Raw genomic sequence first — 132,564 nt, forward strand, 5'->3', positions numbered from 1 at the left:
GTTTTCGTGCTCCTTAAATGGGTTCTCTCAGATAAAGAGCCTCTTCCGAAGATAGGCCTCTGGGCAAGAAGAGTAGAAACTAGTTGATGAATTCAAAGCAATAAAGCATGTGCTGGTTCATCTTTGGATGGAAATATGAAATTTTCAAATATAACCATTTTAATGCTAACAATTCGCTTTTCTCTAAAACAAAACTAAATATAACCTTGTTCATGCAATTATCAAATTTTGCTAATGTACTAGTAACAGGAGCGGTAAGGGGGTGGTGGCACTGCCCCCTACCATCCACCAAAATACAGAGAGGGTGGCCCTCCCCTCCTTTTTTTTCATGGAAGGGGGAAGGAAGGTGACCACCACTCTCTTTTTCACCCACCTTACTTCGCCTGGCAAGGTCTTTCTCACACTCGAGTCAAGATATTACCCCTTCAGCATGTATTAAACCAGATGTCTGGCTAACCTATCTAAAAAGATGACCAAGTTCTCACCTTGGCCAAACTTGTTACAGTGTACTCATCTGCAACAAATTTGTAAAACCAATGCACGCCATCGCCTTGTATTTACTAAAATGTTGTCAAACATACAGGTCAAGCACGACACATCATATTCAGTAGCACTGCATTGCACTCAACTTTTCATGGATTAAACAAGGCGAACAGTGAACAATATTACTGTACACCAAGACTGCCTCATTTTCACCACAGAGGAGTGTACCATGTTCAATGTTTGAAACTATATGATGCCGAATCCCAGACAAGTATCTTTAGGTAAAAGTAAAAACCTAGCCAAACCACTACAAACAATTCAAATCTCTTACTCAGTTCAAAATTTCCAGCTCTAACACAAAGTAGACCGGAAGTGATACCAGAGCAACCATAACTGCAGAAGCCAAACACTTAAAAACTGCCACCAGCATCTCCATCACCATATCCTCCACCACCACCATAGCCACCCCGAAACCCACCGCTAGGTCTATCATTTGCATAGTTCACTCTGATGTTTCGACCGTGGAGTTCCTGATAACAAGAATATGAAAGAAAATCACTATCATCCATTCACTAAAATTTTGCCTTCTAACTTTACCCAAAAAGATAAATCAGAAAAAATCAGTAAATAATTAACCTGTCCATCCATGCCTAATGCAGCAGTAGCAGCCTCAGTTGTTGCAAAATTCACAAAACCGAAACCCCTAGACCTCCCGGTGTCTCTATCAGTGATTACCCTTGCTGTATCAAAAAGAACAGAAAATAATCTTACTTCCCTTGCAATTTTTTTCCTTATACATCAAAGGAAAAAGAAACGATCAGAGTGGAGGTTCTATTTTAACCTTATAAATCAAAACATAGAAAAAATCCACTTCTATTTTCACCACATAAACAGAAATGCAAAAAACCTACTTCTACTTGCACCACATAAACCAAAACAACATACAGCAAAAACCTACCTCTGCTTTCACCACAAAAACTAAAACAACATACAGAAAAAACTTACCCTCAACTACATCCCCAAAGCTGGTGAAAGCATCCCTGAGGGTCTGATCATCTGTCCCCCATGAGAGTCCTACAAGACAGAAAAAGGGAGAAATCAAATAAGAAATGTAACACACGACCTCAAGTCAACCAATTCAATTTGTTTGTATATACAATTTAACCAAACAGATGATCAACTGTAGTAACGAACAAGGTTTATACCACCAACAAAAAGCTTTGCTGATGACATGGCACGAATAGCATTAAGCATGGATGCAGGTCCAGCAGAGACACTGTTGGATGCAACAGACTGCCTGACAAGGCCACCAATCCGACTGCAGAATGCCATAGCTCAGTTAATGGATAACTGTGCTCCCCTTAGCACCTGTTGAAGAACAGGAGAAGATCAAGACAATTAGTACAACGAGCAATATATCGTATTCATTAAGAAAGGTAACTGCCCACTTGGAAAGAAAGGTAACTACCCACTTGGAAAGAAAGGTAACTACTTCTAGATATCTACTCATACAATAAATCCAACTATTGTATAATCCAAACTTGTTTTCTCTGATCTACTGCATCTTACATTGCATTTCCCACCTTAATTAGGTTGACTAAAGGACCAATAATAAATGTGTATAGTAGCAACATACAGTTTCAGTAAAAAAAAAAAGGTAATCAAATTCAAATAAGTTAAAAACGTCAGCAGAAGAAAAATTCTTAGTCAAATAGGTATCCATTATCTTGAAGCACTACTCCTAGTTCAGTCAAATAAGAAATATTACAAGATAACCATGAGATAAAAAGAAATATAATGTTATAACCATGAGACGAAAAGAAATGTAACGAGATAACAATGAGTGAGGGAGTAAGATGAACCAAAATACTTATGGATCACATAGCATAGGGGCAACAGCAAATAGCTACAAAGCAGCTATCCCCAAGCAGTTCAAAATGACAAACAAGTCAAATCATGGAGCCTGACTAAGAGACGGCACCACCACTATAATTTTTTGTGAAATGAGAAGCATCCATCAAGCATAAAGGCCTGATATCCAAAAAATAGGAGTTACAAAACAAAGGTTATAATTATTGTTGGTTACAAGACAAATATTGCCCACTATGTTGTATCAAAATCACAAGGAATTCATAATCGAATTCCTCCATAGTAAAAGCAGAGAATAGCCTACAAAATATCGTAAGCAACGGGACTTTTCTAGGATGAAGAAGCCTCACTGAGGCCTCCGATATCAATATGATAATCATAAACAACTAAAAAGATACACTCCCAGAATATTTCATCTTGAAAATAAAATTACTAACAGTTAGAACGACATAAACGCAGAAAAACAAAAATCTATTTACACCCAAACGCAAAACATCCACTATATCACATCATCATAGCCACACAACAGAAACTAAAATCAGAAGATCCACATAACAACTCAACATTACGACATCCAAAAAGAAAAGGAACACATGAGCTACCCGGTCATGGAAATAAAAACTGACTAAAAGAAAACGTAAAACAATAACGAGACAAAGAAGAGGCAGCCGTACAATTGAGATCGCAAAAAAGAAGCTGAAGGGTTTCCTCCCTAGGATGAAGAAGCCTCACTCAAAAGGTCGGCGAGGAAATGCAGGGGTTTAGGGTTTTGGGGGTCTCGTATTGAGACAAAGCATTGCTCTTATAGCCGGCGGTGAGGGAGAAAAAATCTTCTGCTCTGTGGTGAGCTGGACAAGTGGACCGCAGTGACCTAAAAGACAAGTCCACTTAGCATGTTTTATATTTTTATGTTAAATTTAAATGTGATTTTTAAATATAGGAGATATAAGAATAATTTTTAAACACAGTCATTTGAATAAAAATAAAAGTAAGAAAAATATTTTGTACCTAAACTATTAAAAAATTTATGAAACTAATTGTTAAAAATAATTTTTATCCTATAAATAATTTGAAAATAAAATAATAAAAAGAGGAAATTGACAATCGCCCCCCCTTTCTCCTTTGTTTGATAAGTCACTCTAGGGTAGGGATGGCAACAAGCAAAGGACATAACAAGTAAGGATATTCAATTACCTATTTTGATTATCCACAATCTATGTTCTAGTTGTTTTAAATCCGACTTCAAATTCTGTTTTTTGGTACGATTCTTTGGAATAATTTGACTGCCTTGTGTTCTCAATCAGTCGAGTAATTTGACTCTTTGTACTTTCGGCCATGCATGCCATGCACGTTAATGTTAAAGTGTTGATCTAAGCTCTCCAAATTCGTTGTTTTCATAGATGCATAATTTTCATCTTTTGCTCTCCCTTTTCTTGAATATTGTGATCACATAAAAATAACCACAACATGTGGTATAAAATATCTCTTTCTTGTACTTCCTCTTCTACTTCTTCTTCTACTTCTCTCCTTCAAACTGGGGATAAAAATGACATAAAGGCCCAGCTTAGAAAAAACATAATATGCAAGAAGAAAATCACTCCTACTTGTATGACAAAACTCCATACACCAATTAAAACAGCTATAGCCTAGAACACACTCCGTTCAATTTTAAAGGTAGAAAAACAACACAACTTTATAGCACAACAAAGAGACTGTTCACTTTTTAAGGGTAGCTCAAACACAAATCACCTCTTGGGTAAAAAATAAAAAGAGTTTATTCAAACTGGATGTTAGACACACTCTTATACTTTTAGGTAGTTGGTCTAGGTATTACTTTGAAGTGATAAAAATGCAAAATCATAAATTGAAGAAATGCTAGAGGAAAACAACATTAACAGGAAGGAGATGACTATGTAACACTCATACTTCCAAACACATCTAGAATGTGACCTTTATTTAAAAAAAAAAAAAAAACTAGGGGAGACTAATTTAATAAGTTTGACCAAGTATAACTTTTTTATGGTGACCACAAGTTTTTGGAGTTGATAATGCAGAAGATACTCAACCAAGTAATAAAAATGCAAAACATGAAAACAACATAGAAGCATGATATTGCACACCTTAAATGAGCACATCATGACTAAGTCTGACCAAAATTCTCTGATTAGAAGAGAAATTTGGCTAAAAAATTATGAATCTAGGAGAAAATGAAATGCAATTCTCGTCAATCCATGGAGAGATAATAGGAGAGAAAAAGGAAAAGGAAATTTTTTCAACAAAACTAATCTTTAGTACTTCTAATATCAATATCTACCAGAATATAGCTCAAAATCACAAAAAAACTTTATTACATAAGACACTAGACTCAAAGATCTTTACTTTTATATCTAATTTGACATAACAAAAAAGCTTTTTTTTATAACCACATGATTTGATTTTTTGTGTAGCATGACCCATTGCCAATTTCAATGAGAATACCTCCTTATATGTAGATTAGATTGACATGAAAATTACTCATTTTAAAACTAGACTTTGATATGTTTCATTCAAGTATAATTTTTTCATTAAATATACTTCTTTTGAGAAAAATAATTTGATAGATTTTAGACTCTATAATCTAGACAAACTGAGTATTCTTTATTCTTTTGGCCAGCATGACCATTGACTCTTCAAATATTAGTATCTCCCTCTAAAAAACTCAGATTGAGAATAAGTTTAATAGATTAGAAAATACACATACATATATTTATTTTGATATGTAATTCTTCATATAAAGTCTCGTTCTTTTTGTCTAACTATTGCTTCAAATATCGATCCTAAAATTCTTTTAGCATTGGAAAGTAAACTCAATATCTTTTTTTGAATATATAATTTCCAATATTAAAATTTCATTATGGAGGTTATAATGCCAAGGAAACAATGGATATTAGGACTAGAAAGAAAAAAAAAGGTAGAATAAAAACTTAAACTACTAGATATAATAAATCAAAAAAGGATCACATTATTTCTGTGGGTTGACCAAGTCCTTTGATACCATGTTGAATTTCTAAAAAAGATAATACTTCACAGACTTGTTTTAATTTGAGTACAATGAGCCTATATTTATAATAGAGGAAACAATTAGAATCAAATTATAATTAAACTATATTTATCCTAGTTACACCCAAAATTAAACATTAAAAAATAAGTCCTTGAACAATTGAGCAATTGAACATAAATATAAGACTAATATAACTAAAATATTTTTATCTTTGACTCTCCTGTAAAACCTACTTCCATGAAACACCTCTGAGACTTCTTGTTGTTAAAGCGTTGTAATATTTTTCCATACCTGCTCTTCAATGACATTTAACCTAGTCATCTATTCATGAAGATGATCCCTCTCATCACAAGTGGTTGATAAATAGTACAGAAGAATCTATTGCCCATAACATTGTTCACTTGGATACAACCAAGTATATATGGGAAACATGTTCAAAATTTTACTCTACTCCTGATAGTCTTCAAAATATTTATGAAATTTTTAGGAGATATATACAACGAAATAAGGTGATAACCTTCATGAGTATTTTGCCATATTCAAAGACCTTCTACAAGAATGTAAAGTTGCTCACCCATATTCCACCAACATAGCTACTCGAGAAAAACAAAGAGAAGCCCTTGTCTCTGCCATCTTTCTTGAAAATATAAAACCTTATCTAGATGATACTAAACCTCAGGTTCTTAGCTCTTCTGCTAGACCCTCCTTCCATGATGTGGATATTGTCATGCTTAGGATTCCAACCAAGGATCCACATCTCAATCAAATCAAGTTAAAAATTCTGCCATGTTCTCCCAAGGGGGAATGACAACAATCGTAGGGAATGACAAAGATGTGGTAGGTCAAGTGGGAGAGGTAGAGGAATAAGTGGTGGTGATTCCACTTATAATTCTTCAAGTTATGGTCAAAATAGAAAGCATACTTCATGTGGCCTAAGCAATCATGTGGAAAAGTGCTAGAACGTACATGAAAAAACAGATTCTCTAAAGCTAATCAAACCTCGATTACTACCACATAAACCAATCAAGAAGTGTCCTTGGATGTTTCAAAAGGAAAGATGGTTTTTACAAAAGAAGATTATAATCTATTGCAAAAACTAAAAACCTAATAGTTGCTACTAGTAGTACCTTTTTTTTTTCATGTTCCAGTTTTTCACCATGGATCATTGACTCTTGAGCCTCTGAACATCTTACTGGTAAAATTAAAAACTTGTCCTCTTTATCTCATTGCACTATTGATCGATTTGTATTTATTGCAGATGGCTCCCAAACCAAAGTTCAAGGTGCCAGTACTTCTATTATAACCTCCTCTCTCTCACTCACTAATGTTTTATTTGTTCCACAATTACCATTTATCTTATGTCCATTATCCAATTAACCAAGAAACTTAACTATTTTTCCTTCTCATTGTGTATTTTAGGAGAACGAGATGAAATAGGTGATTAGTGATACCTATGAGAGAGGAGGTCTCCACCTTCTAGACTCAATAATTTTGACAACCATAACAACAACAAATCAAGAAATTGTGCAGTGGCATAACTGACTTGGGCATCTTGTGTTCTCAAGTTTACAAACATTAGTTCCATCCTTTAAATCCTTTACTAAATTATCATGTGAGTTTTGTGAGTTTGGGAAGCATCACAAATTTTTTTTTTTACCCAGGGAAGACAAAGTGGCTTATAGTTTTTTTCTTTAGTTCATTTCGATGTATGGGGACTAGTCAAAGTACCAAATATTTCTCAATCTAAGTATTTTGTGATATTTTTGGATAGTCATACTAGAGTTACTTGGTCATATCCAATGAAAGATAGATTAGAAGTCTTTACTATCCACAAAAAAAAAATCAGATTTTCAACTCAAACAATGCCAAAGAATATTTTTCCTCTCAATTTCAAGTTTTGGTCACAAGAGGCACATAGTCCATCAATCATCTTGTGTTTGCACCCCCAACAAAATGGAGTCTCTGAGATAAAAATAGACATCTTATTGAAGTAGCTAGAATACTCAAGTTATCCACGAATATCACCCAATATTATTGGTCATATGCTATCCTTACACTTGTTTTCTTATTAATCGCATGCCTTCAAGTGTTTTACTTGATCATACACTATTCTCAAAATTGTTCGTTGGTTTATCTCTTTTCTATTCAAAGTTTTTCTTTCTTTCTAAAATCGTGCAAAAGATCATAACCTTTTCAAAAAAAATTCCTTCTCATGATAATAAAAAAAATAGCCTCCACCGAGCCCTTTTTTTGAGTAATTATGCAAACATCAACATAAAATAGTTTTGAACGAATTTAATCATATTTTGATCATGATAATCCTCATATACAGCAAGAGGACAAGAAAGCTTCATCCACCATATGTTTTTCTAAGAGAGGAAAATCAAAACATGTGCTTAAATCCAACATATACTCAAACTAAGCACTTCAACATTTTCTTCAAAGTAAACCGAGCATAAAAGATCTTGTATAAGATGGAATAGTTATCTTTTAGAAGGATCAACCAACAAGCCTCTTACCGAGATCAAAACACTATCAAAAACATCTCATGAAAGGTAGAAAAGAAAACTTATCTTGCTTGCTTGTCGAGCCTTGCTTCACCAACCAATAAGTACACATGAAGCTTGACCAAACTCATTTAATTACCGCCTTAATATTAGGATCCTAAACTCATTCCTCTAATACCATGTTGGATTTAGGATCCTATGGTAAGGTCATTGACCAAAGTGGTAGGAGAGGAGAGGAAGAAGAAGAAGAGGAGAAGAAAGGAAAGGAAGAAAGAAGATAAGAAGAAAAGGAGACAAGGCTAGAGAGATGGAGTTTGAGAGAGCTTGGGAGAAGGGAAAAAGGTTAGGGACGAATTTGAGTGAAGAGAGGAAGGCTTGAATCCTCTACCCTTTACTTTAAGCCTCTATTTATAGTTTATGAGAGAGTGTTACGTTGACTATATTGCCCTTAGAGCTACAAATTTTCAAAATGAAAAGACATAAGTAGACATACATCATCTTACATAATTACACCCTTGTGCCATCATTATGAGATGAGCGCTTATTTACCCTTTGTGCCACCTCCTTGATGTGGACATGCATATTACCTTAATGCCACTTGAGGTGTCTTTCGACACAAAGCAAGATGCTCCTTCCCAAAGGACAATCCGCCAATAGTTCTCTAATGTTCAATGGAACAAATTATGCTTATTGGAAGATAAGGATGGAGTTTTTTCTTTAATCCATAGATTGAGACATTTGACATGTCACAAATAATGGATCATTTGACCTACATAAAATAATTGGTCGGGAAAAGGTCTCCATAGAATTTTGAGAACTCACTATGGAAGACAAGGAGCAACTCATGACAAATTCCTTGGTCATTAACCTTCTCCTATGTGTCTTAGGACCAAATGAGTTTAAAATGGTCTCAACTTATAAAATAACAAAATAAATTTGGCCAAGCTAGAAGTAACATATGAAGAACTACAATGTTCAAGGACTCTTGGATCAATCTTTTGATAGCCCAATATGATGAATTGAAAATGAAATGGGTAAATTAATTGTTGATATGACAAATTTTTCAAGGCATTTCTAAAGTCATGGGATATAAGAAATACCGGCATTCGTAAAAGCTTGGATCGGCTGTTAGGTATCCTCCCAATATATGAAATAGAATTGAAAGATAATGAAGAAGAACAACTGAGGAGGAAAAATCTTTATCTTAAGGCAAAATCTAGTGTTAATAAGCATACTAATGAAGATAGTTCTTGGGTGAGGTGACTTCATTACTAGATACCGACAAAAGATGTGAAGGAAGAAAAAGAACTTTAGGAAGGGACAATACAAAAGAAACAAAGATAAATCTTTAAAAAAGGGCTAACGTTTATTTTGAGTGTGGTAAGGCAGGCATACAATGAATAAACACCCACATCTTGAAGAAAGATTTTCATCCACAAGCATGGACCTAAAAAACAAAAAGAAGAAAGTATTGATCTCAGAATTTTTATACCTTTTTTAAAAAAATTTAGACACCTTGGAATTTCCAAGAATTTTTATGACATTCTTCTGAAAATTTTTAAATTTTTTCAGGGATTTTAAAAGAAATTTCACGAGATACAAATTTCTGGAACTTGAAGATGATGTTTTAGAAAAGACTTCCGGAAAACCAAGCGATGGTGGAAAAGCAAGAAAGAAAGGGAAACTTGTGTTTTTCTTCTTGTTATTTTTAGGATCAACAATGCACCAGTACATGTTTGAAAGGAAAAACCAGTGGAGACAGGAACCTTACAGAAGAGAAAAAAGATGGTAGTCTATAAGAATGCCATATGATATTTAAGTCGGTCCTTGGTCTCAACCTGTGCTGTGCTTCAAATTGCTTGCATCTTCCATAGTTCTTTTGGAGTAATTTAGCCAATTGAATGTGCAACAGAAAAGAAAGTGTAAAAAATACAAAGACAGGAAAAATAACCCAAAACGTAGAAACTATTACTCACATCCATAAATCATTTAATACAAAACAGTAAACCACACCAAGCAAGCTGGTGCCATTTTAACAGTTCAAGGTCTATGGACTTCAAAATTTCAAATATTTCAATTCTGTTCTATGCAACTAATATCAATTTTACTATTTGGTCATGTATCCATTCCAGTCATTTTTTTCAAATGCCATAAACAACTTTCTTTAAACTATGAACATATTATAAGAATAACTAAAAACTGTAGTGGTTTACCAAAGAAATGTTCCACAATCCTCCTGGCTGAGAGAAACAAGGATAGATTGTTATTGTCACAGAAGAAATCACAAATGCCAAGATGGCCTGTCTTGAATAGCAGCAGTTCCAGCATTGAAAGAGCAGAGCATCAAAATGATGAGAGGATTAGAAAAAAGAAAGGTTGAAACCACCAGAAGGGATTAATGAAACCACTTAATATTCCAACATTCCAGTACAAGAGCCTGCACCAAGGGCAGCAATGAAGTTTCATCTGGCAATAAACAGTTTTACTGAATAACCTCAGAAAGGTATACAACTTTTTGGAAATCTGGATGATTTAAGATCCAACCACAAACTAATTAATTATTTCTGCTAGTTAAGAATACCAAATTACGCTGCCACAGTCCAAATATTACGCTTTCTTCTGCTTCCCAATTGCAGGAGGTGGACACAGGTACCTGAATACCCAAGCAGCCAGAATTGCTCCTACGAAAGGGCAAATCCAGTACACATAAAACTGCTCCCATGTATTATGTCGATTGTACACATACGCCCACCCAAAGGCCTGCGAAACATAATTCAGACAAAACTTGAGAAGGCAAATTTGAGTGGAACCAACTAGCTGGAGGAAGAACAATCTGGAGACAATTTATTAGCTTCGACAATAAACAACCACTACGGCCATAAATAGAAAATAAAAATATTCACAAATATTGCCAATAGTTTCTTGTTAACAGGTTTTAACTGCAATAAATGATAATAATATCTCCAAGTCCTTTCATAATAACTAGAGAGAATCTACTGATAGGCATATGGCCCCTTTTGCTGAATTTATAAGCACAATCAAGCAAATATTAAAGAGAAGTAAAAAAAAAAAAAAAGGGAAAACAGAACTTTGCCTCTCTCTCTCTCTCTCTCTCTCTTCTTTTCTTTTAAATGTGTGTCGGCATGTATTGTTAACCGTCTTTTACTTAATGAACAATTTTTTTAACTGCACAAAGACAAAATAATCTCATAACAAGAACACTGCCAAGTGTACTGAGTTTTCATTTAAAGGAAAAGACATCATATATCCAGCGAACAAGTAACATATTCTTTAAAACTTCCTACCATCTGATCAACCCCTAGCAATCCCATATAAACATGAAGTGATATATTCTCGATAGATACGTATTAAAATTTAGCTCTTATAGTTGTATACGAAACCAGATTAAGGATAATACATATCCGTGATTAATAACGGAGTATGGTCCAGTGAGAGCAATAATCTGCATTGTATAAGGATGGAAACCAACTACAGAAATTAAGAATGAGAAATAAGATTTTACACAAGAAAGAGAGAGAGAGAGAGAGAGAGAGAGAGAATGAGAAAAAAGATCAAGCAAACTGTTCACTTATAAAGTGACACCTACTGTGGTTAGGTAACACTTAACCAAGTAACTTCTTCCACTTAAAATGAACCAACTTTTTTCGCCAATGACATTTTTAAGATCGAGATGAGAAATACAGACAAGAGTATCTCCCTTCAACTTTCACCAGTTCAACATGATCTATAAACTTGCATACCAAGCAGTTAATATTGTTAAATATAACCAGTATACACCAAGACGAGTTATCAAACTGCAACTTTTAATGTCATGCACATTTTTACGCAGTAGGATGAATGATATTCTTCATTGTTTACTTTTTTCTGTTTGTTTATTTTTAGTGAAAGCAAAAAGTTGGAAAGAATGACAAAGAAAGAAAAGAGAGGTGAGTAATAAACATTAAGTTCAAAGCCTAGATGCTCTGGCTGCCTAAAATAAAATAAACTCAAAAGGCACCTAATTCAGCAATTGTTAGGTAAATTTCCCAGTAAAACAAATAGAATACATAGTAATCTTCAGGTAAGAAGTCTAGAAGTTGCAGGTACAACAAATGTACATAGAGATACAGTGAGGAAATAACAAGTCAAAAATGCTTGAAAATTTATTGCCAAAATTTCCATTTTCCCTAAAAAATTATGAGAATAATTTACTAAAGATGTTAAACACAGTTTCTAAAGAAGAGGGAGAGCCTACAAATAAGATATAAATAGAGTTAAAATAATGATCACCCCTAAAAACAAATTTACCCATTATGCAATGGAAAGAAGACACTGATTATGTCCCTCTTAAGAAAACACCTATTATCAATTGACCATTTCCTTTTAGGGTCTAGGGTTAAGAGTAAGGGTTAGAGTATAGGGTTAAGGGTTTAGGGTTTGAACCTATTTTAGGGTTTTGAGGAAAAAAATCTTGTTTAATGCCACAAGATATATTTAAACAATTCAAGGAGTGCCAAGTGCTTACTAAGTAGGAAGACTCCACAAAAACTGCAGTCTTTAAACAAAGAAAAATCAGGCAAAATTATAAAGAGAACTTAAATATATGAATTATCAAATATTTTAACGCAAGAAACGTCCTTACCACAGGCCAAACTATCAAGATGGTTTTATTCTTGCTAGAAAAAAAAACAAAAGCAGATTAATTACTGCTTAACAATTCAGACTAGCAAAGTTCTTGCAGCCACCACAAGAAAGATGACCAGGGTTTCATAGATATTCATTGTCAAACTTAATAATTTTGATTAGCCAATCACTTTAATTGATTAACTTCCTCAACAAACTAAAGGTATATGTCTGAAAGAAACTTTAGTGTCATGAGATGAAACTCTTTGAAAGAAGTCTACCACTGTTTGCATTTTTATTTTTTTTTAAATAGTGCTGACTTATATTAAAAGGCTCAAAAGACTGTTTGCAATTTTTAAATGACAACTTGACCAAGCTAGCCAAATCATGTTGATTTCATAGAGTATAACGAGACCATTTCATTCAGCCGTAGATTAAATTCAGTACCATTTCATTCATAAGTAGGTTGAAACTCAGTTGATCTCTCTGGAAATTCATCGTTACTTATGATACCAAAACTCAACAAGTTACAAAAGTAGATTAGAAGTTTACACGATTTTCAGCTTTCACAATGTAATGGACAAAGATAAAAAATATAAGAAGACATCGAGCTATCCAAAAGAACAGGAAAAAAAAAAAACTCACTGGCCACGAATCCATTGTCACATTGATGAAAGTGATACATCCTCTATATAGAGAACCATTACAGAACCAATTATTACCAATAATTGCATTTGCATTTTTAATGTCATATATATATGAAGCACTGTCAAAGAAAGTCTCAACTTCAAAGAACAACAACAATGTCTATAAGTCCCAATTGGTTTCTAGCAAGACCTCTTACAAAGGACTGGTAATTGGGATACGGAATTGAAGGAATCAGAGATATTTGCATCACTATAAATCAGAAAATCGGGGAGATCCTTCCCTCATTACCAGGTCACCACCAACTTAAATGGATCCATTTCTATCAACCATTTTTTTCTTCAACTGTTCTACTTACCATTATCATTACCAGAAAACCAGCTGAAGTCCAACAAAGTTATCCATCAATTACTTTTGATGAAAAAGAAGGAATAATCATTTAAAAAAAAAAAGAAGGAATAAAAATATAGCTCTTGTGATAGATGTACTCATCTCATTTTCACTTTGACACACTGACTACACTAACCAAATATAATTTCTCTAAAACAGATGAAACATCTACGTAATGAACAAATTTCTTTAGAAATTGATTGATGAGAAGCATACCCTTGAGCAGATTATCACTGCAAGACCGCCTTGTGGGCTTTCATGGCAATCCTTATTCTTGTCTCACTTGCCTCATCAACCATATATATTTTTTTGAAATGCTTGTTGATCATATGACGGGAAGTACCATAACAAAACACAATTACAGAGAAAGAAACAAAGGACAAATATCCACAAGAACAGGATGAAGAAGAGAATTCAGTGGTACAATCCTCCATTTCAACACAAACAATGGCTATAGTTAGACATCTAATACAAGATGGAAAGAACCCATGGCTGATTCTCCTTATTTTAAAACCTCATAGTCTGATGAGAATAAATAAAGTGAAACCAATTTCATCCTCAAAACTCAATATACAATAACAACAATTTTCAACAGGCGGATTCATAGATGTCTCAGGCTACTAAACATCCAAAATGCAGCTTTCAAGGAAGAGATAATGAAAGAAAACGAAGGAAGATACCAGGATATCAAAGACATGAAAAACAGGAAGAGGATGAGAATACTCACATTGGCAGGATTCATGGAGGGTCCAGTATAAGTAGACCCCGTAATTACCAATGTCATAGTGGAGATGGCAAGCAAGAATATCTGAAGAAGAGTGTTCTTTGGACCCCTTAGTATTATGTAAAGAACAAGGAAAGTCATTAAAAAGGTTAAAACGCCTTCAGCAATGGCACCAGTCTGTAGGTCCACTTTTAATGCTGGTCCCCCAAGCATGTGTTTATACTGCAGAGGCATGTATTCCATGATTGCAGCAGCTCCGGCAACAGCCCCTGCTGTCTGACCAACCAAAAAATCTCATGTTAGGGAATGAAGGAGTCAAAATCAAGCCTAGCCTCCGCAGCCACTTAAACGAGGACAAGCATTTGAACGCAACCTTCAATATGAGTATACACGATGTAACATTTCTATAAACAAATAGAGAATAGAGGAGGAACCACCTGGGCAGGAAGACGAAGAGCCAACGAAGAGAGAGTGTCCCCTCCTACTCCCGCAGCGTAGAAGGAAGCAGATCCCGTGGGATTAAAAGTTGCCCCACCCAGCATTTCTCCGAGCGCGGTGAAGATCAGGAGCAAAAATGTCAATATGAGGACAGTTATAGCAAGCGTTGGACCTTGCCCATGGATATCGAGCGCCGATGCTACAACTGATGTGAGAGCGCCGAGCGTGGAGGAGCAAAATACCCACAAAAAGGTGATCACAGCGTCACCGATTGCAGTTTTCACGGCACCCATCTGTGCTTCTTGTCGTCTCTCTTCTCAATTTTCCTCTTTTTAATTTAAATTCTACACTTCTGAGCAATCTCTTTTTCTTCTTCAAACTATCACTCCCTCACTCTCTGCACGGAGGGATGATTAACCTACCCAAACTCCAGGAAGAAGAATAGTCAACACCCAACAGGTTCCCACAATCCACTAGCCGTATCGCGAGAAACGTCGGGTTGACCAACCTCGCCCTCGCCCAAGCCCGCGTTTGGAGTGAAACGAGGGACGCACGGGATGAGATAAGTTTCTGAAATCCAGTCTGTAATCAAGCACCCGAGCTCTTCTACCTTATACGGACTCTTACCTCCGTGCCAGAAGACGGGCTCCTCCTCCTATCGAACAAAAAGCACCACACCTACCAGAACCGGGCACGTTTCTGCTGCTGATTATCTGATTCCTATCCTTTCCATTTAAAATATGGTGACCATTTCTTAATCTGTTTAAGTTTTAAAATTTGAATCGAATCCGCTTGGAGATTCTCACTTAACTGACTTTTCCCATTGGCAATCACGCGCATAAATGATAATTTCTGAATTCCACACAAAGGACAGTAAGTCACTTGTTATGCTTTTGGACTGAATATCCAATCTGAGTTCATTGAGAACAGGAACGACATTTATATTAGGTTCTATAATGGTCGACGCCAGCGACCTGCCTGAGCGTCGGAGTTTTACACCCGACGGCCCTCATGTTCCTGTCTCTTTGAAAACGGGTTTGTCATTTTCTGATTCAAGCTTTTCACTGGATAGAACTTTGCGGGTCGTGGTCATCACAAAGTTAACTTTCTCATAAACAAAGAGAAGAAAAAAGTGAAAGGGGACTCAAAAGTGCAAAAGTTGAAATCAACAGGTATACTCCATTGTTTTTCAGTGAAGGCCAAATGCTACAGTACAGGCTCGTGAAAAAGCCTGGCCAATTACCGTTTATTTATTTGAGAAAAGATGAATTTACTAGGCAGACAAAGGATCCAAGAAAGACAGAGATACCGGGATGAACACCAGAGTTCGAGGGGAAAACCCGCATGGGTTGGGGAGCAATGAAGGGTTTTACCAAACCTAATCTGAACTCAATTAACCCTGACATTAACATAACCTAATAAATTTATATATCTTTTTAAAAAGTAAAACTATATATATTTAAAAAGAAAAGAGAGAACTTCTTTAATTTTGGAAGATTTTTTACTATTTATATTTATATTATATAACAATTCTTATAGATTAATTTTTTAAAAATGCATTATATTAAATGAATAATAGATTGGACCATGGGCCGCAACAAGGATGAGCAAAAGATTCAGGGATGCAACAGGGACAGGGTTGCAAGGAAGGGATCGGGTAAGGGTAAGTATCGGAGAGATTGTTTTTTTTTTTTTTTTAGTTCGAGATTTGGAGTTAAGGTTTGGGGCCGGATTTAGGTTTTCAAACACCAACTTCAACTTAAGTTGTGCACACCCCTAGTCAATATAAATGAAGCACTCAATGGAATTTTTATAGCATAAGTTATCCCTATTAATGAAAGCATTAAGCAAAAGTTGTGTACATTTTGCTTTTAAAAACTATACTTTGTTGTAAGTATGGTAAGTTAATATAAACACAAACATCAGACTTCGCAGTTGCAAGCATTGGAGAGAATCTTTTGCTTTCTCGAGAAATCTACCGGTCAAGGGCTCCTATATAAGTGTCACAAACATGCTAACATTGAGGGATTTGCATATGCAACTTAGGCCAATTCACAATGACGGAAAAGCCCACTTGAGGGTATTGTACTCTTCTTAAGAGAAACCTTATATCTTTGAGAAATATCAAAATGTAGTTGTTTGATCGAATGGGTCATGAAATGTTGTGGTGCAACCTCCTTTACTAAGTTCGAGTTTCGCATCACCACCCCTATGAAAATTCTACTATGACAACCAAATAACCATATGTATTGCCTCAAATCTAGTTTTTCATAAAAGAATAAAATATATTGAGATTGATTATCACTTTGTTTGAGAAAATTTGCAAGATAGAATCATAAGTATGGAACGCATTCCCTCCTTGAGTCTAGCCTAATATTTTAACAAGGCAGTTGCAACTAGGGGTAGCTTCAAACTGAGCCAGTTCGCGAGCGGCTCGAGTTCGAGTCAGTGCCGGCTCGGTTCGATTCGTTATCTCTCGAGCTTGAGATCCGAAATCAACTCGTTTAAATTAACGAGCCGAGCTCGACCAGAGACAGGTTCAGCTCGCTAGCTCGTTAATTTAACGAGCGGCGATTCGGGAATCGGGGGGATTTGTCACGTTGCGGGACTCCCTCCCATTCTGTCTCTGCGAATCTCCCATACTTCTTTGCCATTTCCCATGCTTCTCTGCCATTTCCATGCCGTTTCAGCATGATTTTCTCGCGAAAATCGTTGTCCGTCAGCAGGGATTCATGGGAAACGGAGGATTTTGGTCTTCAAATCCCTCATTCTCCCTCTCCCTCTTCGATTCCTCACTCTCTGTCAAATACTTCGATTTTTTCGTCTACGATTTCTTCTTCTTCCTCTTCGATTTCTTCATCCGAAGTTCTTCCTCGCCGACGAGACGAAAGCGGCTTCGTTTCAACAATGCTCCTTCATTATTGGAAAGGTTTTGGAGATATCCCCGAACAGCGAACACTCCCTATTTTTGTAAGTGTTGATTTTTTTTTTCATTTTTATCTTCTGTACGTTTTCTTCCTTTGCAATTTCGGTGTTAATTTTTTTTTTCATTTTTATCTTCTGTACGTTTTCTTCCTCTGCAATTTTGGTGTTGATTTTTTTTTTATTTTTATCTTCTGTATGTTTTCTTCCTCTACAATTTCGGTGTTGATTTTTTTTTTTTCATTTTTATCTTTTGTACGTTTTCTTCCTATGTGATTTCGATGTTGATTTGAGCAAAACACAATAATGATCTTTCGATCAATATTTAAATGATATGATTCTGATGTAGTGATGTTGTTCGTATTTCGAAACTCAAAGGAATACGCATGATAGGAAAATTTTCCAGTCGAACTCTTCCTATTCCTAAATATAATATTCGATTTCGATGAACCTGCTCTTACCATAATTATGGATATTACAATGAGGAGCAACCGACCCCTATTTTTTTATTTGTTTTTCCCTCTTGACTATTCAAAGAGGAAGTACTACTATTTTCCCATTCACTGTGGCCCATAGAATAAAACTGGTGGACGTATATGGAACAACCATAATAATTAAATTGTTGTTCACCAAAACAAAACTTTTTTTTATGCATATGGAACTCAACCCAATTCTGTTATGTTAGATTAGTAACAAGTCTAGTAATTATGTACTCATCATACATATTAGAACATAACATTTTGGAATACAGTACAAAATTTAAATTTTTAGACCCAATATTTCGTTGAATTGATACGTTAGATACAAACGGATGTAAATTATCTCTTTTTTTTCAATCGATTTTTATCCTTCCTCTTTTATCTTCTTTCTCTTCGATTTCTTCATCCGAATTTCTTCCTCGTCGACGAGATGAAAGCGACATTCCGACGGGATGTAAGATTTTTTATTTAATGCTACCAGCTACATGATTTTTCATGTTTTTCTCATCATGGTAATTTTAATATTTGTAACGACATTAAGTAACTAGTAGTGGAAGAGTATTTTTTTATCTGACAATAACTAATTTTATTTTTTTGTTTTTGTCATAGGTGGAGATTTTGCTCATGCAGGGATGCATATTATTTTCTAGCATGAAGAGAAACAACTATAGTTTATAAATTTATAATGAATTTATAGTTTTTATTTAGGTGATTGTAAATTGATAGCATTAAAGTATAAACCAAGAATACTAATCAAATTATGAGATTTGATAAACATCATACTCAAACGATTAGATTGCTTATAACATTCATAAAATGCAATCTTAGTTTGGGTGTTAGTGTGCGTAGGTAAAATAGTAAAGGTCATCTAAATCATCTGAGTTACATTTTTAGTTATTTGTTCGATCCCAATTTTCTGAGTTTTCCAACAATATTGTTGGCTGCTTTGGAATTAGATTGCAATGGTACAATATGAAATCAAGCGAGCCACATTGGCAAATACAAGCGTTAAAAAAGTTTAAATCGGAAATTATCCTAAATTACAAAATTTAATCTTTCGGGACCACGTAGAAATTAGATTTCTGTGTGTCAATAAACTGAGAAAATTTAACACTGGAAACGAAAACGACCAGGGCTCGACTTTCTCGTCTTCAACGATCCATCAAATTCGAATTTTTGAATTACGGACTTGCCGGGAAATCTAAGAACAGTGGATCCCGAAGCATTTAGGTTGAGAGAGAGATCGAAAGGGAAAACGGGGAAGGGTGAACAAAGAGAGGTGTTTCGTTTTCTATCAAGACAGGTAAAATCCGTAGCTTCTTCTTCTTCTTAACCTTATTACGTTAGGGTTCTTAACATACTCAGTAATTTAATATACTCTGGCGCACATGAACATTCCCAATGCTGTCATTTCCCCCAACTTCTCTGTTTTGATTTTTTTTTGTATGTTTATGGTTTCTAAATCGATGCAGCTTCAGGCATGGAGGGCCACAGCGAGGCTATTTTTGATTCTTTGAGTCTGAATCCCCAAATGTTCATTAATGAAGTAATCAACACCATTGACGGCCTTGTCGATGAGGCATTTGAGTCTTATGAACGGTATTTTTTATTTTATAATTATCAACTTCTTTTCTAGATTTTTCTGGAAGCTTCATTTTCAACCTGAATTGTGGTTTTCAAAGGGAAGCTTCCAATCTTGTGGGAGGTACAGAATCAGAAAAGTCTGAAAAGCTTCAGCAGGTATTATTTTTAACACGAGTTTATTTCTTCATTACTTTCAGTACTACTGTCTTATAATATTTGCAAGTAAAAAAATGAAGTATTAACCAAGACCATATACCACATGGACGAGCGTTTAAGCTGTTTCGAACTCTTTTATCATGAGGTCTTGAGGAGTATCCAGATAGTACATGACAAGACCTTCTACAGCATAGCTCATAGAAGGTCGGCTGCAACTGTCACTGAAAAACTCAGTCGCTTGGAGCATTCCACAGTATTGTGTGTGACTTGACCTGGATTGCCACCACAGTTTTTGCTAATTGCAATAGGAAGTTACTGATGTAACTGCCAATGATCATTATTTTTGGAGTTGATCGCTAATAATGCATGATATTTATGAGTTGTAGGTGGCTTTTATTCAAATCAGCTGTCATTGATGATCTTGACTTTTAAAGGTCAAACTATTAAAGTACAGCTATATATTCATCCAAGGAGGATCATATACACTAAAAGGAGAAAGATGATTTTTGTATTATGGTATAAGAGATTCATATAAGTATTTTTTGGTTGTGAACAGAACCTTTTTTAGTAAATCCTTCAGAACTGAATGATAGTTTGCTACAGAGAAAGAAAGATGAAATATAAGGGCAAGGAATGCACAAAGAAAAATGCAAAAGAAAACCAAACAAAAACTAACAAGGAAGAAATCTACTAAGCATTGTGCTGGCAGAGGCCAACATTTATTGTTTTGAGTAGGCTACACTATTTGTTGATCTGGACAAATGTATGCAATGTGTAGTAAGAATTCTTTAGTGTCTCTGTTCTCATCAAAGATTTGGCAGAGGTGCCAAGAGGGTGGGCAACTAGATCTGATGCAGCCAATAACCACAGAAAAGTCACTTCACAGATTGACAGGATAAGGAACATTCCTGGACAAATTTGAAACATTAAAGGAGTGTTTGAGTTGGGCATCTCTTCAATTTAAAATCCCATACGGAGCTTCAAAATCTGAAAGTACTTTTAATTTTTGTGTTCTTTGCCTTATAATTTAAGCTGTTATGAACACAAGCTCTTTGTGAATTTGGGTCCAAGGCCAATCCCAAAATGATTAGCCAACTTAGGAAGCCTCTTTCCCAACTAATAAACTAAAGATCTTGGTACTCACTAATCCATGTGGGACTATTCCTTAACACTCCCTCTCACGTGTAGGCCCTCTTTTGTGGCTTTACAAGTGGATAATTTAGGTGTAGGCCCTCTTTTGTGGTTCTAAAAGTGAATAATTTAGGTGTAGACCCTCTTTTGTGGCTCTACAAGTGAATAATTTACGTGTAGGACCTCATTTGTGGCTCTACAAGTGGATACTTTAGGTATAGGTCCACATATGAAAATTCGACTTTGATACCATGTGAAATTGGGTCCAAGGCCCATCCCAAAATGATTAGCCTACTTAGGAAGCCTTTTTCCCAACTAATAAACTCAAAATCTTTGTTTTCACTAATCCATGTGGGAATATTCCATAACACTCTTAATATTGTGGAACTAATGAATCAATGTTGTTCTTTGTTCTTAATAGTTTGCTACTAGTGAAATAATGTTGTTCTTTGTGCTTTCTTTACTCTTTTATTTTCTTATCCTTGCAAAAATGTAATGTATCTAAAACATTTAATGAGAAAATGTGAGATTACGCAGCATATACAAGTATGTGGAAAAAAATAATTTTGCAGATAACAAGGGTACTAAATTATGAGCAGAAGTCTGCCACTTTGGGCCTGAAATTTATGTTTTAGACTCATCCAAATTCATCTTGCCCATTGCCAGCATGGCCTGTATCCGTGCTTGAAAACCCACTTCAATTTAATTTGGTGAATCCTGCAGAGGCTTAGACAAGGAACCTTGTAGAGAAAAATGTCAAATGTTTTTATTTAAGTCCTGAGCTATTGGCGAAGAACATGATCACTGAATGGCAATCTAACAGCTACTGGTTTCCTCCAGTGCATACCTCTTTCTTGTCTTGAAAGTGGCATTAGTAAACTATGTAATGATTGATAGTGGCTGACACCATTATACAAATTTATAATTTGTTACGTTTTTGTGCATCTGCATACTTGACAGATAAATGGCCACTTTTGTTTAGAAAAATAAGGTACTTTGATCCTGATAAAATTTAAAACTATATGTTTTTGGGCCTGTTATTATGTCTCCAACACCTTTATTTTTCCTGTGAAGTTTCCATTCATGGGTCCATTGTACAGATTTTTATGCTATAATATTAATCTGCTATCTTATTTGATGTTGGTGATCTTTCTTTTCTAATTTTATTACTTATTCGCTGACAATGTTTGGTTGATAGGGTGTCTCTTCTCTGCGTCACATGATGCAAGCAGTTCTGGACAAGCAACTGGATGGATGGGAGAAATATTGCCTGCAACATGTTTTTGTTGTTCCCGATGAATTCTCTTTGCATAAAGCTGTAGGCTCTTCCTCTTGACCTTTATGGCCTTGAAAGTTTCTGTTTCCACATGATATACGAGCATCCACACTTAGATAATGGTTCTCATCACCTCAGGGTGATAATGCATGGTATCTGAAATAAGTATGGTGTTTTGTTTTTCCTCTCATACTTTTCTGGCTTGGATATGAGTGTACTAGTTTCAGAAAATTTCATGTCTTTACCATTTGAAGGAAAAGAAGTGTTAGAATCCATGTGAGGGTATTTTGGTCTTTTTACCGGTCTGGTATGCACCTTGTGAGATAGCAGTAGGCTAGGTGTCATCAGAAGTATAAGATTCAATTTAGATAGAATTTCGAGTACTATTCAATGAGTTACGAGGGTTTAAGCTGTGAAGGACATTTTTGTAACTTTGTTAAGTTTTCACTTAAGTGATTTTTAATAGAGAGGGGTCAATTTTTTTCCCTAAGAGTGTGCAGCTTCAGGCACTCTTCCTTCTCCTTCTCTCCTTCTATGTTCTCTCTTTTGCTCTCATTTTCTCTTTAAAACTCACATTTTTACATGGTATCAGAGCGGTGAGATCTTGTTGCAAAGCCTTTCAGTTGTTTCTCCTTTCTCTGTCTGAAATTTTCTCCTACTTTAGGAAATGGGATTTCCAAGATTTTGTTTGATTCAAGTTAAAGGTCAGGTATTTTTCTTTTGCGCCTTAACCTTAGAGTTGATGTCTTGTACTATTAATTAAAGCTTCTTTGTGAATTTTGTGCCCCTAGAGGTTTGCATGATTGGGATCATCCCAATTATTGCCTGCGCAGGTTGCGAACCTTGAGTCACCTATCTAGAAGGTGACATCATCCTTCTTTGACAATTTTTTGAGTTTTTGATATCTATTACTTATCGAGTTGAAGTCTCTCATTGCCCTAATTAATCTAGTTTGAGGCCCACACAGCCTTCAGAGACTTTGTTTTGAGTAATTTGTTTTTTTTAAGCTAATTGTTAGTTTTTAATATGGCCGACTTCGGTGAAGTGTTTACACTAACTAAAGAGACAAGAAATTCAGATGCGAAGGATACAATTGTGAGCACTTGTAACAAATTGAATGACCAAAATTACTTAAGCTGGTCAAAATCAGTACATATCTATTTGAAAGCCAAGAGAAAAACTAAATACCTAATAGATGACCCTTATGTTTCGATAACTAATGATTGAGAAGCAAAAGATAGCCAAGAATTGACTACTGAACAACGTTGAATGCAAACTCAGAAGTTAGATTATGAATTGTGAAATAGCTAAGGAGATTTGGACTTCCTTTACAACAATGTATGCTTAAGAGAGTAACTTATCAAGAATTTTATGAGTTATATGCCAAGTGTTTTAGTTTGAAAAGGGGTGATAGGAAAAGTATTGACTACTACTGTGAATATCACAGTGTGCTACAGAGGACAAGGATGGAGGAAAGTTCAGCATGCAACAAATCGGTCAGAAGCTACCTGTAGACTGGATGGAGGCAACAAAGGATAAGGCCAAGATAGTTCATGTCTCGGTAGAGGGCAAGGTGTAATAGATAGTGCCTACATTGTGGACGTACCAACCACTTATCAGATAAATGTTGGGACAAGTTTGGTAAACCAGCATGGGCGAATTCTAGTGTTCTTGAGAACAGTGAGACCTCTACTACTCATGTAGAAATGGATGCTCTACTTGACCGTAGAGTGCATCTATCTCTATGTAGAGCCTCCTCATATTACTGTTGTGGGATGTCGTTGGGTATATATAGTGATGTATAAGGTTGACAGATCTATTTAAAGGTATAAAGCCTGCATTGTAGCTAGAGGATATACTTAGACCTATGGTGTTGATGTTTTTGAGATGTTCTCTACAACAGCTAGATTATCTTCCGTTCGAGTTCTTGTTTTAGTGACAATGACCAAGGGATGATCTTTTTTTCAATTGGATATAAAAAATGCATCTTATATGGATGAGGAGGTTTATATGGAGCAACCTTCTGGATATGTTACTCAATAAGAGATTAGAAAGGTATGTAAGTTGAACATGACATTTTATGGTCTCAAACAAAGTCCTATGGTATGGTTTGACAAGTTTTACAAAATAGTTATGTCATTGAGCTTTTCTAAAAAGTCATTGTGATCATTCTTTATTTATATTGAAAAGACGTACTGGTATTGTGGTGCTACTTGTTTATGTGGATGATATAGTATTATCTGGAAGTGATAAACAAGGGATTGAAGAGGTGAAAGCACATCTTACTAGACACTTCCAAATGAAAGACTCAATTGTAATTGAAGTACTTTGTGGGGATTGAGCTAGCCAAAAGTAAAGTAAGAATTGTGTTGACACAACGGAAGTACGTGACAAATATGTTGCAAGAGTACGGGAAGACTTCTATGGAAGTCAATAATAATCTCTATGAAGATGGTAGTGTGGAACTTAGGGCTAAGACCATGTACAGGATGTTGGTAGGTAAACTTATTTTACTACTGTTACGCATCCAAATATATCATTTGTTGTAAGCATGGTCAGCCAATTTATGGAGTGTCCATGTAAGGTTCATATGGAGGCAGCTCATAGAATATTACAATATTTAAAGGGACACCAGGAAAAGGTTTGTTGTATGAACTTCATGGTCACTTGAAAGGTAAGGCATATTCAGATGCAAATTATGCAGGATCAAAACTGGATTGAAAATATACTATTGGCTATTTTATTTTTGTTGGAGGAAACTTATTTAGCTAGAAGAGTAAGAAACTGAATGTGGTGGCTCCCTCTGGTACAGTAGCCGAATACAGAGCAATGGCTATGCTTTTAGTGAACTTATATGGGTCAGATTCATGCTGCAGGAATTGAGTTTTTTTGAATAAAGAAGCCATGATTGTGCATTATGATAATCTGACTGCAATTTTCCTTGCAAGCAACCTTATATTCCATGACTGTACAAAGCATGTAGAAGTTAATTGTCACTTCATTCATTATGCAGTTATAAATGGAGCAGTAGTTGCTCCATATGTTCGATATACTGATCAGATTCACCAAAGTCTTCGACAAGAAAGGGATTTTTTTAACAAACTAGTGTTTCTTGACATATATGCTCCTCTTTGAGGGGGAGTGTTAGAATCCATGTAAAGGTATTTTTTGTCTTTTTACCAGTCTGGTATGCCCTTGTAAGACAGCAATAGGCTAGGTGTCATGCCAGAAGTATAAGTTTCAAGTTTGATAGAATTCTGAGTAGCAATGAATTATGAGGGTTAAGCTATGAGGGGACATTTTTGTAGCTTTGTTAAGTTTTCACTTAAGTGATATTTAATAGAAAAGGGACTCGATTTTTGCCCTAAGAGAGCAGCCTCCTGCGCTCCTCCTTCTTCTTCTCTCTTTTTTTTTTCTCTCTTTTCTCTCCTTTTCTCCTTAAAGCTCTCATTTTTACAAGAAGATTTTGACAGTGAGTTAATTTTGTTTGATGGCCTCGTTAAAGAGCTATTTTTTTGTGCTTTTTGGATGTAATCAGGAGACATCGGGCAAGGAACATTTATCTCTGGGTGATACGTGCGTGGATGAGCTTGACACTTGCTTAGATTCCTTAAGAGAAAGACTAGATGCAGTAAGTTTCTTCTTCTTCTTCTTCTTTTATCTCTCTCCTGACACTTGATCGTTATCTCAGTATGGAAGGGAATCTACTGCTCTGAAGAAAGAGCTCCAAGCATTGGAGAGCCAATCTGCTATTAGCAGCAATATTTCCATGTCTGTCAAAGACGCACTTGAGCCATTTGGACAAAATGCCATTCACTATATGTTCCAAGGTGTGGTTTTGAATTTCCACTTTATTCTTTTAATTTCCTCTTTTCCTTTTTTTATTTTCAAGACTAGAGATTTGTTCTTTAGGTTTCATTAATGTTTTCTTACATCTGCTTCTATGAATTTGTGAGGCATAGGAAACAAACATGTATCCAGCACAATACCTTATCATCCTTCCCATAACTAACACAGAAGATGCATCCCTTTGGTTTAGCTTAGACTCTTGATTTAACCACCTACATTTGATGTGTTAATCTGATGTGTCAATCCGTATTGCCTCCCCCCCCTTCTCTCTCTCTCTCCCCTGAACAATTCATACATGTATAAACCTTTGCTCATAATTATGATTTATGATGGAGAGTGAGGTCATGTCATATGAAATAGATTGAGGGATTTATAACCTGTCTGTCCCATGGGGTTTGCCCAAATCAGTCAGTTTGTATTGTTAATGCAAGAAATTCTTCTAATTTCCATCAATGTTTTACTCTGGATAGAGATGGTTAAAAATGTGACTGTACTTCGTAAAAAGATGGTTGAGGTAGAAAGGAAAAGGCACAAAGAGAGGGAACGAATTACCACAGAGATGTTATATAATCCTAGCAGAAACCTCTCTTCAACGGATATAAATGGTATGATTTTGCTTAAAAAGCTTATTTTTGAATTGTGCAAACAGAAAAATCCAGATGGATGGCACTAACTTTGTCAGCCAAAATGTTCTGCAGGCCTCTCAGTAACACTGAAGGATCTTCAAGACTTCGTTGACAGCTCTAATGTCATGTTACCATAGATGATATGTCATATGATAATGTGCTCTGAGATGTTGTGTCTACTAGGTTGGGAGGTGAACTATAGTAACAGATTTATGAAAAGGTATCATTTCATCACATAACAAGTCATTTCCATTATATGCTTGTGTTTGCTATGATATTATGTGTTTAAATGTGGTTATTATGATTTGATTTATGATTTTTCAGGAAAAAAATGATTTGATTTATGATTGGCTGAAAAATAAAAGCTAGAAACCAAATGAAACTTAAATGGAAATTAGCCAAATCCCACTGACCTGATTCTTATGTGAAAATTATGTGGCTGTTTTATTTCAGAATCCACCTATGCTTTTGGATTGGTTGTTTCCCTTCTCACCTATGCTTGTGTTTCATTTAGTAACCCCAAGATGATTGGTGCATCGACTGCCCCAGCTCGAATAATCAGATCTTGAGATTGAAGATCCCTAATCTCTATCTCAATTGGCTATAAATAGGTGTTCGAAGCAATGCAAGGAGTGGTTAGAGTTGGTGAATCTCCATTGCTGAAAATTTTGAATTTAAAATTTAATCATTTCTAAATTGGTATAATTAAAAATGACAAATAATCACAATATTTTCAAATGAATTAATTCAGAAAAAAATAATATTTTTGTTTTATAAAATAATCATCAACTGAATGCATCATAATTATATTTATTTTGAATAAATACATATATTAATAAATTATTATTTCATGCATTATTGATTAAATATAATTTTTTATCTTACTTAAGTAATTACCTAAAAATAATCAACAACTATAAATTATTATTTTTAAAGATATTGTTAATTAAATAAATACTATATTTAATTTAAACTAATTTATTTTTATATTAAGGAGAAGCCTCCTACTACCACAGTGGGATGGCTTTATTATTTGAAAGACCGAAGAAGACGAGAACAAAGGATGGGGGAGGATCTCCTTTCACTACCACCAATAGGGGAGGGTGATGACGAGAAGGGATGTCCTCCCCTACCCCCTTCTCGTTCTTCACCGTTCTATGCAAGTTGCAAGGAATGTCTGAAAGGAGATAGGGGCCCGGGAGCCCTTTGCACTTGCATTGCTCAGTCTTTTCAAGCGGAAATATCAGCCTAGGGCAGAGGGAAGAGCCTCCCTTGTCCTCTTCGTCTACACTGGTGACCTTTGCAATTTGCAGAGGATGATGATGAGTAGGAAGGGGGAGGACCTTTCCTTCAACCCGATGAGAGCGAAGGGAATATCTTCTTTTGCCACCTTTACAATTGCTGTCATAAAAAAAGATCAAAGAGAAAAAAAAGGACCAACAACTTATAGAGACAATGAAGAAGAAAGAATGAAGAACAAAAAAGGTTGATGAAATTGTTTGATGGAAAGCAAATTCCACTTGTGAGAGTTAGAATTTTCAAAGAAAAACCTGAATCGCAAAACTCGACCCCAATCCTGTCCTCACCGTGTTCCTATAAACTAGACTTAAACCTGACCTGTTACCGCTCCCATTCCCATAAATTCGACCCGAAACCTGTCAGTTTTTTTTTTTTTTGGGCCCCATCCTTGACCCGAGGAGAGAAATAGGAAACCTGAACCGGGTTTTTAGGGTTGGGTCGGATTGGGTTCGCCGTAAAACTCGACCCAATGCCGACCCAATGCCGACCCTACTTACAAAATAATTTTATGTTTCTGTACTGACATAATCACCCTTACAAGCTCAGAAGAACCGAAGGGTTTGGCATCCGCGGAGACGGGTTTTGTGAGACCCAAGACCTTTCGGAGAACAGAGGAGCCAACTTGGCAATGAGCCTTTAGTTACTTTTACGTGGCAGGTTTCCTTTCCTGGGTGCTCGAAGTCTGTAAGTGCCGCGAGATTTTCTCAAACCAGTCCCGCCATTTTTGGTTGATGCTTCCTCCGACATTCTCTTTTTCCTAGTCAGCGTTCGGTAGTAGGGTTCTGCACCGTTCCCTCCTCTCCTGCTTGCTCAGTAGAGAAAAAAATGAGTACAGTTGATAAGATGCTGATCAAAGGCATCCGGAGCTTCGACCCTGAGAACAAACATGTTATTACCTTCTACAAGCCACTGACGCTGATCGTTGGTCCAAATGGAGCTGGCAAAACGGTAATACCTCGTTTCTTTCCCTTTTCGTCTTCCGCTCGTTACCATCTCCTGATTGTCGTTTCTTACTAGTTCATTTCTTTTCTTAAGACCATTATTGAAGGCTTAAAGTATGCCTGCACTGGCGAGTTGCCCCCTAATGCGAGGTCGGGTCATAGTTTCATCCACGATCCAAAGGTCTGTCTAATGCCCCTATTTACTATATGACGGTGAATTTTGTTCGAATTTTTGCTTACTGCCTATGATTGTAGGTTGCTGGGGAAACTGAGACGAAGGCACAAATAAAGTTGAGATTTAAGACTGCGGCTGGAAAGGATGTTGTGTGCATAAGATCATTTCAGTTAACTCAGAAGGCGTCAAAAATGGAGTACAAAGCTATCGAGAGTGTCCTGCAGACTATTAATCCCCACACAGGAGAGGTATTTCTTTTCTGTCTTGGAGTGTAGACATAAAAAAAAACTTTTATTAATTGCGCGACAAAGGATAGATGTTAAGGAGAGCTTAAAAATGAAAATAGTACATCAGCTGCGAGTAGCATGATTCCATGTATTGGGAGATTTTGCAATGATCGTATCTAACTTTTATGCTTGTTCTTCAGTTATGGCTGGTGATGATCTGATACTTATTTCGTGGTTCTCCATTTTGACATCGGGTACCAAAAAATCCCCAAGATTTGGTAGATACAAGATTTAGCATAAGCTGATTCACATTATATGTTCATTTTAAAGTTGAAGCATATCAACTAGATGGCAATCCATGGCAAATGTGCCTCAAAATGTTGGAGTAGAGATTGAGCCTCAGCCAAACTGGATGGAAAAATGGCTAAATGGGTCAATGCTACCAAAGCTAGTTCAATCTACTCTCATCTATACTGAGTGATATAAATATGCCATTAGTTCTTGTCTTAGAAATGAAACACCCCTAACAATGTTCGTACATGATGGCATGCAGTCGCTGTTCATCTGATTCGATAAACATTTCTTTTTGTATGGGTGCTAAATTAACCACTTCACAGTCCTTTGCATGTACATGGGAGAGGTTAGGACTTTGAAGCTGTACTTAGCTGGCTGAAGATTAAAGCAATGGATCAATGCCATATGTTCTCATTTTCACCTTCCAGTGGGGAAACCTATACCTTCTATTTCTTATTCATTTTCTAAAAAATTCAAAACCTGTACTTTAGATTGAAAACAATCACTCTTAGCATGGTAATTAGATGTTGACAAGCATGATTAAAGGCAATTAAAAGTTTGAACTATGAAGAATTTCATGTCTTGCCTCCGGAAAGCTAATGCCTATGTCGCTTCAAGTTTTTTCTTCATATCTTTAAAAGTTATGTCCAAAATTTTATTGCTCCTATGCTCTCATTCAATCTTGTATTATTCATAGGTATTGAGGCCTAAAACTTTTTTTTTTTATCATAGGTTGAATTTGTAGCATTCATTATATTTATTGTGGAAATGATTGCTTGAATATTTATGTATATGAATTGTGAAGTTTTCACAGTTCAAGTCTTTTCTTTATGTCTTTAAATTTATTGTTCCTACAATCTCATTCAATCTTGTATTATTTATATGTATTCAGGCTTAAAACGTTTTTCATTGCATTTAGTGTGGAAATGTTTGCTTGTATTGTATGTATATGATGATAATGAAAACAATACATTTGTATTTTTTTTACAACACATCTAAACTGTGCATCAACACGATCTAGCATTTTTAGACAAGGAGTTCCTCGGTACTTCCTTAAATGACCATTTCTTGCCTGATGATGGAAAAATTATTTGTTTCACTTGTTACAAACAAACTTACATTTTTTTTCTTTCCTTGTTTTGTGAAAACATAAAATTGAAGTAATAAAGAAGAGGAGATAACATTTCAAAAAAGAAAAAGAAAAAAAAAAGAAGATAAAAAAGAAAGAGAGAAGAAGAGGGGAGTCAAAGTAGCATAAGAGAGGCTGCTCATTAGGGAAGAACTCAACCCCTAATATACTCTTATATCACTTTAAGTACAAAAGCGGTAAAAGGACCAAAATGTCCCTTTAGTACATGATCTCCTAATACACCCAATAGCTGATGAAAAAGAAAAAGAAAAACACATTTGACTTAGTAACTATGTTCCTAACATACTCCTTGACTACTAGAAGTAATAATACATAGATAGAATTACCAAAATAGCCCTAAAACATATTTTATAACACTCCCCCTCAAGTTGGGGCATAAATATCTAACAATCCAACTTGTCATATATCATCATATGCTCACGCTTCTCAAGTGGTTTAGTGAAAATGTTTCTCAATTGCTCAAAAGATCTTACATAAGGTGCAATTATCTTCTCGTACATGATAACATCTCGTATGAAATGACAATCAACTTCAATATATTTCGTCCTCTTATGAAACACTGGATTGTTTGCAATAAATATAGCCGCTTGATTATCACATTTCATGACCATAGGTTCATTAACTGGGAGTCCAATCTCAACTATAACTGATCTTATCCACAAACGTTTGCTAATAGTATGTGCCATAGCTCTATATTCCGCTTCGACAATCGAGCAAGTCACTACACTCTGTTTCTTGTTTTTCCAACTTACTAGATTACCTTCCACATAACAGCAAAATCCAATAGTAGACCTTCTATATAATTTTGATCTAGCATGATCAACATCAAATAATCCTATAGCATCAATTTTATTATTTTGTTTCTGTTTCACTAGCATAAGAAAATTCACCTCTTTCGCAAGGTTGTTTGCCAGACTATTGGCTAATTTAATTACATGACACCATGGAGCACAAATATATGATAAAAATTAAAAAATAGCATTAAATCTCCAAGGAATGTTGCCTAGATTTTTCCACCAGCCAATTACATTTGCGAAGTTCCTTTTCATGGTAAGCAACTTGGTAGAGAAATGCTATCCAATGATCTTCAACTCAGTGGGAACTGCTTTCTTTTGAAATAAAATCATCACCATTTTCAAAAAATAAATAAATAAAAAGGATCTGCAGCTCAGTGAGAACTGATCTAATCTCAACGTCACTAGGTCAACATCTCAAGCAGGTTTGAGTAAGAGACAAGTACATTTCCATTGAAATTCCCGAAGAGCCCTTTACATCTAGCGGGCCCTAGGCCCCAAGAGCTCTTGTCAAAGTGATTTTGATGGATCCAAGGGAGGGGCAACCATTAGGTAACTCTGGTGTGGTATTTGTGATCAAAACTGGTTTCATGGAGCCTAAGACAAATCTCATTAAAGAACAAGTCTTTTCTTCTTTTAAATAGTGAGGAATTTATTGCAAGAAAAGAAAATACATCAAGGGAGGCCTCCCCTTACAACAATAGATTAGAGGGAGGGACTCAGTTTAGTACAAGAATCAACTGCCGAGTTGACTGATCTAAGTACATGAGACCAGGTACAAGGAATAGAAGAAACAAGATTCGTAATGTCAAGAAACAACTGTCAATGACGCAAGGGTGGGAAAGTGGAGGTTGAACACCATCCAATGACCACCCTAGAGTCGCCTTCCATAAAGAGTGGGCCGCTAAAATGCTCGTGGAAGATGTGGAGGCCATGGAGAAGGTCGGAAAGCTCAGCTGTAGTCGACTCTGCTATGCCAAGAGGCCCGGTGTAATAGATAAGGGGGGTGCCCTTAGCACCGAATATCATACCACCAAAATTCGCACTCCCATGGTTACCGAATGCACTGCCATCAAAGGTAAGCTTGAAGTGACCAGCCCGAGGGGGAGTCCAAATAGCCACCCGGGGGGGGGGGGGGGGGGGGGGGGGTGGAGGGGAGCAGACATCTGGGAATTGCACGCCAATTTGTGCGTAGGGGGCACACGTCAAACAATTGAATTCCTTCGTGTTGTGCATCCAAACCGAGATGAGACTGGCAGCAATGCAAGAGACTTCGACAACCATACTGGAGACAGTCAAATCTTCAAGAACTCCTCTCCTTCCAAAGGCATCAAGGAATGTGGGCAACACAGGCTGAAAGATGAAGCTTACCCAACTTGGGGAGGCGAGTCCCAGAGGGGTGGAGGCACATAGCACCAAGATCACGAGGGAGGTAGAACTAAAGGCCCAAACTGTTGAGGTGAGAAGTCCAAACCTGTTCCTGCTAGGCAAAGGACCAATGGAGGAGGAGATGACAAACAATTTCTTCCTCCAAGCCACAGAAGGAGCAGAGGGGGTTTGGAGAAGTTTTTTCATCTTCCGGTAGATAACCTCGTAGACTACTTCCATAAGTCGGGCCAAATTCATCATTTGTTGCCAAGTTTTATCATCATAATGATGGCGCTCAGCTTGGGGTTCAACAACAAAATGGTGGGACTTTCAGTTGGAGGGGGGAAGAGGATTCGGCTAAGTCTAGCATCGAATTGTAAATTTGTAGCAATACTGGATTCCCCCTGTTGGGGAGATCGGTTCAGTCCTCTCCGACGCCTTTGATAAGTAGCTAGGATTGGTGGGGATGGGTTAGGAAGGCGAGGGCCAGCACCTATAGTAGATTTCGAGTCCGAGTGGTAATTTTGTGCTGCTGGAGAGTGAGGAGGGGAAACCATGTCGAGGGACGAGTTGCTGAGGGTGAGGTTCGGGAGGCGATTTAAGGCATAGGATGAGTTAATTTTTGGGGGGGCCATGGATAGAGTAACCAGGGACTGGGTTTGCCACGTACTTAGAGAAGCCGAGTCAACAATTTGGGGTCGGTTGAATAGGGGGTTGTCGATTTTAAGTGGAGTTTTATGAAGGGAGGTCAGGTTGGGGCTTTGGTTCCTTCCGGTTAAAATTGGGTAATAAAGGGTGGGACCATCAGATTCAGGAGCTGGTAGTGGGAATTGGATCGAGGTGTTGCAAGGGAAGGAGGGACGAAAATCGCATGTGGGGTTGTTTGGGGGGGGGGGGGGGGACCTGATGCTAGGCAGAGGGTATTAATGAGGGGGACTGTGGCAATGGGTGAGGTGGCAGTCACGGTGGCAAGGGTGTTGACAAAAAAAGCAGGCTTGTTAGTTGGGAAACCAGGAATTGCAGAGAGGCTAAGGTACAACGAGTTTGAATTTGAAGTGGTGTGTGGTAGGGAGGTCGATGAGTCCAAGGTGGCCATTGAAGTGCCGGGTTGATTGGATCGATTCGGTCTAGCAATGGCTCGGTCAATATGAGTCGTTGGAATCAGCGGAGATGAAACTCTTTCCTGACGGAGGGGAGGGGTTGGGTAGTCAGCAGTGGTCATCTCGTTGAAACTTACCTTGATCCAAAAAAATTCTGAACCCACGATGATTTTGGAGAAAGAAAAACCTTCCCAATGTTGCGTCAACACGATGAAGAGCATTGCAACATCATGTTTAGCCATGCTAGTAGTATCCTCCGCCAACTTGATCAGATTACCGAAAGCACCGACGATACGCTTGAAAGAGTCTTCCAACTGAAGCTGCATAGGTAGACTCTAAATTTAGATCCACTGCCCAAAGGGGCAATTGGGGGTGGAGGGGAGCCATTCTGTAACTTCTGCACGACCAGCATGGTCGCTCGCGGAGAGATGGAGGGCAGCTGCTTATCCTATGGAGATTTAAAACAGATGAGCCATCTAAAGGAGCCCAATAGTGAGACAGTCAGCCAGTAATCGATTTCGGTCCCATCCAGCAGAAAGGACCATAACCACCACTACCAGACGGAGGCTCTGTCGTCCCACAAAGAGGGAGTCTGTAGGTAGAGAAATGGTGGATTGAGGCAAATTGGGTAAAAGATGGGATACTGCTGCTTGACTAGGAGAGGGGGGGGATCTGATTTTGGCTTACGGCTTGTCAGGAGGTGCCAAAAGCTGGTACAGAAGATAGACTAGCTAAAGGAGTCACCCGCAAGCTCGGGGGAAGTATATTCTAGCCATGATGAGGTCGCCTCTGCATTGCACAATCTTGCATTCTCTTACTTTTCTATACCGAAAGACTGAGAGGGAGAAAGTGATTGCTCCCATGTTGAGTTCCTTGAGTTTCGGCACCGAAGCAAAAATCCCTGGTAATGTCGTCGAAGATCAGAAGGAAAAGATTCCCCATAGATAGAGGAATCGAAATGAAGGATCGCTTCTCCCCATTCTTCACCGTAATGCGAATCAATCTTCTGTTTCTGTCCTTAAGGTGTTGCATGGTCATTTTTGAGTTGCCGAAGGAGAAATGATGGCTTGAGCCAGTTTTTGGCTCTGTCCCACACTGTTTTTGATTCTGAACAGTCATCCATTCGTTTCGATCTTTTCCGAAATCCCTGTTATAGTCTTTGTGGTCATCATCGTCCTGCTGGAAAACCAAAGAAGCCCCTCTCGCAAGCTCGGGAGTGGTGATCCTGTCTTCTTCGGAGCAAAGGGGAGGTTGCTCCATGGTCACCGTCGCTGTCGAAGATGGTCGGAGCTCCTTGCCTAGCCAGTGACGGGAGCACCGGTCGCTCTGTCCGTCACCCATACTAGCATCGCTGCAATCTGACATTTTTCTGATCAATTCACTCAGTAATCCTCATCTGCCCTAATATGTAATTCACTTGCTTTGTAGGTAATACTCTGAAAATTCCTTAGGGTTGATATCATCCAACCTAGGGATGATGTAAGCAGTCTGAGCCCAATAATGGGCTGTGCTGCAAGAAAAGGGGAGAAATTTCAATAAAGAACTTCCTTTAAGGCATATTTCTAGTTCTAAGCACTTTAGCATAAGCCATGAAAAAATCCAAGAACTTAGGGCTGATGTAGGCAGAGGCCAAGATGATGCAGGTAGAAGACCTAGTACTGTGGTTGCACAATCCAAAAAAGAATGATTTTTCACTCAGTAATCCTCCATAGGAACTGCTCAATAGGCAGTAGGAGCCATATACCCCATGGTTATTATGGCAGGAGAAGAAGGCAAAAATTTAGATTTTTACCTACCAGTCAAGGTAGATTTCTGAAATCCTCTTTCTTTGAAGTCATAGGTTTTAATTGAAGGAATTGGAGAAGAATGAAGGGCTCCAACCTAGATCTACTGCTCTGATACCATGTAAAAGAGTGAACTTTAGGGTTTTAAAGAGAGAAAGAGAGAGAAAGAGAGAGAAGGGGAAAAAATCGGAGAGCTGGAATGGCCCTGGTTGGGGGTCGAGCTCGCCCCCTGGTCTTTTATAGAGGTCTGAAATAAAAAAATTATAGATGCCCCTGATCATGTTTCAAGGTCTTGTATTGCTATTCTCTTCTCTGTTATTATATTATCACTTTTATAAAAAAAAAGCTCTTGTATTGCTTTTCAGTTTCACTTTAGTGCTTGAGGGCTATATCCTCTCCCTTGATTAATGTTGTAATCAACTTATTTTTCTCTAGTGAATTCTTGTAGTGAATTCTTAACCATTTTTATGTATAGTTTTAGGTGGATTGTTCAGATCAATGATGTGTGACTTCCCAAATCGGATTAAGCTTAGCTAATTTTCCTTAAAGTATGTGTTATTACCATTTAATTTTCTCTATTTGTTTGTTCAAAATGCAGAAAGTATGCCTCAGCTACAGATGTGCTGATATGGATAGAGAAGTTCCTGTTCTTATGGGTGTCTCAAAGGCCGTCCTGGAGAATGTTATTTTTGTGCACCAGGATGATGCTAATTGGCCACTGCAAGATCCCTCAACTTTGAAAAAGAAGTTTGATGATATCTTTTCTGCTACCAGGTATTGATGAATCCCCTGATTCATAAATCTTGTATTCAGGGGAAAGGGGACAAAATAGACTTGATGATACAAATATTTAGTGAAGATAACATTGAGGAACCTTGTTAACCTTCTACTGAATAAAGACCTAACAATCTTGTAGAGTTTGGATTCCTCCTTTGTCACCTTGTGGTCAATCAAGATAATTTTTTAAATCCTTGATTGTTGAGGTTGTTGAGCAATCAACAGCTGTCATCTTCTGACAGTGTGGGAATAATACCCAGTTTGTTGCTTCCTTCAGAAGGATTAATATTATATGCTGTCCTTTTTGTTTTTTTTTTTTGTTTGAATGTTAATTACTCATAGGCACTAGTGCACACATACACTCTCCGGCCCATACCTGGTGAGACTTGAACCCAAGTATTTCATACTAGAAGCTGGTACCTGGCTGTTGTTAGCTTGTGCTTTTAACTTGTTAGTTTAAGTCTTACAAGGAAGGCAACCTTTGTGGAGCCAAAAGCTTGACCTTTATTTATCTTTTGAATGATGGAAGACTTTAGAAAAATAGAGAAAAAAAGCAAAGTGGCATCCCCCTAAACAGAAGGACGAAATGGGGAAGACCACAACAAGAAGGATAAAAAGTGTGTACCAACGTAGTTTACAACAAGGTCATTCAGCGACCACTTTAGCTTGGAAATCTGCTGTCTGATTAGGTAGCCCTTTTCTTTAGTAGCCTCCTTTGAGATTTGGATAACTGACATGGAAGCTGCTTTGATACTAAATGTTAAAGATCTATTAAACATGCAAAAACTCACAATAGTGGAATATAGAATGCTAGACATTTAAACCTATCTTTTACTAGGCTGGTACAACTTACCCCTAGTTGTTCCCTTTGGGAAATAACAGTGAAAGATTCTCTAGTACAAATAATTCACCTTTTCATGGTAGACATGAAGAATTTGCTGTTGAGGTGTGCAATGCTTTCACCAGGTGCAAATTTTGTTGGTCTTGGTTAAGACTATTGCCCTGTGCATGTTATTGGCATCTAAATCAAGTTAAGGCAAGTAATAGAGGGTGTTTTACTCAATTTTGACCTCATCTTACCAAGACATATCTTTTCTTTTTTACCCAAGTGAGGATACCATCATTATAGTTTCTTGACCTTGCGTCTTCTAGCCAGTTTTCAGTGATGTTATAAAGAAAACGTTTTTAATGCCGTGAAATTTTATTAAGAGAATAATAATTTACAAGAAACAAAACAAACTAGGATGCTGGCGAAACAAACAATCAGAATAAAAAACATAATGAAACAACTAACACATTCCCATTGCAAGACATTGGAGAGTAACATCAATTTGCAACTATGTATTTGCTGTTGAATTGGCACCCCTCATTATATGCATTCGAGAAATCTGAATAGATCTGCTTAGATCACAAATCTCTTCGTAGATACTAAGAAAACCCTATGGTGGCTCACGTCTTGAAGAAAAACATCCAATGTGCACAAACGAATACTCTTTCACTATCAATGAACTAAAAAAATATTGTCAAACATTTTCATCCCTTGTAAGAGCATACTAAATGATGAAGAATCGTTGACATTTTGCTTTCTCCTTACCAGACTCAGCAGTACTATTATCCGGGAACATTCAGTTTATAAGCTGATTTGGAAGCCCAACTATAATGGCCGATTCACTGTTACATCTGCTTACTCTCATATCAGAAAGCAATATTACAGTTCTCATGAGCACAAGGCGAATCTGGCTTAGAAACTCTCAGCGCCAAGCAAAATCAAATTTTTTGTGTGGTCAGCCATCAGAGAACAGATTCTTACTTCGGACAACCTTCATAGAAGAGGCTTCACCGCCCCTGATCTTTCTTGTCCCCTTTGTGGTGAGTGCGATGAGATAGTCCAGCATGTTCTCTTATACTATGGATTTTTGTGGCAAGTCTGGATGAAGATTTTTTAGAAGATTGGCTCCAAGTGGGGCTACATCAAGACCACTTTGGTACCTTTGAGATGGTTCGAGGGATTCACCTTCCTCGGCTGGGCAAGTTAATACTTTCGGCCTGTCTTGCATATGTTCCATGGTGCATTTGGTTCGAGCGGAACAATCGAAGATTCAAAAGGCTAGTCATTTTGGGATGGGCCTTAGACCCAACTTTCATGGTATCAGAGTAGGTATTCATATGTGGGCCTGCGCCTAAACTATCCACTTGTAGAGCCACAAAAGAGGGCCTGCACCTAAACTGCCTACTCCTAAATTATCCACTTGTAGAGCCACAAAAAGAGGGTCTACACGTGAGGGGAAGTGTTAAGGAATAGTCCCACATGGATTAGTGAGTACAAAGATTTTGAGTTTATTAGTTGAGAAAGAGGCTTCCTAAGGTGACTAGTCATTTTGGGATAGGCCTTGGACCCAACTTAACAACTCCAAAGCTAGCACCCCGAACAACACAACTTCTCATGCTGTTGGCCTCATCTCAAGCTGGCTTCATACAAGGAAGGATTTTGCCACTCTATTGGGTGTTTCCCTTGGGGAAAATTGGAATTTGATTGCCCATATGTCTGGCCCCTGCAGAACTCCGAGTATGGCCATTTGGGATCCTCCCCCTTGAGATTGCATTAAGCTGAATTTTGATGGTAGTGCTATTGGCTGTCCTGGGCTGACTGGAGTAGGCAGTGTGCTCAAAGGTCACAATGAAGACCCTATTCTTTCTTATGCTGGTCCCGTGGGCATTGCTGATTCTAATACTGCTGCAGTTAGTGCTCTGCTGTTCGGCCTCTAAATCTTCAGGGATCGTCTCCATGGCAAGTTAATCATTGAAGGTGACTCGAAGACTGTTATTAGTTGGTATTCCAAAGACAGCTCCCCCCTTGGCGCCATTGGCCCATCACTGATAGTATTGCTGATATTGTGTCTTCTACTCATTGTAATTGGAATCTCATTCCTAGATCAGCTAACTCTTTGACTGATAAATTGGCAAAATTCGGAACTTCCCAACAATCTCTCATTGTTTGGGAAGGCCCTCCTTTGTAAATTGCTCTTTTGAGTCTTAATGAAAATCAGCATCATTTTAAAAAAAAAAGGAGCATACTGGGCTTTGTCTGTGGAATTGTATTACCAAAAGCACAAAGCATATATGAATGAAGGTTTGGATTGCCTCTTGAGCTACCATCAAAATTTAGTTTAGTCCACCCAAGTTGAGGTCAATTCCACTAAGTTTCATACCTAGAAGAAGAGTAATTAGGCACATTCATTCAATTTGGGAATAGTCCCACCTCTTCCTTCCTTTCTCTGCATATGATGAAACAAAAATTGTGTATTATGAACTATATTCTTTATAACCCCTCCTATGGATTGGGATTTATTTCTAAAAGTGCTACCTTTTTGTTGAGTAGGAAAAGTCCCTCATTGATAAAAGTCAAATGTGTTATTGGGTATATTAGTGAGCAGTAGGCCTCCTAAGTGGCTAGTCATTTAAGGATGAAACGGAGCTCAATCCAATAGTGATATCACAGTGGACGTTTGCTTGGGCATAGTTTCTGTTCTGTTGTTAGTTTATTCCGAGTTTGTGCCCCCACGTCTCAAGCTCGTTATGTGTAAGCTTGGACATGAGAGGTATTGTTAAGTGAGAATAGTCTCATGTTGATAACAGTTAATAAGTGTTATTGGGTTATAATGGTGGGCTTCGTTAGTAGCTAGTCATTTTAGGATGGAGTTAGACTCAATCCAAAAGTTTTCTTCTTCCTATAGGGCCCAAATAGTTGTAGAAATAGCTGTCCTCTTCAAAACCTTTCCTTTGTTTGGCAAAAAACATCTAGAAGATATGTAAGGAAACAACAATGCAATTCACAGTTTGATAGGCTAGCACTCTAGACTGCAAAAGTAAAAGGGCGATGCTAAAAATATGATCCTTCAACTCATAACTAAATTGTAAAGCTTTTATTTTTTATTTTTTATTTTTTATAATGGCATGATTTTATTAAGCCAAAAAAGGGAGATTGCAAGTAGGCGGAGTCCTTAACAATGGGACATTGGAGGGAGACCCCTTCCTTAGCAAGGGAGTCAGCCAAAAAGTTGGCTGCTCTAGCAACATAACTATAAACGAGGGAGTCAACAAGCTTAAGAATATAAGGAAAACAAGTGCAATGGCACCAAGGAGGCTCCACATTGCCAAAACACTAATTGATGATGACTTCGGAATTACCCTCAACATGAAGAGAACGATGGAACCGATATTTGAAAACCATAAGCTCGTGCTTTAGACCATGTAACTCAGCTGAGGTGGAGTTAGAAATGTCAAGGGGGCCCTCATATGTAGCAAGGATAGTGCCCGAGGAATCTCTGAAGACTCCCAAAGCCCAACGGTCCAGGATACCCATTGATGATCCTCCAAAGTTGAGCTTAATGATATTAATTACCAGAACACCAATTGATGACGACTTTTCGTTCTAAAGCTTACAACTAACATTGCCCACATTTTGACCTAGACAAATAAGCTGGTTTGTTGTTAAAATCTAACCTTTTAGAGGCATACTAGAGAATAGATACATTTTAGGGGGAGTGAGCCTCGACCCAACCACGGATGAGGTTGGGTGACAAAAATTAGAAGAAAAGTAATATAAAAGAAGAAACTATAATTCTAAGCATTTTCAATCCTTAAAATAGGGGACAAAGTTATGCTTCAGTAGAATTACAATGCTTGAATGGCACATTTGTGTGTGTGTGGGTTTAATTATGAAATAGAATGACAATCCTAAGGAAGAAATAATGAAACTAGGAAAGCACAAAGAAATAAGCAAAACCATTAGAAAAAAGAAAAAAAATTGAGAAGGGACGTGAGGTGCCAAAAACTAGATGTTGTCAGGGGTTGGCGCTCCTGGGGGTATGAAGACAAGATACATTCAGTTTTCTAATAAGTTCCCCATCTCATCAAAATAGATAAAAAAGTGGCCTTGAAGGCACTTGTTTTCATTGGTGCAATTAAAAATTACATCTGAGGTTGCACAGGGAGGGGAGTAGTAAATTACTTATGTAGAGTTGAAGGCTTTGGAGAGGGGTTTACTCCACCATTGAAGTGGCTGAATGATGGACGTAAAATAGAAGGATATTACCTACAAAGAGAACTTTTTAACAGTTTCTTCTGAATTTTTAAACAGTTCTTGTATTTGCTAACATATTCGGATGCTTTGTCATACTCTTTTGACGTGTATAAAACCTCTTTGTGCTTTAGCATCTAAAGCTCAACTTAATGGAACTTCTAGACAGAATCCACTAGATTGATTTTGAAGAAAAAGAGGGACTTGGGATGCGAAGTATTTCACAACAAAGAGGGTTTCAGAATTATTTCTATTGACCTTTGTTCCTGTTAGCTTGATTACTTTATTTGTTAATAACAAAGCTAATCACCCTTACATGGAAGACTATGCCTTTACATGGAAGAATTATGTTTGGCACTATGTTCAATAATTGACTAAATTCTCTAACTTAGCATTGTGTAACAGGTCCTTAACTGAAGATATTTACATAGAAGTACATAATCTTGTCACTCTCCCTCAAGCTGGAGACTGGATATTAATAATTTGCATCTTGTTGCAAACTTTTGATGTTGCTTGGTGTTGACAGGCTTAATAATGATTTTTTTTTTTTGTTTTTGATGGAATGTGTGAATTTTATAAAAGGAAACGATATAACCTATAAGGTGGGGCCACCTTCCACAATAAGGGTTTCAAGGGAGGATCCCCGTTTAGCATGGAAGTCCGCAAGGTGATTGACGGATTTGGGTGCATGCACCCAAGTACAATTGAGGGAGGAGAAGATGCTATATATACTTAGGAAGACATCCTAGTGCCACCAGGGAGGGGGGGTCTTGGATTTGGCGCACCAATCAATGACAACTTTGGAATCCCCTTCAATGATGAGTGGACCCGAGAAGCGGTCCTAGAAGATCGTAAGGCCATGAAGCAACTCGGCAAGTTCAATGGAGGTGGAGTCTAAGGATCGGCGAAGGAGGCTACTGTTGTCATCATGAATTACTCTTCCAAAACCGGCGGGCCCAGGACAACCAGTTGCGTTGTCATCGAAGTTCAACTTGAGGTGACCAGGAGGGGGAGGAGATCAAACAATCATGTTTGGAGGATGTGAGGGTCCTGCCATGGCTGCAACCAAGTGCCAATTCCCACAAAAATTAGAGTTGCTAAGGTGGAGGAATTCTTTCTACCTGATGAGTCAGGTGGAGATATCAACTCTGCCAAAATTGGCTTAATTAGGATATCAACTAACTAATTTTTTTCTTTACTTAAAAATCAGTCAACTAATTGTTTTATGACACTTATGGAGTAGGTATCCTAAGAGGGAGTAGAAGATCATGGAGAGTTTTCAAAGGCCTACTGTGACATAGACTTAGTAGAAGTGTAGGGAACTACTTAATGGGTTGAAGGATGCCTTCTACAAAACATCGACATCACTTCATGGTGGTGTTTTAGTGTCTAATTGTTGATTTTCAGGACTCCATATGTTGCACTCTTTGGTAAAGGAGAGGAGTAAGAAGAAGAAAAGAGAAGAAGAGAGAAAAGAGGAAAGGAATGACCAAGAGAAGAAAAGATGAAGGTGAGCATGTTGAGGGAGAATGAGGGGAGAATTAGGGTTGTGGACCTAGTCTTAACACTCCCCCTAAAACTTTATTTATAGATGACAAAAAAAACAAATATTACAAGTATACCCTTCATCCTAGAAGGAGTGAATAAGGGACAAAGATTATAAGATAATTACATCAATGACACTTAAACATGTCTTTATCTTCTAACACTCCCCCCTCAAGCTAGTGGTGAGAAGAGATCATACATCCCCAATTTGGTGCATGCAGTGGAGAGGACCTTGGAGTTGATCGACTTCGTGAATATATTAGCGAGCTGTCTGTGAGTTAAGACATGTTTAAGACTTATAATGCTTGCTTATAACTTTTCTCTCACAAAGTGACAGTCCACCTCAATATGTCTGTGGATTGTAGCTTGATTGTCATAGTGGAGTTCCATCGGGCCTTCTTTGTTGAATCCCAACTCTATTAGAAGGGATTTAATCCATAGGAGCTCGCTTACTGCATGTGCCAACTACATTCTGTTTTTTACTCTTCCATGTAACAAGATTGCCTCCAACTAGAGTAGAGTATCATGAAGTAGATTTTCTATCATTTGGGGATCCAACCCAATCCCCATCGACAAAACTTTTAATATTGAAATAACCATGACACTTATAAAGGAGTCCTTGACCTGGTGTTTTTTTTTTTTTTTTTGAAATGATGCTGAATTTTATTAAGACAAAAGCTCAAGAGAGCAATTTACAAAGGGGGGAAGCCTTCCCCAAATAAGGAGATATTGCTGAGAAGTTTCAAATTTAGCCAATTTATTAGCCAAAGAGTTGGCTGATCTAGGAATGAGATTCCAATTACAATGAATAGAAGACACAATGTTAGCAATACAATCGGTGATAGGTGAGTGGCGCCAAGGGGGGAGCTATCTTTTGAACACCAACTGATGACAGTCTTTGAGTATCCTTCAATAATTAGCTTGCCATGGAGACATTCCTTGAAGATTCTGAGGCCGAATAGAATAGCACTTACTTCAACAGTATTTGAATCGGCAATGCCCACCGGCCCAACATAAGAAAGAATAGGGTCTCCATTGTTGCCTCTGAAGACTCCACCTGCTCCAGTCGGCCCAGGACAGCTAATAGCACTACCATCAAAATTGAGTTTGATGTACAAGGGGGAGTATCCCAAATGACCAGAATCGGAGTCCTGCAAGAGCCTGCCATACGAGCGATCAACCTCCAGTTTTCCTGAAGGGAAACACTCGATAGAGCGACAAACTCCTTTCTGGTATGTAACCAGCTCAAGATAAGACTCACTTTTCAAGTACATGAGAATCCTCTCTAACGCTTGCCAATGAGAGATCTGAGGTTTATGCATATATTGGCTGATCACACTAACTGCAAAGAAATATCCGGACTGGTCACAGTGAGATAAATCAGTTTCCCAAATAGCCTCTGGTACTTGCCTACATCTACTTCTTCTCCAAAACTAGCACATAATTTTGTATGTTTCCATAGGGGTATCAATAGGATGACATCCTATCATTTATGTTTTTTTGAGCAAGTCAAACACATATTTCCTCTATGATAAGATGATGCCATGCCTGGATTGAAGAACCTCAATACTGAGGTAGTACTTAAGGAATCCCAAGTCCTTTGTCTTGAATTCATTGCATATCATGTGTTTGACTTGTCAGATGCTTTCAGTATCACTACCTGTCCAGATAATATCATCCACGTATACAACATGTAGTACCACACCTTTCTTAGTATGCTTGACAAATACGGAATGGTCCACAAAGCACCTTGTGAACCCAAATCGAAGTATTGTTTAACTAAACTTGTCATACCAGGCCCGCAGAGATTGCTTCAGACCATAAAACGATTTTTTTAGTGTCATAAACTTCCCTCAACCACATATCTAGGTGGTTGTTGCGTATAAATTTCTTCCTTAATATCACCATTGAGGAAGAGATTCTTCACATCTAGCTGAAAAATAGGTCATCGAGAGTTAGTAGCGAGAGATAACAAAAGCATTTAAAAAAAAAAAGAGATAACAAAAGACGTACTGAGTTGAGCTTGGCAACATGTGAAAAACTTTCCTCATAGTCATTTCCATAAATTTTTGCCAAATGGTAGGGGAATCGCCACGTTTGATTCTCATAAAGGGCTGCCATTTGTTCATCCATGGCTGCTTTCCATCCTGGATGCTGTAGGGCCTTCTGATAAGATTGGGGATAACCGATGGGTGGATAAATAATTAGCAATGGGGTTGATAGGTAGATGGTCGTGTGCATGCCCTAGGCTCTTTTCGAAGAGCAATTGGTCGGGTATCAAATGGAGGACCAAAAATAGGAGGTGGAGAAGGAGAATGTACCTCATAGGGGTCTGGAGACTCCACAGGTGTAGTGTCAACCAATGCTTCAGGGGGCAAAGCAGGTACGTCATCACGACCATGAACTACTGACTCATAAATCGACACAATAGGCTTAGGAAACTTATTGGTTGCAAAGAAACCAGGTGGAACACTGGTGGATGAATAAAAGGGTTGTTCTTCAAAGAATGTTACATCACTAAAAAAATATCTTCTTGAGAGAAGGATTGTGACACACATATCCTTTCCGAGTACGAGAGTAGCCCAAAAAGATACATTTAATTGCCCTGGGATCCAATTTAGTAGTATGGGGGGATGTAACACGAACAAAACAGGTACACCAAAAAACTCTCCTAGGAAGAAAAAATAGCTCATCACCAGGAAATAGATGAGAGTATGGTATCTTATTACCAAGTATCGAAGAAGGTAATCTGTTAATAAGAAAATAGGCCGTAAGGATGGCATGTGGCTAGTAGAAATGAAGCACGTGCATATGGTGTAGTAGAGCACGAACAACCTCCAGAAGGTGTCTATATTTTCTTTCAGCCTTACTATTTTGTTGTGGTGTGTAGTCACAAGAAGTTTGGTGAATGATGCCTGTTTGCAAAATGATTGGAAGTCTCCTGACATAAATTCCTTGGCATTATTTGAGCAAAGGATCTTCACGGTATTATTAAATTGAGTAGATACCATGACACAAAAAGACTTAAAAAGAGGTTATACCTTTGATCTTTCTTTCAATAAGAACAACCATGTAATCTAAGAGAAATCATTAGGAAATGCAATGAAGTACTTTGAACAGGAAACATTAGAGATGTTCATGGGTCCCCACATATCAATATGAACTAAAGAAAAAGGAGCAACACCTTTGGTTTTGCCACGAGGAGAATAAGTACTCCATTGGTGTTTACTTACTTGACAATCTTCACAGTTCAGGCTGGAAATGGAATGCAAGGAAGGAATCATCTGTTTGAGAGACTGTAGGGATGGATGATCTAACCTATTGTGCCACTGAAGAGCCATATGCTGAGCACTGGATGTGGCTGTGAGTGCTAGCGAATCACGATCTCCACCAATAACCTGTTTTGTCTACTGCTGAAGTTAGTGCTCTGTTGTTTGGCTTCCAAATCTTCAGGGATCGTCTCCATGGCAAGTTAATCATTGAAGGCAACTCGAAGATGGTTATTAGTTGGTGTTCCAAAGACAACTTCCCCCCTTGGCGCCATTGGCCCATCACTGATAGTATTGCTGACATTGTATCTTCTACACATTGTAATTGGAATCTCATTTCTAGATCAAACAACTCTTTGGCTGCTAAATTGGCAAAATTTGGAACTTCCCAGCAATCTCTTATTGTTTGGGAAAGCTTCCCTCCTTTGTAATATGCTCTTTTGAGCTTTTGTCTTAATAAAAATCAGTATCATTTAAAAAAAAAAAAAAAAAACATGTTTTGTCTTCAGATCCTGAGGAATACAAGAAGTAGGGGAAAAAGTAACGGAACAATTTAATTTCTTTGTTAGTTGACTGACAGATAAAAATCTAAGTGAAATTTAGGAACAAATAGGACATCTTTCAAATGAAGAGTAGGTGTAACAAATGTGGACCCCACCACCTTGGTTTAGGATCCATCTGCTATAGAAATAAATTTGTCATTCAAACAAGGAGATATAAAACTCAAGAGGTTACCATTAATGTTAAGTGCTCAGACGCCCTTGAGTCAATGGTCTAGGATGGAGAAGTTGCCAAAACCATATCTGTTATAGTAGTAGCAGCAATAGGAGAAGCCTTGTTTGGGGAGGCTTGATCTGGGGTATGAGCCATATATGCTTTATTTTCTAAAGTATTTCAAATTCCTCTTCGGAAACGGTCTTCTTGCGGATAGGCTCCATCATATTTTTTTATCTTTTGAAGTAATTCAAATTCTTCTGCAGAGATGGTCTTCGTGCCTTTGGTGTTCTTAGGAGCCATCATAGAGCTGAATTCTTGAACCAACCAAATCCCTTTAGTTTAATTCAAGCCGACCCACTTCAGGAAATAATGAACCCAGGGTACTCACCCGAGGATTTCTTCTTCAATAATAATGTCTCAATTAGAGAGACATAATAGGAACTGCTGTAATGAGCCAATAACACGTAGCATATATGCTGTTTTATAACAGTGGATAACATGTAAATAATGAAAGTCCATAAGTGTGGTAAGGACACATGGAATAATCTCCAACACGTTCAACTGAGAGTAAGGAAGCTTGAACCAAGTAATAAGCTGCCTAAGCTGAACCAAGTGCTGTAAATCTTCACAAAAGGAATAACTGAACTGAGTGCCGCTTCCAGATTCAACCAAGAACGACCAAATTCAAGTATAATTCAGCAAGTTATGCAGATCAAGGATTAAGCTGGCTTGCTGAACTCATGTGCTTCCAGCAATAGGAACTTCCATATATGTAATATATATATATTTTAACAATCTGAAATACTGCAGCCAAACACTTTCAAGGAGGAAAGCCCCAAAATCCAAAAACAGGTGCTGGAATTATCAATAAGCAGGTGATGGAATTATCAATAAATCACCCAAAAAACCAAAGCAGGTGCTGGAATTATAAATAAATCACCCTTTCAATGCTTGAGATAATTAAGCTTGCTGAAAAAAAAACTGCAACGTCACCAGTGACCAGCTATTTTTTTTATTTAATCAGAAACTCTGTTGAATAACAGCAACTTGCTGATTCACCTGTTAGATAAAACAATCAACTTGCTGTAGCCTGAATAACATCAACGTTTTGGAGAATCAGATGCAGGGAGCAGAGACACGCAGCAGATTTTTTTTTGAAACATGTTGGAGAAGAAACAACAGCTTGCTGTAAGCTTTCATCAATGTGTCTTAGAGTTCTGAACTAAGATAAGCTTCTCAGCAGACAGAATAATAACCTTCTGCTGGTGAATCAAGAAAACTGAAATCGAAAAGCTCCCTTACTCTTCTGCTACCCAACGACTACTCCAAACATTCTCCTTTCTCTGATAGCAACAGGTAAACCTTCATTGTTTTTTTTTTTTTGTCATAAGAGTAATGAAGAACAATCTGGTATTCAATCAGAAACTCTGCTGCTGTATTTCAGAACGAAGATCAATCTCAGGTCTCAGTTCATCAACAAGAACGAAATCTCTGGAGGAATCAGAACCAAACACTATCAAACAACCAGCAAACACGAGAAACCAGTGGCAGTTACGACAATTAGCAGAGGCTCGGAAAACTCATCAGTAACAGTTATGACACTATGTAGAGGCTCAGAACACTCGTTGGGCCGTGAAACAGCAATATTATCAAGAATAAAACTTCCAATCAGCAGAGGCTCAGAATTATATATGTTATCAAGCAACCAGCAACGCAATATTATCAAATCTCAAACAAGCAACGGGAAGATACCAAGAGATAGCCATCCAATATCAAGTCTAGAAGGAAAATTCCCCAAATAGCAGCTGCTTGCGGGAGATTACCGAACTCAGGATTCTCCATGGACAGAGGCGCTGTTAAGGAAGAAGCATGCATGCTTTTGCGATGTCAGAATATAGAAGATTAGCATCATCATCATTGAAGAATAGCTTGGCAATGTTTCTACGACAATTATCAGCAGCAGAGATAAAAACAGCATCCTTTTGATTAATCGCATAAAGGGAATTAAACTCACGGAGTCCTGAAAATCACTACTTTGGTACCATGTTGATTTTCAGGACTCCATATGTTGCACTCTTCGGTAAAGGAGAGGAGGAAGGAGAAGAAAAGAGGAAAGGGACGACCAAGAGGAGAAGAGAGGAAGGTAAACCTGTTGAGGGAGAATGAGGGGAGAATTAGGGTTGTGAACTTAGTCTTAACCATCCCCCTTAAGTTTTATTTATAGATGTAAAAAAATAAATATTACAAGTATGCCCTTCATCCTAGAAAGAGTGAATAAGGGACAAGATCATAAGATAATTTAGGGTCTTTTCTAGAGTCGTATCTGAGTTCGGCACAATCATTGCTCTGGACCCATTCACGGAGCACTGGCACCGTTTGGATGAGGCCCGGATCCTCATCACCCCCCTTCACCCTTATGAAGGGCAATATTTCAGATGTGTTATGGTGGATAAAGAGCGCTACTGGATCCGTATCAGCATCGTTGCAATGGATGATTTTAGAGATGTGGTCCCCAAAAGCACTATCAAACCTTGGGAAATCACACAGCCACCCAATGAGCTAAGAAATGCATCTCTCGACTCTGCCCCCTCTCTGCAGTTGCGATCCCCTCTAGGCAGCCTTATAGTTGGCATGGGAACTATACTCGCTAACCCCCCGGCATTCCCCCCCACTTATCTGACACATCACCCACCCACCCTCTCAACCCAATCTCCTAAAAAAAATGCCATTGACCCAGATCCAGATGTCATACACACCTCTGTCTTAACTCCAGAAATACCCTTAACCACAACTTCCTCCGCCATAGAAACCCTCATAGACCCTCCTGCAAATCATCCCCATAACCCTCCCACTCCACAAACTTCCCACTAGATATTGGAATCCCCCCCTAGTTCACCCCCGAGAAATCCCCACCCTGGAAATTACCTCTCCGACGCAGAGTCTGGAAGCAGTGAGTGTGCTCCTCGTGCCCACAAGAAAAACAATTCTCTCCCTTCCATTGTAACCTACCAGCGTCGAGCTAGAGGGCAACAGAGACAACTACTAAGGGAGGACCTAGTGCCACCATTCGATACCCCTGCAACCCAGAGGCGGGAGATTTCATCACTCCAAAGCCGAGTGAACGAGCTCAGGTGCTTGTGGAAACTCTTCAGTCATAACAACAGAAATATGACCCAGAAACTTGGGCCCAGATAGTGGAACTTGCCAAGGTGATGGGCACCGTCTCCCGGGAGATAACCACTCATATGAGAACTCAGAAAAGATGAAAAAAGATCAATGATTATTCTCTCATGGAATGTTCGTGGAATTGGGTCCTTGCGTCGCCGCGCCTCCATCCGGGACCTCCTTGCCTCTACCAAGGCAAATGTTGTTGTTCTTCAAGAAACTAAGGTGGTTTCTCTACCCCTTGGATACATCCGCGAATTGTGGCACCTAAAGGAGCCCGGTTGGGCTTCAGTGGATGCAGTGGGATTGGCAGGCGGTATCCTATTGATGTGGGACACCAGTATTATTGAGGTGCTCGACCGTTGCAGTGATTCTTATTCCCTTGGCATCAAGCTGCGAGACAAAGGTTCGGGGAACATTTGGTGCCTAGTTGGTGTCTACGGCCCTACAAGACACCATGAGCGCCACTTATTTTGGGAGGATCTATCGAGGACTTGTCAGAAGTGGCCTATTCCTCTTTTGCTTGTGGGTGACTTCAATGTCACTCGTTTCTGCCACGAGAAATCCCCGCCGTCCCGGAGAATCACTACCTCCATCAGGCTATTTACTGATTTTATTGGCAACTGGGACTTGGACGAGATTGCCCTATCTGGGAAGACCTTTACTTGGTCAAGTGGTAGGCAACCCCCTGTCCTCTCAAAGCTGGACCCCCCCCCCCCCCCCCCCTTTGGATCTATCTCTCCAATCCTTTTGGGAGAATATGACCGTTGCATGACCGAGAGGGTGGGCCTTCCCAATCAAGCTTTAAGATGCTAAAGCTGCTACTGAGGTCTTGGGCTTCTGAAAAGAAGGCCTCCTCCTCAATTGCGAGAACCGATGCCCTTGCTTAGATAGCTGTTCTCGACTCGGAGGAGGAAGTCAAAGGTCTCTCTTCTCCGGAAGTCTCTCAGAGGTACGCCCTTCAAGGGCAATTGCAGTCCTTCACCCACAGCGAGTTAGTGCACTGGAAGCAACATGCAAGATTCAAATGGCTCTCTGATGGGGATGCTAATACAAAATTCTTCCATGCAGTTGCCTCTGCATGAAGAAGGGCCAACTGCATTGCCATGCTCAACGTCAAAGGTGAGGCAACCTCGGACTGAGCCATTATTTCTGACTCACTGGTGAATTTTTTTGCAGATTTATAATCAGATCACCAGCCACTTCGGCCCTTCTTCCAAAGGGTTAACCTTCAGGTTATTCCATCAGCTGCAGCCAGTCTCATTGAGCTCCCCTTCTCTACGCGGGAAATTGAAGTTGCAGCCCTTGGTCTTGCTTTGGATCGTGCTCCTGGCCCGGATGGATTCAACGGGGAATTTTATCGTTGTTGTTGGCCATTTATCAGAGAAGATATTTCCAGCACGGCCCGCTCCTTTTATCAGCATGACATCGATATAGGAGTATCGGAGCCTCTTTCATCGCCCTCATCCCTAAAAAAGAGGGGGCTGAACTCCCATCCGACTTCTGGCCGATCAGTCTCACTACCAGTGCATATAAGGTGATTGCGCGCCTTCTTGCTAGTCGTCTCAGAGCAATCCTCCCTATTGCCATTCACCATGGTCAGAGTGCTTTTATTAAGGGAAGAAACATTCTTGATTCAGCCATGGCATATCATGAACTTAGTCATCATTTCAAGGTCCGAAAGCTCCCCAGATTCATCCTCAAGCTTGACTTCGAAAAGGCATTTGATAGAGTTAACTGGAAGTTTCTGAATACTCTCCATGGGAAGATGGGATTCGGAGAAAAATGGCGCTTCTGGATACAAAGCTGCATCTCCTCTGCAAGCTACTCCGTCCTTCTCAATGGCACAACTTGCGGGTATTTTAAGGGTAACAGAGGAATCAGACAGGGAGACCCCCTCTCCCCCCTACTCTTCAATGTGGTGGCAGAATACCTATCCTCCTTGATCTACTCGGCCAAGAACATGGGATGGCTCCTACCCACAACGGACTGCACAACTTTCGATATTTCGATTCTCCAGTTTGCAAATGATACTATTTGCTTCGGGGTTGGTACTATGGATTAGATCAAAAAATTACGTGCCGTGCTGGGATTATTTGAATTGGCTTCTGGTCAGAGCATAAACTGGGAAAAATTCACTCTCCTTGGCTATCATATTGATCCAGCTGAACTTCGGAATATGGCGGACTATCTGGGATGCTCTGTGGGAAATATGCCAGCTACGTATCTTGGGCTCCCACATTTTGATTCTCGGCCTTTGGCTTCACTATGGTCCCCCCTCATTGAGAAATTTGAAAAGAGGCTAGCTACTTGGAGGGGTAAACTCTTAGCAACAGCGGGGCGTCTCACTCTCCTCAAGTCTTGTCTGGCGGGGCTTCCAAATTATCTGTTATCATTCATGCACTGTCCAGCCTCCGTTTGCTCCAAAATTGATGCTATCCGTCGACGATTTCTGTGGAGGGGTTCTGAAGATACCTTTAGATACCATCTGGTCAGTTGGAAGGATATTTGCATGCCCCATAATAGGGGAGGTTTGGGCATTCGGCTTACAAAAGAAATGAACAAAACTCTTATGCTCAAATGGATTTGAAATTTTAACAACAAGCACAACAGCTTATGGAAGAATATGGTGAAATTCTACCTTCAGTTTTCGGGTGCATAGTGGAGAGAGGGTGGCGCTGCTTGCCTCCTATCCCCGATATGGAAATCAGTTTTCAAGCTCCTTCCAGTATTTAGAGATGCTACCGCATTTCACACGGGCAATGGAAGGACCCTTCTCTTCTGGTCGAATGAATGGTGTGGCCCCCGATCTCTCTCAGAGGACTTTCTAGGGCTGCATAGGGTGGCAAACAACCTCTCTTGCTCTGTGGCCGATTCATGGAGTGATCACTCGTGGAGTCTTCAGTTTTGTCGGGGATTAAATGATGAGGAATCGTTGGCTTTTTGTTCTCTCCTTACTAAACTCAGCAGTACTATTCTTCGAGAGCACTCAATTGATAAGATGATTTGGAAGCCCAGTAATAATGGTTGATTCACTGTCACTTTGGCTTACTCTCATATAAAAAAGCAAGACTATAGTCCTCATGAGCACAAGGCAAATCTGGCTTGGAAACTCTCAGCGCCAAGCAAAATCAAGTTCTTCGTGTGGTCAGCTATCAGAGAACAGATTCTTACTTCAGACAACCTTCACAGAAGAGGCTTCACTGCCCCCGATCTTTCTTGTCCCCTATGCGGTGAGTGTAAAGAGACAGTCCAGCATGTTCTCTTACACTGTGGATTTTCGTGGCAAGTTTGGAGGAAGATATTCCAGAAAATCGGACTCCAACTGGGGCTACATCAGGACCTCTTTAGCACCTTTGAGATGATTCGAGGGATTCTCCTTCCTCGGCTGGGCAAGTTAATTCTTTTAGCCTGTCTTACTCATGTTGCATGGTGCATTTGGCTCGAGCGGAACAACCGAAGATTCAACTCCAAAGCTAGTACCCCAGACAACAAGGCTTCTCATGCCGTTGGCCTCATCTTGAGTTGGCTTCATACAAAGAAGGTTTTGCCACTCTTTCAGGGGTTTCCCTTCGGGAAAATTGGAATTTGATCGCTCACATGTGTGGCCCTAGCAGAGCTCCTAGAATGGTTATCTGGGATCCTTCTCCCAGTGACTGCATAAAGCTGAATTTTGATGGTAGTGCTATTGGATGTCCTGGTCCAGCAGGAGCAGGTGGTATATTCAGAGGTCACAATGGAGACCCTATTCTTTCTTATGCAGGTCCGGTGGGCATTGCCGATTCTAATACTGTTGAAGTTAGTGCTCTACTGTTTGACCTCCAAATCTTCAGAGATCGTCTGCATGGCAAGTTAATCATTGAAGGCGACTCGAAGACGGTTATTAGTTGGTGTTCCAAAGACAACCTTCCCCCTTGTCGCCACTGGCCCATCACTGATAGTATTGCTAACATTGTATCTTCTTTGTATTGTAATTGGAATCTCATTCCTAGATCAACCAACTCTCTGGCTGATAAATTGGCTAAATTCGAAACTTCCCAACAATCTCTCATTGTATGGGAAGGATTCCCTCCTTTGTAATTTGCTCTTTTGAGCTTTTGTCTTAATAAAAATCAGCATCATTTAAAAAATAAATAAATAAATAAGATAATTACATCAATGACACCCAAGTTTGTCTATATCTTCTAACACTAATAAGTTGTGTAAATTGATTTTTTTTTTTTTTTTGTGGCTGGTTAAACTCGCGAAGTACTTTTTTCTCTGCACTTTCTTTTCACATTATTGATATATGCATGGTTTATAGAGTTTCTATCATGTCGATTTATTTGCTAGTATATCAAGTAATCCTGTCTTATAAAATTGTGGATCTTGTAATGAAGTTTCTCGTGTTAGCCAGATATACAAAAGCTCTTGAGGTGATTAAAAAGCTCCACAAGGACCAAGCTCAAGAAATAAAGACATACAAGCTGAAGTTGGAGAACCTTCAGACCTTAAAAGATGCAGCATTTAAGGTTCTTTGCCTACATTTGTGTTGTTTATTCTGTACTTAATTTGCAGACTCTGTTTTTTAAGTAGCTTATATCTTTTCTTTGTGGATAACCTCACTCATTTGAGATGATGGCTATGATACCTTTTTTAAGACCTTTCTTTATTTCATGTTCAAGATGGACCCGACAATGCCTTTTTGGAGGTTCCTTTTACGTTAGAAGTATCTATCTGAAAAATATCTCTTGAGTATGTTTGATTAGACAATTGTTTTTGAGGATAATGAGAATTTCATTAATTGAAGGAATTGCAACAACAACAACATAGGTGTGTTGAAAGGAACAAGCATGAAAACCAAAAAAAAAATCCATGAGATCATCAAATGGACAAAAGAAAAAGAACAGTCTGTGTTCATCAAATGAAAAAATTGTCTCCCTCTATAAGATGCTCCAAAGGAACGCCTTAATGAGCAAAAGATTTTGTAGTAGAATTTGTGCTATGCACTGAGTGAATTTGTCAAGAGACTAAGGAGAAAAGGCAATAATTGTAATTGTAAAATTTTGTAATCATGGAGTTCAAGGTAAGAGCAAGTGGAAAGAAAGGGTGAAGAAAGAGAAGAAAGGGAAGAGGAGATGAGAGGAACTACGTACAAAAAGGCCTGACTCCCACTGTATTTTATTAATCACTTAAGTTAACATAACATATAATGACTAGATTGCTCCATCAAAGGAGGCACCGGTTGAGGAGCAAATTCCTTTCTGGTGTGGAGCCAGCTGGAATCCATACCCACGGTAAAAGAGACTGTACTATCCAGATTGCTGAACTTGGAATTGAGTTTCCGAATATTTCTCTCGAGCCATAGACACCAAGGGATGTGAGCAAGGCAAGCAGAGAGTAGAAGATTGCCAATTTTTGGAAGGCGAGTCCCCAACACCATCTGAAAAGTGCCGAAAGATCCTAATGGAGGCCCACTTGACTTTGACCTTAGACCTTGGAAAACAATTGCCATCATATCCAAACTAGACTGGTTTTTATCCAAAACAGCCCCTTGGGACTTTGGAATGAGATCTTTTTAGAGCCATTGCTGAATCGGTGGGAACCCTTGTCAAGCTAGATGGCATCACTTTGGAAGCTAGGTCACTGAATCAGGCCATGCTGAAAATGATTCTGGCACAAGATTTCAACTCCAAAAGATGGCAGCAATCTGTATACTCAACGCTGCTCGGTGTAACTTAGGTTGGCCATGAAGGTCTAAAATGTTGGAGGCGTGGTGGTAGATGATGGTGGTGCATTTCAAAATTTAAACCACCTTGGTAGTGGGCCCCTTGATTATTCAGCATTGATGCCCTCTGCGTGCCAATGCCCATTGTACATTGGGACAATCACTAGGTGATCAAGCTGAATCGAGCTTTGACCACCATGCAAGGGCAGTTGTCAAGGAGTACGCTTACTGTATCAAGGTGAGGTGTCACCATTGCCTTTTTTGCACTCATGATGTCCACTCCAAGTTTGACTAGTAAGTAGTTTGTTTGATTAACTAAAAAACCTAGGGGTCGACTCCACCTTGCCAAATTGGTAGTTGTGTGCCAAGCTGGACATTGGATTTAAGGATCCGTTTGCATGAACAACTTAGTTGTTGTTAAACTCATGTCCGGGTTATCTCCTCTATTACTAGCCACATCTCTGCTTGGCTCCACTCCAGGAAGGAGTTCTTGGCTCTCTTTTGGATTTTGCCCAGGGAAAATTGGAGCACCCTTGCCCAGTGAGGAGGTCTGTTGAAGCCTCCAAAATTGCAGGAATGACGTTCCCCTGATCCAGCCTACATCAAAATGAATTTTGATGGCAGCTCCCTCGACAACCCTGGTTTGGCTGGTTATGGTGGGGCCTTCCATGACTCCGCCAGTATCCAGCTTTTGTCCTATTCCGGTCCTATGGGCATAGCGGACTCCACTGCTGTTGAGCTTTAGGCCCTCCTCAGAAGCCTCTTCATGTTTCGTGAGCATTTCTCTAGGCCGCTTCACATTGAGGGAGACTCCGCGGTGATCATTGGATGGTTCTCCTCTCCCTTTCCCCCGCCATGGCGTCACTGGGATGTTTACCATTCCATTTTGGACATTCTCCCCTTTATTACCTTTATTTGGTCCCATGTTCCCCGTTCTGCCAATTCTGTTGCAGACGGTTATGCTAAGCAAGTGACCTCCCTCCATGCTCCTCTTGTAAGGAGGAGGCCTACATAATCTTGTTTTGTTTTGTTTTGTTTTAATGCAATCATCACTTTCTCAAAAAAAAAAAAAAAAACTTATAGGTAAGACCCAAACTTGTAGCTTCAGCTTCTGTAAAGAACTTTTGTGGTGCTCCTGTGTTTATCAAAGCAATGGTCTCTCACCCATTTATGTAGACTTGTTGGTTCTGCACTTTCTTTGTCCTCAACTGGTGGTGGTGTATTCAGCATGCACTATGGACTATTTGCTACCACAATCACTTTTGAATTCACCTTCTGCTTGAACAAGTCCTCTCATTCGTGCGTCTCTGTCCAAATGCTTTCTGGCACTCTTCTCTGCTATGAATGTATGAATGTATGAATGTCCCTATCACATGGGGCCCTTTCAATTCCGTCTACAGTTTACTTATGTGCAATCTTGTTAAACCATCGACGCTTAACCCATTGCATTGGGCAAATGTGTCTTGGTCGACTTGGATTGCACTCACTGTTAGAACCTTGTTGGCTTTGTCTTCTATCTCGCCCAAAACCCATAGACCGATTGCCAAACAAACTCAAACACCCTCAACTCATGCTCCCGTAGATTGTGTGATGCAATAGGGCATTTGGCCAAACAATTTCTGCATGCATGCTCTCATCTGACTGTTCTGCATTACTGGACTCATCTGTCCCTACAAATAGTTTGAACTCATGCCCAAGGTTCCCTTGTGCTTAAAACCTACATGAGCTGCCTTTTGCCCCGACTTTAGTTGGGTTGCCTCACAACATGTTGAGTTTTGGCGGCCTGTCCACTTTGTGGTCCATTCTATTGCCTTGTTGCCCTGTTTATCAGTGATGTGCTTGCTTTACTCAATCAGCGTGGTTGCCCCTCAGTTGTCGCTCTTGCAGCTACCACTCAAGTGTTTTTGTTCGGTCTCTAGCTGCCTTTAGCTTTGCTTGTAACACCTCCATCTTCCCTGAAACTTGATGCCTTGTTGCCCCCATAGGTCATTCAGTAGGATATTGCAGGATTACAAATTGCTTTTCCATCTCTTGCTCCCTGACAATGAACAAGGCAAATGTCCTTGTCTCTAGTGCAAGAGCAAACTCGAACATAGCTCTGGTGCAACATTGCACTCTTCAGAAATACTTTGGCCCTCAAGCTGCTCAAGCCTGGCTTCCACCGCAACTAGGCACGATTGACTCTAAGTGAATTCAGAAACGGTCTTTGTTGCCCTGTTGATTTTGCTTCGGTGCTCTAGGTATCTGACTTATCTCAGATAATGGAATTTGTGCCAATGAGAAGCTCACACCCTTTTTGTATAGGATTTGAAGTGTAATGTCTTCTGGTATTGATGTCAGGATTATTGGCCAATTATTCTTTCAATTAGGTCAGATTTCGGTTACCCAATGATTTTCTGTGATAATTGCCTGGTCGGATATCTGCAATAATACATAAATCTTTTCTTTTCTACCCGGTCAGCCCATAACTGAACTATAAATTGCAGGTTAACCTGATTTTGCCATTATGGCACCAGTAACTCCGACTTGTGGCCATTATGCTATGCTCGTCTGTTATGCTTGTGGCCATTATTGTGTCGGATATGACTCCTGAATCATAATTACTTGGCGACTTCCAGCACTCAGAGTCCTTCAGTTCCTTTATTAAGCAATCTGTCCTTTAGGAGCTTACCCTACTTCCTGAGACTGTGCATGCCACTAAGAACCAACTCTAGAGCATGCAACACTCGGCTGAGTGGTGCACAACATTGGTCCACTGGGGTTGCTCACTCATACCACCATTCAGCTTGGACATCTACATGCAGATCTCTTGTTCTGCACTCTGTTTTATCACCCTGGCAGATATGCACACTTGGCAAAAATGCGTGTTTCTCACAAACTGGCCTGGCTGCCTTGCGTGAGTGCATAACAAGGTGCTGGCATTGTCTTCCGCACACGCATGGGCACTTGGCCTCTGCTGGCCTGTGCCTCGCATCTTGATTCCGGTATTCTGCCTTTCACCACAATGCTTGGATGGGTGTCCTTGATTAGCTTTCATTTTAGAGGATTTTGGCACTGCCCCTGCTATGCCACCATTACTGTGTCTCTTGCCTTCCATGGTTTCACACGCGTCGTCCATTCCAAGTTCAAGCTTCAATATCTGCATCACATACCATAGCTGCTATCCATTTTGTCTGGATGGATCTCCAAGGGAGCCCCTCAAACTAGCCTTCCCCCTCGTTCAGGGTTAAACCCTTGGCTTCGATGCTCCTGGCAAAACAACTAAGTTCACCGCTCGCTGTATTAGACATGATCCATTCCAACTTGGATAAGTTCTAGTGTCAAATATTCTACCATCTGAATCGTTGCTTTGATACTAACTACCATGGTGTGAGGCCTTACCCACTCGTGGAACAAGCTTACACCATGTGGTCTAATGTCCTAAAGTGGAAGTGACGCTAGTCAGCCTTCCCAAATTGTTAACATGGGCAGAGTTGCGGAAACATTGTAGCTAGTATAGCCAACAGAGACAGAGAGGGAAAGAATACACCATGTACACAAAATAATGTATTTTATTTCAAAACTATGAAGAAAGACAAGTGCAAGGCTTAATATGGATCCTAGGATACTTTTCTGATCATGCTTAAGTTCTACAGCATGCAGACTAGTTTGCCCTGGTTTGGTAAAGGCCTAGTGGACTGACTGATGCATAAGCCTTACACTTTGGTCCTATTTATAGGCCTTTACATATGTTACTACTGACCCCCATTAATCTTGTAACCCCTGAACATAAATGACTAAGACGTTATGGTTACAATTGCCCACAAACACCCTTCACTTACATAGGTTACAGTTAGTGTTACTTTCTGTTTGTGTTTATATATAGCATGAACTTTGTCTATTTAATTGAACTTTAGTGCAACTTCTGCTGTTCAAATGCTTTTCTACTGTTGCTGTGGCCTTTTTATATCTATCTTTAGTGTTTTGATGCACATATTAGAGATATGAACGTTAGAATTTATAAATATCCTGTCATTACCTCTACAGAAACTTTTTTCTTGTTTTTGGCTCTTTTACCAGCTTAGGGAAAGTATTGCTCAAGATCAAGAGAGAACCGAATCTTTCATTTCTCAAATGCAAGAACTGGAACAGAACATTCAAAATGTGGAGCGTAAGATCTCTTCCACGGAAACAACTTTAAAGGAATTGCAGGCGGTGCAAGATGAGATATCAATCAAGGATACTAAGCGAAGCATGTTGTTCAAGCTCCAGCAGACCCAGTATGCTAATCTGGCTGAAGAAAATGAAGGTCAGATGAAGGCATTACGTACCACATACAAAAAAAATAAAAAAATGTTAATGGCATTACTTGTCTGGCTGGATGTGCATTCATTGGTTGTGTGGCTTCATTTATGCATTTCTATGGGTCACATTGCGTGGGTATTATTACTCCCGAAGTTGTGAGTTTGAAGCATAGCCAGACCTGTAATACAATTTCTGTATTTGGTAAATGCTTGTACTCCTAATATTTCTAAACTTTCAGGCCATTTTACTGATGCTTTCTTTCGCCAGACACTGATGAGGACTTGAAGGAATGGCAATCGAAATTTGAAGAAAAAATTGCTCAGTTGGAGTCCAAAATAAGAAAGCTAGAGAGGCACATGAATGACGTGGAAACTGAGAGTACACTTACCTCACAGCAGATTAATGCATCCACACGGGAGATTGCAAAGCTTCAAGCTGAAGCTGAAGTAATATGCCACAAGTGCATCATTTTCTCTTTTTCTCCATGTTTAGGTGGAAATATGTCTATTAGTGTGGCTTGCAGCTGATGTAACGAATCAGTATTAGTTATTGTGTTTTGTCTGAAGAATCTCTGCATTTTGTCGTTGTAGGAAGTAGTTGATTAAATGTCTTAATGTCTGTAGCTGATATATTATGTCACAAGCTTTATCATGAAGTGCATGTATCTGTTCATGTGATTGCTTAGTCAACCCTATGAGGTTTTTTGGCCATGGTAGTGGCATGGTGGACAAATATAAGGGCAACTTCTGATCAAACACCTAAACTACTGCCTGAGTGCATAAGTCTTTAGTCTGATATAAGCAGCTCTTTTCATGAGCATGTTTCAGAGGTTTTCTGTGAGAGAATTGGTGTGCATGTTTTTGTTGTGAACTTATAACAAGGTTTACTTGTTTTCAGGGTTATGAAGCTGTGAAGCATGAACGTGATACAGCAATTCAGAAGTTCTTTTCGGAGCATAATCTGGGACCTCTTCCTAATTTGCCTCTAAGCAATGAAGTAGCATTTAACCTTATTAATCAAGCTAAAATGAGGTTGATGGATCTTGAGACAGACTTGCTGGATAAAAAGGTGTGACTATGTTATAGTTTAATATGTGTTTTTATATTTTATGGACCTTATTGTTGCATTTGGCATACTGTATGGCGAGTAGATTCAATTGTGAAGTGAGGCAAACACAAATACCTAAAATTGTCTTGTTTAAGAGAGGATGAGAGGGAACTAATTATTTTCTTATGCTTTTTCCTTTGTTTTATGCTGTAAAAAAGCTCCATTTCAATGACTTCAGTCTAGAAATTAAGTACAAGCTATCACTTGTCCTTTTTCCATTTCAATGACTTCAGTCTAGAAATTAAGTACAAGCTATCACTTGTCCTTTTTTCACTTAATGTCAATGTCTTAATTGTTTTTTCTTTATCTGAGATGGTATGTAAAGAATGGAGAAGGACAGGGAATACCACCAGCAAATGAGAAGCTAAGATAGCCAAAGTACATCAATTGCAAAACAAAAAATATGCAACCCTTGTCGAGCACAAGCTGGGGGAGCCCAGGGGAAAGGAGAAGGCTAGGGTGACTAGTATCACTGAATCACACTTCTGATGTTTTTACATGACACATCAATTCCTGTTTTTTTTTTTTTTTTTTAAAAGGGGAAACTGTGGCCTTTTTGCCTTCAATTATTGGGGTACACATCTCTAACTTGGATCGTGTCTTCGGATCCTCAAAACCCAAGATACAAGTCAGCTCGGTCTATCTTTGGTCCATAACAGAAAAACTGTGTAGACTAAATCAGCCCCAGAAAAGAATCTAAGTATATAAAAAATAAAAAATCTTGAAGAAAAGAATGACCGTCTAGTATTTTTGTCAAATGTTTTAATTGAAATTTCAAGAAAAAAAGTTAAAAATACATACATGACAAGTTGAGAAACATATAGTCCTTTGATCTAATAAATTTCTTTCTTTAATAGAAATCTTTTACTATCAAGTTGAAGTTTCAATGCTCTCATCAATTAAATGAACATTTTTTGGTCATCGACTTTGGGTTGGATGATATAAACTGTGTGGGCCATTTGATTATAGAAATTTAAAATTTTCTTGGATCCAAACCTTGGATCATCTATTCAAGACAAGTTCAAGGGTGTTAGTAGTTTGCATTATTTACAATCATTGTGTTAATTATTTTAAAAATATTATTGTAATCTTGTATATATTTGGAGTTGGGTTGGGGAAAAGAAATCACTTTGATAAGTGCATAAACAACTTGATTGTTAGTTTTTTGGACAATGAAAATTTGTAACAGCATCATATAATGTACTGTTGACAATCAATTATTCATAATATATAAAATCCTAAGTAGAACGGTGTGCAAGATGAGTCTCACTGTAGGTACACATTTTTTTTGAAATGGTGATGATTTTATTTCAAAGGAAAACAAGAAAATACAGCATGGGATGCCTCCCCTAACAACCACCGTAGGTACACATCATTGTATCAAGTTGACTGGCCTGAGACTCTGGTGGACTTCTCCAAGGTTCAAGCAACTTAGCAAGGTGCTATTTATACCGTGAGATAGGGGGTATGCCTGAGACAGGTGTACACCCCTATTTGACTCAAGCCCTTTTGAAATTTGAGTTGACCTTTCTGAGTGATCAGATGACTTGTATGAGACACGATAGGACTCTACCTGAAATGCCAGTTGACTCAGCAAGTGAGGCAACACTGCATCAATATAAGTACGATAGTATGCTTTAGGATTTGTATTGTACCTTAACATTTCCCTCATCTTTTTTTTGTGTTTGATTTTTTAGTACATCTCATTGATGGCAACAACTATGTAGTTCAAGTTTTAATTTGGCTGTCAAACTAAATTGCCTGAGATTAAATTTCAGAAAGCTAGTGAAACGGAGCTGAAATCTTTATGGGATAGATATGTGGGTGCAAGCAACCAGTGCAGTGAATCTGAAGGTCAGAGGCAGGCCAAAATAGCGATGAAGGTCTGTATGAGAGTTGGTAATAGCATATAGCTGCCTTTGGTCCCTACAATGATAGTCATGTAAGACTATGCTGATGCAATACACTTTCAGGTAAGCATCTTGAAGCAGATAGAAGAGAAAGAGAATGAACGAGATGAGGCTGAGATTGAACTATCAAACCATAATCTTTCACGCATTGATGAGAAGGAAAAGAACACGGTGATTAGTCCAGACCAGTCTTTAAGCTTCAGAAGATTTCAATTTACTATTATGAACTTCATTTAATCAACTTCTTCTGCAGCACATGGAGGTGGAGAGGAAGTCTACTCAATTGAAAGAGAGAAATTATGAGTTCAACATAAACCAAAAGCAACTTGAAATATCCAGTTTGGATCAGAGGATTAAAGGTCTTTATCGTGATAAAGATGTTATGGCTAGTGACTCTGAGGATAGAGTGAAGTTAGATGTAAAAAGAGACGAATTAGAAGGCCTCAAGAAAAAACATAAGAAGATGCAAGTCAATTTCACTTTTTGTGCTTAACTTATGCTTCTGCTGCATGTACATATTGTGGTTCTTCTTGTTTTCTAATGCTTGATTTTTCTTTTGCCAGAGTTGATGAGCACAAGGATAAAATTAAGAGTGTGCTGAAAGGGAGGTTTCCTTCTGACAAGGATATCAAAAAGGAGATCACACATGCTCTGAGGTTTGTTCTATTGCGTCTTTCTATGACTGAAGGATGACATTAAAGATCTGCAATGACTGTTATGATTCCATTTAGTGGTGTGAGAAATTGTAGAATTATAGTGCACGAGTAAAGAGAAGAAACAGGAATTGAGGAAAGGGAACGAGAGATGTACAATTACTCTCTCACACATTCTATTTATGATAGCTATTGCACATGGAATTATACCTAAACTAAACTACCTAGGTCCCAAGTACACTCAAGTTACACTTACTAATTTTTTTATAATACTTAAACCTACTAAATTAAGGCACTAAGAAACATAAAACAAACTAATAACTAGAAAGCTAACTTGTAGATGTCCTCTTCTTTCCTTGCGTCCTTGACTTCCTTCTTTGAACAACTTCCACATGTGAGACTTCTAACTCTATCAGACTATTTAGATTCCATGAGATTACCCCCCCCCCCCCCCCCCTGAAGTTGGAGTTTGTAACTTCAGCTTGTAAGCAAAAAAAAATTTTTTTACTTCCAATCGGCCCACTTCATTATTTATGGACCTTGTTCTTCATTCTCTTTTCTCCTTCTCACTCACTTGTCTTGAAAAAATATCACTCTGGTTAGCAACTTGATCAACTCTTGACCTCCAACCTTTTTTTTTTTTTTTTTTTTTTTTGAAAATGGTGAGCTTTATTAAGCGAAAGAGAGAACAACCAGTCAGCTAAGGAGCAATCCCTTTACAACAAGAGATTGGAGGGAAACTCCTTGTTTTGAAAGAGAATCAACCAAAGAGTTTGTTGATCTCGGTACATGGAACCAAAATCAAGAAAAGAGGGAGGAAACATTCCTAATGTCATGGAAAGTCATCCAATAGTGCCAAGGGGGCTCAACAAAGAAGGAGTACCAATTACTCCCCCACTTTAGAGTCACCTTCAATAATAAGGGGGCCAGATAAGTGATTGCGAATAACAATGAGGCCCTGAAGGAGTGCCATGAGCTCAGTAGAATTGGACTCTGAAGTACCCAATAGTCTAGAGTATGAAATGAGAATGGAGTTGCCTTCAATAATAAAAGGTCCCAAATAAGTGGTCGCAGAAAACAATGAGGCCCTGAAGGAGTTCCATGAGCTCATCAGAAGTGAAGTTTGAAGTCCCCAACGGTTCAGGGTATGAAATGACAGCAGATTCCCAGTTTACCCTGCCAAAGCTGATTGGTTCGGGATTGCCAAGAGCCTCATGTCCAATCTTAGCAAACTTGAATTGGTTCCGTTGCTTGCTTCTCCACTACTATAGTGTATTTCTCCCATCCAAGCTCGGAACCATGTCAAGAAGCAACTTGGCTTGTATTGACACAATAAGTGGGATGAATTCACCACCACTATCCAACTGACAAGAATCCATACACCGGCCAAATTAGTTCTTTTAATGAGTTGAGACATACAGGCGGAACCACCCACTTGAAGGGCAATAGTAAGAGTCTACCCACTTTTAAGGATAACACAAAATCACCTAATTTTAAGGGTAATTGTAAGAGTCTACATGCTTTTAAGGTTAACATAAAATCATTCGCTTTTAGGGTGATTAACAAACTAACTTGACTCTACTCAAGCTGGATTTGGGTACACTCTTGCTCTTGTAGGTAGTGGATTTATAGGCATTGCTCTAAAGTGATGGCAAGAACCAAGTGATGAGCTACTTGGTGGAATTTAGGGTGAAGAAGAAACTAACTTGACTCTACTCGATCTGGATTTGGGCACACTCTTGCTCCTATAGACATTGCGTTGAAGTGATGACCTACTTGGTGGAATTTAGGAAGCCCGCCCAACACTAGTAAAGTTATAGTTCAAGCCATACATGTATAAGGGAAATACCAAGAGAGGAAAGGGACTAGCTCAAACTTGATCTTGAGAAAGCTTTTGACCGTGTGAATTGGACTCTCCTTGATGATATCATGCAATGTATGGGCTTTGGGGACAGGTGGAGATTTTGGATTCGCAGTTGCATTTCATCAACCTCTTACACTCTACTTCTTAATGGCACTGTCTACGGCTGCTTGCATGGCTCCTGTGGTATTCTGCAGGGAGACCCTCTCTCCCAACTGCTCTTCAATATTACCTGACCTCTATGTTTAATTCAGCCCACAACTTTTTGTGGCTTGATGCGATTTCAGATCAGAGTGCTTTTGACATCCCTCTTCTCCATTATGCAGACGACACCATTTGTTTTGGCATCAACGCCCTCGACCAGATCCGCAATATCAAGGCTTTTTTGGGGACTTTTGAGATCACCTATGGGCAAAAGATCAATTGGAGCAAGTCCTCAATTATGGAAATCCACATCGACTCCCCTTTACTTCGGAGTATGGCGGATACTTTGTGTTGCTCGATTATGATTCTCCCCTCCACTCATCTTGGGCTCCCCCTCATCGACTGCAGACCGTGGAAAAGGCTTTGGACCTCGGTAATGGAAAGACTCAAGTGACACTTATCCTCTTGGAAAGGAAGATTCTTCTCTTGGTAATCCTCTTGGTAATGGAAAGCTGGCAGACTGACTCTTCTTAACACTTGTTTGGCGGGTATCCCCATCTACTTCCTTTCATTTGTTCCCTGCCCCGCATCTATTTTTTGGCTCATTAACATGATCAAAAAGTGTTTCTTATGGCGTGGAACTAGCAATGACTTTCATTATCATTTGGTCAGCTGGGATGACGTTTGTATGCCGAAGACTATGGGTGGTTTGGGAATTAGAGGCACTAAGGATATGGGAGCTGCTCTCCTTCTTAAGTGGTTTTGGAAGCTCAAATTCGACTCTGTGGCTTTTTGGTAGATGGTGGTTTCTAACTTCGCCTTCTCGGGGCGACCTGGTTTCTTGATGGCAGCAAGCACAAACTCTCCCCCTTCTAGAGATCACTTCATCATTTGTTCTCGGTCGTCAGGTCGGCCGTCAAGTTTTTTATTGGAAATGGATCTAGCCTCAAGTTTTGGATTGATTGGTGAGCAGGAGCTGGGCCTATTGCCTCCGCCCTCCCCTTACTCCTCCAGCTTACTACTTGCCGCAACCACTCTGTGGCTGATACCTGGGTTTTTTTCTTGATGGAATGTGTCAATATTATACAAAAAGGAAAGAAAATACAACCTGTAGGGTGGGACCACCCTCCACAATAAGGTTTTGGAGGGAGGTTCCTCGTTTAGCATGGAAGTCCGCCAGGTGATTGGCGGATCTAGGGGTGTGGACCCAAGTACAATTAAGAGAGGAAGAGATACTACAGATTTCAAGGAAGGCATCCATGTGCCGCTAGGAGGGTAACAGTTGAGTGTACCAGTCAATGACAACTTTGGAATCTCCTTCAATGATAAGTGGACTTGAGAGTCGGTCCCGGAAGATCTTGAGGCTTTGGAACAGCCCAACAAGTTCAGCGGTGGTGGAGTCGGAGATACCCAAAGGACCGACGAAGGAGAGGAGGAAGCTGCTATTTTCATTGTTAATTACTTCGCCAAATCCGGCAGACCCAGGGCAGCCAAAAGCATTGCCATTGAAGTTAAGCTTGAAGTGACCTTGGGGGGGAGGGCACCGCATTGTCATATTTGGAGGGCAAGATTGCCATAGCAACAATCAAGCGCTAGTTTCCACAAAAATTAGAGTTGCTGATGTGGAGGAATTCTTTCTTTGTGAGGAGCCAGCGGAGACCTGGCTAGCAATGTGCTCAACAAGCACCTCAATAGGAGAGGATTCAAATTGGAACTTTCGGTTATTTCTCTCTTTCCAGAGCGACCAAGGAATGTGACCCACGCAACTAGAGATAAGCATTTTTCCAAGCTTAGGGAGCCGAGAGTTGGTGATGGATTGAATCATAGATGGCATATTGTGGGGTACACAATATTGTATGTCAATTCTGTTGAGGAGGTTAGCCCCGATAGCTTCGGTAAAATGGCAATGGAGTAAGACATGGGTGGCAAATTTTGGAATGCAGCAGAAGTGACAAGACGGGTAAGGGACTTGAGTTCCCCATCTGATCATGGCATCTGCCGTGGGGATTTTGTTCTTACAGGCACACTAGGTGAAAAAGTTGGCATGAGGAGGAGCAAGAAGAGACCAGGCCAGTGCAGCAGGGTGTTGAGCCCATCAATAGATTGTGGGGTAGAGTTGTTTGCACGACTATGAACAATTTTGCATTATGTCCTTAGGAAATGAAAAATAGAAAGAACAAAACATGAGTCTCTTGTTCAAATTTCCTTATTGTGGAATTTTTCATCTCTGTTGTTGAAGAGAAATTCCATTTGGTTCACAAAGAGATGACAGATATCAAGTGGAACCTTGGTGAACAATAGCTTTTCACCATTAATAATTGAGAGTAAAGTGCCCTTTGCTGCATCTGCTAGTTTCCTTAATTTTCGCAATTGTGCTCTCATACTGAAAACTTGTTGCTTTGTCCTCACGTTTCTGGATCTTTTAAAAACTTTCCAAGGGTTACTTTCTTCCTCTTCCAAACGTTCTCAGGTTCATCCTTTTTTTGTCAGGAAAACTAGGCAAAACAATAGATTTGTCTTGATCTCGTCTCGGTTGGCAATTTTTCTCCCTCCTTTGTTCTTCTCCTTCCTCCCTCACTCACACACTCGATCTTCCTCGTTCATCTTCCTTTGCTTTTCCTTTCATTCCCCGATTGTTTTTCTGTCTCTCTCACTTTATCCCTCATTCTCTCACTCTCACTTCCTCATTGCCTGAGAAAGGTACATTATGAAGAAGTTGAAAGGATTTTAAAGTACCTTGAAGGAGCTTCTGGAAAAGGGTTAAGTTTTTAGTCTCATAAGCATTTGAGGTTGTTGGTTATTTTGTAGTGTATTATGCTGGCTGCAAAACTGATAGAAGATCCGCAAGTGCTCTTGTACTTTTATTGGTGGTAACCCTGTGAATTGGAAGAGCAAAAAGTAGACAATAGCGGCTAGGTCTTATGTAGAGGCTGAATATAACGCTAGAAAAGGCCGGTTGGTTGGTGTGGTTAAAGAGGTTAATAAAAGTGTTTGGTTTTCAAATTCAAAAGCCTATGTAAATGTATTGTGATAACAAAGCTACTCTCTTTGTTTCTAGAAATTCTGTATGTCACGAGAGAGCCAAACATGTAATAGTAGATTGCCACTTTATTCGTGGAGCAGTGTTAACCAGGAAGATTCCTTCTCCGCATATTCTGTCTTTTGTAATGCAGGAGCACATGGTTGAAATAACTTTGCAAAGGGTTGAGGAAGACGAATACATGAAGACACCTGTGCTGGACGAACCTAATGAAAAAAATGTTCAGGCAAATGTAAGAAGGTTTCCTATTCCAAATTTCTTGTAGGTCTACTTGGAATATTAACTGCACCGACTCTCCTTCCATCTCTCACTTCCAGTGCTAGGCGGACATGAGAAGCTACCCAAGGCTCTACAGGTAAGTGGAGCTCCGGAGTTCCTTCTATGCAGAAAATGCCTAGAGGAGACATTCTTTGCTTCTCCCATCATTCATTGGAAGTGGCTCTGAGAATTTTCTAGGGGCACCAAAGGAATTCTTATGAACCTATGCTGTGAGCCATTCTTTTAAAATCATGAGAAGACCATTTGGAAACTCACCAATCCTATCCACGAGCTCCTGAGTGTCACCATGGCAGAAGAAGAAAGAAGGATTTCATGATACTTTCTGCCCAAATCTAAAACTGCTTTGATCTGTAGAAATGTTTCCAGACTTCCAGAAAGCTTGACCATGGTTCTTAATCTGGAAAGCCACTCAATTTTGCTCATTCATTCCCTCTCTCTTGCTCTCTCTCTCTCTCTCTCTCTCTCTCTCAAGAGTCATCTTCTCTCGCATACATTCATTCCCTCTCCTATCTTCCTCCAAGAGAGTTTGTCACAATGAAAATGTCCTTTCTTTTAATGTTGAAACCCTTTACCCTGGTGATACTTGAACCCTAAACCTCACACTAAAAACCCTCCCGATGTTTTCATGTGACCATTTAATATATACAATTATAAATTTTAATTTCCAAAATAATTACTAAAAGTTTGATTGATTTAGGAGCAAGGTGGATGTAGTGACCAACATTATTATCTGCCTTTTAAAAGAATTGATTTATACTCTTTTGCTGGAATTTGATTTGTTCATTGTTTGGGTGATTTCATACTTAATTATGGAATATTTCTTCTTATTGCAGTCTTGTCAGACAAGAGTATGATGATTTGAACAGTAAATCTCATGAAGCTGAAAGGGAGATGAAGTTGGTCCAGATGAAAAGAGAAGATCTAAATAATAATCTGAACAAATTTCACAAAGATATGGAAGGTAAGTTTGCTCCTTTTTCTGTTTTTGGAGGGGGCGGAGGCAGCTCTGGGTGCAGAAATAAAGGTCTTTTAAGCAAATTTTCTGTGAAAAAATGATTGCAAGAATTTTTAAATGTTAAAATATACTAGGAAAGCCCCTTGCAGGCCTGAGTGGGCAGATAAAACAAATAGAATTATTTTTGTGATTATCATTCAAAAAAAAGTAGCAGGTGTAATTATTTGAGTACTTGGAAGTACCATGCAGATGAAAACAGGGGTGTGTTTTTTGGACACCATGAGAAGGTGATTTTAAATCAAGGAGAAAGATACAGGCGAATCAGGGGAATATAAGGATAAATAAAGGGGCTTGGTCCTAAATCTTATATATGAGAAGAATGAAGAGGTTCTATACCTTGGGACTTGAGGGTCTCCCTCACTCTTGATGTATTTATTGTTATATATTAATGAGTTAATCATCTAAAAAAATGGGGAACCGTATAGATTCTTCTAGTTCAGATGTTTCGTTTGATCTTTGGTAATTATCTGAACTCTTGGAATGATGGTTATATGTATCCTTAGGAATCATAGGGATGAATAGACTGTTAAGAGAAGGAGGAATAGCCCATTAAACAAATAAAATAATTAATTCATATGGGGCAAAAATTAGAAAATGACACCTAAGAGTTGTCATTGCCTTGAATGGTTATCGATGCCTTAACTGATGCATGTTCCTGTTTATCAGTAAAAAAAATTCTAGCTTTCAATGGGTTTCTGAGAACGGTTGAATTGGGTAAAAGATTTTTTTTAATTCCACCTTCAATATGATTTATTGCATTATTCATTTGTAGGAAAACTTTATTTTTTGGTCCCTGTTTTTGGGACCAGAGGCATGTAGTTAATGCTGATTTTTTCTGGATGGATGAATTTGGGGGGTTCTGATCCTACCTCCAACTGGATTTCTTCCTGTTGTCAATTAATTACCTGATGCTTAGTCTTGATTACTGATTAGACCTTCAACCTGGCTCCTGGTTTTGTTTGAATTAATCCTCTTCTTGGTGGGTGGCTAGTATTCACTAAAGAAGTTTAAAAAAAGAGGGATAGAGAGGGTGTATCACTTAATTAGCCAGATTCATTAGTCAAAGAATCATGATCAATATGAGCCTCTTATGCAGTGATGGACATGCAGTAATTAGGTTACTGGTGCTTGTTTTTCCTAAAATTTATCTTTTCATTGGCTCACATATTTAGCTTTCACTGCCATGTCATAAGTGTTTTGTTGCAGCAAAGAGAAGATTTATTGACTCAAAACTTCAAGCATTGGCTCAGATTTCTTTTGAGGTCGAGTCCTTCCCAAAAGTTTTACTCGATGCTATGGAGAAAAGAGATGCCCAGAAAAGGTTCTAATGTGCATTTGTCATGTCTATCAAATTTGGAAATGTAAGGATTTAATCTCATACTTGTCCTTGTCACATGCAGCAATTATGATGCTGCCAAAGGGATGAAAGACTTGTTTGAACCTTTTGAAAGTTCTGCACGTCTACGTCATGCTTGTCCATGCTGTGATCGCGGTTTCTCTCTTGTAGAGGAGGATGAGTTTGTTGAAAAGGTAAAATTGTTTATTGATGCACTTGAACTGCCTGATTTTAAAAACTATCGATTTTTAGATAATACAAATTATACCCTCATTTTCTTGTATGTGGATAGCTGAGGAGAAAGATATCAAGGTTTTGGATAGCTGAGGCCAGTGGCTTCTTTCTGCTATCTTGCATTTGTTCACCTTGATATCTGAACACAAGCAACCACATCTTTCTAGGCAAAAGGCCCCTGACAGACAGGTCATCTTGTGGTTCTCTGACTAGTCTGATCTCTTTCAAATGTGTTGTTCTGTTGTACTTCTCTCCTCGTAAACTGTTTACAGGCTGATGGGACCTCTGTCTCACTTTGGAAGCAAAACAGAACATGGAGCTGGCACATCTACTAATTACTGCTGAGAGAATGTACAGCAGACTGAGTTTAGAGTCCTGTCTACTTGTATAAGATTCATTATGCTTACCCGTATACTCAGCAAACATTTGAATCTATTTGACGTGCAAGAGCTTCTCTGAGTATATAAATGCTGTGAAAGGATCTTTGTGATACATGGTATCTTGAAGTTTGTAGGTGGATGTCATTTGTAACTTGTTTTATTTTCATTTATATTTGCTTGATGGGTTAACATGTTTTTGTGGACTGCAGCAAAGAACGAAGAGTAAAAATGCTGATGAGATCGTGAATAAATTAGCTGCAGATTTTTCAAAGGCTGACTTACATTTCCAGCAGTTGGACAGACTTCGTGTGGTTTATGAGGAATTTGTTAAGCTTAAGAAAGAAACTGCTCCTTTGGCAGAGAAAAACTTGAAAGAGCTTGATGAGGAGTGGCATCAGAAGTCTCAGGCATTCGATGATGTGAGTTACCTAATTACAAATTTTTTAGTTGATACTTTGGGCCAGGATTGTGGTAAACAGTGAGAAGATTGTTATGATGTTGGTTCAGACACTGACATGAAATGTCGGATGCTTGAAAATGATCTAAGTTGGAAATTGTGTTGGTAAAATTCTTCACATACTGATCTACTATGAAACTATCATTTGATAGGGTTTTAGAGTTGTCAAAGAGTGTTAGTTCTGTATTTCATGGGGTTTGTATCTTTTTCTTCATTTTTCCGGTTTTTTGTTACATTACTTATTATGAGGTACGGGGATCACATCAGTGTATGTTTGTCATCATAATAATTTACACTATGCTAGTGAAGATATGAGGGAGAGGAGTCGATCCATCTCACCCAATTCTCTCCTAATTCTCTTGGACTCAAGTCTACCGGCTGCTGTTCTGCATTCAAGAACTCAATTTCTCTTCAATTATGAACTTCTATATGGTATTGAAGTGGTATTGTGTCTCCTGGTAGGACCGTGACATCTCATTTTCCTACTTTCCTCTTCCTCAATTTGTGCAGGATCAGATTTGTGTGACTTGTTTGGTCTGTGTGAGGTTAAAGGTCTCTCTTTTTTCTTCTAATTTTGCGGCAACCCTTGGATTGATGGTGTAAGTGGTTTGTGTAGTACTTGTTATGCTGTTGTGCGCTTTATTTGGTTGCACTTTGTTAGAAATAAAGGGTATATTGGACAGGTATATAATTGTGTCACTATGTCTCCCTTAGATTATGTTATGTTTGGAAGGGTTGAAGTTATAATTTTTCTTTTATTTTCAAGTCTGTTATTAGCTATATAAATTGTTGGACGTTTGATGGGCATTATGGTCAATTGATGTAACTTTCAGTTTAGAGATCAGAAAGAGAATGAGCGGTCGTGTTTCAGATCCTAACGAGACTGCTTCTTTTGCGGCAGCTCTTCCCCAACATTCCTCACTTTCTTCTACCTTCTTTCTTCTTTTTTTCTCACTTCTCTCTCTAAAATTATGAAGTTCAACATGGCATCTGAGCTTTAAGATCCATAAGAGAAGTTTTCAAGCTCTTCCTTCCATCTTCCCTTCCCAGTTTACAATTTCACCAGAGGAAGTTCTCTTCAAGTTTCTCTGCTGATTGGCTTCAAAGGCTAGGTCTTTCCTTTTTTCTGTGCCTTAACCTAAGGTTCAATGGCTTGCTCCGCTAATTATGTTGTTAATATTTGCATATTTTGCCCCAAGAGGGTTGTTTTTCCTGCCAATGTAAGGTCTAGGCTTAGATCTGTGCCTGTGTCACTTACCTGTCAAGGTTTGCAAGTTTGTCTGCATGGACAGTAAGCGTGATGTTCATTGTTTGTTTATGGCTGCTGCAATTGTGACTAAACTTGTTTTGCTTGGTTAGACTACTGCCCTAGCTGTGCTGTTGTATGGGAGCCTACTGGTTGTCTGTGCAAATCATTGATTTGTTGAAAGGGGCATTAAGTGGCTTTGGTTTGTCATGTTTTTCTTGGTGCTTATTGGTGATCTCTTGTTAGTGTTTGTGTTTGGCTACAAAGGATACTTGGAGAAGATACTCCTTAGGTTTCAGGTAATTCCGAGTCTTAAGGGTTCTAGCACAATTTTTGGATTACTTCTGTCACATTAAACGGGTAGAATTATCTTACTTGGTTAAGGTCTGTTGACATGTTTCTGAAGGCGATAGGCCAGATATCTTCTGAGTAATCCTCTTTAACCCATGATTGAGGATTGGGTGGCAGAAGATAACCAAGTTTAGACTTGACTAGTTAATAGCATGTATTCTCATGTTTGCAACCAGATTATGAGTTGTGATACTGGAAATCCACACTTTCGGATCAATGTTCTTGAGATTAATCTCGCTCACGTGTATGAACTGTATGCTAAATACTTTGGCATGACTTGTTTTGACTAGATGGTTATTGAGCATTTTACAGAGATATGTTCTATTTTACTGGAGATTAGTTTTTTTTATACTTTTACTACATATGCAACTGAGCAATGAAAAAAATGAAGGTCAAATTCAGGTAACCCGCTTTTTGGATGGTTTTGGCCTGGAATATGATGCTGGACATGTCTAATTACTTGACGATGATGATGTGCCTTCCCTTGAAAACAAAGTTCTTAGAGTCGAGGGTGCTATGGATTTTAAAGGTAATAGGGGGGCTAAAGACTCGGATGCTGCTGCCCTTAATCTCACATCAACCCCCGCTTGGTTCAAAGATTCTAGAGGATGAGGAGGTGGTGGAGATTGAGGGCGTGGTTGTGATAGTGGCGGACAGGCACGTGGATAAGGTTGTGGGAGAGAAAGTGTGCATATTGTGTGGACCATTACTCAGATAGATGTTAGGATAAGTTTGGAAAGCCATCATGGGTAAATTCAAGCATTCCAAAAGGTGTTGTGTGGTAGGTGGTAAAGTTGAGTCTTCCGTTGGAACCCAGGATGAAATTCTGAAGCTGCTTTAGAAGTTGGGTTAATTGACTTCTTCTTTTCTTTTTCATCTCTAGTTGTTGGTGCTTCTTCCTCCACTAATGCCACTCCGAGCTCAGGTATGTCTTCTTTTTATGTGTCACCTACTCCTTCATGGGTTGTGGACTCCAAGATGTCCACCCATATGTTAGGTATGTGCTTTGTGTTTTCTTTTATTTTATCATATCCTTTCTATAAATTTGTTAGCTTAGTTGATGGTTTTTTTTTTTTCTCATGTTCATGGTGAAGGGGTCGTACATACTACTCATCTCATAGTCATGTAAACTATATGTTACAAACTTCCCTGTTAACTTATTGTCTTTGAGCAAGCTTACATTGCCTTTGAATTGCTCAAACACATTTTTTTCCTTCACATTGCGTGTTTCAAGATTTATAGACTAGGAGGATAATTGGTTCAGGGAATGCTATTGCACTCAAGGCTGAAACTTCTTCGTGTTTGTGGCATCTCCACTTGAGACACCCATCACCAGCAAAACTTCGTCAGTCCATTCCTTCATTACTGTTAGATTTCTCCTTTGATCTGAATTTTGTTAGATTGGAAAGCACCACAAGGTTTTTTCGTTCAAGTAGTAGTCATCTTTTTTAGTCCATTTGAGTTAATTCATTCTGATGTATGAGGTCCATACAAGGTACCTATTGAAAAGTGATAGTAAAGGAAAGAAAAAGTAATAAAAGAAGAAGAGACAAATGGAAGAAGGAGATGAGAAGAAGAGTGCAAAGAAGGAGCACTTTTAGGAGGCTAAAATCCAACCTCCCCCTTTCTTATGAACTCACTTAAGTGAAAATAGGGTCAATTTATAATATTACCTCTCTGTACAAAAACCCTTATATCTTTCTAAATACAACTCAAACTAAACTAAAAATTGAAACATAAAACTCTAAGGTGAAGACGAACTTCCTACTACCATATGAGAGACATACAACCATAAAAGTTACCAAAATACCCTTATACATATATTTTAACTCCCCTTAAGTTGGAGTGTAAATGTCAAATAGTCCCAGCTTGTCATAAAACACTGAATGCTCACTCTTCAAGGGGGTTTTGTTTACATTGCCAAGTTGTTTGGATGACTTCACTTAAGGTATAACAACTTTCCCTTATATTACAATATCTCCAGTAAAATGGCAATCTATCTTGATGTGTTTGGTTCTCTCATGGAAGATTGGATTACTAGCTATAAAAAATGTTGTTTGATTGTCACACTTCATAACCATAGGCTCTGTAATCTAAAATTCTTACTCAGCAAAAATTGGTTTCATTCACATAAGCTCACTCGCTGTGTGAGTCATCGCTATATACTCTGCTTTGGCTATACTTTGTTTCTTACGCTTCCAACTAAGTTACCACCACCAAAGCAAGAGTATCCCGTTGTGGCTCTTATCCATCTTGGATCATGCATAATCCGTATCAAAGTATCCTAATACTTCAATCTTTCCATGAGTGTAATAGACCCTTTTGAGGACCACCTTTCAAGTGTTTTAGGATTCTATGAGCAGGCTCTAAGTGTGTTTTGCATGGATTTTCCATGAATTGGCTAAAATGGCCCTCAGCTTATTCACTGTGTAATATAGCCAGAAAACATTCAAGAAAGAGAATAAAAATTACATCTTTGGCACTCAAACTACCAGCAGCAGATGCTGTCTGAAATGACTACCCTTGGCTTCTAACAGAAGTGATTAATCAAGTGTATGGAATGATCATATACAGCATTTTGACTGCCAAGATTTGAAGCCACCAAACCCATACTCCAACCTGTTACAGTCGGTATCATACACTTGGATCTGACATTTTACTAAGGTAGGTAATTAGGGTTTCACTGATAATGAATCAACTGAAACAAGTAAAGTGAAGCGGAAAGGATGCATGAGCAAAGAGAGTTGATGAGAGAGCATGACCGAGGGAGATTGAATGAATTCAGAATGTGGGGACGGTGTTAAGGGTTCAACTGGATAACTTTGTTATTGGTAGAGGAGTTTACATAAAGACCTGTTACCATAGTATTCAAAAGACATGGAAGCTAGTGTAAATGGTAAGCTATTCAAACTGTCATAATAAGCTTTGATTTGTTGAGTATAAGTTATATTTTGAACACTTTATTGCTCTTCAAGTTCAATAGTCCTGCTGTACCGCCAATCATTTGGATAGAATGCAATACATGAATTTCTCCAACTTGGTCCTCAGTTATGAATTTCCACCTGTTTATTTAATTTGGAAATTCAGTCTGAATTTCTTATCATCAATACATGGGCAAGTTTTGTACAAATTGTAACTTGAGGTACTATATGCAATGTATCATTTAGCGGCTTAATTGCTTTGAAAAACTTGTAGCACTATTTATTTGTGGATCTCGCATCTATTAATAAATGATCATTATACAGCTTCAGGGTCTTTTAGTTTGTCTGAAGGTTGAGAAGGATTCTGTAGAGATCCTGGTCCCGCAAGTAGAAAATGCTGACAGGCTTTTACATGAGATGACAATTTTGAAAGAGCAAATTGAAGATTTGGAATATAAGCTTGATGCTCGTGGGCAAGGAAACAGTTCCATGGAGGAAATTCAGTCTCAGATAACCATTGTCCAAAACAAAAGGTAACAGATCTTCTTGTTTTGTTTTTGAGATTGTTTTGGTTCTGTTTTGAACTGGCATGATTTTATTGAGAAGAAAAGAAAATTAGAGCGAGAGAACAGTGAAGAAGAATATAATAATATACAAAATGTCATGCATTGCATTGTTTACAATAAAATTTTTGATAGTTAACAGCATCTAGTGCCAGAGAGTGATGCTCATGATGTCTAGCTCCAAGGACATCTGGAAATATCTTGATTTTTGCCGTAATACTAGAGATTCATGTATTGGTCCTGGGATATGTTTTTTATCATCTCTTCATTTTTCTTTTTTGGAGCCAGGGATAGTTTGAACATGGATATTGAAAAGCTTAGACAGGAACATACCTATATGCAGAATGATTTGTCAAATATGCAGATGAGGTGGCATGCTCTGAGGGAGGAGAAGTTGAAGGCTTTAGCTATTTTGGATAAGTTCAAGAGAGCAGAAAAGGAATTAGAACGTTTACATGAGGAAAAAGCTCAAGTGGAACTCAATGAGAAGGTACACCTCTCTCTCTCTCTCTCTCTCTTCAACTTAAGTCTTGATCTGACAGGTACTTATTGCATCTTGTTTCTCGTAAAATCCCAGCATTTGGAAGAAACTGTTGTCCCTTTGTCCAAGGAGAAAGAGAAGTTACTGAGGGACCACCGGGACTTGAGATCCAAGCTTGAACATGAACATGAAGGGCTAGCTAAAATAAAAAATAGTTATGAGCAAGGTGTTCAGGCCCTGCTGAAATTGGCTTTTAAGATCAAGGAGTATGCATCTCCAACTTCAACTGTTACTCTTCAATATATTTTATCTCATTACCAAATTTAATCACTTTGTTTTTTCTTTCTTCACCAGATATCTTGATTCAAAAAAAGGGGAAAGGCTGGCAGAATTACAAGAGAAGCATCATCGATATGAATCTAAGAAACGTGACTATGATGTCCAGAAACAGGAAATATCTGCTGATTTGAACAAAAGTAAAGAAGTTTTAAGGAATCAAGATCAATTGAAACGAAACATCGATGATAATTTGAACTATAGGAGAACAAAGGCTGATGTTGACCAACTCACCCAGGAAATACAATCATTAGAAGATAAGAAGGAAAAGATTGGTGGGGTTTCTATATTTGAAGCTGATCTTAGAAAGCACATTCAAGAAAGAGAAAGACTTCTTTCTGAGGTAATTCTAGCTTCCAAATGTGTTTGTTTTATTTTGATTTGTTGAAATATATCCGGATTCATATGTTGGAATATGTCCAGATTCATCATGCAGGTATGTCCTGATTCATTCTCTTATTGTCTTGCTGAAATCTCTCCTATATTAGAGAGTGCAGATTAGCTTTAAATTAATCGACTTTCCTTATATTCATCATCCTATGTTTGTATATATTGTAGCCATTGTAGTTGTGATTTAAGAAAATTGTATAAGAAGTTTTTCTTCTTCATTTTCATTTTGGTTTCAAAGCTTAGGCTCTAAATTCTTCTTTTTCCCATCATCTAGCCATCATGTCTGAAACTTCCGAGTCCTCTACAATCACCTCAATTCTGTAGCAAACTCCTAAACCTGAGAATCCCACCCTCCAAATTTCTACAATTAAACTGAATGGAAGGAACTTTATGGAGTGGTCTCAATCTACCAAAATCTTTTTGATGAGTCCGGGAAGTTTAAATATGTGAATGGAGTCGCAAAGGCACCGTCAAAGAATGATAAGTCCTACGAGACATGGGAGTTGCCAATACCACTATCATGTTGTGACTACTACACTCTATGCAGCCTGAGATTAGTAGAACATATCTATTACTTCCTACTGCTACGGATTTGGTTGGTTGTGCAAAAAACGTTTTCCAAGATAAGATTTACTTCTCAAATTTTCTAGATAAAACGGCAAGTCCACAAGACAAAATAGGTGTCCTCAAGTGTTACAAACTACTAAAACAAATTACAAGGGTTGTTTACAGAGTTAGATATGTATCAATATGTAGAATCTGTTGTAGACGAGGAAGACTGAAAGACATGTTGGAGAGGGAGAGAGTGTTCCAGTTCTTGTTGGGACTCAATCTTGAATTCAACCTAGTATGTGACCGTATTTTTGGTAAAGAACTCTTTCCTAATCTTACTGAAGCTTTTACTCTTGTTCAAGGGGCTAAAAGTCAAAAAGGGCTATTGGGTGACAAAGAACCTGATCATTAAAAGTTGATTGTGGAAAGCTCAACGTTGGTGGGAGCCAAATCCCTTTCCAATGGTAGAGAACAAAAAAGGGGCTAAGAAAGATAAAAGATAGTGTAACTGTTAAGGAATAGTCCCACATGGATTAGTGAGTACAAAGATCTTGAGTTTATTAGTTGGGAAAGAGGCTTCCTAAGTTGTCTAGTCATTTTGGGATGGGCCTTAGACCCAACTTCACAGTAACTATTGCAATAAGCCCAGATATACTAGGGAATCATGATGGAAGTAACATGGCAAACCTTCTAATTGGAAGAACAAAGATGATTAAGGTATACAGGCAGCTACACAAAGTTAAGGAGCAGTTCATCCCAGTAGTTTCGAGGCACCTTTATTCGGTAAGAACAGTTCGAACATCTGTATGGACTATTGAGTCAGTCCAAATCTAATCCTTATACCTCCGCTACTAGTTCACTTGTTCAAAAAGGTAGTTCTCTTGTTGCCTTTAACTCTTCTTTTGATCACACAATATGGGTAGTTGATTCATATGCTAGTGATCATCTGACTAGTCTTTCTCATTTGTTCTTGTCCTATTCTCCTTGTCTTAGTAATCTTGAAGTGTGTATTGCAAATGGGTCTTTATCTTTAGTTGCAGGGAAAGGTTCTATTGTTCTTTCTAAGAATCTGACATTACAATCTCTCTTATATGTTCCTAACTTGTCTTGTAATCTTTTGTCCATCAGCAAACTCACTAAAGATTCAAATTGTGTTGCTAAGTTCTGTCAAATCACGAAGTGAATTTCTGGATATGTGCTCAGGGAATATGATTGGTAATGTTAGAGAGGTTGATCAACTCTACTACTTTGATGGAAGTGCATCCTTGGTTAGACAAACACAAATTTCAGGCAATTTATTTTCCCTATCTATTAAAGATGAAATAATGTTATGGCATGATTGACTAGGTCATCCAAATTTCTTATATTTGAGTAAGTTGTTTCCTTCACTTTTCAAGAATGAAAATATTTCTCTTTTTCAATGTGAAATTTTTCAACTTGCCAAATATCAACGTACCACCTTTCCTTCTCAACCTTACAATCCCAACTTTTTTGTCACATATATAGTGACATTTTGAGAGTGAAAAATATAACCGGGACACTGTGGTTCATTAGATTCATAAATGATCCTACACGAGTTTGAGTGTATATTTGAAAGAAAAATCCAAGGCGCCAAGGTATTTCAAAACTTTTATACTATGATTGAAACCCAATTCCATGCGAAAATTCAAATCCTAAAAACGGATAATGTAAATAGTATTTCAGTTCAGTTTGGTGGTAATTCGTTATTCCGTTACTTTTCTTTTTGTCATGGTTTGTTGAACCAAACAGGAAGATGGTGAGCGGACGAAGAAAAGGAGTGGCAAGAGGAGCGCAATGAAGAGACAAGAGAAGACAATGGAGATCGTCGGCAAGACACTGGTGAAGGAGCAAGGGACTTTCCTCTGGGGCACACGTTCACAACATGACCAACTGAGAGGATGAAGCCCCACTCCTACCAACCTTGAAGTTCGGAGATGGAACCTCACACTCCACGAATGTTGATCAAGATGGCTGTTTTGAACACTGCGAGGGGCTCCTTCCTAGACCACGGCAAAGTGACGATTTGAGGACCTGAACCAAAGGAGAAGAAGACAATCCCCCTTGGCAGACTGTCAACAGTAGTGCTTTGCGTAGAAGACAAAATCTCGAGAACCCCACTCCCCATGCTAGCTATAGCTTCATATATGGACACACAAGTATCACCCTTAGCCAATCAACTTATCACACTAGCTTGGCTATTCGGATTTTGTCAAGAACCCATGACAAGCGATCATTCATCTCCCATCTTGGTAACTGCTTGTGCGACCTTCATCCAACTTTTTGATTTAGTCAATAATCAAAACTCTATGAGCAACTGCACCAGAGAGCTCTGGACCGGTAACTTAGTGTTCTACCTCTCCACCTTTGACTACAAAGGCTCCAAGGGGTGCAAGATCATGCAGTGCTGCGCTGGAGCCTTTGTAACACAAGAATGCACACCCGTTCCTCCCCTCTGAGCTAACACGTTTGGCTCTGTTCCCTCTACTCCCAACCTGTTTGCAAGCCAACTCACTACCCCACCTCCCCTTAGCCCACCATTACCACTGCCGCAAAATACCATGATACCACCAATGCCTTTCAACCCCACCCACACGGATTGAAACAATGAAGGATTATGTTACTAATCACACTTCTTACCCAGTTACTTGTTGATGGAAGAGAAAAGCTCGCCAATACTCTTCATGTAGGAGCATCTACTGTTTAGACATCAGGTCAACACATCTCCAATTAGTTTGTCAATCAACTTCACCTTGACTATGCTCTAAACTTTTCCCATGACCAACACTACATCTGACTCCTTATCTTCCAAATCTCTGAGGAAAAATTTGTTGTGTTAAACATCATCACTCACACAGGTTCTCCCATCACCACATCTGAAGACTGGAAACCAACCCAGACACATTTCTCCTTTGGACAATGGACAACCATCAAAGGATTGCCAATTGAGTTGTGATGTCATCACACTGTGGAAAGCATTGCATGCATCTTTTGGACACTTCTTCTAGACGAATCAACTGCTTTACGATCAAAACTGGACTATGCCAAAATCTTTATCCTTCTAGACCGGCCCCGATCGGGGATCCAGTTCCTCGAGATTGCCTGTGGAAATGTCTTCTTTTGGATCCAGCTCATCTTTGAATGCTTCAGCCCCAACCTTGGCAATTCTTGTAGCTTGGTCAACTCACAAGCTAGAAACCAACTCAGTGAGTCTAACCTGGCCACTCACCACAAACCTGCTAAAAGACCCCACATTGAGTCAAGGCCAGCTGCTGGCCCCTGCAACCAATCCCCCTCCACCCCCCAACCCAAATTCCTTTTTTTTTTTAAATGATGCTGATTTGTATTACGACAAAAGCTCAAAATAGCAATTTACAAAGAGGGGAAGCCTTCCCAAACAATGAGAGATTCCTAGAAAGTTCTGAATTTTGCCAATTTATCAGCCAAAGAGTTGGCTGATCTAGGAATGAGATTCCAATTACAATGGATAAAAAATACAATGTCAGCAATACTATCTGTGATGGGCTAGTAGTGCCAAGGGGGGGAGTTGTATTTGGAACACCAACTAATAACAGTCTTCGAGTCGCCTTCAATGATTAACTTGCCATAGAGACGATCCTTGAAGATTTGGAAGCCGAATAGAAAGAGCACTAACTTCAGCAATATTAGAATCGGCAATGCCCACCAGACAAGCATAAGAAAGAATAGGGTCTCCATTGTGACCTCTAAATACACCGCCTACTCTAGCCGGCCTAGGACAACCAATAGCACTACTATCAAAATTTAGCTTAATGTAGTCGCAAGGGGGAGAATCCCAGATGGCCATACTCGAAGTTCTGCAGGGGCCAGATATATGATCGAGCTCCAATTTTCCCAAAGGGAAACACCCGATAGAGCGGCAAATTCCTTCCTTGTATGAAGCCAGCTCGAGATGAGGCCAATGGCATGAGAAGTCGTGTTGTCCGGGGTGCAAGCTTTTGAGTTGAATCTCAGGTTATTTCGCTCGAGCCAAATGCACCATGGAACATGCGCAAGATAGGCCGAAAATATTAACTTGCCCAACCGAGGAAGGTGAATCCCTCTAACCATCTCAAAGGTGCCAAAGAGGTCCTGATGTAGCCCCACTTGGAGCCCAATCTTCTGAAAAATCTTCATCCAGACTTGCCATGAAAATCCACAGTGTAAGAGGACATGCTGGACTGTCTCATCGCACTCACCACAAAGGGGACAAGAAAGATCAGGGGCGGTGAAGCCTCTTCTATGAAGGTTGTCAGAAGTAAGAATATGTTCTCTGATGGCTGACCACACGAAAAATTTGATTTTGCTTGGCACTGAGAGTTTCCTAGCCAAATTTGCCTTGTGCTCATTTATATTATAGTCTTGCTTTCTGATATGAGAGTAAGTAGAAGTAACAGTGAGGCCATTAATGCTAGGCTTCCAAATCAACTTATCAATTGAATGCTCCCGAATAATAGAACTGTTGAGTCTAGTCAGGAGAGCAAAAAGCCGAGGATTCCTCATCATTTAGTCCCCGGTGGAAAGGGAGACTCCGCGACTGATCTCTCCATGAATCAGCCACAGAGCAAGAGAGGTCACTAGCCACCCTATGCTGCCCTGGGAAGTCCTCTGATAGGGATCAGGGGCCATACCATTAATCCGATTTGAAGAGTAGGGTCCTTCCATTGCCCGTGTGAAACAAGGTAGCATCTCTGAATACTGGAAGGAACTTGAAAATTGATTTCCATATCAGGGATTGAAGGCGAGCGGCGCCACCCTCTCTCCACCAGGCACCCGAAAAGTAAAGGTAAAATTTAACTATATTCTTCCATAAACTGTTATGCTTGTAGTTGAAGTTCCAAATCCATTTGAGCATAAGAGCTTTGTTCATTTCCCTCGTTGGCTGGATACCTAATCCTCCCCTATTATAAGGCATGGAAATATCCTTCCATCTAACCAAATGGTATCTAAAGGTGTCTTCTGATCCTCTCTAGAGAAATCATTGACAGATGACATCAATTTTGGAGCATTCAGAGGTCGGACAGTGTATAAATGATAACATATAATTTGGTAGCCCTGCCAGACAAGACTTGAGGAGAGTGAGACGCCCCGCTGTAGATAAAAACTTACCCCTCCAAGTTGCTAGCCTCTTTTCAAATTTCTCAATGAGGGGGAACCATAGTGACGTCGAAGGCCGATAATCAAAAAGTGGGAGCCCAAGATATGTAGCTGGCATATTTCCCACAGAGCATCCCAAGTAGTCCGCTATATCCCGAAGCCCAGGTGGATCAATGTGGTAGCCAAAAAGAGTGGTTTTTCCCCAGTTTATATTATGACCGGAAGCCAATTCAAATAATCCCAAAACAGCACGCAATTTTCTGATCTGATCCATAGTACCAACCCCGAAGCAAATAGTATCATCTGCAAACTAGAGGATCGAAATATCAAAGGTCGTGCAATCTGTCGTGGGGAGGAACCATCCTATGTTCTTGGCCAATTAGATCAAGGAGGATAGATATTCCGCTACCATGTTGAAGAGCAAGGGGGAGAGGGGGTCTCCCTGTCTGATTCCCTTGGTTCCCTTAAAATACCCACAAACTGTTCTATTGAGAAGAAACGTCATTTTTCCCCGAATCTCATCTTCCCGAGGAGGGTGTCCAGAAACTTCCAGTTAACTCTGTCAAATGTTTTTTCGAAGTCTAGCTTGAGAATGAATCTGGGGAGCTTGAGAGCTTTGAAATGATGACTAAGTTCATGACATGCCATGGCCGAATAAAAAATGTTTCTTCCCTTATTAAAAGCTCTCTGGCCATGGTGAATGGCAATAGCGAGGACCGCCTTGAGTCGACTAGCAAGGAGGCTCATAATCACCTTATATGCACTGGTGGTGAGACTAATCGGCCTAAAGTCGGATGGGAGCTCTGCCCCATCTTTTTTAGGGATGAGGGTAATGAAAGAGGCTCCAATGCTCCTATATCTGATGCCATGCTCATAAAAGGAGCGGGCCATGTCGGAAATGTCGTCTCTGATGAAGAGCCAGCAATGGCGATAAAATTCCCCCTAGAATCCATCCGGGCCCGGAGTGCGATCCAAAGGAAGACCAAGTGTTGCAATTTCAATTTCCCGGTTAGAGAAGGGGAGCTCGATGAGGCTAGCTACAACTGATGGAATAACCTGGAGGTTAACCCTTTGGAAGAAAGGGCAGACTAGTTGGTGATCAGAGTATAAATCTGCAAAAAAAAATCATCAGTGAGTCAGAAATAAGGGTTTAGTCTGAGGTGGTCTCACCGTTGACGCTGAGCATGGTGATGCAGTTGGCCCTTCTTCGTGCAAAGGCGACTGCATGGAAGAATTAGTATTAGGATCGGAGAGCCATTTGAATCTTGCACGTTACTTCTAGTGCACTAGCTCGCTGTGGGCGAAGGACTGCAATTGCCCTCGAAGGGCATACCTCTGAGAGACCTCTAGACTCCTCGGCGTCGAGAGTGGCTATAGGGCATTGGCTCTCACAACTGAGGAAGAGGCCTTCTTATCGGAGGCCCAAGACCGCAACAATGGCTTCAACATCTTGAGCTTGATTGAGAAGGTCCACCATAACACATTTGAGTAGGTTTTGTATGGGCCAGGGGTATTTTTGGTGGGGGATTGGGGTGGGTGGGTGATGTGTCGGATAAATGGGAGGGAAAGCGGAGGGGTCAGCGAGAATAGGTCCCGTGCCAGTGATCCGTGATTGGTCCAAAGCAATGATGGAGCCAAACTTAGACACGACTCTCGAAAAAACTGCGTTCTGCCATAGCTCGGCAGGAAGCCCTGTAACAGATATCCATTGACCGTATTGGCTGGAGGGTGCTGAGGGGAGCCACTCTGAGACCCCAATGATGCTTGAGGTGGTGTGGGCTATGAGGGCAAGAGCCGCAAAAGTCTCCTGTTGGGTTCCGAAATGAACAAGCCAAGTTATACTCGGATAGCAAGACGGTTATTAGCATTTCCCATTATCCAACACAATGCGACAAGAAAAAGCACATTGAGATCGATTCGACATTTTATCAAAGAGATGATAGATGTAGTATTATATATTTTGTTTATTCCTACCAAACAACAGGATGCAAATATTTTCATGAAGAGTCTTCAACCACTACAATTTGACTTCCTAATTGGCAAACTAGGAATGTTCAACATTTATAAACCACCTTGAGGGGGAGTGTTGAAATATGTCCAAATTCATTCTCTTATTGTCTTGCTGAAATCTCTCCTATATTAGAGGCTAGATTAGCTCTAGGAATTAATCAACTTTCCTTTTATTCATCATCCTATGTTGTATATATTGTAACCATTGTAGTTGTAATCTAAGAAATTGTATAAGAAGAAGTTTTTCTTCTTCATTTTCATTTCGATTCATCTCAGATAAGTGATGTCTGAGAAAAAGTTAATGGTTTGGAAGCTAACATGGTCTCTTAGAAGTGCTTCCTGTGCTTATCTACTAGGTGGGTACTTATTCTTCCATGGTTTTTAGAGTGGTTGTGGAAGGGATTAAACCTCACCTTCACTCGTTTTTGTAGTCGAGTGAACTACCTTAATTGTATAAACCATTTGATGTTTTTAACTTTAGTTCTTTTCAGTGAAATCCAAATCTTTAACTTGTTCATCCTAATGGTAGTAAAAATTCCTTTTGACCTATCTTTACAGCTCAACAGATGTCAAGGCACCTTGTCAGTGTATCATTGCAATATTTCAAGACATAAACTGGACCTTAAACAAGCACAGTACAATGATATTGACAAGCGTTACTTTAACCAGCTGATCCAGCTCAAGGTTATATTTTCTACATCTCATCCATTCCCGACTTGGTATTGATTATTCTTAACCATCAGATGTTCTTAAATTCTAAGTAAAACGTTCTGCTGCAGACAACTGAAATGGCTAACAAGGACCTGGACAGATACTACAATGCACTTGATAAGTAAGTCTGTAAAACTTTTCTTGTGCTTTTTTAAAATTTTTTTATTGTTAATACAACAACTTAGCAGAAATAAAATAGCTTGACCTGAAATTGTAATATAATTCAAGAAATCACATGTATCTAATCATTCCTCATAACTTCAGCTGCCCACAGATCACATTCAATCACATTATCTAATTGTTATTCTTGAGTTAGATACTTAAGCATGGGCAATTTGGTCTTTTTACTATTATGGGTAGTTTAGTCATTATGTCGCTTTATGTCTTTATATGAGTTGTCTACATGTACAGGTTTCTCTACGGGTGCTTTAGTCTTCTTAACATCTTTTCTATATACTGCTTAAGTGAGGGGCAAATATGTCTTCACAGCAATTCTAATTGATCTTGAAGGTGGAAGTTCAAGGCACAACCCATTGTTGCCTTTGAATGAGGAATTCGGTCTTTCATCTTATGGAGTCTCGGCAACCTAAAAACTTTGCTGAATTTCAGTTGGAGAAGGAACGAATATTATAGTAGTGATTCGTAAGGTTTTGGTTGGTCGACTTTTATTGATGCCTTGGAATCGATTGTCTTCCAGGACAGGGACAGCGGTCATTGCATTTGCATGATGTTAGAATGGGTGTGCAGACTTAGCATTTCAGGCCATAGCATAACATTGACTGCAAGTGGTACGTATTGGGAATTGTTACTTTGATCTCAAACTCACAATGCCCCACTAGTTGTAGTGGAAGAAGCATAGTTGCAAGAAGGGCCAGAATTTTTACAGAACAGTTTGGTAGGTATGAGGGAAGAATATGGATGGCAGCGGGATGGGTACTGGATAGGTTTTAGATTGGGTTTTCTAAAATCCATCCAGTACCCGTCCAGCCCCGCAACCCTATCCTTGCTCTACCCTGTGTTGGGTTGATTTTTCAACCTCATCTCTACTGCCCCTTCCTTGCATAGTAAAAAAAATGCATGTTCATTAAAAAGGTATCTAATTCTTAATTGATTACCATTTTGAGCATTAAAAAAGATTTAAAAAGTATTTTGATGAAAAAAAAGGTATATAGTGTGGCATATATATAGCATATATTTATGGGAGGACAGCAGGGATGAAAAATCCCATCCCTGTCCTGAACCCTCTCATGGATTTAGGGGTCACCACAGCCTTGCCTTTAGCAGGGTGGATTTAGTGGCCATCTCTAAAGAAGAAGGTTGGTGGGATTTTATTACGTTATGCAGCTGGTATGAGAGTGGTGGTCTTTGAAATAGATGTTTGCAAATCTCGTCTTATTGCCAAGAGATGGTTGATAATTCTCTCCAGTCATGAAGCCTAAAAAGAAATTCATCTCATAAAGAAAGATTTATGGCAAAATTTTCTCTAACTTGCAACCTTGGAGTAAGGGGAGTGAGAGCAAAACGTTTTATTTTGGATTAATATAGTGGTATTCATGTTTTATTTTAGGGAAGAGCAGGTGAATTGGTTTATGTTTACTGTACTTTGGGTTTGTTGACAGCGTCATATATTTAAGCTAAACAGAAGAGTGTTCATGTCCAAAGTCATCATGCATCATCATTGTTTCGGTCTCTGTGGTTGCTCCCAAAGGTTAAATTTTTTCTTTTGGTATGAATCCGAAACTTAAATTTTTAATGTTTGAGAAATTAAATCGTAGGGATCAGCATATTCAAAATTCTGATGGTAAGTTTTTGAATGTTGCATATGAGTTTGAGGATAATCATATGGATCTTTCAAGAATTTATTGGGCATGCAGGTGCCAAGAACTAAGGAAGGAATCTTATAGTCTCAAATAAAATATAACTTAGATCTTCTCAATGGAACCGGTATGCTAGGGTGCAAGCTAGCTGAAACACCCATGGATGCAAATTGCAAATTGAGTGCAAATGCCGGTGTTGAGGTTAATCAGGGACAATATCAATGATTAGTTGAGAAATTGATTTACTTATCTCATACATTGCTTTTTTAGTGAGTATTGTGAACCAATTCATGCACTCCCCTTGTGAGGAACACTTAAATGCAGTTTATAGGATTATCAAATATCTTAAACAGTCTTCAAGAAAGGGATTATTGTTCAAGAAAAGTGACAATGTATTTGTTAAAGCATCCACTAATTCTGAGTGGGTTAGACATATAAATGATAGGAGGTCTGCATCTGGATATTGCACCTTTATAGGAGGAAATCTAGTAACTTGGAGAAGCAAAAAGCAGAATGTGGTGGCTAGAAGCAGTGCTGAAGCTAAGTTTCGTGCTGTTGCACAAGGGATATGTGAGCTTCTATGGATAAAACAGCTTCTAAGTGAGTTGAAGATTGTGTTTACCCAACCTATGAAGTTATATTCAGATAGCAAGGCAGCTATTAGCATTTCCTATAATCCAGTTCAGCACGATAGGACAAAGCACGTTGAGATCGATCTGCATTTTATCAAAGAGAAGCTAGATGAAGGAGTATTCTATATTCCTTTTATTCCTACCAAATAACAGGTGGCAGATATATTCACAAAGAGTCTTTAATGACAGCAATTTGATTTCTTAATTGGCAAGCTGGGAATGCTCAATATTTTTAAACCAGCTTGAGGGGGAGTGTTGAACTATGTCTGGATTCATTCTCCCGTATTAGAGGCTAGATTAGCTCTAGGAATTAGTCACCTTTCGTTTATCTACAATCCTATGTTGTATAGATTGTAACCGTTGTAGTTGTGATTTAAGAAATTGTATAGATAGTGTTTCTTCTTCATTTTCATCACTTTCATAAGTTGTTCAAGAATTATACACATTGACTTTTCGGCTGCTGGAGCATCATTGTTTTTTTTTTTTTTTTTTCATGAGAATAATTTCTTAGTGTACTTTTTTTCTCTTGGTAGCTTGTAGTAGTTACAAAACAGGACCTAAATATTCAAGTTCTTCCTTGGAACTTGAAAACCAGGAATTTTCTAGAGTTGAGAAGATAAAGTTTGGGTTACCCTCATTCCAGCTCTCTATCAATAATTTGACGGCCTTACTCTTTGCCACTTCAATCCTAAAACAGTACTTGGATGCCCTGAAGTCTTTGGCTTGAAAGTGCTTTTTGGTACGAGTTTCAACTTCAGCAATGCCCACAAAATCATCCCTTGAAACTACGATATCATCTGCATAATTAGCACACCTTCACCAGATTTCCTTAGCATAAAAAAACACTGAATGATCAAAGCTAGATTGAACAAATCCACAAGCATTACTAAACTTCTCAACGTATGCCAAGGACTCTGCTTTGATCCATACAAGCCTTTGAGCTGACCCACATATGTTCCTTTCCTTAAGCAGCAAACCCAGAAGGTTGTTCTATATAAACCTCATCAGATAAATCCCCATACAAAAATGTATTTTAACATTCAACCAAAGTTAGCGGATCTAAATTGACAATCACCAATAATAAAATATGGACAGAGCTAAGTCTGGCAATAGGAGACAATGTTTTCAAAATAATACATCCAATAAGTGTAGGTGTATCCTTTGCAACAAGGGCTAAGTCTGGACCTTAATGCTTTGACACCATATATAATCTGGTAATTAAAGGATTCGAGGAAGAGAGGTGAATAGACAAAGAAGATGGAAAACTGCCATGAAAGAGGCAGCTTGTTGGTCAGGGGGAAATCGACTCCTAACCTCCTTTTATTATAACTAAGTAATATGAAATTGACCAAAATACTCCCCCTCCCCTTCATCCCCCTCTCCTCCACCACTACATGCTGAAGCTATAAAAATCTAAAAACAGGACCGATACAACTTATGACATTTTTAGACCAACTATGGACAGAATTACAGATATGAAAAGACATAAATACCCCTGGCATCACAATTTCACTTAAGAACTATTGTGAGTCACTCTTGGTTTGAAAGTGGAAGTGTAAACTTGCTTGCCATCTGGTCCAACTGTATGTAGGAAGTGCAAACTACTTGGTTTTCTGTTTTACTTTTGTGCTTTCCTTGCATGTCTTCATCAATTACAAACCCCTTTTGTGGCATCATTAGATCAGTCATCTTATTATTATTTCTATATATTTTCTAACAAAGTATGACTTCTACTTCATTGCTTGTTTGATTGCAATAACTACTTAATTGTTCGTTTTAAAGATTCTACTGTTCTTGTAGAGCTCTTATGCGATTCCACACTATGAAGATGGAGGAAATAAATAAAATAATAAGGGAACTTTGGCAGCAAACATACAGGGGCCAGGACATAGATTATATAAGCATCCTTTCAGATTCTGATGGTGTTGGTACTCGATCTTATAGTTACCGTGTAAGTACTTCATCTTCATTGTTCATATGCTTTGAATAGAGTCCTTGTGTTTTATGTGCTTTGGAAGACTCAAATGCTCCCATTGATGAGCTATTGTAAGCATCATGGATCCACTGTGGGAAAGGTCATACCTTCTGAGACAAGGTCTTAGAGGTCCTGCTTTTATCTTTCAAAATTTTAATCTTATTCTTAAGCTGTTATTTTTGGACTAGTTGAGTTTATACCTTTGAGCATTTATTTCTAATGATCGTTTATACTACAAAGGAATAACTAGAACCCTAATTGGCTGTCATGCTACAATTTTTCAAGCATTGAGATTTTTGGATGGTTAGACCTTTCTTGTATTGGTTCCATGGACCGACATTCATTAAGTGAACTGATTTCTTATGATTCAGCACTACCTTGTCAATGCTCTATGGCCTCTATCTTCACGACCCTATAATGCTCTATTTGTGAACATTATTTTAGGTCATCATGCAAACTGGTGATGCTGAGCTGGAAATGCGAGGTCGCTGTAGTGCTGGTCAAAAGGTCAGAAATGGCATCCAGTGAAGAAATTTGAACTATTTATATTTGTAAAATTTGATTAGAAAGGAGAAAGAATAAAGAAGAAAAAAAAGAAGAGAGTTGCCACAAGAGCAGGCAAACTTTGTTAGGGGTTAGTTGACCCCTAACCTGCTTTTGCATCCAGTGAAGAAATTTGAACTATTTATATTTGTAAAATTTGATGAGAAAGGAGAAAGAATAAAGAAAAAAAAAAGGAGAGAGTTGCCACAAGAGCAGGCAGACTTTGTTAGGGGTTAATTGACCCCTAACCTGCTTTTATTTATCACTGTGTAATTACATCCAAAAAATCAAATATACCCCCACTATATGCATCAAGGAAAAAACCCAATTCTAAGGCCTAAAAACTTTCTAAAAGATACCGGCTCCTTAACTGCCACCACACTCCTAGAACACTTATGTACACTTACATATTAAAACAAAAAAACATCCATAACAAAATATTTTATAACCCTCTCCCTCAAGCTAGAGCATCTCTATCCAAAAGCTCCGACTTGTAATAAAATTTTATAAAGTCACACTTCCCAAGATCTTTATTGAATATCTTTCTAAGTTGATTTGTTAAGTTCATGTAGGTGGTAACAATTTTTCCTTGCATCACAATATCTTTAACAAAATGACATTGTACTTCTATATGCTTGGTCCTTTTATGGAAAACTAGATTAGTAGCTATAAAAATGGCTATCTCATTGTCAAGCTTCATGACCATAGGATCCTTTATCTCGAGATCCACCTTTTCAAGGATTGACTTAACCCACTTAAGTTCATTGACTATATGTGTCATTGTTCTATATTCAGCCTGTGCATACCTCATAGTAGGCTTCCTATCTGTAAAATTGAAGATTTGGGGAGAGAACGATATCAAGTAGAGATGGTAGAGAGAACCCTATCGTTGTTAATTACTTAATCACGAGATTTGGGTCTAAAACATCAACCCCTTTTTTCCTAATTACAATGGTAAAGAGTCAAAAGGACTTTACCCTTCATGTACAATTACATTTGCAATTAGCAAATTAAAATTGAATGACTAATCTACCCTTTAGTTGCCCTAGCTTATATTGTTAGGCTAATTACAATTTTGTCCCTAATCTTCACATCTCTCAACACTTATCCTCAAGCTGATGCATAGATATCATGCAAGCCGAGGTTGTTAAATATAGCAATAAATTGTTTTCTAGGGAGAGCTTTGGTGAATAATCACGGAGTTGTTCAGATGTACGCATATGAGGACATAGCTAGAGTCCCCTTCAATCCAAAGGGGGCTGCCAATTTAGTTCTTGAAGATGAGGAAGCCTTGTTGCAGGCTAAGAAGCTCAGCAATGGTAGAGTCCACACAACAAATTGGCAAATAGTAGTGACCCCTCCGTAAGTCCTAAAAGCATCACCAATCCCTGCAGGCTCTAGGTTGCCAAATGTACTATTGTCAAAGTTCAGTTGATGACACTGCGAGGATGGCAAGTCCATTCAACTACCTTGACAAGTCTAGGCACAAACATTAGGGTAATTTCCTCTCACGATGCCCCCATTCAGAGCTTAGAACTCCACGGGAAGAAATCCAACTAGAGATGGTGCTGGAGGTGCTTCCATTTATTTAATCATAGCTTCTATGCCTGTCGTTAATGTGGCGTTTGTTACTTAATGTGATGATTCTTCCTCTCCGACCAGATCCCTCACAAAGTATGAGCCAGACAAGCCAAAAGGAGAGATTTCCCCACCCTAGTAAGGCTAGATCCTGATACCCAAAGGGTGAGTTTAGTCAGGCGTCTGAGGAAACAAGTATGGATGCCCAGTTTGCTCATGAAGCAGATCCTACTATTCCAGGTGAAAGCACAATGGAGAAGAAGATGGTTGACACTCCCTGGCTCTCTATTGCAAAGACGGCAAAGAGAACAAGGAACAATTGTTCTACTTCACCTTAAGTTGTTGAATGGTAGGATTCTACCTCATACCACGCTTTAGATGAAAATGTTTGGATGTGTTATAGTAGTATACAATAAGTTCCCACTAACCTTCAATATTTTTTCTTAGCTTTTACCTTGGACAGGGGGCCCCTACATGTTGAAGGGGACTCAAAAGTGGTGATAGGATGGTATGAGAACGCGTTTTCTCCTCTATACTAGGATACTTTTAAAGAAATTTTAGAAATTACCTCAATTGTTTCTTGTATTTGGTCTCACATTTCGAGATCCGCAAATTCGGCGGCTGATGTGCTTGTCAGGCAGGAAGCTACCCTACAATCGCTGGTTGTAAGGGACATGCTCCCCCAAATTTTGTAATTTCTCCTGTTTTATTAATACATCTTTTTTTAAAAAAAAAAACTTTTACCTTTGGACTGTCCACACTATGCAAATCTTGGCCAACATCTGTTGGAGTTTTTGCAGGCTTAGGTCCCAACAACCCTATCTACTACAAAAAATCAATAATATACTTCCTTTAAGAGAGAACTATCCTTTCAGAACTCTGCACTTCTTTCCCTAGAAAGTGTATGCTTGCCCAGATCCTTAGTCTCTTCAATCTCTGTCTTATCACTCCCCCAACACTTACAAGGGCATACAATTTAGCAAAATGTCAAAACTGCATCTCCTCAAAACAATTTAGGAATATTCATCTGAAATCATAACGTAGATATGGCATCAACAAAATGTCGGTTTTTCTATTCAGTAGCTCCATGTTGTTGGGGGGGTGTATAGACACAAAGTTTGATGAATGATTCCTTACAACACACAAAAAAATGCGAATTGAAGCACCAAACTGATTTCTTATTTCATTGAAAAAACTCATAAATACATCAAAGACTTCTAACTTCTGTTGAAGGAAGTAAACTCAAGTTACATTGTTGAAGTCATCTTTGAAGGACAAGAAATACCTAAAACCAAAAGAACTGGACAAAAAAGTGACCAGTAATACAACTATGACTCAATGGAAAAAAAGTTTAGATGCTTTCCAAGTTGACATAATTCACAATCAAACAAGAAATTTGGTACCAAGAAAGAAAGAGATTGGAGAAGCTTAGTTGATGATGGATGCCCGAAGCACATGTATCACAAGTATGGAGAAGTCTCTTATTTGAGTGTCACAACTTTCAAGATAACAATGTCAAAGTAGTACAACTCATCACTTTCATGTCTTCTTCATCTGTGGGTCCTAAAACACATAAAAAGTAGATAAGAAGGTGATCGAACAATTCAAAAACCTAGTGTACTTATTAACAACAAAGTCACAAAAATTTTGGAACAAATAAAAACAGAAGACTGAAATATGTGGTCTTATATAAATTGTCCCTTCACCATCAACTTGTGATGTGAACCCGTCAACTAAGGTTGCAGATTTATATGAGCAAGAAGGAGAAATGAAAGAAAATAAGGTGGACATACTTAATATGTGCATGGATGCTCCAAAACTGATGACCAAAGGACTAGGGGATATGTCTAATTGACATACCTGAACTCACCGAAGTGGCATTGGTAGTGAAAGAAGGCCCAGTGTATTGAGATATGGAACTGGAAGATGTTGATGTCAATTGACCCAACCATTTGAGTAACTTCTCATCTTGAGTCCCTTTGGATGTCTCAACCTCGTCTTTAAGCAGTTTGAATAAGCCCATGTAGGTTTACCAAATCTATCCAATCTTTATTAGAAAAGTGATTTGTTCTCTCACAATGGACACATCGCCTATCTTTACACCCCTTTCCAAGACCACGTCTCCTACCACCTCCACGTCCTTTAGGAGTCTCGAAGCACTGAGGGTGGAATTAAGAGTTAGTGGTGCAGCATCTTGACTTTCTAACCACCTTACCATCTTTTGGAGCAACTCCACTTTCTGTTGTTACCACATGGCTAAAGGCCTTCTTGAGAATAGGTATATCATTATTAGCCAGTAATTGTGCCCTAATTGCATCGTATTCAAGCCCAAACCCATCAAGGAATCGAGCCACTTGGATCCGCCCTTCTTTCTTATGCTGCAGTAGTGGTAAATAAACAGAACATTCTAATCACCTGTAGCATCCCTCACATCTCACTAATGTACTCGGTAATAGTACAATCACCTTGGCTCATAAAATATTTTACATACAATTCATAAACTCTACATAAATTGAGCAAAAAGAGACTCGATAGTATTCTACATCTCTTTTGCTGTCTCAATTCATGATCTAGTTACTAACGTGTGGTTCTTACCAGCCAAGTTATAACCTGGCTGTCTGCAGCCTCTCAGTCCTCATCATGGGAGAAAGGGGGATTGTCTCGAAAATATTTAGCCTTTCAGCCTCTCAGTCCTCATCATGGGAGAAAGGGGGATCGTCTCGAAAATATTTAGCCTTTCAGCCTCTCAGTCCTCATCATGGGAGAAAGGGGGATTGTATCGAAAATATTTAGCCTTTCAGCCTCTCAGTCCTCATCATGGGAGAAAGGGGGATCGTCTTGAAAATATTTAGCCTTTCTTTTGGCCTTTGGTAGCATACAAATTGATTTGGACAAATTTAGATAGTTTTGCCCATTCAATGTAAGTGAGGTACTGTAACTACTACTGAATCAGCTATATTCGCAAACAGATACTGTGGACAACGACCAACCAGACACTCAGTGGCACCAAACAAGATGAGGTATGTAGTTCTCAACCAAGATTTACGGCCTGCACAGACCACTTGTGGGCCCTCTTAGGACAGACTGGACCCAAACTTCCTGCACTACAAATAAAAAAGACTGCACTAATTCAAGGTAGATTGCATCATTACAACATACAATACTGCAACCTATTAGCATGTGCAGGCACTATTCCAGCCTGGAGACCCCTGCACACATACAGGTCTATGCCTAGACCTTAAAACAGCTACTATATGACCCTCTAGGGCACATAAACACAGTTGCTCAAACAGCAGCACAAGCCATAAACTTGGTTATGGCACGAGGAGAACGAAAAGTAAAAAACCTTTGAGTCACACAAAGAAATGAAAAATCCCTTTGTTACAGAGGTCGCATGTCTGGAAAATCTGTAGAGGAAGATTGAAACTTCTCCAAGCTTGGACTTTAGCACTCTAACACCATGTAAAATCTGATGATTAAAAAGCTGAAGGAGAATGAAAGAAGAAACTAAGAAATGAGAGAGGAGAACTGCCGGGGAAGGCAGACTTCATGAGGGGTTAATTACCTCTGACCTACTTTTTTATTACTTAAGTGTAATGATATTCAAAAAGACAAATATACCCCTACTAAAAGTGTCATTGATAAAACCAATTCTAAGTCCTAAAAACTTTCTAAAAAAGACCAGAACCATAATTTTAACAGCCACAATACTCCTGGAATACTTAGTGTCACACTTGCATTCTCAATGACATTAATACCCCTAAAAACATATTTTCTAACACAGAATAGGTAATCAAGTAATTGTCAGCACCTTTATGTTGCTTCTGTTATATTTTGATTTACCTTTTTTTAATTACTGATCAATATACTCAACCATGGGAAAAGTTCATGTTTGGATATTTGGAGTTTGCCGACTTTAATATCTGTGTTCAGGGGTATTTTAGTCAGAATTCTAGAAATCAATTGACTTTCTTCCACTTTTTTTTATGCAGTTTCTCTTCTCTCTACGTACTGTATATATCACTTAGCATCTTCTTGTTTATTGCTTTACACACTTTATGTTATTAATATGACAATCTTAACAGAGTTAAAAGCTTCTTGCATTTCTCTCAGGTCCTTGCTTCTCTTATTATAAGATTGGCACTTGCAGAAACATTTTGTCTCAATTGTGGTATACTTGCTCTAGATGAGCCCACCACAAATTTAGATGGTCCAAATGCCGAAAGTCTAGCCTCAGCCCTCTTAAGGTTGATCCTTATTTTAGAGTTTGATAGGACAATTTGCTTCTGATAATCTTTTGTCCTCTTATACATCCTTTTTTGGCAGAATTATGGAGGATAGGAAGGGTCAAGAGAATTTTCAACTCATCGTGATTACTCATGATGAACGATTTGCTCAGTTAATTGGTCAACGACAGCATGCTGAGAGATATTACCGTGTCACAAAGGATGAACAGTAAGTTCTATTCAACCATTAGTAATAGTTTATATCTTGGTTGTCCAACTTCTTTGCTAAGTTGGCACTTTTTTTATATGCTACTTTGTCAAATTCTTAGTGTCTGACTTTAGACTCCTGCCTCGTAGTCAACACAGTATCATCGAGGCACAAGAGATATTTGACTGAGACTTTCTGACTCAGAGAGGAATACTTGATGGGAAAGATGGTAATCAATTGATATTCGGAAAAAAAAACTAGGATAAAGGAATCAAATTCGAAGGAGATGCAAGGAACATATTTGATCACAACTACAGAGCAGAAGAGTGGAGGCATTAGCTAAATTTTGATCTCTGTGATCCTAAGCTGCAGTTGGTAAGAAGTTTCTTTTTATTCTTTCATTTTGTCCTCTTTTCCTTCAATTTGTCAATTCTTTAAGGACTCTCAACCGATTATTACCAAAGCTTTACTCCTTGCAGATTAATTGATTTGCAACAGGGCAGTAGACTGTATGTAACAGGACAGTGACAACTTCTCCATGGCGGGGCTTTGAGATGCTCTTTGTACATATTTGCTACAATTCACAACGGAATGGTGAACTCTTCCAAGTTGACGTTTTCTACTCTCTTTTGGTTAACATTTTGACGAGATTTCTATGTTGCAACATGTATATTGCTAGCTTCGCATTTGTTGCCTTCAGCAGATTCTTGCCATGTCTTTTGCAGAAGAAACTTGATATTTATCTCTCTTCTTCTGAAAAAAAAAACTTCTTTATGTGAATCCTAGTTCGTAAAAGTGTTCATAACTCAATCAGAACAAAAACCTAATACACTTGCTTACTCGAACATCGATCCCCCTTGAACAATCCCTCTTAATCTGGCATATATAGTGTGCACAAACAAATGAGAATGGAGTAACGAATATTTTTTGTCAAATGCACCTGTCAACTGACTTTGTAATGAAACTAGTTATGCACTTGTCTACAAAATTGATTGAGTATGTAGGTGTCAGAACTCAATGTCTTGAGGACCAAATAAACACAAAAATGATTCGTTAAGGAGAATTTCAACCCTTTCGATTGGAGAGTTAATAACTTCAGTCCAAGGTTTTGGGAAAATTATTGGCTGATTTTCATGCTTAGCCCTCTCTGTTCAGAGGTTCATGCGCACCGACTACTTCTGTTGAGACACATAGAAGACTGGGTCCTAGTAAACCGCTTCTGGAGTCACACTTAAAATTTTGATAATTCCTTTGACAATATTTCGAGGTAGCTTAAAATCGTATTTATCTTATACCTGAAATAATTTCAAGAAATCATTTTTTTTTATATATATTAACAAAGGAGAGTAAACAGGACAAAATCAGCGGAGCAAATCCCTAATAACAAGAGATTGAAGAGTTATTCCCTGCTTGGCATGTATTTCAGTTACCGAAATTATAGATCTTGGAATCTGAGACTAAATACAAGAAAAATGTGAGACAATATCCAAAATTTCCAACGGCCCAGTACCTTAAGGGTGCAAGTGCATGATCACACCAGCTCATAATTACCTTAGAATCTCTTTCAATGTGAATGGGATCCCCGTAGTTGTCCCTAAAAATACGGAACCCATTGAAAAGGTCATGCAACTCAATTGACGTTAAATCAGAAATTCCCAAAGAGCCCACATTGTCAAACACCTAGCAACTTCCCAGGAAGTCACTAAGATTACTCTCGCTTAGGCTCGCTTAACTTTAGAGTGCTTAATCAAACACCTAACTAATACAACCCATAAAGACTAACCGCTTAAGATACGGAAAGCCAAGTACTTAACCCATCAGTGGATCAGGGGCGGATAGAACCTAACCCAGGTGGACCGGAACCACCTAACTCTGACACACATAAGAGAGACACTGCTTGCTGTATGAGTCAGAGATAACTACCCCGTAGCCAACAATCCCGACTCTGTGTTCTTTCTTCTCTATCTTCTTCCTTTTTCTATGGGGTGACATTCTGCTAGCCTACTTGGCAAATTTCCAAGAAAAATGGAAATCACACTCAATCTTGTAGATCAGGATCGCCAGTAGGACTTTGCCTCTGGGAAAAGAACAGAAAAGGGTTCATCTCCGTATTTCCTGGTACTGTATAGACACAAGAAACACACATTCGTATCTCCTGTAACTTTATTTGCTCAGGTTTGCAGAATAGGATTCAACAAAATGCGAAAGGGAAGTAAATAAATAAAGATACAGGAACAAAACTTTAATTTACAGAGGAATTCTTCCACAGCCCTTTTCTCTTATTACATCATATCAAACTGTAGAACATTATATGCCTCGTACGAAATTCCGTAGCATTCAAGTATAGAAATAAAATTACTCAAACACGACCGTGCTGGTAAGACGAAGGTATGACCATCATTGGTCCAAAAGAGAGGCTGTCAAGGACATTACTGTGTTGAAGGCCAGGCATGGTAAATCCTGTCGACTGTGGAATTCCCATGGACGGTAAAGAGACTTGACTGCAATATCAGGGATATATGTCATTCCTCTAAATTTCATCAATTTACCAAAGTTCAGTAGAATGCTGAATGGAAATACTAGCTATAACTTGACATTCTCTACCTGTTCATACATGACAACGACAGCAAAGAAGATCTCACTGGAACATCATTTCTGCTCTGATCAGGAGAGAGTAGCGGCCAAAACACTGGAACAGAATAGGTATCATGTCAAGGCAGAAGCTATAGGAGTTCGTGTACAGCCACAGATTGGCACTCTTTTGCAAATTTCAGTAGCAAGGAAACAAGAAGGTGGAGACAAGGCCAGATTCAAAAGAAAAGAAAACGTGATGAATCAGGACATAGAAGACTTAACCTGATTGCCTGGAGTGGTCTTGAAATCCAGAGCAAAATAACATGTCCTGCATTTCATTGGTTTTGGATTTTTTCAGCAGGGACAAGAACAACTAAATTAAAGGAGTTTGATGTAGTAGTTCAATGTGAATGCCAACCGTAAGTGTGAATGTGTACAGATGTGTATGTGTGTGTGCTTGAGTGAGAGAGAAAAGCTCTTATCAAGACATACCTCTCTTGCTTTTTGAGGAACTGAATGGCCAACCTCTGCAAAGAAAGAAAATTAGCTTGATGATATAGCACGTAATGGGGCAGGCCTGCCCCACTTCAAGAAAGGTTTTCTACAGGACTATGTCAGACAAATACTATACGATACAGAATTAAATGCTTCAGCATAAGGGCAGAAAGTAAAGGAAACTAAAGCACAGAGAGTCAATTTATCAAACCTTAGCTTTTCAAGAAAATTAAATTAAATTTTAAAAACAAATAAAATAAAATTTAATCTTAAAATGCCAAAAGAAAAAAAAATGCAGTCAGACTATGAGCATCAACTGATCATGCTTCACTATGATAAAAATTATGCTTGAGAAGTTTTTAACTAGTACCACCTATGCTCGGCACACTAGGCTTCACTGCCAGTGTTAAGCCCAGAAAGCAATCATCTGATTCAGTACCAAAATCCCACAAATTTAATTCCAGCTTCGGTTTTGCTCCTACATAAACCAAATATTTCCAAAAAATAGATTTTAGAAACAACTGAAAAACACCACAAAACAAATTTTAGTTCAAGTTCTTTATTTACACATAATGTAACTCACCTGTCTGAGAACTGCACTTGGGCGGAAAAGGTGTTTGGACAGAAGAAGGGACCCATGATCCCACCTGTATTCCAACAGAACAGTGTCAGAAAACACGCCTATGTCAAAGGAAAATAAAAACAAATTCACAAAAAATGTACATGGAAAAAGGGATGCTGTAGAGCTTGCTCAGCAGTCGGTCTTCTTTGGGGGTCCCATGAGCATAATTGCTGCATCACATAGAATTGCTCAGTAACATATTCATACCAACCCAAAATTAAATATTCAAGAAAAGGACGAAGACTAAAGCTTGCATACCATGATCAAGTCTATTGCTTCGAAGCTAGCATTTGGAATTAGATCAGACAGATTAGCTGGCATGATCTGTATTACATGAACAAAGAAAGTGCTAAGCAAGATAGTTCAAGATAATTACAGGAATCATGTGCATTTTTTTTTTCTTTTTCTTTACACACTTGAGTCGTGCATTTTGGAAAATTTTCTCAAAGAAATGTACAACAACTTTGGAATTTGACATAAGGTAGCTCATATCTCTCTTTTTTATCTCTTGCTTCTTTCCTTTCAACCATTGATAATTAAAGCATGGTTTGTGTAAAACTGAATTGAAAAACAAAACAGCAACAGTATTAGCACAAAGTGAAGAGTTCACCTCAGAAAACCTGAAGTTTAGTCTTTGTGAAAGATTCAAGCCTTCGGGCCAAGTAATGTAATCAGGGCTCCCAAGAACAGTACATATTTTATATAATTGGTCTGTTTCACTGCAAACAGAATAAAGTCATGTTGCACAATGTCTTCAGAGTGACAAGTCATCATATATGTCAACAACTCTACCAGGGAAAAAAAACTTACTGCACCAAAATTATCAGTTGAGATCCTAAGACCTAATCTAGGACATTTTAAAGAGATGGAGAAATGTCACAAGAAAACATTTAATGTTCAGTTTTCAGCATCCAAGAAAGTTCAAGCTTAAGTAGTTGAGATTTTTACCTCTCACCAGGAAAAAGAGGACAAAGTGTGAAAAGTTCAGCAAGTATTGCACCAACTGCCCACATGTCTGTAATAGTTTTTAGTTTATTAGCAGATGAGAACAGTAATAAATACAATCATAGTATACATAAGTAAAAAAATTAACCAAATAAAACATCATAAAATTCATCGGTTCCCCATTTTGACTGGATATTATGAGAATTTTATCAAGAGTAGAACAGCTCTTATAAATTTGATATGAAGAGAGTAACAGTTTGTCTAAAAGCAATGGAAGGAGGAATGTAACAATTCAATAGTAACATCCAACACCACACACGACCTCATGTTGGTGCTACTGTTTTACATGGGATTCCCTTCTAAATGGGGGCATTCACATATTCACTGAACCAGGAGTTGATAGAACCAGACCATTTTTTTCTCATACGTACATAGGCAATGAAAATTACAAAAGGAGAGTAAACTTCAAATAACAACAGAAACAATAATAAAAAGGCATAAATGCCATACCAATTGCAGGGGTATACAACCGAGACTGCAGTAAGACTTCTGGAGCTCGGTACCTACAAAATTTTATTTTTCCAAAATTTAATAAGATAACATATAAATAAATCACACCTAAATAGCCATTACATTTTACTGATAAGTGAAGAAAGCATGGAGATCAAGCATGAAATTTATTTACCATCTTGTAGAGACATAATCAGTATACGGAGGCTGGGACGCAACTTCTCTTGCCAACCCAAAATCAGCAATTTTAATGACATCTTTTGTCACTAACAGATTCTCTTCATAGATGAAGATAACAAATATTCAGATAGGAGAATAAAACTAAACAGTACATTATAAAGAAGAATCTTCTATGCCCAAAACTGAGGATTGTGAAAGTACCAGGTTTCAGATCCCGATGGAAATATCCATTTCCATGCATGTATGCAAGTCCTTGGAGTATTTGAGACATAAGCTGTCTAATCTCATTCTCGGGAATGGGGCTCTGGCGATCCCTCATGATTTGGTACAAATTACATTCCTAAAAAACATGTTCAGGAAGCAATGAGACAAGAACATGAATTTCAAAGATAAATTTGACTTGCAAGCAGTTCAATATTCAATTAATAACTAGCATTCTTGATCAAGAGTGAGAGAGAACTGTCAGTCAAAAGAATTTCATAAGAAAAAGTGCTGTTTCTTCTCACATTCCATAATAACAGAGGATATAAATGAGCTTAATAATATATGTCAATAGCATGCACTGTATTACCTTCATATTACATTTTCATTAAGGATGACAGCAAATAAAAGGTACAAATAATCCAAAATTTTAAAAACTGAGGGGGAAAAAGTAAAAGAAATTGGAAGACTTACCATGTGTTCAAAAATGAAAAAGAGCTCATGGTTTTCCCGGACAATCTCCCTCAACTTCACAATATTGGGGTGGTTTAGTTTGCAGAGAGACTTCAAAAATAAATAAATAAATAAATAAATAAAAACTTTTACATTAATATTCATGGGAAGTGACGGTAGATTTATACGAATATGAGAAAATCTTATTTAAAAAAAAATAGACAAAAAGGCCAGAAACATAGAGCACACCAATTAGTGTCATAGGAACAAACCTTAACCTCACGAAGGTTCATGCATTCCTCCCAAACGTAGAACCTCCTCTTCATTTTCTTGATTGCAACCTATAATTAGTTCAGACACACAACAATTGATTCATACCATGTCAAATTGCATAAAGAAAAAGTAAAGCAATTTTGGAAAAGATCTATAAATTGAATAAGAACATACATGCCAAAAACCATACATAAAAATTTTGAATTTACATTTAGTTGAACAATTCCAAATCCAAATAGGAGATAGGGAGAGAGTTTAAGTTTCAAGCAGAAAGTTCATTACTTACAGTTTCATTTGTTTCTAGGTTAATTGCTTTATATACACTTCCACAAGTTCCATCTCCAATCTCTTCAATAACTCTATACCTGCACAACAGTTTCCCAGCAATGAGCAGCTCTGACATTACAGAATCAACATCGACATAACATGACAATTATGTCAAATACAACTGACCTCTCCATAGTTACAGTTTTACCCAGCAACAAAACCAAGGGTCTCAATGAACTTCTATGGAACTTTGTACAAAAGCCTCCACACTGGCAATGCAGTGCCTTTCACCCACTTGAATGTAAATATTAACAGGAAATAGTTGCGTATAAGAAAAATTCGTTTGAAGGATGTCCCACTTCTCGTGGTATGAGTGATTAAACATCACCCAAAAGATGAACGACATGCTTTGAATGCCGCCTTTTATAAGCTGCAGGTAACTGATATCATCTATGAACCGCTATAAAAATCTGTAGAAACTGCTGAAAAACTCCAAATGGAGAAGTTTCAATGTGCACTAGAAGACGATCACAGATTGGGATGAAACTGGCTTCCATTTACAGTGGGTATCTCCCAGCTGACAAGAACTGGGGAAATTAAACTGCAAAAGAAAATAAAAAGAAAGTAAAGCTTCATATCGACATCAGTAGAATCCTTCATGTGGAGAGTTCAACGAGAAATTTGCAAGACAAACAAAAATAGAGGAAGGCATCCAACTTATGACTGAGATATATCTAATTAGATTGTGCATATAACATATGAAAGCCTAGAAATGTCTAATTCAAATCCAAAAGGTGGCTCCATTCACATCCATTGTTGAACAAATAGAATCAGGGAAGGAAGAAAAAGCAGTAACATCAAATAAATAGCGAGATCCAGTAAAGAAAACTCTGTTTTTTCATAGACTTCAACAAAGAAAGAGAGATGAATAACCACATAACAGAATCTCATAAAAAAAACAAAACGTTGGGCCAAAAGAATGGGACAGTGAACCAATCCTAAATAACCGAGCATGCTTCCTTAGAGAAGCAACGACACTCCAATCCATGCTGAGCCTCCAAGCTATACCGACGCTGCCATCACTTACAGAGACGTCAATAAAGAACATAAACGTATCATTTTAAAATTCCACAACAACAAAATACTCATTTTCACCTTAAACAAAACGAAGTTTCTGGTCGAGGAACTTACATCAGTTTTAGATTGAAAATGAAGGAAAAGGAACGTCCAAACGCCAAACACCAACAATTAATCGCTTCATACAAAGCCGGAAACTCAGATGTAAAACGAATCCCCAGAAACCACAGGGAAAACACGCACAACACACCGGCAAAACCGATTCACAACCGACTATCTCACTTAATTTACGCAAAGCACGTTTAATTCTCCATTGATCGAATTAAAAAATTTTCCACAGCATCGCCCCTAGAACACCGCAAAGAAAATCCCCAAAAACACGATAAAAGAAAATCGAAAACAAATTTAAACCCCTGAAAAATCAATAGATCTCAATGAACCGATTCATTATCATAAACCAACGCTATCAAGAATCAAACCAAAGCTACGAAAAGGTAAAGGTCAGACAATGCAACTCACCATCCACCAACCGCACATCAAGCAATCAATCCAAGGAATACCGGCGAACAAGCAGCGATCGACCCCAAGCAAATAAAACGAAAAGGAAAAAGAGAAAAAAGAGAGAGAGGCTATTCGTGGACCACAATAATGCAGAGGTCCGTCCACAGGAGTTTCTATGCATACTGCATCTTTCCTTTTGCCATTAAAACAAACTGCAGAAGCAAATGGGAAGAAACCGAGGAAAAAAGGAAAAGAGCAGAGGAAGAGGCGAACAAGGGAAGACGACGGGGGTCCCCACTGCCACTGGAGACTTCTGTCTGTTTATTTTGGATAACGAAAATGCCCCCACGCTGCTTCGACATCACGAAAGGATCATCTCTGAATGACGATATTACCCTCCTTGGAGCTGCCGCTAAGCGAGAAGCAGGGCAGGGTAGGCTTCTTTATTATGAGAAAAGAAAAGGGTAGTTCGGTCACATAAAATACAAGTAATTTCCTCCCTTAATGTTGTTGAGTTTGTTCATCGAACTAGGCTCCTAAGGAGGAGCATATACGATTTCTTTGGTGTATATCTTTCTGTAAAGATGTGGGGTGGGGGATCAGGGACAAATTCCAGCCACGATGTCGTCGGTGGGGGCCACATCTGTAATTTTCTTCCTTTTACAGAAAAAGGGGAAGGGGCGCATGGATTGGGACGCGTGAACTACGGAGTCTGCATAAAATCCACCTTATTTACCATCCAGGCATTTTTTATGCCACTATTTTTTTTTTATAATTTCCTATTTAGTAGACATTGTCTACATTTATGTTATAAAGATTTTATTACAATGTTACATGAGGTATCCCCTACCTACACATCAATGACCAACATCAAGAGGAAGGGAGGGTATTCAGTCCTACAAGGAACATATCTAGTGGGGGGGATGAAACCCAAACTCAGATGGCTAATAAACTTTCAAGGTTTTTGCACCTCAGAATTAATTCACTGAGATCGGTTGTCAGACAACATCTATAACAAATTGATACAACAATGGTCCCCCTGAAAAATGGAATAATTTAAAAGATGATGGAGTGGTGGTGACATCTTATATGTCGATAACATTATACATTTGCTCCTCCAATATGATATGATGGTGGTTGTTTCACAAGTGTCACCACTATCTAAAATTTGAAAAATATTTATAATGACTCATGCCCTGCCCACCTTGTTAGTTTCAACCATGAAGGAAGACATCCAATATGCATTTTGGGGAATTTTTTTTCCATTAATTAATACATTAGAAAACAAAATAAAGTTTATTTTTTTAGTAAAAACATAAATCAAACTTTTTTAATTTTTAATAATATATTATAAATAATAATTATAAAAAAGGGTAATTTCTTTGTCATAAATTAAACTGATACGATAACGGTAAAAATTTTGAATTCTAATAAATAATAAATTAAATAACCAATTAAAAATAATAATTATTTAGAATAAGAATAAAGGGGAAAGAGAGAATAAGGTGGGTCATAGTGAGATATGTGATCATGGGTGTGGATGTAATGCAGACCGCACTAAGAGATATTGATGTAATTTTTATTGTAATTTTTAATTTTAAAAAAAATGGTAATATAAATCCAATGGAATGTTCGAACCAGAGTCTTCCCCTCCACCTCTCTTAATGCCTCCAAATATTTATTTTATATTTTATACGAATAGTTTATAAGATGTGAGGTAGGTGCAAGTCACCGACGTGTAACGCGTTATCTCATTTTTTATTATCAGATATTTATTTTTGGCTGGCAATCATACAACTCTTTATCATCTTTGTTTGTCCTTGTGTAAGTTTTATCTTCCTGGACTGTACTGCATCTGCCCATTTTTATTCTCACTGTTAAAAATCCTTCTCATGGTAGACTGATATGAAATCAAAAAGGAAAATGACAAATGAAATCTAAAGAGCTGCGTGTACAGGACACCAGGAACAGGTTTGAACACTACAAAAGTCTCACTCGTATATGCCAGCAAAAACAACACAGTATCTAGTTCCTACAAACAACCAAAATAAAACAATCCTTCGTTGCTATACAGAAATGAAACAAGGCAACACATTTGTTTGGTAAAAGGAGTTCACTATGTAGCAGACAGAACACCATACAAGCTCTTCTATGGCTCAACAATGATCTTGCCAGTAGCATGGCTTTCAATGCACTTGCCCCAGCCATCCTCTGCCTTGCTCAGAGGGAACCTGGAGTCGACTGTTGTTTTCAGCTTTCCTTCCCCTGCCAAGCGAACCAGAAACTCCAAGGTATCCCCATTGGGAGACAAGAACACCATTAGCATCTTCTTCTTTGAGAAAGTCACTTTTTTCACAACAAAGGTCCACATGGTACTTCCACTAGCAGGAAGATTTACCACCTTCCCATATTCAGACAAATTGCGTTGGTAAGTTGACCAAGAAATACCCTCCGCGCAATTGATAACTACATCGTATTTCTTACCAGAAGGGCTCTTCAAGGCAGCACCCTCTGGAGTCTTATAGTCAAGAACCTCATCTGCTCCCAAGTTCTTGACAAACTCCAGATTCCGAGCTCCACACGTTGCAGTGACATGGTGGCCACCTAGCTTTGCAAGCTGAACTGCATAATGACCAACTCCACCAGAGGCAGCCGTAACTAACACAGTTTTGGTCTTTCCAGTTCCATCAAGACTTACACCTCCTGCAGTCAATGCCTGGTGAGCTGCAAGGCCTGCTGCTACTAAACCTGAACCTTCATCGGCAGAAATTTGTTCTGGTCGCTTAACTGTTAGTTTCTCCTTGGCCACTGCAAATTCTGCCAAACCACCACTCTGTGGCATAGACAAAGATTGAGAAATGTCAGATATGAGAAAAACACAATGCAAAAAATGCATTCAATATGTCAAATGAAAAAAGTATCAGACACCTCTCTTATTGTCTCATGTTTATCTTACTGTCAATCTACCTAAGATTAATTGACAAACAATATTATGTTCGAGTCCTCCCCTGCCATCTCCCAAATTTCAATCCCTTTTTCCCACAGCTTCAGCTAATCCACCATTCTCCACCCCCCAATCTGGGATCAGGTTAGCTGATACAGATAGGACCTTCACTTTGCATCCATGAAAATAATCATGTCATTAGGTGTTTGACTTTGAATTTAACAAGAAGGATCTCTACTTGCACTTTTGAACGTCAAATATAATCTAATTTGGAAAGGATCCTCATTCTATCAGGTACCTAAAAATCTATTGCGGATTGGCTGAACCACATAAAACCCAAAAAATCATGATGATTCCCAAAGGCAGACTTACTCCGACCATATCTTTCCTTTTTTTTTTTTTTTTTTATGTTTTTGTTCTTTGCCAAGTATTGGAACAAGGAATAATTTTCATACACAAGCTAATAAGTAGATCATCCTTACAAACCTACAGTTATTTGTTAGAACAAGTAGCTTTATGTTCCTTTCAAAACTTCAACAAGTGCCGGCTTTTCAACCTGGTACAAGGCACAGCTTGCAAGCAGTGACCGATGTTAAATTTTCAGTTTCCTTGGAAGGTTAGGCAGCAATGCCACGGCATGCTCAATGTTTTGTATTCTGGAAAGTGCATTTCTTAGTGAAAGGAAAAAGCTGTAGAATAGATCAATGTCTGCCTAAAAGATAATGGCCATCATATCAAATTCCAGATCAATCTAAATTCCTTCCAAATAACAGAATGCTGAACCAAAACAAGATGGAGTTTTCTAAGAACTCACAAAGTTATCAAGCATGGCCACCACTTTATCTCCTGCTTTGAATTTTTTAACTTCTGAACCAACCTCAAGTACCTCTCCAGATATATCAGTTACTGTATCAGAAACAGTGACACAGAATTACAACACAAATAGAATGTATAGCTGGAATCTATACGATAAAGCCCTTGTTTCATATTTATACAGTCTATTATCAGAAAAAAGATGGCCAAAAGCTTCAGTAGACTAACCCACACTTGGAATTTATGAACTTAAATTGCAACTTAACTGCAATGATAATGTCAATCTAATGTAACATACTAAACAAACAGAAGAATGATTTGAGATTTTTTCCAAAAGGTTGGAAGAGAAGTCTGGAAGCCTTTAGCTTCATCTTTACCTGGAACAAGAGGAAATTTACTAGGCTGAAAAGGCCGCATTACTCCGTTCTGAATCTTCCAGTCAATTGGATTTAAGGCAGCTGCTTCTACTTTTATTAGAACTTGATCTTTTTTTGGAGAAGGAACTGGAAGTTCCACATGCTGTAAAGTCAAATAATAATAGCTATGAATGGACGATTATCAAGAAATGGGTGAGTGTTAAAGCGGAAATAAAAATATGAGGGAAATAGTAACAGAATAAAATAAAATTAAACCAACTTAGAGATTTCACATTTGCATTTGAGTTCATTATCAGTAAATTTTTTCTGAAATAGTAAGGGCCGTTAAAGTTTTATTTTTATTTTTTATAGATCAGCAATAGATCATATCCAATCTCCCCCTTCTGAGCTGGCTAAGGAGAATTGAGTATTCAGGCACCCCCTGTGGTAACTGATTTGGTATGTCAAACTGTTTGTTTTAGATATTATGCCAATTTGTCATTCAAAGCAAACGAATGTTACCAATAATGCATCTGATCCAACAACTGGACCAAGTTGCCCAGATATCTCAGGATATAAACATACAACAGTCCGAATTCCCTCTGGAATCCATGCTCAGGTTATCTCTCTTCTTCTTAAGGCTGGATTCATCCCTAGAATCAACTAAAAACATAAAAATGATAGAGCTTCACCCTCTCCGGGACTACAAGAGAGAGCAAAACTAAATTCATTTCCTTATTCTAAATTCCAGCTTACTTTATAAAACAAAACGTTTCTTCTTCTAAAACGGTAGTAAAACTTGGAAGTAAAATCTGATCAGTAGTTGTTGGGAGCTTCCGAAGGGGCATCCTCTTGCTAACCGTAATTACTCAACAATGGATCAAACAAAGAAGGCAACGAAATCTATCAACCCAGAACCGAGCACTCACGTAATAAGAAGATCTTCACAGAAGCAGCAAGAAATAAATAAATAAAAAGGCAAGAACAAATCCGTGAAGCAGAAAACCGAATCAAATATAGAGAAGTCTATAATGTCACCTTTAAAGCGTTGGCGCCACCGCCATAACGACTGTACTGAACTGCTTTCATAACTTTCCCTGCCATTGGAAAGAATATCGGAAGAGAAGAGACTTCTTTTGATTTTGGTAGAGGGAAGAGAAGAAGCTGACGAGGAGTTATTTTCTGAATCTCAGCGACTTTCCTTACCTTGGTATTTATCTAATTTCGTTAGCCGCCGCCATGATGGTAAGTGGGAGACGAGAGGTGAGGTGAGGTGACTGCTACTTCTTATATTTTGGTCAAAGCTGACCGCTACTTGCTCAACCTCTTTCCTTGGCATTTCAGAATCTCAGGTGTGAACGTGGCCTTGCGGAATTCTGCAGTAACTTGGAAGCTTCGAGTTGGTACAGAGGAGGAATACGATAATAAAATATTTAACCCGACCTCGTCAGTCGCCATGTTTGAAATTGAATTGATCAGGAACGACCAGTCCACCATTTTTAATCCGGACAAAAACCCTTTCAAACCAAACAACCTCCATTTGTACGATTGAGAATTTGACTCACATTAGCTTAACCTCTGGTTAATAATAAGATTTACTAACACAAGAAAATTTGAAATTAGTTTTGCCAAAAAGCCTCAATCTTTGCAAAGGAGTATTGAACAACAATTACTTGTTCTAAAGATTTCAAGATATTGTTAATCTCAAGATCATCATCCAATATAGTTTTGATGATAACAAAAATCTTGAAGTAGTTATGTGCCTTAAAAAGATTTTTTAGATAGTATTAAATGAAAAAAAAAAACAGCTCAACTCCTTGTTCGAACAAAGGCATGTAGTCAAACAAACTTTCTCTATAAAAAGAGTATTGAAAGAATCATGGCCGACCAATTATAAAAGTTCGAACAAAGCACCTTGTGAAATGATGAAATGAAGAGGATTGAGGGAAGAAAGAAGGAGAGAAGGTTGCTCAAAGACGGGCTCTCATTAGGGATTCAGATTGACACCTAACCCATCTTATTACTTAAGTGAAAATAGAGTACAAAGACATAAATATGCTTGTACGCTTAACCGCTTATAACTCCCACTCTACGCCTCCAAATTACATGAAAATGAAACCATAGAGACATCTAAACATGCTGAGTAAAATAGTGCCCTTACGTGGAAATATAGACCATGTAAAATTACCAAACTACTTTTGATACTGTTTTTGAACACTCCCCTCAAGCTGGAGCACAAATGTCTATAAATCCTTGCTTGTTACAGAATGCATCAAATTCATGTTTACCCAAGGCTTTAGTAAACATATCACTAGATCAGACACCAAGGTAACAACTTCTTTCCACATCACTGTATCTCGAATACAATAGCAGTCAACCTATATATATTTTATTCTTTCATGGAATACTCGGTTTCCTACAATGAATATAGTTGTCTGATTATCACAATACATGGTCATAGATTCAACAATTTATAAATTCAATTCCCGAACAACTGATCTTACCCACATCAACTCATTAACAGTATAAGCCTACCTTTATACTTAGCATCTACTCTAGAACATATCACAATTTTTTGTTTCTTGATCTTTCAACTTATCAAATTTCCTTCCAAAGATACACAATAGCCAGTGGTGGATTTTCTATCAATTTTGGATAAAGAATAATTTACATTTGAGAAGTCTTTATCTTTAAGTGACCATGAGTTCAAAGAATAAACCCTTTCCAAGTGATCCCTTTAAATATTTTAATATTCTCTATACAACCTCTATATATACCTTGCTCAGACACTAAATAAAATGGCTAACCACACTTACAAAAAAAAAAAATATATATATATATATATATATATATATAGATATTTGGACAAGTGATTGTGGCATAAATTAGTTTTCGACTAGCTTGTCATAAACAATTTTGTACTTGAGTTCATCACTACTTTCATCCTAAAGATAATGAACACCTTATATAGGGGTCTCAATGGTTCTACACTTGTAATATGTCTATGACATACTTCCTTTGTGTAAGTACAAACATGCCTTCTAAAAACTTCAATTCCAATGAAGTATTTCCAAGAACAAAATCTTTGATTTGGAAGTGCTTAGCTAGGTGCACCTTTTACCTCCTCTATGCCTTTGACGTCACATCCTAATAAAATAATGTCATCCACATATACCGATAGTACCACTATACCAGATGACTACTTTATAACAATGAGAGAGTGGTCATAGTGACTCCGAGAGAATCCAAACAACATAAGCACCTGGATGAACTTCTCAAACCACGCCCTAGGGCTCTATTTAAGACCACATATGAGCCTTCTTGAGTCTATACACTTTTCTAGTCTCCTCATGAGCAACATATCCAAGAGGTTTCTCCATATAGACCTTTTACTCCAAGTCATCATACAAGAAGACATTTTTAATATCCAGTTGGAAAAGTGTTCAATCCTAATTAACAATAACAAATACTGGAATACATAATGAAGTCAATCTGGCTACTGGTGACAAAGTCTCAAATACATCAATGTCATACGTTTGGGTGTATCATTTAGAAACCAATCGGTGTTTATACCTCTCAATGGAACCATCCCATTTGTATTTCACAATATATACCTAACAGCATTGAATAACGGTAGCATTGGGAGACAAATCACATAAAGTCCATGTCCTTGACAATTTATTAATGGAAGAACCAAACATATGGGTACAACATACACACCCCAAGGAGATAAAGGGAACAAAATAGCTGAAGGCATCAACACTTGGATGAGAATTTTACCCCCAAGAAATGAAGAGGCAGCTTGTTGATAAAGAAACAAGCAGTAAGTATTGCATCAGTCCAATATGTCTCGGTAACATTCATATGAATATGCATCGCCCATGCAACTTCTAAAAGTTGACAATTCTTATGTTCAACTACACCATTCTATTATGGAGAAAATATACATGATGAAAAAATAAAATAAATAATTTTTTTAATAACATATATAAAATTTATATTATAATATAAATAAAAACTCCTATCCCTCTTTTTAAGAAAAATTATTTTATTTATATGAAATTAAAATATTTTATACTAAATAACAACATTAAGAGTAGTACTTATTTCAAATGTAATATTGCTATAGTATATATGATATGGATAGTCATTGTATGTAGTATTATTTGTTATGCATAATTTATTATATTCAATGTATAATTAACTATAAATTATTCGGAGCCTCTTTGGCCGTTTGCTTAGCTTAGAGTCACTTCTTCTGGTCAGTTTTTACTTAGTTCCATGACTAGCGTCAATTAAGGTGGCTCCATCGTCCCTTTGCGTAACATGGGTGACATTCACACACACTCTCCTGGCTCACCTGGTCATTTTCAATGTCAATTCTGCGTGACTTTGCATTTGGTTTTGCGACATGGATTAATCCCCAAGTAACCAATGAGTCAAAAGTTCCACTCAATCCTTTGCCTTCTGTATATTCTATCAATCATCTACTCTGCAATTTCTTAACTACTACTACTTGGTGAGATTGCAATCTTACCACGTTGGGGAAGCCTCAAACATCACCAAAACATTGGATCAAAGCAAATTCCAAAGGCTCCCCCTCCCTTGCTCAAAAGAATGGAACCTCGGACTTCTGATTGAGTGTGAACAGGTGCACCATCAGCATAATCACAAGTACAGTGAAACAAATCACCAAGCTGATACTTATCTTCCAAAGGGAGTTGCTTCTACATCAGCGAAGGAGATCCTGATATGAAATCAATTTGATTGTCGACATTATTCTTGGGCACAAAGCCAGCAAATAATCAAAACAGAAATGAGAAATAATAAGCACCTAACAGTTGTTTACAAGCCATCAGGAACAAAATGATTATGCAAGTTTGAACGATAGAGAAGTCTCACTCGTACACGCCAGCAAAAACAACACAATATCTATCTACTTCCTATAAACAACCAAAACAACAAAATCCATTGTTCCTATACAGAACCTAAACAATGCAACACTTTTCTTTAGTAGAGGAAGTTCACAATGTAAGCAGACAGTACACCATATCATGTGTGTCTCACCCAGGAGAACGTAGAAGTTCTTGTTTATGGCTCAACAATGATCTTGCCAGTAGCATGGCTTTCAATGCACTTGCCCCAGGCATCCTCTGCCTTGCTCAGAGGGAACGTCGAATCCACTGTTGTCTTCAACTTTCCTTCCCCTGCCAAGCCAACCAGATACTCCAACGTAATCCCGTTGGGAGACAAGAACACCATCACCATCTTCTTCTTCGAGAAAGTCACCTTTTTAACAACAAAGGTCCACATGGTACTTCCACTTGCAGGAAGATTTACCACCTTCCCATATTCAGACAAATTGCGTTGGTAAGTTGACCAAGAAATACCCTCCGCGCAATTGATAACTACATCGTATTTCTTACCAGAAGGGCTCTTCAAGGCAGCACCCTCTGGAGTCTTATAGTCAAGAACCTCATCTGCTCCCAAGTTCTTGACAAACTCCAGATTCCGAGCTCCACACGTTGCAGTGACATGGTGGCCACCTAGCTTTGCAAGCTGAACTGCATAATGACCAACTCCACCAGAGGCAGCCGTAACTAACACATTTTTTATCTTTCCAGTTCCATCAAGACTTACACCTCCTGCAGTCAATGCCTGGTGAGCCGCAAGGCCTGCTGCTATTAAACCTGCACCTTCAGCTGCAGAAATTTGTTCTGGCCGCTTAACTGTAAGTTTCTCCTTGGCCACTGCAAACTCTGCCAAACCACCACTCTGTTGCATGGATATAGATTGAGAAATGTCAGATATAAGAAAAACAACAATTTGGAAAATGCATTCAATAGGTTCAAGGAAAAATATATTTTCAACTCTCTTATTTTCTCATGTTCAACTTACTGTTAGTTTACCTCCTATTAATAATCAAACTACATTATGATCAAGTTTTTCCCCTGTCATCTATCTCCTAAGTCCCAATCCCAGTTTTCCACAACTTCAGCCAATCTGCCATTCCTCACTCCAAACTCAGATGGGGTTGGCTGATTCAGATAGGACCTTAACTTGCATCCATGAAAATAATCATTACACTAGGTCTACACTTTGAGTTTAACAACTGGAAGGATCTCTACTTGCACTTTCGAATGTCAAATATAATCTAATTTGAAAGGGATTCTCATTCTATCCAGTATCTAAAAATTTATTGTAGATTGGCTGAATAATATCAAACTCATCAAATCATGATGATTCCAAAAAGGCAGACACACTCCAAATATTTCATTTCTTTTCTATTTTTTGAAATTTTTTGTCACGTATTCTAGCACGAAACAATTTCCATACCCATTTTAATAAGTAGATCACCACCACAAACGCACAGTTATTTATTAGAACAACTAGCTTTATGTTCCTTTCAAAACTTCAACAAATGCCGGCTTTTTGCACTGATGTAAGGCATCTTGTAAGCAGTGACCTATGTAAATTATAAATGCAAAAAAAAAAATTTATTCTGGAAAATGCATTTTTAAGTGAAAGGAAAATGTTTTTGAATAAATTAACTGTCTGTCTCATAGATAATGGCCATCACAGAAAATTCCCAGATCAATCTGAATTCCTTCCAAATAACAGAATGCTGCACCAAAACAAGATGGAGTTTGCTAGCACTCACAAAGTTATCAAGCATGGCCACCACTTTATCTCCTGCTTTGAATTTCGTAACTCCTGAACCAACCTCAATTACCTCTCCAGATGTATCGGTTACTGTATCAGGAACAGTGACAAAGAATTACAACACAAATAGAATGTATAGCTGGAATCTGTATGATAAAGCCCTTTAATCAAATCTATACAGTCTATTAACAGAAAAGGAATTTGGAGAAGCCACACTGAGAATTTATGACCTTGCATTTCATCTTAGCTGCAAGGAAAATATCAATCTACTGTAACATAATATACAGAAAAATGGTTTTCAGATTTTTTTTCCCACAAGGTAGGAAGAGAAGCCTCAAAGCCTTTAGATTCATCTTTACCTGGAACATGAGGAAATTTACTAGGCTGAAAAGGCCGCATTACTCCGTTCTGAATCTTCCAGTCAATTGGATTTAAGGCAGCTGCTTCCACTTTTATTAAAACTTCATCTTTTTTTGGAGAAGGAACTGGAAGCTCCACATGCTGCAAGAGCAAACAGTAATAGCTATGAATAACAAAACAAGGCTCAAGGCTTAGGCCATGTGGTGATTATCAAGAAATATGTCAGTATCAAAGAGGAAATAAAAATATCAGAAAATAAAAAAAGAAAAACAAAACAGAATTATACCAACTTAGAAATCTAACATTTACTTTGGAGTTCTATATCATTAAATTCTTTGTAAAACAGTACAGGCCTTTTTTTTTGGCTTGCTGCAACATCTTGTAGAAAGATCAATTTGTAATACAGAAAGTTTGCCCTGTACTTTCCATCATTTGCAACAGAAAGTTTCTCTTCTCTTTATTGTTTAAGGGCTTATATTTCATAACTACACGGGTAAAAAACTGGTAAAGATTGATTCTCAAGCATCACATATACAGCAACATATCCGAACCCTCCTTCTGAACTGGCTGAGAAGAATTGAGTCTCAGGCACCCACTGTGGTAACTGATTCCTCATGCCAAACTGTTCTTTAGGGTGTTATTACAAATTGTTATTCAAACAAATCTAACCACTGCAATCAATACTAGGATAAACGCGCTCCTAAGTCAAGCAGTGAAACTACAAAACGTACAGGCCTCCTAATTCCCTTCTTATTTGCTTTCTTTTGACCTATCCGCTAAAATAAAAACCAGACATCCCTTCTGGAATCCAGTCTCTGATTATTCCACTTCTGCTTAAAACTGGATTTACCCCTACTCACCTAAAAAAAGGATAACAGAGCAAATCTTAATTCATATGCTGTCTCCGAACTCCTGCCTAAAGGACAACGGTTTTTTTTTTTTTTTCCAGAACGGTAGTGTCAATTAAAAGTAGAATCTGATCAGAAGTTGTTGGAAGCTTCCATAAGGGCATGCTGATGCTACTAGTAAACACTCATCAATGGATCAAGGAAAGAAGTAATCAAAATCTTTCAACCCAGAACAGAGCACTCACGCAATAACAAAATCTCGAGAGACGCAGCCAAAAAAAAAAAAAAAAAAAAGGCGAGAAGAAATCCAAGAAAACGAAAAGCGAAATCAGATAAAGAGAAAACAGTGAGGTATGCATCACCTTCAAGGCAGCGACGCCACCACCATAGCCACTGTACTGAAGTGCTCTCATAACTTTCCCTGCCATTAGAAAGAAGAAGGGAAGAGAAGAAACTTGGTTGGATCTTGGGTAAAGGGGGGAGAAGAAACCGTAGACGAGGTATTTTCTGAATCCCGATAACTCTCCTTAACTGGCTATTTATATAATTTCGTTAGCCGCCGCCATGATGTGAACGAAAAGAGGGGGAGGCCATACAATATGAACAAAAGGCAAGCTCATCGAGAAGCCAGTCTGGCAAGGCAGAGGTGGGATTCCCCAGCAGCTGTGAAAGGGACAGCCGACTGTTATTGCTTCCACTATGGTCAAAGTCGACTGCTACTTGCTTAACCTCTCTCGGTGGCTCTGGTCTGGACGGGTCCCTTGCGGAGTGGATCACCCAAAACTCTCACCGATGAATATGATTATAAAAAAATTTGCCAACGCGTTTCAGGGTCCCGACGTCGTCATTCCAGAAGAGAAAGTCGATGTGTTTGAAATAGAATTGGTCAGGAACGACCAGCGCACCCATTACTTATTTATCCAGACCAGAATTTGTCGCGGACAACTCCTTTTCCAAAACCTAACGACCTTCATTTCTACGATCGAGTAAACGTTTGCTTTACAGATTACAACTCAGAGCCTATAATTTTTTGTGTTTTAGTTTCTGTTATCCTTCTCTCCCATTTTTGTACATGTCATTATCGAATTCATATTTTACTAACCATAAACTTGTTCACAACATTTCTTACTTTTGCACAGTAGATTCCTCACCTAAAAAAAGTCTACCATTCTAGAAAATGTCTTCTTCCATGGATAGCTTCAAGGGTTCTATATATTTTAATGGCTTTACCCTCTAGAAAAGCTTATCTTGTTTTTGTTAACCCAACTCTTATGGGCAAGTAACTGATCAGCCCTCTTCTAATATAAGATGGCAGAGGCAGACCTGCCCGGATGGAGGGATTGAGGTTTTTTGGAATGTCTTAACTGTTATCGGTGAAAAATTCTCTCTTCTCCTAATTTCACCACCTTCCTCCTCCTTCCCCTCCTCCCAAGATTTTTTTTTGCTTGGAATTTCTTATATTGATTCATCCATTCTTTCCTAATTCGTTTATGACTTTCTCTTTCTTCCAGACTAACAAGGGCTAATAAAGTAGCAATATCATCCCATCGTGTTCCATGACGCTAGAATTATTTTGTTAGTCTATCACCTGATCTCTTGACTTCTACCTGCTACTCTTTCCAAGTCTTTATCATCTGCTTCCGCCACATTTCTAGTATTCGTATCATTGTTATAAAAAACGATTTGGATAAGTGACGGAGTTCGATCAAACTGGGTTCCTGGGTCTAATCGATTCAGGAATGACATCATTTTACATTATTTTAAAAAAAAAGAACTCAAAAGGGCAAAAAACTGTATGGCAAAGTCCCTTCCCTTCCCTTTCCTCGATCTTCATGCAACAGAGAGGTCACCGTGGGAACTCTTGCTCAACCTTCCCCTCCCTTCTTCTAGTAGGGTAGGGCCTGCCGCCTTCCTCGAAGCTCCTCATCCACCCTTCTCCCTGTGCATAGATGCGGTTTCCCATTTCCACGACTGAAGTAGGGGAGGGGGGACAATTGTCCGACCTGGATTTTTGTTCTTTTAACGCTTCTTTGATTAAAACGTGAAAGTTAATTTTCTTCTTTAAAATGTACAAAAGATAAAAAGGGGCACTGTGCATCTTCAATTCTTTCCGTGAGGGTAAATGGACCCAAAACGCGAATACAGATGTATTTCGTTTCTCCCCATTTTAGGCATAAAACGATGGAAAGTAAATTCAGAGGAGTCATGCTTCACTTTCCCTCTGTCGATTACATCGGGCTCAGGAAACTCTGTTGAGAATGAGGGCTTCGGAGAAAAAAAAAAAATTCTCTGTCGCTTGCGACTGACCTTTGGCGATTACAACTCCCCTCTCTGCAACCTCTCCAACTCCTCCCTCGCTCGCAACCGTCCGCGATTTCAATTGAAACTGCACTTTCCATTGTACACACTAACACAAACAAGTACTTAACATTCTATCTCACTTTTTATTCTACTTTCCCCCTACACTTACATTGTACACTAACCCCCCCCCCCCCCCCTAAGTGTGATAAAGGAAGAGGATTTAAGCAAATAAGAAGATGATTGAATGTTTTACCCTACGACTTGAGGTTATATTTATAATTGTGTGAAGTTGTTTACAATGATTACTTAAAGAAAAGAAAAAACATAAAATATACACCAGATTGCATAATTATAATTTTATGTCATATTTATGAAAAAATTTCTTATTTTATAATCATGCTATCCTTATACATGTGGGTGTCTCTTAATATAAGTTATTTAGGTGGGTAACTTATTATTTTGTAACAAATCACGCTACAATGAAAGCAATTAATACCATTTTTCAATTCCTGATGCCCTTTAAGACGATGCCAAACTAGAATCTAGTGTAATCTTGTGAACCGTAATTTTCTAATAACATAGGATTCTGGAGGTGCATAACATAATATTTCACTATAGCGTAACATAATATATTAAACCGACACCAGTGCTATTTTTATCTTATAGTCTACTAATCTTGAATGTGGTATCTTTGAAGTATGAATTCTGAATTTTGGTATAAATTAATTTATAATTAATTTTATAATTAATTAATTTTCCGAAAAAGACCACAAATTGATAACAAATATCAATTCTCGAAAAACACTAGTTTAAGAACGATTGACCTTCAAAGCCTGTGCTCGCAGCTTTGGTCTGGAGCGAAACCACCAAAATGCGACTTTGACCAGAAGCGATGAATCCCGCTATCAGTGGGTGTTTGATTCGTATAAACTCCGAATCAGGTGCGATCTCTTCGAAACGACTTAAATAATATATAATCCGGTTTGAAATGTCGTCTTTCCGGTTTTTCCTGCAACGGTGGGGAAAGCAGTGGCAGGTGGGGGGGCATCCCTTGGAGCTGGATTTCCATGTTCGTCATTGTTTATTTAATCGTCGTCGCTGACGCTTTCTTTGGATTCTTTCCTGCTGCAAGTCTTAATAATTGTTTCTGCGGTCACCCACGTTACTTCCTTTTACTTATTCATCCTCGTTTCAGACTTCTATTTGGTAAACAATGAACAAAAAGAAGGATAAATAAATCAAATTGATACCCCCAAGAACAAGAGAAGCACTAGATAACAAATCTCCTTTTGTTCTTCCAGCTTTTATTGTTTTATCAAAATGATACGACTACATCGAATTTCACTAACACCCTCTTATGGGTAGATATTATAATTAAATTAGAGAATCATGATTTTGTATTGATTTAAGAGTCGTATTTATATATAATTTTACTGCATAAAACACCTAAACCAAAGGGTGATTCAAAAGAGTAAGAGGAATCATATTCTTATTGATGACTCAACTTATTAGTTTATATAGTCAAGATAATCTTTTTTTTATACCCCCCTCAAAATAGACCACGACAATCCTGTCTCTTGGCAAAAGTGTGAACATGGCGATGTCTTGGTAAGGAGATCAACAAGTTAGTCAACAAAAGCAATATGAGTAACATGAAGTAGACCAAATTGAACCTGATCACAAATAAAGTGAAACAACAATTACATGTTTCATTTTTTGAGTGAAACACGAGATTGGAGTTTAACTGAGTAACACCAATATTATCACAATAGACAATAGGAGAAGACTGCAACGTCACACCCAGTTCAATAAGTAAATAACACACCCACTGAAGTTCAGTAGCAGTAGTAGTAACTAATCGATACTTAGCCTCAATAAAAGAACGAGTAACAATGTGCTGTCAATAGACTCATCAAAGTGTCTTTTGATTCAAAAAATTCACTTACAACCAACAAGACTAATGATACCATCGGGAAGAACTAGCTCTCACGTCCTATTACAAGGAGGAACATCATATTCTTTATACATAGTTCAATGTCATTTATGATATTTGAGGGTTTGAGTCATGGAAATAGGTTCAAGGTCGGTTTGAGAGGGTAGGTGGGTGTGAATGTTGAGTTTTTGAATTGATTTATATATACTATTTTTGGCCTGAGTGGCCATTCAATGTTGGGTGGTAAATTGTGTTTCGGTGGATGGATGAGATAGTATTTGGTGATGGTTGGATGGGTCGTAGTTGTTGCTCAATTTTTGTTTGATGTGTTGGTGCTCAGAAGTGTGTGAATTATCATCAAAAGGAGGCATGGCTTGAGGGTGTCCATGAGGTAGAGTGTGAGAAGTTGGTTGTGGTAACGAAGTTGATGAAATAGTAAGTGTTAGTGTCGGTGGTCTATGTTAAGACTTGACTTTTCGCACCTTAATCGACTAGTCTTTTGGGGTTGTATTGGTTAGGTGCTTACATGGTATCAGAGATGGTTTGTCCCACGTTCTAATCCCTGCGTTCGCATGTTTGGCATGGGGACTTTGCATTTGCATTTGGTGGGGTGGGTATTAGTGTTTGTGGTCTATGTTAAGACTTGACTTTCCGTACCTTAATCGATTAGTCTTTTCGGGTTGTATTGGTTAGGTGCTTATAGTAATCACATGCAGAATCCAAGTATTTATGATGGTGGAGGTGAGATGATTGTAAGTGATTATTAATGGAGTTGTACAAGAATGTTGACTCTATAAACCAGACATGACAAGAAACAAATATTTTTGAAGTAGATGGTTCAAAACATAAGTAAGTACTTTGAGATGACGAGTATCCAAGAAATAAGCATGGTTTAGACCTTTGATCAAGTTTGTAAGATGTATTTGGATAAAGCAAGGGATAGCATAAACACCCAAAAATTTTTAGTTTAGAATAATCTGGCATTTTGTAGAAAATTAATTCACATGGAGATGATCAATTGAGTGTAGTGGTTATCATCCTGTTTATTAAGTAGACAATAGTTGCAAAGGCATGGGACCAGAAGGTAATTGGAAGGGAGGCATAAGAAAGTAAGGTGAGACCAGTTTCAACAATGTGATGATATTGTCTTTCTAAGTAGCCATTGTGTTTCGGAGTATGGGGCGGAGTGGTTAGGTGAGAGATGTCATTTAAAGAAAGGTAATATTTGAGGTCCATACATTCTCCCCCATTGTTTGAATAGAGTGTAATAATTTTTCATTTGAAGTAATTTTCCACAATTGCTTTGTAATGGTGAAAACTTCCTAAACTTCAGATTTTCTTTTGTGTGGGTAAAACCATATGTATTTGGTAAAGCGGTCAACGAAAATGACATAGTATTTGAAACCATCATGTAACAAAATAGGAGAAGTCCATACATCAGAAAAAATAACTTCAAGTGGTTGTGTAGAGATAAGAGATGAAGTATAGAAAGACATCTAATTACTTTTATTGCTAAGACATGCATTACATGAAAGTTCTTTTGGCATAAGAGTAGAATTTTTTTAATGATAACTAGAAAGAATGTGTTTCAAAATGGGAAGAGCAACCAATGATGCCAATTGGATGATGTGGTTTTGACTTGAGAGAAGGCAAATATTACAGATGACATGGATTTACTAGTTGATTACTCATACACTTCATCTATAGTATTGCCCGTCAAACGGATTGCCCCCGTGTGAAGTTCCTTCACATGAAATGAAGATGGTAAAAAATCATAGGAAACATTATTAGTAGTGCAAAATGGTAAAAAATCATAGGAAACATTATTAGTAGTGCAAAATTGAGATATAAAGATTAAGTTCTTTTGCATGGTTGGTATGCAAAGTATATCATTCAAAGTAAAGGTAATAGTAGGAGTTGGAAGAGATATAGAACTAGTGTGAGTGATGGAGAGACCAATGTCATCTCCAATCATAACGTCATTAGAGCCAATATAGGGTACATGAAGAGATAAGTTGTTCAAGTCTATTGTGATATGATTAGATGTTCCACTATCAAGTAACCAAGTGTGATTGTTGGAGGTGACGTTAGCAATATAATAAGCTTGTGGTTGCCATGGTGTTGTTGAAGTATATGGAGGTGGAAATCTTGTGTTGGTTGATTAAATTGGTACCCGTTAAAATGATGGACATTGCTTAGCCGAGTGCCCTTGGATGTCATAAATCTGACAAAACCCCAAATATGGACGAGGTCAAGGTTAGTTGTTGTAAGTTAGGGTACTTGAGTTAGTAGCCATGGGTGGTCGAACATGGTTGTTAGGTGATGGGCACCAACCCACATGACAGGTAAGATATTGAGAGGGTGGTTGCCAGTTGTTGTTGGACTTTGGTAGACACCAAGTGGAATTTGCTCGATTCGTTGGATTTGCAGTAATTGGAAGATGGGCATAAGGTTTCAAAAGATAGAAGTTTCTCATGAAGCTTATCAAATGTGATGGGTGTGACTCGAGCATGAACAACACAAAAAATCTCTTTGTAATCATCTCCCAATCCATCCAAGACCTTTTCTATAAGATCTTCCTCATCCATTGGTGCTCCGATTATGGCAAACACATAAGCACGGGATTTAATGTATTGAAAAAATTTAGTGATATTCATAGTACCTTTGGTGGGATTTTTTAGAAGATTTATGGCTTGTTTGATGTGGCCACCAAATGGTTTGGTATATATATTTGTAAAAATAGTTCATACTTCTCTAGAGGTGGTGGCTCGAGCAATGAATGGGATAATTGTAGGAGACCAAGAACCGATGAGGGCATTGAGAATCAATTGATCTTGTTGGATCGAGATATTGTAAGTTGGATTTGGAGAGAGATTTGCAGAGAGGATCTTCAATGGACAAGATTTGGAACCATCAATGTACCCAAGGAGATCATACTTGATGAAGAGAGTTTCAAACTGAAGCTTCCCATGAGAGATAGTATGTAGAGGTCAGTTTGAGAGGAGTTTGTGCAGAAATATCGATGGTAATGAGATGAAACTTGTTGGTGTTGAACATTGTTGAGTGCATTAGAGGATTTGGAGTTTCGTTTGTAGTGGACATAGTAATTGATTTGGCTGAGTCAACGTATGTAAAATAGTTAATGAGATAGAACTAGGAAACAGTGAACAAACAGTCCTTGACTATAAGGTTTTTTTCGCATATACAAAATTCACATGTGTGGCTCACTTACGCGCGCATAGTTCTTCTTCAACCTCCCGTTGGCAATCTGAGTAGAGGCAATTGGGATTTAACGCCTGGGTGACCGTTGCAATACGTCAGAACACCATTTAGAAGGCTCAGTCAGAGTCATTAAAGGTGCACAGAAGCTCAACCGGTACGAGTTTTTGCCAGAGTTTGTTTTCTCTTTTATTGTTTCTTTCTTCCGATTGTTGATGCTTTGCCATTGCATTGGGTAAGCTAGTGTAACCGATAGAGAAGGAATAGTTGATGGTGACAGAGGCTCGAACGGATTGCTGAAGAACAACGAGTTGTGGACACCAATGATGGTGCCAGTGGATGTTGCAAAAAGGGCATTATGAGTGGGGAGGACAAGGAGCCAATTTAAAAAAAAAAAAAAAAAAGGCAAATACGAAGGATTTAACGAGTTGCTCTGATACCATATAAGAGACTGAAGTAAACCATGATTTTATATTGATTTAAAGAGTGGTATTTATATACAATTTTACAACATAAATCACTTAAACCGAAGAGTGATTCAGAGGAGTCAAAGGAGTCATATTCTTATGGATGACTCAACTGATTAGTTCATAGAGTCAAAATAATATTTTCTTTATTGGTATCCCCCCTCGAACTAAGCATGGATGTGTCTGACTAAAGTTTGCCCCCAAAGAAATGAAGATACCAACAAACTAATCTTTTTTAGGGAAAGACTGATTAAATAACTCACCGCAATCAACTTTTTTTTAACATAACGATAGTCAATCTTTATATACTTGGGTTGATTGTTAAAGCTAAAACATTGTTGTTGTCGCCAATAGAATGAACTTAGTGGTGGTTGTGACCATGGCATAATATTCGGCCTCTATGCTCCAAGTAGCCATGGTTGTTTACAATTTTTTCCATGAAATAAGACAATAAAAAATAAACACAAGAGCCACTAAATAACACATCTAAGACATTTGGATGCCATGACAACTTGGTTAATAGAGAAGAAAATACTTGACTTAGTTAATGTAAGGTACTATGAAGTGACTGCCAGACTCTGGTATTTTCAAGTGACTCAACTGTAGCAACAGTCACTTTGGGAAGAGTAAAGCTCAAGGCACTCGAACAGAGACAGAGACAGAGACAGAGACAGACGTTAATGAGAAGCACATGAGCTCATTTACCTGATTTACCATACAGGCCTAACAGCCAAATCATGAACCACCTGGATAAAATTGAATGAACAATACAGCGTTGTCCCTGTTCACATTCCCTACAGATTGATAGTAGTCCGAAGTTTGTAATTTGTTAAACTGTTGAAACATAGTAAATACATAGCAAAATTAACCAGCTATCCTCAGGGATCTACTCTTTTGTGTATGCAATATTTATAGATAGTTCATAAACAAATACAAGGTCCTAACAATCACAAACAGATATATGTCCGGTGTTTCTGAAACCATTCACGTATCAATTTTCTGGTCATGGCTCAACAAAAATCTTCCCAGTCGCATGGCCATCCATTATCTTTGCCCAGGCATCTTCTGCCTTGCTCAGAGGAAACTTGGAGTCCACTACTGTCTTCAACTTTCCTTCCTTTAACAAATTGACCAGAAACTCCAAATTGTTCCCCTTTGCCTTCACTAACAAAGGCACCAGCTTCTTTTTGGAGAAAGTCAGTTTTTGCGTTGCAAAGGTCCACATGGCACTTGCATTCGGGGTTATATCAATCACCTGCCCGTATTCACTCAAATTGTGCTCGAAAGTTGACCAAGGAATAGATGAAGCACAATGAATGACTGCATCATATTTTCGACCTGATGGGCTCTTCAAGGCTGCACCCTCTGGTGTCTTGTAGTCCATCACTTCGTCTGCTCCCAAATTCTTAACAAACTCCAGATTCCGAGCACCACAAGTTGCTGTTATGTGGGTGTTGCCAAGCTTTGCAAGTTGAACAGCATAATGACCAACTCCACCAGAGGCAGCTGTAACTAAGATGTTCTTTGTATTCCCTGTTCCATCAAGCTTTACGCCTGCAACTTCAGTCAGTGCCTGGAGCGCAGTAAGACCTGCTATGTTTAAACCTGCAGCTTCAGGGGCAGATATTTCTGGTGGGCGCTTGGCCGTTAGCTTCTCACTGGATACAGCAAACTCTGCCAACCCTCCTCCATTCTATCATATGCAAAGAGATGTATAGGCCGGTCAAAATGAAAACAAATAACAACAGTAAGTTGGATGTGTCAGAGATAAAATACAAAGAACAGTAAAATGATAAACGATAATAGTAATTGCTCTTGTTCTAAGATATGTATGTCATCCAACAACAGATTAAAAGAATCACTTAATGATGTTTTCATATTTCCCTGTTTTCAGTTTTACTCAATTTTTTTTGTCTCATCCTTGTCCCCCATCCTAGATTAAAATGTCTTAAAAATTAAAGATGTGCTACATATTATGACCATCAGGGAGAGATCCTAAAAAATAATTAGATTTGAAGCTGATAAGTATTGGAGATGTTTACTAAGTACTCACAAACAAATTAAGCATTGCCACCACTTTATCTCCAGCTTTAAAATTCTGAACTCTAGAACCAACCTCGACCACCTCCCCAGCCACATCACTTGCTGTTAAAGAATAATGACAATCAGTGCAAGATTTCGCAGTGTCACCATAATACAGAATATCATGAGAATATACCAAAATTCCAGAATTCCATCCTCAGGAAGATGAAATGTGACCAAGAAATGCTGAAGCATAAAACACATTAGAAAGTAGAGTATTAAATTAAATATAATGCTTAAGGTTAAACTAAATTTCTTTGTTAATGAAAATTATTTGACACAATGAGTTCCTATTGACGTTGATTCTTCTACACCGGCAGAAATAAACACAGGTGCAAAACTTCCTAACAGAATTTCAAACCTTATCATAAATGATTCCATTGTAGCCAAGAAAATCATAAGAAGCACAACACATAACCAGAAAGAAGCATTACTTGTTTATCATCATCAATCAGATTATTAGTCCACAAGTAGAAAAGAAAAGATCCAAAAAAAGAAGAAGACTTCTTAAGACCTCTTCTGAATTCAAGGAGCCAAACAACTAAAAAGAATGCCAAGAAACTTCAACAGACAAAGCAACAGTTTTAACTTATAGACTCACAGTGGATTATAGATAGCATTGCAATATAAGCCTACTTCTATGAGAGACTGAAGACAGATTTTTGGGTGCTAAGCATACACTGAAGAAAGTACACGATTTACTTCATATTACCTGGAACAAAAGGAAACTTGCGTGGCATAAGTGGTCGTATCATGCCCTTCTGAATTTTCCAGTCAGCTGGATTCAATGTTGCTGCCTCTACTTTTAGTAGAACTTCATCCTTTTTTGGTGAAGGCACTGGAACTTCCACATGCTGGAAAGCAGACTTTAAATCACTCAAGAGGAGTACAAATCCTTCCAAAAATGAAAAAACAGAGTAGAAATTGCAGCATGTAGCAAAAACACAGTTGCAGCTCTTGCATGGTCTTTATTTGATCATTAAACTTTTTCTAAATAATGCTAAGACGTAACAAACTGAGTATTTCTGGTTTCACTACCACATAAATCTTCACAAAGAATTATGCAAAAACAGAGTATAACCAAGGCCAATTTAACAAGAGAACCCATACTGAAAATGAAAACCAACCACTGGTAAGCATTCATGTTTGACCCCACAGTCTCAAGGTTCTGGATCAAGGGCTGTTCCAACTTCAATAAAGACTACTCCCTCTTGCTTTTTAAAATTCTGCCTTTCCAGATCAGTAATTTCAATTGAAAACTAACTGTACACCATGTATGATTTCAACTAGAACTGCCTGGTCAAACCAGGTAGTAATAAGATTGGTTAACTTTTCCTTCAGTGTATGAAAGTTCTCCTGAAGTTTTTTCTCACTCTTTAAGTTTTATACTTCTTCATTGTACAGCTAAGTTCTGTTCAGAGCAATGCTTCTTCATCCAATTAAAAAAGAAATATGTGACAAGGACTGTTTAGTGAGGGAAGACTAGAATGTCTAAATGGCCCCAAAGTTCATCCTTGCATAGTAGCAGCAAGACTTTTACAGTTGCGATGATAATGATGATGATTATGCTATTACAGAATATATGAAAGGCAAAGAGAAAATAACATTTGTTAGAAAATATAAACGAGAAAACAATGCTAGAAGCCAAGGCAGAGGCTTAATCGTTAATCTCAAAAGCAATATCATCAAATTCCTCATCTGATAATAGAGTTAGCTCCATTCAAGTTCCAACACAGCACTCGAACATGGTTTTCTGGAACCACGGACAAATGTCAACTACTAGTTTGGTAAGCTTCTCCTCATTCATAATTCTCCCTTATTTCATACAACAAGAATCAGTCAGTAAAATACATTAAACTGAAATTTTAAATATTGAGCAATCAGTCAATAAAAGAAATTAATAAATAAAAAAATCGTTCTCGCTTGAACAGATCGCAGGTGTAAAGATGAAATATCGAGAGACGCAGCAAAACTGGTAGGATTAGGACAAAACCCATCAAATGAAAGGCTTAAAAAACACAAGTTGAAAACGCTGCAATTAAATAGAGCCACCTTCAAGGCAGCTACGCCACCGCCATATCCGTCATATTGAACCGCCTTCATAACTTTACCCGCCATTAACTGGAAAGGGAAAAGGCCAGACACCAGAAGAGTGGAACGCTCTACAATCTCTTTCAGCGCCTAATTGTTACTGCTCAGCAAACCCGGAAAAATAGAAAAGGGCAACGAAACAAATAGGCGCCTCGCAAGCAAGCAGAAGAATCCATAACGTCGCGGCTCCGCGGGATTCGTCACCTTCCATGTATTTTTGTTTCCGATTCGTCACATACAATGTATTTTGTCAATTAGTATCCGTGAGCCGGCATTTTTGGCAATTCATCGTCAAGCGCAGCGATTAAGCAGGAAACAGTCTACGTCAATCTATAGCAAATCGTAGAGATCGGAGTGACCTTGAATGTTTTTTAAGGTACCCAGAGACTGCCCAAATTTTCTGCTTTTCAGTTTTCACGATGTTTCCTTGTTTGTAACATTTGAACTTTCGAAGATAAAGAAGTAATCCATATCTTGCTAATTCCGCCCGGATTGGGTCGCCACCCTATAATACGATAAACACGGAATTTCGGAGATTCCGGCGAGCAAGACGGCTCGACGCCCCAGCTGGTATATCATTGGACGGAGGGGACTGAGCGAGAAAGGTGTTCAATGTTTGAATTGTTATTATTGACAGTAGTAAAGGTTTTCGGTATTTTTGAATCCAAATTGACAGCCTCGTGCTTGGTTTAGATTAAAAAATAGTGTTTGATCCTGATATTCCGTTAGGAAGTGGTCTCAGCATCTTATGATTTCTTTAATCTTTCTCTTAATCAAATAGAATATACTTTATATAATAGAAAGCAAAAGCAAGTCTCCTCTCACATCTACGTGTCTACATTTATTTGTTAATCTTTTATTTTTTAGATTATTTTATATTTTAAATTTGTTATTTTTTTGTAGAAGTAAGAATGTCAACACATTTTGTTCAATTAACATCGGTTGTTAACACTAGTTTTTGTGTGGTCATAGATAATGACTCAACTCCACGAGAGTTATATCTCTCTAAAACTACTAATGTAACAAAGTGATCCTAGATGAAGGTATCCTAAATGTGACTCTATCCGTTGTTCAAAAAGACAAAAAAAAAATCTCGTGTGTAATTGCAATTCAGAGAAGTCTCACTTATAGATGGTACAAAAAAAGTTCAATGTTTTCATTGTAAAACCAATTTGAGTATTATTAGTAATGGAGTGATCACACATATGAGTTGACATTTGAAATGTTGTCCTAATAGAAAAGTAGCAATGAGAAAATAAAAAAACCATAAACTTTCAACCAGTGAATCTAATGTTGATCAAAGTCATCTGGCCTTCCTTTAATGGATTTTGGAGCCAAATATGATAAACTGGAATGAGAGTGCCCATTGCTTATTGAATTCTTTTTCATGAGCATCATTTCATGATAGTAGAAGATGAATGATTTAATTTTGTAATGAAGATGGCAAATATGAATTATGAAAAGATGTTTCGTAAGACCATTAAGGAGTGTATGGAGGTGTATGAGGTAGAGAAAAGGAAATTGAAAACTTTATTAAAAGAGATTAACAAAACTAGTCATACCACGAATTTTTGGAAGTCCCAAAATAAAAAAATTGAATACACTGTTATTATTGGACATTTTATTGATAGTAATTGGAAGCTATAAAAACGAGTCTTGACTTTTGTGCATGTTCCTCCTTGTTGTAGTGTTGAAATAGCAAATATTATTTACAACTATTTGAAAGATTGGGAAATAAAAAATAAAGTATTTAGTATATCAGTAAATAATGTTGCATATGATGTTTGTTTGAGAGTTTTGAAAAATGATTTTTTCAATAAATAGGAAATTGGTTTGCGGTGGGAAATTATTTCATGTGCGTTGTTGTGCTCATATTTTGAAC

The 132,564-nt window shown here is 38.3% G+C and overlaps 8 protein-coding genes across 15 annotated transcripts; 2 read left to right on the top strand and 6 right to left on the bottom strand.

The window, feature by feature from the left end:
* Nucleotides 1-618: 618 nt before the first annotated feature.
* LOC137962572 (glycine-rich RNA-binding protein 2, mitochondrial-like) lies at nt 619-3,180 on the bottom strand. Its single transcript, XM_068809525.1, has 5 exons — nt 3,027-3,180; nt 1,689-1,851; nt 1,489-1,557; nt 1,120-1,223; nt 619-1,013 (listed from the first exon to the last, which is right to left on the bottom strand). The coding sequence occupies exons 2-5, from the start codon at nt 1,813-1,815 to the stop codon at nt 894-896; spliced, it is 420 nt and encodes a 139-aa protein (XP_068665626.1). The 5' UTR covers nt 1,816-1,851; nt 3,027-3,180; the 3' UTR covers nt 619-893.
* A 7,111-nt stretch (nt 3,181-10,291) lies between these two features.
* Nucleotides 10,292-15,492, bottom strand: LOC137962582 (aquaporin SIP1-2). The gene is made up of 3 exons (XM_068809537.1): nt 14,719-15,492; nt 14,285-14,557; nt 10,292-10,659 (listed from the first exon to the last, which is right to left on the bottom strand). The coding sequence occupies exons 1-3, from the start codon at nt 15,010-15,012 to the stop codon at nt 10,507-10,509; spliced, it is 720 nt and encodes a 239-aa protein (XP_068665638.1). The 5' UTR covers nt 15,013-15,492; the 3' UTR covers nt 10,292-10,506.
* Nucleotides 15,493-19,246: 3,754 nt separating this feature from the next.
* LOC137962589 (protein MIS12 homolog) lies at nt 19,247-27,274 on the top strand. 3 transcript variants are annotated; one of them, XR_011115149.1, is made up of 9 exons: nt 19,247-19,423; nt 19,593-19,719; nt 19,803-19,860; nt 22,190-22,309; nt 25,806-25,898; nt 25,959-26,097; nt 26,587-26,721; nt 26,815-26,962; nt 27,257-27,274. XR_011115149.1 is itself a non-coding variant. In XM_068809549.1 (8 exons), exons 2-8 carry the CDS (start codon nt 19,601-19,603, stop codon nt 26,877-26,879), a joined length of 729 nt encoding a protein of 242 aa, XP_068665650.1. In that variant the 5' UTR covers nt 19,247-19,423; nt 19,593-19,600; the 3' UTR covers nt 26,880-27,167. The 3 variants fall into 3 exon arrangements, 2 of the variants coding, with proteins under 2 accessions (XP_068665650.1, XP_068665662.1); XM_068809549.1 differs by lacking the exon at nt 27,257-27,274 and having other exon boundaries at nt 26,815-27,167; XM_068809561.1 differs by lacking the exon at nt 27,257-27,274 and having other exon boundaries at nt 19,599-19,719; nt 26,815-27,167.
* A 1,366-nt stretch (nt 27,275-28,640) lies between these two features.
* On the top strand, nt 28,641-99,276 carry LOC137952182 (DNA repair protein RAD50). 5 transcript variants are annotated; one of them, XM_068799255.1, is made up of 29 exons: nt 28,641-28,989; nt 29,077-29,163; nt 29,238-29,405; nt 36,473-36,648; nt 54,824-54,938; nt 60,194-60,422; nt 60,686-60,864; nt 61,316-61,486; nt 63,304-63,408; nt 63,499-63,606; nt 63,689-63,900; nt 63,999-64,091; nt 70,246-70,373; nt 71,634-71,748; nt 71,828-71,957; nt 72,587-72,796; nt 77,677-77,885; nt 78,204-78,405; nt 78,493-78,662; nt 78,751-79,075; nt 87,376-87,501; nt 87,597-87,649; nt 91,778-91,928; nt 92,397-92,459; nt 97,043-97,093; nt 98,187-98,320; nt 98,400-98,528; nt 98,657-98,882; nt 98,987-99,276. In XM_068799255.1, the coding sequence occupies exons 1-28, from the start codon at nt 28,867-28,869 to the stop codon at nt 98,694-98,696; spliced, it is 4,002 nt and encodes a 1,333-aa protein (XP_068655356.1). In that variant the 5' UTR covers nt 28,641-28,866; the 3' UTR covers nt 98,697-98,882; nt 98,987-99,276. The 5 variants fall into 5 exon arrangements, with proteins under 5 accessions (XP_068655356.1, XP_068655363.1, XP_068655384.1 ...); XM_068799262.1 differs by lacking the exon at nt 97,043-97,093; XM_068799283.1 differs by lacking the exons at nt 92,397-92,459; nt 97,043-97,093; nt 98,187-98,320; ... (1 more) ...; nt 98,657-98,882; nt 98,987-99,276 and adding an exon at nt 88,226-88,316 and having other exon boundaries at nt 91,806-91,870.
* Nucleotides 99,277-100,656: 1,380 nt separating this feature from the next.
* On the bottom strand, nt 100,657-106,897 carry LOC137962617 (cyclin-dependent kinase F-3). Of its 2 annotated transcripts, none has more exons than XM_068809609.1 (18): nt 106,624-106,897; nt 105,214-105,628; nt 105,047-105,125; nt 104,760-104,828; nt 104,509-104,598; nt 104,035-104,173; nt 103,829-103,931; nt 103,654-103,706; nt 103,147-103,213; nt 102,809-102,917; nt 102,457-102,522; nt 102,300-102,368; nt 102,160-102,223; nt 101,950-102,054; nt 101,574-101,608; nt 101,364-101,409; nt 101,112-101,196; nt 100,657-101,008 (listed from the first exon to the last, which is right to left on the bottom strand). In XM_068809609.1, exons 2-18 carry the CDS (start codon nt 105,219-105,221, stop codon nt 100,867-100,869), a joined length of 1,329 nt encoding a protein of 442 aa, XP_068665710.1. In that variant the 5' UTR covers nt 105,222-105,628; nt 106,624-106,897; the 3' UTR covers nt 100,657-100,866. The 2 variants fall into 2 exon arrangements, with proteins under 2 accessions (XP_068665710.1, XP_068665702.1); XM_068809601.1 differs by having other exon boundaries at nt 101,947-102,054.
* A 1,764-nt stretch (nt 106,898-108,661) lies between these two features.
* LOC137962627 (chloroplast envelope quinone oxidoreductase homolog) lies at nt 108,662-111,951 on the bottom strand. Its single transcript, XM_068809620.1, has 4 exons — nt 111,757-111,951; nt 110,740-110,881; nt 110,364-110,455; nt 108,662-109,438 (listed from the first exon to the last, which is right to left on the bottom strand). The coding sequence occupies exons 1-4, from the start codon at nt 111,820-111,822 to the stop codon at nt 108,755-108,757; spliced, it is 984 nt and encodes a 327-aa protein (XP_068665721.1). The 5' UTR covers nt 111,823-111,951; the 3' UTR covers nt 108,662-108,754.
* A 3,576-nt stretch (nt 111,952-115,527) lies between these two features.
* On the bottom strand, nt 115,528-119,462 carry LOC137952213 (chloroplast envelope quinone oxidoreductase homolog). The gene is made up of 4 exons (XM_068799293.1): nt 118,952-119,462; nt 117,741-117,882; nt 117,380-117,471; nt 115,528-116,493 (listed from the first exon to the last, which is right to left on the bottom strand). The coding sequence occupies exons 1-4, from the start codon at nt 119,015-119,017 to the stop codon at nt 115,810-115,812; spliced, it is 984 nt and encodes a 327-aa protein (XP_068655394.1). The 5' UTR covers nt 119,018-119,462; the 3' UTR covers nt 115,528-115,809.
* Nucleotides 119,463-127,317: 7,855 nt separating this feature from the next.
* LOC137962635 (chloroplast envelope quinone oxidoreductase homolog) lies at nt 127,318-131,277 on the bottom strand. The gene is made up of 4 exons (XM_068809632.1): nt 130,644-131,277; nt 129,304-129,445; nt 128,563-128,654; nt 127,318-128,202 (listed from the first exon to the last, which is right to left on the bottom strand). The coding sequence occupies exons 1-4, from the start codon at nt 130,707-130,709 to the stop codon at nt 127,513-127,515; spliced, it is 990 nt and encodes a 329-aa protein (XP_068665733.1). The 5' UTR covers nt 130,710-131,277; the 3' UTR covers nt 127,318-127,512.
* Between the last annotated feature and the right edge of the window lie 1,287 nt (nt 131,278-132,564).

Source organism: Aristolochia californica, unplaced genomic scaffold (genome assembly GCF_029961685.1).
Source record: "Aristolochia californica isolate CCGP_79_NKW_82.1479 unplaced genomic scaffold, dmAriCali1.0.hap1 SCAF_1, whole genome shotgun sequence".
In the NCBI taxonomy this organism is placed as follows: domain Eukaryota; kingdom Viridiplantae; phylum Streptophyta; class Magnoliopsida; order Piperales; family Aristolochiaceae; genus Aristolochia; species Aristolochia californica.

Coding starts and splice junctions, on each gene's coding strand:
- LOC137962572 (XM_068809525.1), bottom strand. CDS start 1,815: ATGGCATTCTGCAGTCGGATTGGTGGCCTTGTCAGGCAGTCTGTTGCA. Junction 1,224..1,488: donor CTTTGGGGATGTAGTTGAGG/GTAAGTTTTTTC, acceptor TTTTTGATACAG/CAAGGGTAATCACTGATAGA. Junction 1,014..1,119: donor CATTAGGCATGGATGGACAG/GTTAATTATTTA, acceptor TCTTGTTATCAG/GAACTCCACGGTCGAAACAT.
- LOC137952213 (XM_068799293.1), bottom strand. CDS start 119,017: ATGGCAGGGAAAGTTATGAGAGCACTTCAGTACAGTGGCTATGGTGGT. Junction 117,883..118,951: donor GTGGCGTCGCTGCCTTGAAG/GTGATGCATACC, acceptor TTGCTCTTGCAG/CATGTGGAGCTTCCAGTTCC. Junction 117,472..117,740: donor TAAATTTCCTCATGTTCCAG/GTAAAGATGAAT, acceptor TTCCTGATACAG/TAACCGATACATCTGGAGAG.
- LOC137962589 (XM_068809549.1), top strand. CDS start 19,601: ATGGAGGGCCACAGCGAGGCTATTTTTGATTCTTTGAGTCTGAATCCC. Junction 22,310..25,805: donor AATTCTCTTTGCATAAAGCT/GTAGGCTCTTCC, acceptor GGATGTAATCAG/GAGACATCGGGCAAGGAACA. Junction 26,098..26,586: donor CATTCACTATATGTTCCAAG/GTGTGGTTTTGA, acceptor TACTCTGGATAG/AGATGGTTAAAAATGTGACT.
- LOC137962627 (XM_068809620.1), bottom strand. CDS start 111,822: ATGGCAGGGAAAGTTATGAAAGCAGTTCAGTACAGTCGTTATGGCGGT. Junction 110,882..111,756: donor GTGGCGCCAACGCTTTAAAG/GTGACATTATAG, acceptor TTGACTTTACAG/CATGTGGAACTTCCAGTTCC. Junction 109,439..110,363: donor TGGCCATGCTTGATAACTTT/GTGAGTTCTTAG, acceptor TCTATGCCACAG/AGTGGTGGTTTGGCAGAATT.
- LOC137962582 (XM_068809537.1), bottom strand. CDS start 15,012: ATGGGTGCCGTGAAAACTGCAATCGGTGACGCTGTGATCACCTTTTTG. Junction 14,558..14,718: donor CTCTTCGTCTTCCTGCCCAG/GTGGTTCCTCCT, acceptor TTGGTTGGTCAG/ACAGCAGGGGCTGTTGCCGG. Junction 10,660..14,284: donor CCTCCATGAATCCTGCCAAT/GTGAGTATTCTC, acceptor TATGTTTCGCAG/GCCTTTGGGTGGGCGTATGT.
- LOC137962635 (XM_068809632.1), bottom strand. CDS start 130,709: ATGGCGGGTAAAGTTATGAAGGCGGTTCAATATGACGGATATGGCGGT. Junction 128,655..129,303: donor CAAGTTTCCTTTTGTTCCAG/GTAATATGAAGT, acceptor ATTCTTTAACAG/CAAGTGATGTGGCTGGGGAG. Junction 128,203..128,562: donor TGGCAATGCTTAATTTGTTT/GTGAGTACTTAG, acceptor TGCATATGATAG/AATGGAGGAGGGTTGGCAGA.
- LOC137952182 (XM_068799255.1), top strand. CDS start 28,867: ATGAGTACAGTTGATAAGATGCTGATCAAAGGCATCCGGAGCTTCGAC. Junction 60,423..60,685: donor TCTGGCTGAAGAAAATGAAG/GTCAGATGAAGG, acceptor TTCTTTCGCCAG/ACACTGATGAGGACTTGAAG. Junction 78,663..78,750: donor TTGGCTTTTAAGATCAAGGA/GTATGCATCTCC, acceptor TTTCTTCACCAG/ATATCTTGATTCAAAAAAAG.
- LOC137962617 (XM_068809601.1), bottom strand. Junction 102,224..102,299: donor TACAGCATCCCTTTTTCCAT/GTACATTTTTTG, acceptor GTTGGAATACAG/GTGGGATCATGGGTCCCTTC. Junction 101,410..101,573: donor TTCCTCAAAAAGCAAGAGAG/GTATGTCTTGAT, acceptor AATGAAATGCAG/GACATGTTATTTTGCTCTGG.